This window comes from Indicator indicator, chromosome 20 (genome assembly GCF_027791375.1).
Source record: "Indicator indicator isolate 239-I01 chromosome 20, UM_Iind_1.1, whole genome shotgun sequence".
Taxonomy (NCBI): Eukaryota; Metazoa; Chordata; class Aves; order Piciformes; family Indicatoridae; genus Indicator; species Indicator indicator.
Genome location: NC_072029.1, coordinates 7,201,507 through 7,345,685, shown reverse-complemented (window position 1 = coordinate 7,345,685; position 144,179 = coordinate 7,201,507). Strand labels below are relative to the sequence as shown.

At 44.4% G+C, this 144,179-nt stretch overlaps 1 protein-coding gene across 1 annotated transcript; it reads left to right on the top strand.

The window, feature by feature from the left end:
- Nucleotides 1-43,398: 43,398 nt before the first annotated feature.
- On the top strand, nt 43,399-139,981 carry ADARB2 (adenosine deaminase RNA specific B2 (inactive)). Its single transcript, XM_054390096.1, has 10 exons — nt 43,399-43,420; nt 49,966-50,873; nt 90,654-90,768; nt 102,614-102,782; nt 109,541-109,692; nt 115,746-115,755; nt 124,298-124,456; nt 135,772-135,953; nt 137,822-138,000; nt 139,805-139,981. Exons 1-10 carry the CDS (start codon nt 43,399-43,401, stop codon nt 139,979-139,981), a joined length of 2,073 nt encoding a protein of 690 aa, XP_054246071.1.
- Nucleotides 139,982-144,179: the final 4,198 nt, after the last annotated feature.

Here is a 144,179-nt window from a genome sequence, read left to right as displayed (position 1 = left end):
TTGCTATCTAGGGCAATCAGTGTATAAAAAAGCAATTAAGTTCCTCCTGGGTGTCAAAAAGCAACCTGGCTGTCAGTTGGGAATGTGCAGGCAGTCCCAGGGCAGTAATACCAGAGATGTGGCTGGGTGAACAAGGTAGAGAAATGGGTGTGAGAGGTGACATTAATCCATGCAGGTTCCTCAGGTTTGCCAACAGTCGAGGGAATGGACATTTTAGACACAGATTTTGAGAGGGCTGTGGATGTCCTCATGCTGAGGCACAGCAAGAAGCAAGTAGCAGTCATGGGGCAGTCCCATCAGGTGAGTGCTTCACCTCTGCAGCGTGTGAGCACGCCAGAGGCTTCCCCTGCACTTCGGCCTCTCTAAGGCCAAGACTAAATGGAGACTGTCACAGAAAACAGGCACAGGTCAGAGCCTGTAAGTGTCCATTAGCTGCCTGCAGACAGGGATAAACAATTCCCTGGGTTTCTGGGTAAGTGTGATGGACTTCTGGGATCCGTTGTCAGTCTGACCCTGCGTTTCAGCTCTCTCCCTGAAAATACTCACTTGGGTCAATCTTTGATACAAGAAACTAGTTAAGGTGAGTGTCATCCGATCACTGAGCTGGAACAGTGCAGAAAACCCTCTTGCCTGCTGAATGAGCATTAGGCTCAGCTGGAGCCAGAGCAAGGGAGCGATGCAGAGAGCTTTTGATGAAATCTGTATCACGTTGAATTTTGAGCTAGTGTGTTAATTAATTGGGTATGCAAGTCAGGGTTTTCCAGACACTAAATCAACTTCATAACAGGTTATTCATTAATAATTTCAGAGTGCTTTTCCATTATTAATAATTATTTGTACAATAATATGACATCAAAAGCCCTAATAAATGTAAGACTTCATTGTACTGGACACTCTGGAAACAGCATAATAAGGTACAAGCTGGTAAGTCCTGTTAGTGGGCTGAAGGAATTGATCAGCACTACCTGAAAAGACTCTGTGAAGGGACTCAGCTATAGAAAAATGCTCCTTATGTTTCCAATAGAACTGTCTGAGAGTGCAGAACTGTCTCAACCCTCTTTCCAGAGGAACCATAGGAGTCCTCGGGCTATCCAGAAATGCCAAAAAGAGGAGCAGGGACAGGATGGCATCACCCTCGAGTGAGGGGGGAAGGCAGGTGTTGGTAAATCTGAATACCTGGTATCCTTAAGCAGTCAGACATGGCTTCAAGCCTCAGTACAGACCAGGAAGGCCAAACTCCAAGATAAGGGATATCTGCTGCAAGAGGGACATTACTGTAACTGGAGATATCCTGCTTTTCTTCTACAGGAGTTTTCCTCTCTCTTTCGCCATGAACTCTGCAAACAAAGCACACAAATGCTTTCTCTGGAGCTAACTGAATAACAAATGTCACTTGTAACACGCAGTTCAGTGACAGGAAAGACTGGAGATCAGAAAAAAGACAAAAAACCCATCCCTGAGACTCAGATGACTACTGTAAAATTGTAGCCAAAATACTGTATTTGCAGAAGAGAATTTAAACAGCAGTTTCCAGTGAGGTGGCTGGACTCATGGGGTGGTGTGAAGTGCTTTGCCTCTGCTAGGCTGATCTTGAACCCAAACCTACTGTCTTAACCTTACTACACATCACAGTGGTTTGGGGTTTGTGGGTTGTTTTTAAATGTGCATATCTTACTCTGATACTCCTTGTACCTTATGACAGAGGAAGGACCCAAACTAATCCTTTCTAATCCTGATAAATTTCACAGGTTCTTTTCTTTCCTTTAAAGCCACTATAATGCTGAAAGCTTTAAAAATAATTTGCATTTTTCAGCCATTTTAGGGAGTCTATGTTAAAAAAAAGGAAGAAGATAAAAGATTGTTTCTGGCAACCATCTCATCCTAACATATTAAAAACATATTGCCTGAAAAGTGATGATTATAAATAGCTGGCATTGTAGCTCAATACATTAGTGTGCTAGTCTTTGATTCCTCTATAATTATAGAATGAAAGCTTCAATCCCTGCTTTGGGTAAGCACTTAAAATTACAGCTGAGGTAGTAAATTGCTGGTCCTCAATGTCCTAGCCAGACAGATTGCTTTCAGTTCATAAAGAGAAATTCAGTGTTTTGCCAGAGGCAGATTCCCCAGAGAGCTTATTGTCCTCTATTTAAAGCCAATAGTTGAACTAAAGGAAATACTAGAATATTTTACAATGTTCCAAAATAAGGAGCAATTCTTATTTTCAAAACCAAGCAGCACCAGTGCTGCCTCAAAATGTTCACATTGCTCATATTGATTTTCGTTTTACACATCCCCAGGAACAAAATGTACCAGCTAATAGGTTGGTTTTATTAGTTTCAGTGGATGCTGTATCATTAATGGGTTTAACTCTTCCATGAAGGTAACGCAGTGGGCCTGTTGAACCTGTTGATGGACACTGGATTCAGTCATTCTGTCTGTAGGAATCCTAGTAAGTACACAAAAATAAAACAAGCCAGGATACACTTCAATGAATTCTTATTCTAGCAAGTCTGGTCCTCAGACAAATTCTCTGCTAAGGATTGTTTTTGAAACAGGAAATGAAAATAGGTATTGGTCTTAAAAGTTAACTTCGTCCTTTTAAAGCACTGCAAAATACTCAGAATGAGATCCTTTTGGCATTGTCTAGGGCAGTATCTGGCAATAATGTACCTACAAATTGAGAGAAGTCATGTGTGCTCTGTGCCTGCTCAGGCGGAGCAGGTTTGTGTGCTGACCCAGAAGTGTATTCTCTTAAGCCCACATTTAAATGTGTCCTTAGCTCCCTAATCCAAAACAGAGTATATTCATTCAATGGGCAGCTTCCCACTCAATGTCTTGGCTCCCAGTGTAAGATGGTCCTGATTTTCACAGCAGTGTGAATTTGAGATCAGCATCACTTCAAAAGCCAGAGGACATGGGGTGATTCAAGCCTGACTTCCAGCATCAAACTGGGATGCTCTGATGGTAGCCCTTGGAGAGGTGATTGCAGCATCCCCAGCACAAGTCTGTGCTCCTCTGCCTTGAGGGCACACAGACTTGAGTGCTCTGGATGTATTTCCTGGAAAAAAAAGTGTTTCCACCTCATTCTAATTATGATTCAGCATCAGCAGAAAGGTCACAAATTAATTGGGCGATGAGATTAAATGACTTTCAGAAACAGCTAAGTTAGTGCTGAAATATATTTGCACAGTGCTTTGAGGAAGCATGTTAAAGAATTTTTAAAGGACACAGGAAAACCCTGAGTGCCAGTGGAGCTTACCTGTGAGAGTCAGCAGTTGCTTGGGAACTTGAAAAGGCTTAGTAGGCAAACATCTAATTCATGGAAACTTCTGGCAGATTAGGTTAAGTGAGAGCTCAGCATAGGACACTCTTTACAATGCCAGGTACTGTCTTGTATTAAAATGAAGCTTATGTGGCAGAAGTAGCTCAACAAGAGGAGGAACTTCTTCACTGTGAGGGTGAGGGAACATTGGAACAGGCTGCCGAGAGAGGTTGTGGAGGCTCCTTCTCTGGAGACTTTCAAGACCCATCTTGATGCATTTCTGTGTGATCTGTGCTAGATTCTATGGTCCTGCTCTGGCAGGGGTGTTGTTACTTAATGATCTCCAGAGGTCCCTTCCAACCCCTAACATCCTGTGATCTGTGATCCTGTGACCCAGGTGCACACTTGCCTGCAGTCAGTGGTGAAAATGGCTTGGTGAGGTGTTTTTGTGTGCCTGTGAATCGGTGTAACAGAGAAGGTTGCATATTTTGCAGGAAGAAAATGCAGTAAAAATACTCACTGATAATTCAACTCTTATTTTCCCCTTATTTCTCTATGCAAGCATGGGCTATTGTATGCAGAAATGAAACAGTATTGCTCATCTGGATGACCTTTCACCTGAAAGGTCTTCAGTAGCTACCTGATAAGGTTAAAAGATCAGAGCTTTATTCTAGGTGAAGGTAACTGCTTACTGTGTGAAACATCTGTCTTTAACTATAGAAGTTGCACAAGAAACAAAAACAAAAATCCTAATCCTTTGTAAATCAATATCCATTGTTTTTCAACATATTAAAATAGGCTTGGGAGCTTATCTCTTTTGATGTTAGACTGGCTTGGTTTTTGCAGTGTGCTGCTAACCTCATTGTTCTCTTAATCTGGCCTGCTTGGAAGCCTTCACTTAATAGGAACAGACAGAAAGCTACTGCCTTCTTGCACAGAAATGCTGCATCTGCAGTGGAAAGCTTTGCTGCTTGTCTCTGGATTGGGATGTATGTCAGAGTGGTCAAAGAGGACACAGGAAGCCTGTGGGGAGTCCATAAATTCTGAAACCACAGATATGTTCCAGGCTGTAGAGATTTCTGTGCTTTCAAGTGAGAGAAAAACTCTTAATGCTCAGGTAAATGGACTAATCACACTTCTGAGGTCAGTGGTTTGGGGGTTGCTTTGGATTTCTAAGCAAGAGCTTGCTGGAGGAAGGAAGGGGAACAGGAGAGCATTTCTGTAATTATTGCAGGCAGAAATATCCACTCTGTTGTAGTGTGCTCAATGGAGTGAGTGAATGAGTGAGGGAGATGAAAATAATGACATCTGCCCATCAGATGAATGACTTTTTGTGGATTGAAAATACCTGCTTTGGATGATAAAAAGAAAAAGTTAATCATTATGTATGGCTAAACTTGAGTTTCTATTTGTAACACATACCCCAAACTCACAGAATCTTAGCACAGGATAATTTAGTTGGAAGGAGTTCTGGAGATTATCTTGCACAACCCCCTGCTCATGTTGCTCAGAGTCTTGTCCTGTCAAGTTTTGAAAACCCCCAAAACCAGTGTTTGCACAGCCTCCCTTGGCTGCCTGATCCAGAGCTTTTCCAGTCCGGTTGTGTTTTGGTTTTACCTTTGTAAACAGTCAAGATTTCCCTTGCTGTAATTTGTAACCTTTGCTGTCCATGCTTCTACTCTTCTAATCTTCTCTTTACTTAACCAAATGCTTTGCATCCATGAAATCATGTAGAATATAGAATTCCTTCCAGTCTCAGAATGCCATTATTATAAATTTAAAAAAAATATAATTATTATAAATTAATATTTTTAGGGTGTGGCTAATCTCTTTATAAATTAGACATCTTAACTGGTTGAAGGAAACATACACTGACAAATTCTCTCTCTCTCTGGTGTCCCCATCATAAGACAGACACAGAGGTGTTGGAGTGAGTTCAGAGGAGGCCACAAAGATGATCCAAGGGCTTGGAGCACCTCCGCTACGAGGATAGGCTGAGGGAGTTGGGGTTGTTCAACCTGGAGGAGAGAAAACTCCAGGAAGACCTTAGAGCTGCCTTCCAATAGCTGAAGGGATCCTACAGGAAGGCTGCAGAGGGACTTTTCATGAGGGGTTTAGAGACAGGACAAGGGGGAATGGTTTGAAGCTGAGGGAGAGCAGGGTTAGACTGGATCTGAGGAAGAAATTCTTCAGTAGGAGAGTGCTGAGACTCTGGAACAGGCTGCCCAGGGCAGTTGTAGCTGCCTCCTCCCTGGGGGTTTTGAAAGCCAGGTTGGATGAAGCCTTGAGCAGCTGAGTCTAGTTGAGAGGTGTCCCTGCCCATGGTGGGGAGTTGATCCGTGAGGTCCTTTCCAACCTGAGCCATTCTAGGATTCCATGATTGTGTCTTCACATGGTTAATGTGTTCCTTTCCCTGAGGAGAGCAGGAATCTCCTCCATTAGTTTTTGTAGAAGATAAATGTGTGAGTTTGTGAGCAGGTACATGGGTGCACATACAGCAGCAGGCAGCTTTCTCAGCACACATGGGACTGGAAAGCATTGCCAGGTCTCATTGCTGAGTGTAAAGATAAATAGTTGTGCTAAGAGCTTCTGTAAGCTTCCCTATATGTAGCAGCCATATGAGATAGGTATCAGTTTCATCCCAGCACTTACTGTCCTGTGAGCAGCTTGAGCTGATAAGATGCTGAAACAAGTGATCCAAAAATATACCTTAATCCTTCCCTGCTCCTTTTTGTTTTAAATGACCTTTAGCTAAGCAGCTGTTAAGTTCATCTTTCAACTTTAAGTAAAAAAATAGTAGGGGAAAAAGAGAATTACTTTTAGTCTCAGTCTTCTAATTTAAGAGAAATGAGGTTAATATTTTGTTATCATTCTTCAGATCTGCACATTTCTTGCAGTTTACTTAATTAGATCTCTGTAATTAAGCAGCATATGGAATGATCATTAGAATATTTGAATGAGCATATAGAAAGAAAATGCCTTTTCCAGTTTGAACGTTGTCAGAAGCCACCAAAGTATCTCTTGTACTGTTTCAGTTCCAAATACTTCAAAGAAATGCCTTCCAATAATGAGATTACTATAGAGCAAATCTCATCTGCTATTCCTTATGAGGGTCAGTCCTGCTTTTCCTACTGATGTGTTCTTGCTAGTGACTTCCATGGCAGCAAAATTGACCCCTGTAAATGGACAGAATCATGATTCTACAAGGACATCTTGAATAAGAGTGTGTGAGAAAAAAGTCTCAATTAGGGGGAAGAAAAAAAACCAAAAAGTGTATAGCTGACCAGAATTTATGAGGACAACAATAGTTATTCTTCCTTTAATCATATGTTTACCAGTCTGAACTAAAAGGCCTGGGAAAAAAAAAAAAAAAGTAAATACCTACTTCTCCTGAAAAAAATATCAAATTAGGGGAAAGGAGGCAGCTGAAGCTATGTAAAGTGGTGTGCTTCAGTCAAATTTTCACTTAATGCTGACTTTATATTGCTGTTAGGAGGTTTGTGCCTAGCCACAGTTTGCTCCGAAGTGTTTGCCTTGCGCGTGGGGTTGATTTGCAGGAAATCTGGAGTGGAGGTGCACTCTGCTCTTGTTATGGAGAGCTGCAAAGATATTTATTAAGGACGTAACAGGGGATTTCAGAAGGCAGTGATGTTGCCTTCAGTGATGTCTTTCATCCTGAAGCCAGCTGAGGTGTTCTGTAATGGTAGCATGTGAAAGAAGGGAAGCAGAAAAAGAAAGCTGACCTTGAAAAGTTTGCATGAAGCTAAGCATGTTCCTGGCTGCCACATTAGAAACACTCTGGATTTGCCTGTATCAGTGTTTGTGTCAGTAGTCCCCCAAATATGCTACCTCATGGACTCCAGTGTTGAGCAGAGCAAGCCATCCAACAGTACCAGACTTGGTTCTTCCCTTTATCAACAGTTTTGAATTCTCAATGTCTTCAGTTCATTATTGGCTTTGGAGGCAGCATCCTCCTGGCATGGCAATTAGCAGTCACTGGCTCTCTACTTGCCACTTTAGCAGGTGCTGACAGGCTGGGAAGGATCAGAGGCAAAGCAGCTCCTCTTCTTCACTCCTCTTGGCTCTGGCCAGCCTACATATGGCCACACACTGCACAGTCACAGCCTCCTGTCAGGCTGGATCTACACCTGTGACCTTTCTGGGGTTTTACAGCCTCAGCTTTCCTCAAGCAACAGAATTTCAGCAGAAACCTTAGCCTGGCATCCCTTTGTCTGTGGGTAGAAGATTTTTTTCAGAATACATCAGGACCATAAAAATTCTTGAAGTAAAATCTAGCTGATAAGACATAATTTCCAGGAAAATATCATGCCTGGAACTCCAGCAAACAGAATGCCCTTTACTATGTCCCTTTCTCCTAAAACCTGCAAGAGACGGTGCCCTATCCTGGGGTGAACCTGAGAAGATCTTGGGTTTTGTTGCATCAGGAAAAATGAACAGGAGAAGATTCAGTGTCCCTTGAAAACCCAGGGCAAACCTTTCTCTTTTACTATCCCTCAGGTGTCTTTACCTTGCCTTTACATCATAGTCAGGTACCTGCTTGCTTTGCCACGATGCAATACCTGAATGATTCCAATACCTGAAGAGATCCTACAGCAAGGCTGCAGAGGAACTTTTCATAAGGGTGTCTAGGGACAGGACAAGGGGGAATGGTTTGAAGCTGAGGGAGAGCAGGGTTAGACTGGATCTGAGGAAGAAGTTCTTCAATATGAGGGTAGTGAGACTCTGGAATAGGCTGCCCAAGGAGGTTGTGGCTGCCTCCTCCCTGGGGGTTTTGAAGGCCAGGTTGGATGAAGTCTTGACCATCCAAGTCTAGTTGAGAGGTGTCCCTGCCCATGGTAGGGAGGTTGGAGGAGATGATCTCTGAGGTCTTTTCCAGCCTGAGCCATTCTAGGATTCTATGATTCTGTGCTGCAAGGGCACCTTTAAAGTCCTATCTCTGTAAGTTACAGGAGGTGTTCCTTCACTTCAGGGGTCAGATTAAAGAGGAAGGAGAAAGTGCTGTTGTATCTAAAACTTCTCATGGATTGAAGCCCTGGAGCCACACTGTTACTGTGAATACATGATAACAGAAAGTCTGTGTGACTTTACCCACTTTAACAGAGCACACAGGACATGGGCAGAGAATAAATGGACATGAAGGTATCTGTGGAGTATCAATTAGATAAAGAGAAGGTCAAACCAAAATAGACTTCCTCTTCTTTATAATGGACTTTCATTTCATAAAATACTGCATCAATAAATTAGATTGAAACTCTTTGGTCTTCTTGTAATTATATATTACAGATTGTGCCATCTATTAATTATCCATGAGGCGATCTAGTAATATAATAATCATAACTGAATTATGCTCTTTAGAACCTAAATCTCAGTCTTCCAAATGAACTCTTTTCCTGGAAATTGTATTTTTTTTTCCACTATAGCTGATATATGGATCCAGAGGAGAGCTGTGGGAGAGAGAAGTGTTATTTTTTTAAAGGCAAAGGGAAAGAAAATTGACATCATTAATGAAGTCTCTTCATGTATTCCTGTTTGAATACCTTATACATGATGTATTTCACTTAAACCCAGATTTTATATTTTGGATCATTCTCCATGATTGAGTTTTAACAGTTGGATGACATTTGCTTATGCTTAGAGATTTGCATTCACTCCTACAATACCTTTTTTTTAACTTGTAATAAATTGAGGAAAGGACAAGTAGCCTCATTAAAAATAGAACCCCAGGAAGGTAAAATGAAGGCATTGTGAAAATTCCCTTAAGAGATCTTCAGATTGGCACATTATGGTGAGATAAAATGTTAATACCAGGAATACAACCACTTTCTCCAGCTGTTAACAGGAGCTTAACTTTCCATCAAGAGCCTAAGTTCAACTGAATCTCTGTGACCCAGAATCCACCATGTCCTTTATTTACTAATAAATATGGGAAGGGATTGGTGCCATTTTATTGTTTCAGAATGACAATGACTGTTTCATTTGCAAACCTAGAATAGTAATCAAATATTATAGCCACCAGCAATACCAGTCACAGTAAATTAGCATTTTATTTCCTCATCCGTTACCCAGTCCTTAAAACATTCCAAATTCACATTTTAAATCCATCACATTGCTGGGGTTTTTTTAAAGTAATACTTAATGAATAAATTCCTGCCAGGTGGTGTCTGATATGCAGCTGGCAAAAAAAAAAAAAAAAAATAACCAAGCAGCTGCACTTTAACAAGTAGCCTTCTTTTCACCTGCTAACAAGCATCTGTCAGCTGGCTGTATGAATAAGCAGGACGTGGGTTTTGCTTGTAAATAAATTGTACCTGTGAAAATCATGTGGTGCAGCTCTTCCCTCTGCAGGAGAAAAATGAAGGGGCAGGACCCCTTTAGGAAACTCTTTCAAAAATGTTTCAGATTTGATGTGAAGTCCTGCTAGCCTAGATCTTCTACAGCCCCTCTAATGATGGAGACCTTTGGTGTCAGAGCCTTTAAAGGACAGAGGGCACTGGAAAACTTTGAGAAAAGAGGAAAACAGAGATACCACTGCTTCTTGAGGGAGGTGAGGCAGGAGCTGTAGATGTAAAAAGGGGAATGCTTTTATTCATTGCAAAAGCAAGGTCCTTATGTTGGAGAAATTGGATTGAATCCTTTATGAAGAACATGTCAAAGCTTTAAGAGCTGTTTCCTGATTTTTAAATAGATTTGAAATTTTGCAGGAATTATTTGAGGGTCCATATTTAAATACTAGTTCCTATCACAGGGTCACTGTGGCCCAAACTCATCATTTCCTCTCAGTGCCAGTACAGTCACCGAGCTGCTTCTCTCCTTATCCCAGCAGCCTCTGATTGAAGGCAGCCCATGGGGCTCTTTGCTTTGTGAAGCTAGCTCCTAGATTAACTGGGGCAATGTACTCCTAGAAACTGGTCTGGATGCTGCTCTGAGCTGCCACACTTCTGCACATTTTGAAGGGACAGAAGACATTTACTGGAGCAAGCATTGTGCTCACTGTCTCCTAAGGATCACAGGTTGTTAGGGGTTGGAAGGGACCTTCAGAGATCATCAAGTCCAACCCCTCTGCCAGAGCAGGAGCATAGAATCTAGCACAGGTTGCGCAGGAATGCATCCAGATGGATCTTGAAAGTCTCCAGAGAAGGAGATTCCACAACCTCTCTGGGCAGCCTGTTCCAGTGCTCTGTGACCCTTACAGTGAAGAATTTCCTCCTCATGTTGAGGTGGAACCTCCTGTGCTGCAGTTTATATCCATTGCCCCTTCACCTACCACAGGGTGCAACTGAGAAGGCTTTATTTGTAGTTATGCAAACCAAAATTCTGGAGAGAAGCCAGAAACTTAGATAATGTCCACCACAGGAGGAAAGTTTCAAGTCCTTCCTGCTTTTCTTTACTCACCCAAAGTCTGGGGAACAGTGGCTGCAGATAGGTACCTCATGGGATTATGTGAGATAAAAGCTGGGGGCAGCTGGTTCTGATTGCCTGCCACCTCACATGAATCCCCCTTCTCCACCCCAACATACCAACATGCAGCCAGTCACCATCAGCATCAACCAGAGAAAGCTTCCTCAAGTACTGAGGGGAGCAGATCTTGCTCTGCCTGGAGAGCACTCAGCTCAAAGCTCCACTGCTGCCCTAGAGACAAACGTCACAGACTGCAGAGATCCCAGCAGATCAAGGCTTCCACACCTGCCACAGCATGCTCTCAAGGCACTGCAGATAGCACAGAGCTTCTCAACTAACAAAGCCTGTGTCATGGAGAAGCAGTTTTGAACATGTGTAAAACAAGAACAAAATAGGAGAGAAAAAGTAATCTGACCACAGAGCAGATTCCCAAGTAATTTCCAAGTGTGATAAAAAAGGATTGGAAAAGTCTGGTTGTTCTCTCCATATGCCAGGCACCTCTGCTCCCATCCTTGGCACCCTCTACCTCCTTCAGCCCATCTCATTTTGGCACCATCACTCCAGACTCCCTATAAAAAAACCAAAAGTCGTGCTTGGAAAACAGGACAAGAAGGTTTCTAGTACCCAGGGGTGTTTGGTTGGGAAGCTTTTTGCCTAAGAGTGGGACACTTCCATTGCGACTTAGGAAAATGTGAACCCACCACAAATTTCAGATGAAGCCCTGTGAGTCACTTCTGTGTAGTATCATTAATTGTTGCAGCAGCTCAGAGCTGGCTGAGGGAAAAATTGTTATCTTTAGTTGCTGTTTCATTTAAGGAGCTTTTCTTCCAGCAGAGAGAGTTCAGCCCCACAAACATAAAGAGCTGTCAGTGTTATAGACAAAAGACAGATTTGAGGACAGAAATCCAGGGTAAGCTTTCTTGTCTTTTTGCATAATAAAATACTCTGTGGCCACTTCCTTTATGGTAAGCTGCTAGTCAACAAAGCAGATGATAATAAAAATATTTACCCTGATGAACAGGAAAAACAGCTACATTTGTCCATGTATTCTCACTAACCATGCAACTTTCTTTCTCATGATAAATGATATTCAAGCAAAAGTAAATATCAGGTCTTGAATGTTACTTTAAATAAATAGGTAATTTAAATGCAACAGTCACTTCCTCACTCTTAGTGGTTAGTTTTAAGCAGACCTCTTATCAGGGGTGTGGACTCTTCCTCCTCTTGCACAGCATCCAAAGACACCCAACAAGGTCAGTAACTCTTAACAACATGATTCAAACTCTGTCCAGCCTTTTCTAAATCTGAACTAAACTAAGCATTCCCTGAAAATTATTTCTTTTAGAGAGGAAATTGGCTTGAGTTTGAGAAGCTGGAGAGTATAGATTTTTGCTTGCAGAATAAAAATATTTTTTCATTGTCATCCATGAATGCATGGTTGAATATTCAAAATCCAAGCAAAGAATGGTGGAGAATTAGAAGTTTGAGTAGACTAATGACCCTTGCACAAGCTCCATCAACCTGAGAAACAGGCACTCTCGTTTTCAAGCTGTTTTCTCCCACCAAGTCTTCTACCCTCAACAAGTTATATAGTTTCTCTTGGCTTACATGAGCTGTAAGTACTATGGGTTTCACCCTGCTCACCTCTCCAGGGCATGACAAAATTCAGTTAAACTGTATTCAAAAATATTAGACATTGATATAGATCAATAGATTGACACACACACACAGAGCAAATCCCTATGGGATTATATGCAAATCCCTACATGGGAACCCTACATGCCCCTACATGGCAGTTTTGCCATGGCTTCAGCAGGGTAAGGTTTTCACCTGTCATGTTCTGAATCTTCTTAAAACTGTTGTGGAAATCAAGAAGCAGAAGTGTTTGTAGATGTGAGGCTTGCTGTCTAGTGGCAGCAGCAGTCTGAACTAAGTCTCTGTTCTCCAGCAAGAGGAAGCCTGTTTGCTTTATCTGAGCCCTCTTTGAGCTTTGTTTTTCATTAGAAACAGATCAGTGTTCAATAGCAGAGTGTATTTTCTGTACAGAGTTTCATTGGTAACCACTGATCATCTCGAGAAGCTCAGTAAGCTATAGGCATAGTTTACCTCCAGCTTATTAGTAAAACATAAGCAGGGTGCTGATACTCAGAGTAGAATTCCACAGTGGTTTTTAGCCCTCCCAGGTGTATTTCTCTCAGTGGTCAGAGCTGCACAGGAGGAAGGAGAGGAGAGCCTTCCTTCAGCAGCAGCTGGGAGCAGTGCAGGGCAAGCACAGTCTCTCACTTCAGCAGTTTGCAGTGTTTCCTGGGACAGGTTCAACCTCACATGAGTTAAAGGTGGCATGATCAGCCTTGATCTTGCACTGCCAGGGTTTGCCCACCTGTATCTCAATGTCAGGGGAAGAATGAGGTGATCAATCACCCTCTTGGGTTTAGCAGCAGCCCTTAGAGACCAGATGGCATTTGCAGCACAAGTTCCTTTGACCCAGCAACATCAGCATGCAGGAGTGCATCATACAGGTCATGCCTGGCCTTTTCTCAGTTTTGCTTTCAGAGGTGCCGTTAAATTTTCATCAGACCGCTCTGAAGAGATGCCATTTGTGACCTAGCAAATGTGAATTAACATAACCATGAGAGGTCAGATTCTCAGGGATACAAGCAGAGGAAAGTTGAGAGCTTGTTTGCAAATGCAAATTCACTTTGGTTTTTGTTTTTTCCAGATATTCCAGGATTCAGAGGCTTCCCTGGGTTGACTTGTGTAGAGCTGGGATTATCGATGGCTGAGGGCTTGCACCGCTTGCCTGTTCAGTTATATTTCAATTGTAGGGAGCTCTGCCATTCCCCACACAGCCCTGGATGACAACAGCTGCTTTTTCTGAGGTTGTGCCCTCTCCACTTTGTCATTCCTCTTCTCAAGCTCTTGTTCAGTAAAAGCTGACTCTAAACTCTGCAGTTTGAACATTACTTCACATTGCCAACAGGAGCTTCATTATTATTTATGAACTCCAAACTGTAACTTCACCTCAGATAATAATTCAACAGCTCAGACAGGTTTCCTAATGCTTTTTTTGTATAATTTATTGCAGCCTTGATATTATTTTATCATTAAAATATAATATTAGTCTCTACTTTGATTATAATGATTTATATTTGTGTTTTTAAAGCTGCCTGTCTATGTAAGACTTGGAAAGGCATGAGCAGAAGAACAAATTGGTTTATAGCTCCTTATGATTTTCAGCAGTTTATCCCAAGGAAATGCAGCAGAGTTCCTTTAAGGAGAGTGTCCTGTTTATGATTTGCAGGAATGTTGTTAGTGTAATCAATTTTTATTCCCCCAGTGTTCTAGAAGATGATACAGGAATCATAGAATCATAGAATCAGTCAGGGTTGGAAGGGACCACAAGGATCATCTAGTTCCAACCCCCCCTGCCATGGGCAGGGACACCTCACACTAGAATCAGTACATGTCATTTTGAGTCTTTTGAAGGGATTCATGACCCCTTCAAGCTCTTGTCAGCTGTAGATTACTGTTTTGCCCACTGGGGAGACAGTCAGCTACCCAGCTTCATGCCACCATAGTTTTCTCCCTGTAGGTAGCTGCTTTCTCACTCTGTGTAACTGCTCTTGCACTTCATCCTCAAGCCTGGCTCAGAATTTGGACAAGGCTGGGAATGATACATCCCACATACCCTTCATGGTCTTATTGTGGCCTCATCAAGGGGCACTGCTTTAGCTAATGGCCTCTGTGTGTCTGCGTTATCAAACCGCTCACACAGAGTTCATGCTTCCTACGTTGTCAGCTTCATGTGTGTCAAAAGCTGACCGGTGATCCAGCCCTGGGAAATTGTTTTATTCAGTCTTCAGCCCAAGTGTTCAGGCAGCTACCAACCTTCATCTGTGCCACCCAGACAGGTTTCAAAAGTCTCCAGAGAAGGAGACTCCACATTCTCTCTGGGCAGCCTGTTCCAGGGCTCTGCCACCCTCACATGAAGCAGTGTCTCCTCATGTTGAGGTGGAACCTCCTGTGTACCAGCTTGTACCCATTGTTCCTTGTCCTGTCACTGGGCATCACCCAAAAGAACCTGGCACCTTCATTCTGACACCCACCCCTCAGATACTGATAGATGTTGATAAGATCTCCTCTCTCTCAGCCTTCTCCTCTCCAGGCTAACCAGCCCCAGGTCTCTCAGCCTTTATGGAAAGCTCTGTAGAGGTGGAGCACTTGTAACCAGTCTGTAACATTTGATTGGCAGCCTGTGCTCTGTGTTCAGAGCAATAAAAAACCTTTTTGTTTCAGTGCATCATGTTTTATTAACAGTATGTATGAAATATTTCCAGTGTTTATCCTAAAATACAGCAATTCAATAGATGTTGTGCTAGGATACATTTTGTTACAGCAATAGTCAGTCAGAGACACATTTTGTTTGGAATCTGGATCCCATTTATCTTTTGTAAGTCATTTTTTTCTTTTCTTTTCTTTTTGTCCTATTTAGGCAGTAAAAGGAGCAAATTGCGTCTTAGCACACTGGTATAATAACATTTCATCTTAGAAATGGCCTAAGCATATTCCAACAACATGCTTTTGCAGGGAGATTTTATGGTTTTAAATTCAGGTCTCCAGGTGAACGTAGTGGAAAGGCAGATTTAGTGAGATTGTAATTTAAAACAGATAGTTAAAGTGTCATTTAAGAGCAGCTATGAATCTAAGGTGTGTTTTATGTTTTGCTTCTTTCTCACCATTCAGCTGCTTTTAGGCCAAAGTAGACGTTGCTGTCAGCAATGAATGAATCCTTCTTTAACAGTGACCCTGCAGCAACAATTAGTGACTCCCAGACCCTTCTCTTGTGCAGACATAGCTACAGCCCAGGTGAGGCCTGGCAGTTAGGCAGCAGTACAAAGTTGTGGTGGTTATGGAAGGTATGGCTCTTCTCTAAGGTCACTGTGGGAAGCAGACCACGCTGTGCTCATGTGCAGTAGCAAGAAAAGGCTCCCTGATTTCACTGAGCTGCTGATGTTATTAATGACCTGTATCCCATTTTACCTTTTCTTATTATATATGAGCATGAATTTAATGAATTTCAAACTGCCCTGTTGGAGAGAGACCTCAGGTCATTTGTTTAACTGTGTGAAGTCTCCTCCCAGGGAAGAAATGGGATCCAGCAATGAATTATGTGCTCAGTCAGTGTGAGAAATCACATCCAGTCGTCAGCCATCCCTCCTCATCTCTATTGCACAAAATGTTTCCTTCAGAACCAAAGACTGGGAAGAAGTGGTGTCCAAGAAGGACAAGTGGATCTTCCTGGTAATTCAGTCTCTGTCTCCTGGTTCCCAGCAGTAGCAGGAGTGACAACATCAGTGTCCTGCACAAATGAGCAATCAGATGGTTAGCAGCCCAACCCATATCCTGATCTGGGGTAATACTGACTGCTGAGGAGCAGCTTCAGCTATTCATTTGGATGCCTGTTGGGCCTTACAATCCATACCTAACTCACATTGGAGGTCCTGTGCTTCACAGTCCTTCCATGCAGACATCAAAGAGTCTGTGTAACCTTTGCTTCAGCACAGCTGGATCTTTTTGTGCCAAAATACTTACAATTTGAAGTAAAAAAGCATCAGCCTTGTTTCCATCCTAGCCACACTGATTGTGTATGTAGGCTTAGAAAACTTCATGCTTCTTTCTTCTCTTCAGAGAGCCATACTCCAGTACCATCCCCACTGCTGACTTACTGCTAGAACTCAGTTCAGGTTGATAACACTGGGACAGACACTTCAAAATGAGTCTGAGCTACAGGTGTGGCACTGACACTTGTTCCAGTGAGTGTGTGGCACTGGCACTGGTTCCAGTGAGTGTGTTTCAGTGACTTGTTTCAAAATGGTAGAAGTGGAGACCTGAAGATCCTTTCACTTCTCCATTTGTGTGGCAGAGATGCTCTTCAGACAGACAACTTCTCCGTGAACATCTCTGATTGTAGGCAGCACTGTATTTGTATGAACAGAAAGCACTAAATCCTGCAAGTGTATTTATCCAAATATGTAATTACTTTACTTTCCATTTTTTTGCTCCCAAATTTCATGGATGCAGATATGGTGAGATTAATATAAAGTGCTATGTAGCAAGAAATATGAAGCTGGGTGTAGAGTGTCTTCTTAAGGCATCTTCTCCTTGAAGAAGTATATAGTCAGTAATAAATCAACGTGCTGCAGGGTTACTTGAAGCAGCTGCACCTCCATTCCAGAACAGACAATCTTTTCATTAAAATGAAATAGCTGATTTAAAGGAATAATGTAAAACTTGAAATGACAGTTAAGTCATCCCATCCCCAAGGGAAATTTAGATGTACCTGGATGCATTAAGAGTTCCAGCACTGTGGTTTTCTCCCCTCAAAGCCATTGCCATTTAAGATACACTTTCACCAGTCCCAAATGAAGTGTTACTTCCCACCTGCATGTTTCTCTCAAGAAATGCTAAAAGCGTGTCCTCACTCTTGTCAGCAACAAATTTGCTGTCAGCTCCAGTCTGGCCAATGTCCCCTTGCAGCTGCTTCCATAAAAACCTGAAGTCTATCACTGTAACCATTTCCATAAGGACATAGCAAAAGTGCAGGGGCAGGGAGGTGGTAGTCTGTTACAGTTTGAAGGGGGAACTTTAGCCTAGATCCTGACTGCAAAGACTGGAAGTAAAATAAATTACCATTAGATGTAAAAGAAAAATAGTGATAAGATCTGTATAATTCATTGGATTACTAATGGGAATATAGAGAAGAGGCATAAACAGTTCTCTCTCTGTTTCTCCTCTCCTGTTGCTTCTGCTTGCAACTTCTCTCTCCCTTCTTGTGGCCTTGCCAGGTATATCTCTGTTTAGACTACTGTGTGAGGTAATGGGAAGGAGGGAGGGAGTGGGGAGGAGGTGAAGGGTCCCCTGGATCCATCCAGGGGGGGGCTGAGGAGTTTCTGTGTTGTTTACAAATTGTAAATATATCTACGTTGTACATATATTGTATATTTTGTACATATTCATTGCATTTCATATTTCTGGATTGCAGTTTGCTTGTAAATAGAGCTTCATTTGCTTCCATCCCAAACTGAGCTAATCTGGCAATTTTATTTTGGGGGATAGTTTTCTGCAAATTAGCTGGGGGGGGGGGGGTAATTTCAACCCACCACACAGTCCTAGAGAAGTACATGGAAGTCAGAGGAGCAGAGTGCCTATTTGTGCCATTCCACGTAAGGAATTACAAGACCAGTCCTGAGGTTTAAAGACATCCCTCAGTAGATGTGGTATCACTACGTTCCTTCCTCTGAAGACTGTCCTCCACGTTACACTGGTTGATAGAAGTGGTCAGATGCTACCTACTGTTGTTCATTTTTCCTTTGTCTTTCTCAAATGGCAAATGGGATTTCATATCTTAGCCCTAGGTAGCTCACAGGTGATCTCTGAAGCAGGAATAAAACATCTGAAACTACAGGAAGGCATAAAGCATCTTCCAAAATAGATTTATTTCCACTTTTCAGAGAATAGTTTCCTGTCTCTGGATTCTCCACAGGTTTGGGAGTGGTGGTTGGAGCAGGAGAAAGTGGTGGTAGATGCAGTAGTAGGCAGAACAGTAGGTGCAGAAGCAGGTGTATCAGCAGGGCATCTAGAGTCTTTTGGACTGATTGTGCTCAAAACCAGTGCTGCCTGCAGTGCAAACTGCTGGTGGCTTATTGTCATGTCCTGGTGCTACAAACTTTCAGGAAATTTATGGGCATTTCCTAACCCTAAGTGACTTCAGAAGATCAGCTCATGTTTGCCTAACAGTATTCATTCTGTTCACACGAGATGCTGAGAGTTTGCAAAGATTTATCTCTGTTATAAACTGATGTTATATGCAGAGAGATTCTGATTGGTGCAGTGAAGCTAAAATATCTTGCTGCCTTTTGGTGGTTAATAAATTGTTTCAGCCAATTTCAGCTACCATTTACGTGGTGAGCAGGACACATGCACCCAAACAGCAAAGCAGCCTTGGCAGCTAACCACTGCTGAGAGCCTTGCTGCATGGCCACACCAGTACAGGCAGGCAGAACCAAGCTCTCCATCCCTCCTCCTTGATATGTATGGCTGCCACAAATAGCATTCAAATGCCACTTTGAGGTACAACCAGGAGTGGCATTCAGGATATAATTCTTTCCAAGGTCAGACTCCAGAGACATGAATTTATCCTTGTTATTGTACACTCTCTATTAATCTTCCAGGCTGGCCTAAAAAGAACTTGCCCTACAAAAAAAAAAAAAAAAAAAAAAAAAAAAAAGGTGGTAGAGAAGCAGGAAACTGGAGAAATATGGGAGTTTTTCAAGGAAAATGAAAAATCCCCCCTTGAGTTCTCCCATCGTGCACCAGTTTCAGCCTATGGTACTTTTGTCTTTCCACATTCACTGCAAACTGACAGCAAGCAGGGAAGGGAATGGCAGGATCAGATCCATAGGTAGCTCTGGTCCTTTCTCACAGCCAGCAGAGCTTAGAAAAAAACCCTAACACACAGAATCCCACCAGAATTAATCCCTGCAGGAAGAAGGGGGTTTCAGAAATCTCTGTCACATCAATTTTGCACTAAGGCAAACAGAAGCAGACAAGTAAGGAATTTTCAAATAAAGTTTTATTTGGTTGACCCTGCTGGAGTCAGTGTATGGCACTGGGAAAAAATGTGCCCAGACTTTGGATGTCCTATGAAGCTTAAATCAAATGGTGCTAAAATTGGGTTGCCTCTCAAGGTGCCTGGCTTGTGCTGTCTAACTTTGGCTTTGCTTGTAATCAGTATCAATCACGTTCTTTCTAAACTAACCCTAATTTTCTGTGCCACTGAACGTAAAATACACAGAAAGTCTGCTTGTGAAAGCTCTTCTCATCAGACTTCCTCCAAGGCTTTGCAGTTCTATGAGGACTGGAATGTGTAATAGAAAGACCTGTGGGGTGTGTCCAGAGAAGGGCAATGAGGCCGGTGAGAGGCCTTGAGCACAAGCCCTATGAGGAGAGGCTGAGGGAGCTGGGACTGTTTAGCCTGGAGAAGAGGAGGCTCAGGGGTGACCTCATTGCTGTCTACAACAACCTGAAAGGAGGTTGTAGCCAGGTGGGGGTTGGTCTCTTCTCCCAGGCAACCAGTGACAGAACAAGAGGACACAGTCTCAAGCCAGGGGAAGTTTAGGCTCGAGGTAAGGAGAAAGCTCTTCACAGAAAGAGTAATTGGCCACTGGAATGTGCTGCCCAGGGAGGTGGTGGAGTCCCTGGAGGTGTTAAAAAAAGAAAAAAGATTGGATATAGTACTTGGAGCCATGGTTTAGTTGTCAGAAGGTGTTAGGTATTAGGCAATAGGTTGGACTTGATGATCTCTGAGGTCTTTTCCAAACTGGTTGATTCTGTGTGATTCTGTGTAAGGAGAGAGAGAGAGGAAAGTGAAGTTCCACCTGCTCCACTGGGATTGTCATATGAGATAAGAATTTCTTTCTGGTGTATATATAACTACCTGCTGAAAACCTTGGAAAATATTCTCTTCCTATGTGAAGGTCTCTCTTAAACTAGCAGGTAGGAATCGTAGAGCCAAGCCAAAACACTTTGGCACAGGTATTGCTGGCCTCCACTAGCTGCCTGCTAACACCTCTGGCACACCCATAGGTGTTTCCTGAGCACCTTCAGCTGCCACCACTCAGAGCACCTTTAATTGTGGAGTCTTCTTCCATGGTGATATTCCAAATCTGACAGGACGTGGTCCTGGGCAGGTCTTCAGAGGTCCCTGGAAAACTCAATGACTCTGTAATGAGTACTGTGATCTCAAAGCTCAGTTTCAAGCCAAGACCAAGAAATGAGAGACACAGTGTTACTCATACAGTGAAAGAGGAGGTAATAAAAGTAGTTGTTTTACTTTGACAGTTACAAGGATATGATTTTGATTTAAATGTAGGGTCCAGCATAATACTTCTGGCTCTCCACAACAGCTACATGTTCACTGCAACCGATTTTTAGAAGATAATCTTATTTAGTGCACTCCACACTAAACACACTGTGTTTAGCAGCCACATGAAAAGCCTAAATTATGTAAGAGCACTTCATTATCATATTAGACTTTCTGTAAAACCTACTGCATTGTGGACTCTTTAATCCTCAAATTATTCAGTTCAAAATGTGCTTTGCAGTCATGGAAGGCTGTCTTAATTTTAAAGGATTCTTTCAGCATATCTGTTCTGATTTACTAGGCTACTTGATTTGCCTTTTTTTTTTTCCCCAAAGCAAACTAAAAGTTGGTCATACACAACTTTACCCCACTGGAGACATGAAATGGATTTGAGAAAACAAGGCACACCAGCAGGATTTTGATTCTCTGTAATCTAGGTATAGGCAGGAGTGAGGAGCATGTTCTCCTGCCACATCTGAATGCCGGTTCTGGCCCTGATTCTTGCAATGTTCGCTCACAGAGGGGGCTCTTCTTGCAAATAATCCTGGTCAGGATAATCATAGAATCCTAGAATGGTTCAGGTTGGAAGGGACCTCCCGACCATGGGCAGGGACACTGTTCAAGACCTCATCCAACTTGGCCTTCAACACCTTCAGAGACGAGGCAGCCACAACCTCCTTGGGCAGCCTATTCCAGAGTCTCACCGCCCTCATACTGAAGAACTTCCTAACATCCAGTCTAACCCTGCTCTCCCTCAGCTTCAAACCATTCCCCCTTACCCTGTCTCTAGACACTCTCATGAAAAGTTCCTCTGTAGCCTTCCTGTAGGATCCCTTCAGGCATTGGAATCAGTCAGGTATGGCATGATGGCAAAGCAAGCAGGTACCTGAGCATGCCGTAAAGTCAAGTTAAAAAAACCCGAGGGATAGTGAAAGGGAAAGGTTTGCACTGGTTTTCAAGGGACACTGAATCTTCTCCTGTTCATTTTTCCTGATGCAAGAAAAACCATGAGAGTACAGACAGTTTAGTCCAGTACTTTTGGAAGTTACATGTCAGCTAAGTGGGCTTGGGAATGCTGCTTCTGTGTTTCAGAAGCTTTCTCATATTTCTGAAAGCTACTGATGTTTGTATTGCCCAACCTTAATGGAACCTGGAATTCACACCTTCAAAGAGACCTGCATTCTTCTGCCAGGATAGCTCCTGACTGACGAGAAATGGCTTAAATTAGTCACACAATCAGAATTTAATGCAATAAGCATTTATGATAAGAAAATAAAAAAATCAGCCTGGAAAAAAAAAAATTACATCCAAGACCTTAATTCATTGGCAAGGTGATGAGGTAAAATAAACAGAACAAATCATAAATCACAAGGCTTTTCAAGAGGATGATCAGCTTGGAGAGTTATGGGAGCAAACATTCTCAGCCTGCATTTATCAAGCCATACAAACACCAGGGTTCTTTTAGGATCTTTACTTTTCCCTGACAAAATCAATCTCTTTATGGTCAGATTCCTAACATAAAAGACCCAGTACACAAAGGCGAGTGTTAAGACCACCACATGCACACACCATCAGCAAGTGCATTTTCTGTCCCACTTCGTCGGTCCTGCAGAGTCACAGAGAACTCACCCACCTGCAGAAACAGATGGAAATGTGCACACAGCCAGCCAGGACAAACAAACTGTCTCTTGCTCAAGTGGTTTGGTTTTCTTCTCTCAAATACAGAATCACAGAATGTTAGGGGCTGGAAGGGACCTCAAGAGATCAGCCAGTCCAATCCCCCCTGCCAGAGCAGGATCACCTATACCAGATCACACAGGAAACCTACAAAATGTCTGAGGAGAGATTACACTGAAATTACCACTGACAAAATACATAAATATATATATATATAAAAAGGAAACAAATCCACCAGTGCTGATCCTTGGCACAGCTGGTGGCTTCTCCCAGCTAGTCCCAAGTGGCCAGCAGTCGCAATTTGTGACAACTGTTGTCTTCAGACATCTCAGGGCAACCGAAACGCGACAGGATGACAGATAGTCCTTCCAACAGATACTGACAAACAAATTAGTGCAAAGATGCTTTTCATAGCCTACCAGATGTGTTGAGTTCTATCATATGGAACAAGGAATGAAAAGCTGTCTCTGTCCCATCTGTGCTTTTCCAGTAATCACTGATGCAGTCGTTGTGGAGTGGAAGGTACAGTAAACATTTGGACTGTCTTTTACATTCAAAATAAATGGAAAACCCCAGGTCTTGGCCTCATCATCGGTGTCTAAAGCTTTTGTATTAGCAAGAATACCATAAATGCCTAGGAGAGAGATGTTCAGGAGTTGGGAGTATTGTCCTGGTGATTAATTGAAAAATTATGCAAATACCAAAAGAAAGGTTTATGCAAATCAGAGCAGACTGCAGAAATGCACTTTGCTTCCGTTCGCATGCAGGGCTTCCAATCTGTCATAAAAAAGCAATAGGTTAAAGAATTGCTGTTTGGATCTACATCATTTCCTCTCTTGGGGCTTTTCTGTCCTCAGACTGTTAACCCAGATTTAATTCAAAGAGGCTGCAATTTCATCTGCAAGAGCAGCGTTAAAATGGAAAAAATGAGAAGTGAGGGCTCTTGGCAGGTGACTGAAAGGCCCAGGGCACCACAGCACCTGAATTTCTAACCCACTGTAAGTGAAACCAAGACCTCCCAGCAAAACAGCCCTTTGTGAGGGTTCTCCTTCCTTTCAGAACAAAAAGCCACTGGGCCTGAGCAGGAGCAGGAGGTGTGGGGGAGATGTGCAATAACCTATGCTAAATGTTCATAATGAGTGAGTGCAGATAAAAGAAGCTGAAGATCTGGTCCACACCCTCTCTGCAGGGGAGAGCTTCATTCACCTTTAGCTATTTTTCCTTAGATTTAAATGTTGTGTGTTTTCCCCACAGGTTCCTCCCCCAAAATCATTTCCTAACAGCTTACAGCTAGGAAATCCTGCATTTGCCTCCCAATGTCATCGTCTTCTATGCCCTTGACTGGCCCTGGTCCCTCTTTGCATCAGCACAGGGCCTCACACATGATGTGAGAGGACTTAGCTGCCCCTGCCCACATCCCATCCCAGGTGATCCCCTGGCTGCAGGATCTCCTCTCAGCACTAAGGGTTGCATTGCAGCAAACACTTCTCCTGCCTGTCCTCTGCCCATATCCAGGGCAGCCCAGGAGGCACCTGTGTAAAGGAGACTTGCAACCAGTCTTGTGGCTCATAGCATCCTCTTTGCAGTAAGTCCAGGACCCCAGAGGACTTCTCTCACTAGCTACATTGCCTGTGGATGCTGATTCATGCTCACCCTTACCTCTGCAGCCAGTCTCAGCCCTGCAGACATCCAAGCTCTCATCTTAGGCACCATGACAGTCATTCTCCCTTTCTTGTCACTACCCTCTCTTCCTCCTTCTGCTCCATTGCACAAGCCCCTTGTCATTGTGTGAGAAATAATCTGTTTCTCTGAAGAATCCACTTTGCTTTCTCTTTCCTTTTTTGGTTGCTTAGACAATTATTAATCCATCCTCTTTTCATAATATAGCCACAGCCATCATAATAAAGTCAAAATATAATTTCCCCATAATATAGCATAATCTCTCCCTTTTCTTTATTCCTTGCAGATGGTACACCTCTTAGCATAACCAGCACGTTAGCATACTGATTCCAGATGCATAAAATATGTACAAATCTTCACATTTTCTCTCTCTCTCTCTCCCCCCCTGAACGAGTGTGTTTATATATATTATCCTTGCCATTTAATTTTCCCAGCTTTTCATTTTGATTTCTCTTTTAGGACAACACAGACTTGTCATAATCCATCTGGGATTTTATTCTTCATCGTACAAAAATGTTGCTTGAAGGCCAGTTTTTACTTGGCATTAAGAGACTGAAGATCAGCCTAAATCAGAGTTTTATAAACCTCTTATAGCAAAATCCCTTCAGTTGTAAATGTGTTGTCTCAATAATTAGATAAATACACCAGACCACTTGTTACCAGACTAGCACAGGAATTAATTACATTATTTCCTGAGACTGCCTATGATGAGCCAATGCACCAGCAAGTAAGACACTCCAGCTTCTGTTTATGTAATTCTGATGTTGTTGTAAATATCTCTAGTTCTAAAAAGGGGGTGCAGCAAAGGGTCTAGTAGAAGTAAAAGGCATTTAAACAGAGAAATCTGGGAATATGCTGTGTGGAGTACAGGATAAACTGGATGTATTTTGCATCCATAGGTGAGGGGGTTTTAAATTCTCATTTGATCATTTACAGAAAGCTTCTGACTTGATTGTGAAATGTTTTCTCTTGTGCTTAAATTTCATGCCACAGATTATTAAAAATTGACTTTGCAGTATTTATTTTACTTATCTAGCACAGGCAGGCTGTGCTTAAACCATAGATTCTGTGAATTATTAAATTTTAAAAGCAATTTGTGTTGGATTTTGTACTCCAGCTCTGTCTGCAGGGATGTGCACCTCCAGTCCTATCCCTGAAGCTGAGGCGCTTTGATTCATCTTTAATCTGAACAGTTTTAAAAGTGCCTGTTCCAAGTTGTAAGACACGATGAGAGTCTCCAGTGTAATGCTTAACTAACTGCTTGTTAGTTTTAGCATTTAACATCTGATGAAAAATAACTAGTTTCAGTAGGTTATCTGAGCCATAACGGCGCTCGGCATAATTCATTCAGTCAGAGAACCAGAACTATTTTCCAACATAATGAGAAGCTAATAAAGGTCACTCTGCCTACAAACACGAATACATCACTATTAATTTAACAGGAGCAGTGCTGAATGCATGCATTTCAGGTACAAATCTCTTTAAGTAAAGCTGCTTGATGTTAGAGGGAAGGCAACGGAATAAATCTTCAGGGTTTAAATAAAAGCTCGGCCCAAGTGACAAAACTGAAATCTGAGTCAGGAATCAAACTGGTATAGAATCAAATTAGATTATAACTGACAAACCTGAATTACCCAATTAAAATGCCTGAGGTCTGTGCCTTCCAATAGCTGAAGGGATCCTATGGGAAGGCTGCAGAGGGACTTCGCATGAGGATGCCTGGAGACAGGACAAGGGGGAATGGTTTGAAGCTGAGGGAGAGCAGGGCTAGATGGATTTTAGGAAGAAGTTCTTCAGTAGGAGGGTGGTGAGACTCTGGAACAGGCTGCCCAGGGAGGCTGTGCCCAGGGAGGTTGTGGCTGCCTCCTCCTTGTGGGTGTTGAAGGCCAGGTGGAATGAAGCCTTGAGCATCCAAGTCTAGTTGAGAGGTGTCCCTGCCCATGGCAGAGAGGTTGGAGTAGAGGATCTCTGAAGTTCCTTCTAACCTGAGCCATTCTATCATTCTATGATTCTGTGATCTACATGTTCCTAAAGTTTAAAGATGCATTTTCCCTTTTTAAACTTCAGGACAAAGCTGAGGGGTTTGGGTGTTAGTTCCAGCACACAGATTTTTTGTTTGTGCCAATAGACTTCCAGAAACATATTAATACTTTTTCAGGATATTCTTGGACTTCTGTAATCTGAGCCCCTCTGTGAAGGAGGGAAATTTGAAATGCTTGTGCTGAAAACTGAGAACTGGTGAAGACTTTGGCTGCTATGTGAAGTGCACTGTGGCATTTCCCATCATACAGGTGTGGCAACAGAAAGAAGCAACAGCTAATATGTAGCAAACAGATCCTGTGAAATAATTGCTAAATGGATCATAAAGACTGAAAAATAGTCCAGGTACAAACCTCTGTTCTAAGGTGAGGAGAAAGTTCTTCACAGAAAGAGTAATTGGCCACTGGAATGTGATGCCCAGGGAGGTGGTGGTGGAGTCACTGTCCCTGGAGGTGTTCAAAAAAAGATTGGATGTGGCCCTTGGAGCCAGGGTTTAGTTGTCAGGAGGTGTTAGGTATTAGGCAATAGGTTGGACTTGATGATCTCTGAGGTCTTTTTCAACCTGGTTGATTCTGTGTTTCTGTGAAAAAGAAACTAAAATGCTGAGGTCTGGAGGTGCTCCATGTTGTAATTAATGCCAGACTTCAAGGTGAAATGGTTTTAATCATACAGAGTACTGGCAGGATTAGTACATTCAGCATTGACCTCATTGGGTTTTGTTTGTTTGTTTCCTGGCTGGTTGCAAAATTGACATAATTATTTACATAAGGACTTTTTTTTATTTTAATGCTTTTTTCCATGTGCCACAGAGCAAACAGTAAATCCTCATTGTCCTGCTGAGCAGCCTGTCAGAACAAGGCAGCGTGTAAGAAAGAGGAAAGAATGGAAAGAAGCCTTCCTTCTTCTGGTTCTAAATTGCTTGGGGAGAAGCTATTCTATTTTTTGCTTTTTCAGTAATACTTTAGAGCAGACCTTGGAAAGTGAAAGAATCCTTGTGAGTGGGGAAATCCTATTCTTCTGATGGGCTTATAGGCAGTATCAGGGATAGCTGTGCATCCTAAATCAAAACAGGCTGTCTTTCTAAACACACACTCTGTGCTGCTCCTTGTAAAGCCACCATTCATCCAAATCTACCTCTCTCCACATCTCTGTATGGCTCTAGTTTCTCTTCTATAAGTCTACTCATAATGGCTTTAAAAACCTGTGAGTCTGTCAAGCCTTACTCTAACATAAATACAAAGATTTTTCTCTTGGACAAGGGGAACCCCATTTTAAACATGAGTACCTTAGCTGAATGCCAGAAACACTGAGGTGTGGGTGGCTCCTGTATGTGTTTAGGCATTTGGTAGCTATGATTTGCAAACTCAATGCCTGTCTTTTGGAAAACCACAGAGGTTCCATTAAATGTGTACATGTCTGCATGCAAAAGTGATGTGTGTGTACACTCCCTCATAGCCATCATCTCGAACAGATCCCCAAGGGTGTTCACAAGAGCTAATAAACATTGTTGTCATGTGCTAAAATCCCTCTGGGTGACCTTGGCTCTTGTTTGTGGATGGCAGACAGCTTAGAAGGGAAATTTTCCAAGCTGTGGAGGATTGCAGGCATATCCATTAGCGGTGAGGATATGCAGCATAGCTTTGAAAATTCAGAGCATCCTTTTGCCAGCTTTTTCTGAGTCACACCTTGAAAGCAGCTTACAGTATTTTTTTCACTGACAACAGTGCACAGTGAAAGGACAAGTTACACAGAGGGCTATAGATAGTAGCATTGAAATTAGAATGTTACAGAAAAGTCTCTGTCAGCAGAGTCCTCAAAATAGCTGTGTCCAATGACCTTCTTCTGTGCTTAAAAATACATGCTTCTTCTTGGAGGCTGGATATCTTTATTTTCTTCTAATTATGCCACATGTAGTAATGTTACCACAAGGAGCCATAAGAAGGTATTTTGGGTTGTGCACACTCTGAGTCAGAGGTTGTTATTTACGAGATAGAGGCTGAAAGCCCCTATTGCTGCCCCAGTCTGGACATTAGAAGATGCAAAATATTCTGATCCATAACTAGGCTGTTAGAAATAAACAATAAACACCCCATGAGGTGCCTGGAGCTTCACTGATGGAGCTATAGCAAATGACACAACGTTCAAGAGCTCTCTTCTGTTGCATTCTGAACAGTGTTGCAGCTTTGCCCACAGATGTGCCATTGGCAGTCAGATTTCTTCTACAGCTCATTCCTGAAGGTCATACTAGCTAACCATAAATGTGTTTGTTCCATAGAGGCCTCTGCAGATGAAGAAAGTCAGTACAAGTCAAGATAGAGTGGAGTTTATCTCATCTAACCTCAGCCATTTCTGTGCTAAGCCTCAAGCTGACCAGGTGAATAACTCTGGGGCAGTCAAGGGTTGTGTTATGGTTTAGTCTTGAGAGGCTTTCTGGTTTCATTCACTAGGAAAGGAGGTCCACTGCCATTCATTAAGAGCAGAAGTCACGTCTGTTTTTACATGATAAAAAGCTTACTCAGTAGATTCAAACTGGGGGTGTAGTTACTCAGTCCAGACCTCCAGATCTCTTCAGCAGCAGCCTGACTAGAGATATGCTAGGTGAAGATCTAATACACACCTGGTTTAGAACAGAAGCTTTGTTGTGCTTTTTTTCTATGAAGAACTCTGCAGGCTCGCACTTGTATTTGTTAGTAGTTTCATAAAGAGATTTGGAAGTGAAACTTACATTTTAAATGTTTAAGTTAAACACAATCATGAAAATGTTCCTTTTCCAGCTTGTGGTGGGTGTATGCAAATCACTCCAGCATCGTTTTCCATTCCATCAGGATGCTAAGTACATCTGATAAGAGTCAGCAGATAGTGACCCTTGTTATGTGACTTGTGGCAACCTTATTGGGTGACAGATCACAATAGAGAACTGCAAAACAGTTCAGGGACTCCAGGGATCAGTCATCTGCAAAAGCACTGGAAAACTGCAGTTTGCCTTAGGTGGCTGGTTACACAGCATGAGTAGTGAGCAGTCAAAACAAATAGTTTGCATAGACTGAAATGTCTTTACAAAGTGCATTTGAGCAAATTCTACTGACAAGTATATCTGGAAAAATCAAAATCTGATACAAGCAGAAGAAAAAGCTTAAAACCACTGAGCAAGTTAGGTACAAATCATGCTCTCAGCAGCAGACATGAGCTAAACAGATCCCAAGCTCTGCACCTACCAGTGACACAGACCTCAGTCTGCAGCCTGAACCCCTTACGGCATCAGGGCTGTATGGAGCATGACTTTATGTTCTCCTTGTTCCATTGTGGGGAAGAGATGGCTTTGTTTTTCTCCATTTCTTTTTGAATTGGGCAAGTTAATTTTTTGCTAGTATGGCATTTGTGGAAGGCAGAGGTCACATTGCACCTCTGAAGTGTTGCCACTCAGGGCCAAGGAAATAAATGATGGAATTGTTTGCATTTAAAACATCAGCACTGGACAATTGCATTTATCCTGAAAACCAGCTATACAGTCTGGAAGCAGAATAGTGGAAACAGGCTTTCTCCCATAAAACTCTGGTCCCTGGAGATTTACTGTGTGGCTACTTCTGGAGACAAATTGCTGTCTTTTCTCTCACCCTCTCTCTCTTCCTCTCTTTTGTTAATAAATATGGAGCAAATCCATCCAACTGAAGCTCAGACAAGACCAAAGTGCTTCCATTTTCTTAGCACAAATGCGTCTGGACACTCTGAATTGTCCTGGACACTCTGAATTGTCTTGGAAAATAATACATAAATAGAGTTGTGATGTCTTAGTGTTTAGGCCTGGAAGCCCAGATGTGGATTCAGAATGTGAACAAGAATACAGCAAAGCTCAGCAAAGCAGGGCACAGCCCATTTCTGATGCTGAAGAACTGAGGTCATAAGCATTGCTTGCTATACTCACCTTGCATCTGTCTACGGCAGCCACCCTGCAGGATGTCAGGCTGTAGGCTGGCCCTGTGGCTGCTCAGATGAGCCCCATGGCAGCTCCAGCTCCTCCTGGGTAACTGTGTCACATGGTGTAAAAGGGACTTGCCTCACTGCCACCCCCCAGCTTCCCTGTGATCCCTGCTCCCATTTCCTCACAGTTTGAAAGACAGGGTCTGGACATCAGTCCTCAGAAAGATGTCCCAAACAGAAGGGTCACTCCTTGTGACCTTAAGCAAGCTCCTAAAACTGTGAAAAGGAATGGAATTTAGGACACACTCAGTCTTCAGTGTTTATTACTGATGTCTGTGATCAAAACCTCACTAAAAAGCTGTCATCAGTGTGTCTCTTGTCAAGGCATCTGGTGCTCTCCAAATCTAAGTCTTTTGGGCTCTGAGGCAACATTACAGGTTCTAACACCATGGTGTGCCTAAACTTTGCTGCTGTTATTTTCCCTTCTTCTGTGACCTTGTGTCTTGAGTTTCCACAGGAAGAAAACCAACAAGAACTTAGCATCTCCAAGCCAAGGAGGACACTTAATGGAAGCAAGTGTGTAGAGGTCTGTGGATGAGTTGATGTGTGATGCTTGGTTCATCTGACCAAATGTTTGCCTCTGTCTGAGCCAGTCACAGCAAGTTCCCTTTGTAATCAGTGGAGTTTGAGGTACAATTCACCTCATCCTAAAACTCAATCGTGAACATTAGAATTTGCCACCAGTGGCATTACAAATGATACAGAGCATGAAAAGAGTAAGGTTTTGCTGGCAGTGAGTAATTCCACTTCTGCAGTAGTTTAATTGCTATCAAATGGTGTTTTCTGGTGGTTCAGGAGAGGACTGTAGTCGTCTTCCCCCACCAGCTCATTTCTCATTTGTTAGGAGCTCATTAACCATGGCAGATCCTGTGGTCTTTTGAGTCAGTGCAGTTCAAATAAATCCTGCTTTACCAGAAAAGAGGATTTTCTTTGCTCTTGTGGAAAGAGGGAAGATGGCTCATAAGAGGGAATCAAAGATACTGAATTCACATGACTAATGGAGTTAGATACATTTGGAGAGTGTGAACTATACATTTTCTAGTAAAGGGGCCCTCTCCTCACCAGGATTTCCTGTGCCAGAGGGAAGAAAGTTTCAGGTTGCTTTTGCATTTTAAAATGAAAGAACAGACTATGGGAGCTGTTTTATAATCTCTTGCTGAGATCAAAGGAGAAGGGAAGCAAATGCATATGTACTTCTTTCTCTGGTACTGCACCAGCTATTTAGTAGAACTAATGGAGCCTCCAGTGTAGACGAGGCAGAGATTAGCCTCTTCATCTCTGCTACCTGTAAAGCATCCAAAAGGATTAATAATATTAAGAGTGAATTTCAGCTAGGAAATAGGAAGGAAATTCTCTCTTCATCTCGTTATCTTTTCATCTTTATTTCTAGAATAAGTGAACCAAGGTTTTCAGTTTCCCACCCATTCCTATTTACCTCTGCTTATTTCTCAGTAAAAACAGACTTGGAAATACCTAAAACCCCTGAGAGGCTTTGAATTTGTGGCACTGGTGAGCGGTTTGCATGAGAACTGTGAAGGGCTAAGGAGTCTGAGCAGTCATGATAAGGTTGTGGAATCAGATCCTTCATTGGTTTGAAGAAGTGTTATGCCACTGACCTGTGGTGTGACTCTGTGTGTGTTCATGCACTTCACTAAAGCCACACAGACTCACTCCAGCTGAGATCTGACCCAGGAAATTAGGGAGTGTCATCCAAAGCAAACTGAACTCCTGTCGTGACTTGGTCTTCAAAGGAAATAATTGCTAATTCAACGACTCCCACTGTTTTTCCTGTAGCTGCTGGTCTTTCTGTGCTGCAGAAAATCCTTGTTTTTAACTGGTGCATCAAGAGTTCCCCCAGCAGCTTCAATACACAGAACATCAGAGGCGCTGAAGTGTATACACAGGACTCCAAATGTCATGTATTAGAAGGCAAGCCCTAGGGTCAGTCTATGAAGCAAAAGTGACATATTCAGGAGAAATCTTCCCAGCTAGACATTGTGCCTTAGTGACCTATTAGCTTTTCCAGTAGATGGTGAAAGATAATTCTAAAATCCTGGTTTGGATGGGCCTTGGGTTGTCTTGTCAAGGTTAATTTTGTGTAGAAACAGCCTGAAAGAGCTCGCTGGGACCCGTTTTCGGCGAACCAAAGCAATAACCCTGCCATTTGTATTGATGCTGCAGCACCATTCAGACAAATTAGTCCTCAGAATTGCAGAATTTGGAGCTGAAGAAAGTAAGCAACCTGCTCAGGAGGTTTACAGTTCTGCTGTTTCTCTTGGCAACCACCAAAGGGAGATGAGCAGAAAAGAAAGGCGATAAAAAGTAAATGGCACTTTCCTGCTAAGCTAATCAGTTCTGTTTGAGAACAGAGGGCTGTGCCAACTGCAAATCAATGCTCTAAATCACTTTGCTTCTCGTGCAAGCCCTGCCACCATGGCAGCTGCTAACAAGGGAATAAAGGAAACTGTTATTGGATATTTAGTAGCCTTTTTAAGTGCTTGTGTAAAATAACATATTTAATTTAATGCAAAGTTATAAATGTAATTGGAGTTTATGGACATTATGGCAGGGAAGAGAAGAGTGAGAATCCTCTTCTTTCTCAGCAAAGAGATGGTTTCTGTTCCCAGACACTGTCCTTATCAAACTCTTGTCTGCAGTCTAGAAAAGCAGCTTTCCTGTCAGATTTTACCACTTCATCAGTTTAAGGGGTAAACACTGAGATAATAATAATACGCCACACATGGGTTTTACCATGTTCAAGTTACAGAAGAGGACTAACACACACTTCCTTTAGGGTGAAATTAATGCACTCTAATGCCACAGGCTACAGTGGCTAAGCCTGCCCTGTCTATAAAGAAAGCCTGTAGTGGCTGCTCCAGATGTGGGTATGTACAAAAGCATGTGTAGATTTAATCAGATAATCCCACTTAAGACAACAACAACTGCACCCAGTGGATTTATTCAATGATGTCATGTTATGTACCTTTTTTTTTCCTCTTGTTGTCCAAATAATTCCCAAACAATAATGATCTTTCTTATCCCTAGCTGTGACTGGAACTAGGCCCCTTCTGTGACTGGTCTCTGGGAGTTTTCTTTGATGTTATTAAATTGCTTATGAGAAGTTGCATTTTTCCTAGAGAGCTCCATTTCTGCAGCTTTCTCAGAATGCTCTTGGCCTGAAATAGAGGACTCAGATCTGTGAGTTCCTGGTTTGGATTGCTGGTGCACACACAGAGCAGCCCAACTTTGTCATCATTTAAATCATCAATCGTAGCTGTGCAGTGAAACGCTTGATATAAAATCCCCATGAGCAAGCAGTAGACTGCCTTCTCTTTAATTACATCAATCCTCAATCACCCCAGAGCAATGCCATCCTTGGAAGTACTAACTCTGACAGGTAGTACTTCTGGAAATGCCATAAAAATGCCAGCGAAGCAGCAATGGCAGAGAAAATAAGCTGCCTCATCTTTGGAGAATTATTGGACTGTACTAACATTCAAGGGTACAATGTCAGCACAATGCAGAAAGAGTTAGATGCATAGCCCCCATTATTATTGTTGATGGGAGTCAGGTGTCAAGTTCCCTTTGCATCAGCCTGAAAACTTAGCCCTTAGTGTAAAGATTTAGCCAACTTTTCCTTTGTCCCCACTCTTGACTGAGGGATGGGTTTGAAGCCATTTGTGCTGTGACTGAATAAAGCCTGAAAAGGTAAAAAGAAAATAGTAAGAGAGTAGCAATGATGAACCTGAAGCTTTCAGACTCTGTGCAAGCTGTGATGGAAAGCTTAATAAATATTAAAGGTTCATGCCTTAACAGGTGGGATTGGAGCAGTTACTTTGTAGTAAATGGCACTGTAATGCCAGCAACACCTGGGACAGCCCTAGGGCAGCCTCTAACCCCTTTTAGCTGTCTCAGCTCCCATAGGGTCAAGTGGGAATTTAAGTACCCAAATCCTTAAATAAGTGGCACAATTAGCAGGCCTGACTTCTGTCAGTAGCACCTTGTTAGGAAGCTGGATAAATCTCAGCCCTTGCATATCCCCTGGAGTTAATTGTTTGCTCTCAACAAGCACAGGTACCTCAGCAAGAGCTTCCTCAGTTGGAAGTGCCTTTAACTTTCTGCCCACAGACAGACTGGATAGCACAAGACTGCCTTGTGTTATAAGGGATAAGCCAGGGCAGCATTCAGGTTAAGTATGCATTATTGTGGAGGTTCAAGAGAGAGAGGTCGTACTTGGCTGGCTTACAATAAATGAACAGAGAGCAGATTAAAACAAAAAGCCTCTCATCACTAATTGCTGACTGGACCTTTCTGCTGCAGGCCATTCATTTCCTAATGTTCAAGCAGGTATTTAGTTTGGGAAGCAGGGGGTTACAGCTCAGAGGAGGGCCCTGGCAGGCAGCTATTTCACATTATGGAGGGGAAGTGAACAGCTCTATCTGCCTGTGTATTTGTAGGCACTGCTGCAGGATGGCGAATGGAATCTTAAAAGAAGCAGAAGAGCAGTTTGTGTTGGGGTGAAGCACATCATTATACCCATGTTAGGTGATCCCCAAATTGCAACTATCATCTTGGAGAGTATAAAAGAGATAGTTAGCTGTTGATCTGCACTGCACATCTGCAAACACCTGCTTGTAGCTTCCCCATGTAATAACTCCTCATGTTTGAAATTCTTTAAATCCATCTCTGTGACACTGGGAAATTCTGGGAGCATAAAAGAACTCTAATCCCTCTTTCAGTAACATACCATCCAGATTGTTACCCAAACCTGTGTGAAGATCAAGAACTGAAACAGTATCAGGACAGCTTGTTAACGGCAGAGCCTCCTTGGGGGGCTGCATTGCTCAGGGAAGCAGGACCTCGCCCTCAGCACCTTGTGATCCAGACACAGGCAGTCGTGACACTGGAACACAGGTCAAGACTCCCTGACAAGCGAGGGTACAAATAATGTCTCCTAACTTTGGGTGTCTACAAGTTAGTCTTTTAGTCTAAATCAGTAGTCCAGGTCCCAAACAAAATCAATAGGCACCTTCTAGGAGGGATTTATTGTACTTATCTCAGCAAGCATTTCTCTGTAGATGTTAATGCCCATGTCTCCTCTTGGAAGGTGAAGTCAGATCATCCCTCCTAGAGTTATTCAGCCCCTCTTACAGCAGATGATGGATGAACTTTGAGACTTAGAGTTTGGAGAACTGAAGTTTGCCTTTAACAGCTCAGCCCCACCTTCGACTTTGTGTACCCAAGCAGACTGCTGGGTTCAGAAGGTGGTGAGCTTTGCATCCTCCAAACCCCTCCGCATGCACAGTCCCGAGGTGCAGTCTGTAGTAGTATCTACATAGGCAGATGCTTTTCTTTCCCCAGACCTCAGCTGCCCTGGTTCCAGGCATCCCTTTAAATACCTTTGCTAGCTTTGGTGCTCTTCCTTTGGCACAGAGCTCTCGTGTTCCACATGGTCATCGTGTAGCAAACAAGTTTAAAGTGGCGATGAGCTAAACTGAGCATCATTACAAAGCTTTCTCTCCCAGTTTATCCAAGTGCCCTTAAGTAATGCAGACCTGCATGTACACACAGCCTAATGAGAAATTAGCCTGATCACCTTAAAACTAGTTCCTCATGTGGCTGAAGAAGCTCCTCAGTTTGCTTCAAGTGTGTGGACAGACACTCTTTGATAGTACAGTTTGATCTGCAACTGGCATAGCATCTAATAGACATCATGTTAATCACACAGATTTATTGTATGCTTAATAAATCTACTGGCAAGTTTTATGAGCTCCATTGCAAGCCTTTAGCACACAGAGCTGAGCACTGGTGGTTATTATGCAATTATTTTCTCTCACGATTCTCCTGTTTTCTAAAATGATGGCATTCCAAAAAAGGATGGGAAAAAAAAAGGGGCAGGGGAGGGGTAGAGAGGGGGTGGCGAGGGAAGCCTGCCACAGTTTATAGAATGCAAAGTAGAAATATTTGCAGAATGAATGTTCAGGTAGCATAAGAAGCTTGCAGAGAAATAATTTTTAAACTGCCATCTCCACAGCCACAGCCAGATCACTTGAAAATACATAATATAGTACACTCCACAGGCAGACAGTGATGCACATAAACTGATAATAACTCAAGAGTTTTTATCTCTGTGTGTCCTCAAGCAAGGCATCAGGAGAGAAAAACACTCTTGAAACAAAATTAAACAGTTTTAGATCGGATTTTACTAGGCTGAACTAGATTTCAGATTGATTTCTGTGGAATCAAATAGAGAACACCACACACACGTGTTACCTTTCTTATAAAAATCCATCAACTACCTTGTGGGTTTAGTTACTTTGTTTTTTACTAGGAGTAATAAGAAACTAATATTACAGAACAAAACATGCTGCCTTCTGTAAATGGTCTTTCATGGTAAAGGAGCTTGGAGTGAGCTGTTACAGAGCACTTAAATACAGCCTCTGAGGTCTGTCTACTCAAATGCCTATTTACATTCATACAGTGAAACTGCAGCTAAACCTACTATATACCTTTTGGAAAAGGAGGAAAAGAGACCTGCAGGACATGCCACTGTGGAAGGAAATAATGTCCCCAAATGCTGCATACATTAGCTAAGGCCCATGGTGTGATCAAAGACATGGCAGAGGACATGTTCTGTAGCTCAAATCATGTTAGATGCATCTGTACAACGTGCATGGCTTTATTGCTGACCCTTTCTGCTTCCTAAAGCATAAACCAGAGTTGTTTTGACCTCAGAGCAAATGACCATGGCTTTGTGCAGAGGGCCTGGTGGGATGCAGGGCTGCAGAGTGTCCAGAACACAGGGCATGAACCTGCCTCTCTGCATGATTGGATTGTCACTGGCAAAACATTTCACATAGCTTCCATGAAAACTTTCCAAGGGTAGCAGTTCTGGGTCAGTTAACAGCAAGAAAAGGATGCACAAAACTGATTAGTCCAGCTGCCAGCCCCCCTGAGCTAACTGATGTTTCAAATTCAGTGTTCTCTGCAGTGCCATAATAGCACAAACTGTTACTGCTACTTAATATAATGGCGTTTCAGAGCTCTCATCTTGGACAAGGATCCCATTTTGCTAAGTACCAAACAACAGTAGAGCAGAAGGATATCCTTTGCCCCAAGAACTAGAGAAATAAACAGCAGAGGCAGCAAGCAGATCTATTTACAGCAGACCCCTGCACTTGGCAGGCCATTGTTGACTACCAGGCAAGGCACAGGGGCAGGTGCTTTGGTGCATGGGCACTGCATCATCCTGAGCAGCTTGTTGCCCTGTTTCATGGCCCTGAGTTCACACCTGTGGCTTCTAACTCAAAGCACAGCCTGCCTTGTGCAGCTGAAAGCCTTTGCCTGAGACACTATCCAAATATTCCCTGGCTTTGGCTTCCCTTTGGTTATCAGACAAGAAAAAAAATGGTTCTGCTATTGCCTATCTTCTCTTCAGGCCCCTGCTGAAGCAGAGAACAATTCAGTAATGCTGAATACTTTATTTTATCTTTTTAAAAAATAAATCCCTTAATCCAAATACTCCCATGTCTCCCTACTTTTAAGAAATAATAATAATTAAAAAAAAAAATCTTATTCAACCAGAAGGTTTTTATCTCAGCATATTCCTCTGCTTTTCTTACCACTCCCACATGGGCCAGGCTGGAATATCACTGCAGAAGCCTTGGATTGAAAACCAATTATAAAAAGCAGATCTTCAGTAACTGTCCACCTGAGTGGCCTCAATCCCAGGGATGCCAAGTGACAGCTCTGTAGACAGTGACAGTCCCACACATTTTAAGCCTTTCCTACCCTTTAGTACACAACCTCTTTCCCCCAGCTTGGTCTGCTCAGTTAGAAGTGCTGCTCCAGCTTGAGAGCTCATGATGTTAGCGAGGCTTCACCTTTAGATCTCCCAACACAGGAATGAGAGACCAAAGCACAAACCAAGCAGGCATGAGCCTGTGTTAATAGGTCCTTCCAAATACATACAATCAGAAAATTCTTTTGGTTGGGAAAGACCTTTGAGATCATCAAGTCCAACCATTAACCCAGCACTGCTAGGTCACCACTAAACCGTGTCCCTCAGCGCCACATCTCCACAACTTTGAAACCCCTCCAGAAATAGGGGGGGGGCTTGGATTTACCCTGTGGGCTTGAGTTTACCCACATAGGCTTGAATTTACACTGTAGGCTCGAATTTACCCTGAGCAGTACCAGGTGCCACAGCAGAGCTGCTGCAGCAGGCGCGGAGCCGTAGCTGCTGCTGTGTCTATACCCAGACACAAAGCCATCTGAAGGCGTTTAGGACAGCAGCACCTCTGACTTAAACACCACAACTAGGAGGAGTGGCCAGAGGCAGTCCTCCCAGCCCCACTGCTACCGCAGTGCTCATTCACAGGCACCCCGGCACAGCTTTGTCACTGGTGTGAGGGAGCATCGCACAGAGCCTTCCCCCTTGCCTGTGAAGCAGAAAGCACTTGGGCAATGCCGCTGCACTTGGGAACTTCTGACCCAACAGCTGGTTCTCAAATTCAGCTGTAAAGACTAATTCTGACACCAAGCAAGCAAATCCTTATCTGGGAACTAGCTGCTTAAACTACATGATGGTGTACAAGCTGTACAAGCTGTAATTCAGAAGGCTGTGAGCCCTTCTCAGTAAGTGCTATGCTTTAAAGATGCTGTTTTGCACACAAGTTTACCTTATTTTTCTTTTGTGTAAAGAATCCTCTTGTGCTGTCAATCACTGTCAGCCCAAGCCTGAACTGAGGTATGAGAAGGAAGATAAAGAATCATCTCCTGATGTGCAGACTCTATTTCCTCTCTGCATCCCTCTTTCAAAATAAACCCGGGCTAACACGACTGTGAAAATGAAACTATTTGAGTAGCTGCAAACACTGCTTTACATAAATAAATGTAAGGTTTTTTTCCCAGAGGTTTTGCAGCTGAGTTTACATGCCTGCATCAGAACTGACCCCTCCTGAGTAATTTCATACTCCATGCAAACCAAACAAATTATTTAAGACTGGTTCATAATGTCCACCTTGTGGTTTTCAAAGAACACTATTAAAGAACCTCTGACAAGTAGCTCATGGTAATCAATTAGAATATGAGAATGAAACTAATTGAGTAAAACATTGCTAGTGCTGATCTGGCAGACCACTGGTAGCCATCTGTCTAATCCTTCATGTGTTCAGAAGTTGCATTTTAAAACACAGTTATTAATAGCGCTCATTAGCTGCCGAGCAAAAGAGCATGCCACAAGCTTCTGCTCAGAGCTGAGCTGACATTAGCAAATACTACTCACTTTTCCAAGTTTGAGCTACAACCTGCTGCATGAGCTCAAGGCCAGGAGGAGCTTTTCTCCTGGGATCCACAGGAATAAGAGAGAAACTGTAAGGGATAGGCCCAAGGACAGGTGCAACACCCTGCCGATGCCAACCATCTTCTTACAACCCTTCAGAACCAATGGCTCCTTAACCTCCCCTCTAGACAATCTGCTCCAGTGCTGCACCATCCTTGCTATTAGGAAGGGTTTGTAATGTTTTGAGTGAATTTTCCCTGGTGCAATTTAAGGCCATTACTTCGAGTTTTGTTAATGCAGTTTGCTCCTTTCTTCTATGCAGCAGCTTTTTATGTCTTGGAAGGCTGTTGTTCTGACCCCACTCAGTCTGCTCTTCTTGAAGCTAAACAATTTGTCCAACATGTATAAGGCCTGATTTTTAAAAGTGTTGAGCTCCTGCTGTTCCCATGGCTTTCATCCAGGTGACTGAGAATGAAAGACCTTCAGTACATCTGATGATCAAGCTGTATTGTCTGCTGCCCTTTAAATACAGATAGGTAGGAAGGGCAGGAGTGGTGTTTATAGCCCTGTTTGTGTATTCTTGCCTCACAATAAAAGCATCTTTCCAGGGCTCGTGACCAGTCTTCTGACTGCATCCCCAGAGCAAAAGCAACTTCACAAAAAGAGCAGATTTTAGTGGCAACTTATCTGCCTTACATGCCAGGCTTTGCTGATTCATTTGGATTAAATAATTTCCTGGGTTTCATGCAGAACATATTTTGGCTGATGGGGTTTTTATTTGTTTGCATGATTTATATGGCTGCTGTCAAAACAGTGCTGGCAATTATTTTTAACTATTTGCTGTTGTTGGAAAAATAAATAGATAAGAAGCATGAGCTAAAATCCTTTTCTGTCCCAAAACAGAAGACAAGCAAAGTTCCACTTGGCCTCACTTGGATGTTATTGTAGTGAAACACTACACAATAGGGTGCTGTCGTCCTGCTGTAGTGCTGCAGGGTGGCTAGAAATAAATTTCACTATACCTGTTCTTTGTCTCTCCATTTCCATTGCAAATACAGCTTCTGTTGTGTCCATAGAGGCTCTCATGAAATCACTCCTTCATGTCATCAGAGGTTCTTGGTGCGATTATAATGCAAGCAATAATAGCTGCCTGTATTGGTTCTCATAAATGTACAGTTATGTATTGCAGCCTTTCTGGAGAAAATTGTTTCTGAAATGTCTTGTTTACTTCTTTTAGACACTCTTTCCTGGCCTTGAAAAATAATTTCCTCAGACAAAAGCAGGGAGCATTTAAAATTATATAGTAAAAACAGCCACTCTAATTTTAGGCTACCTCTCATTGATTCTTTTTGGGGGAAAAGGAAAAAAAATATAGAAGGAGAAGAGAGTGAGAATGAAAAAGAGAGAAAGAATGAAGGTATTTCTCTGTATGGATTTTTCCTATTCAGCCATATCCTTTATTCTTATCCAGAGATTTCATCAAACTGCTAGAAATAAGACTAACTGTGGTGGACGTTAAAATGCATGGGGACCAAAAAGTGTAAATACACAACTCTCCTAATCTTGTTCTGAAATGCTAAACAAAAATAACACTGAAGTTCACCCCTGGCAATAAAGCAGTGTCCATGGGATGTGTATGGGCATAGGCAGTAACATGCAAAAGGTGGAAGTACACCTTTGCACCAACAGTTTTATACCTAGCCAGATTATTTTCCTGTACACATCTACAGTTAATTATCCTGACATCTATCTTTCCCTCCTCCATGGGCTGAGTAATTCATCTGTGCTGCATGCATGCTACACCTCTTCTCTTCTTACATCACTGATTCAACACCCCCTGCACTTCTTCCAGACGCACACTAAATCTTCCATTGCTCAACCAATGGGCTGAAATATTAAATTAGAATCTTTTGCATCTGTATTGATTGAAGGATATTCCATTATTAGGGCCTGCCTGGGGTTGGTTGGCACAAAGTCATCCATTGCTGCTCTCATAGTGCAGTAAATTTTACAGGCACAAAGGCATCAGAAAGATCTTTGGGGACAGAAGGGAAGCAATAACAAAGATGGGTAAAGGGAAAATAATTTGCTGATTTTAAAATCCATATTGCACAAAATTGGTTGGAGTAAAAGATAAATCATCCAATATTCCTTTCCCTAATAATAGTGTGGTATAAAACTCCATGGGTTTTGATTGGTGACAGGAGTAGCTTCGTTGCCCTTCTCTGCACCTCCTCCAGTACCTCAATGTCCTTCTTGGTGTGAGGGGCCCAAAACTGAACCCAGCATTTGAGGTATGGCCTCAGTAGTGCAGGGGCATGGCGTTGCTTGTTTAATGGATTACATGGATTAAATACTTGTGAGAAGTGAGAATATTTTCTCAGCTTTAAGGTTGTGTATGACAACCATTGCTTGAGGGCGAGATCTGAAGGTCTGACAACTATCAGCAGCCAGGCATCAGTGGAGTACTCTGCAGCTCACTGCATCTCAGTATCCAGACACAATGGTTGTTGCTGCAGCTGAAGCCAAGGGCTGTCCTGATCCTACACCTACTATCTGACATGTTCCCCCTACCAAGTGTAGCCTTTGCAGTAGGTTTCAAAGCCTTGGCTTTTTTCACTTGAATCGAAGGAGCTGGTTGAGAAAGTTGGGAATGAAAAACAACCTTTGTGCAGATGCCAAGGCAGCAGTCTCACGTGAACTGAGGCAGAGCTGAACAGAGACACCAGACTTCTCAGCAAGCAGTGCCTTAGCAAAAAGTGACAAAGTGTTCATTTAGCAAAATCTTTTGGCTAAAGCATTCATGAATGGCTTCATTCTCCTGGTTCATGACATCACTACAGTCCCTTAATGAAACTGCAATTCAAGGAAGCTAATTTGTGCTCTAATTACATTTTAGTCTGGGCTGAAAGGTTTGTGGATGGAAAAAAAGGTTTTCTTTAGGCAATTTTTTATTCCACTTACTGTATTTACTTAACAAAGAGCAGTCAGCTTTTACTGGGCTTTTTCATAATAGAGTTGAGCTGTAGTGTTACCTGGCTAAGGGCAAACATCTGCACTCGTTTTTGATGGATTCTGATAAGAGTCTTTAGCAAGATCAAAGAATATTTGAAAATGTAGGAAGAACCAGGCCCAAAAGCTAACAGGTGTGCTGCTGAAAAAGTTCAAGAGCTCCTCAGCTGGAATGCCTTCCAGATCAGTTGTACATCAGCAGCCAGCTAGTTTAAGGAAATCCGGGTAAATACTTTCTCACCAGTAAAGAAAGTCCCCATTGAAATAATTCTTTTTCTGTGTCACTTGAAAGAAGACATTCTTGGTTTGGTTTTTGGTTTTTAATGCTTCTGACACAAGATGAAAGCCCAATGTTGTTCACAATGTGCAAGATTTAGAGCATTTCTACCTAACTGAGGCTTTCTAAGCACAGGAGGACTTTAGGAAAGCAACTAAGTCCTTCAAAGCACCTTTGTAAGGTGTGTTTCTGTTTCTTCTGCTACCTCAGGTACTCTGTTGATGTAAGTCCTCAGCAAAATACCCAGAGTTTGTCAGGAGGAATTGGGCCTAAATTGAACAAAACCCCTGAAGGAACTGGTTACCAAACTAAACCACACACCTATCTTCAGTATATCCCTGTGTCTCATGTTTGTGTTAACAGCAACTTTTGCCTATAGATAAATTGTGAGGCAAATTTTGAGCTAGTGTCAGTTCTTTTGCTGAATCTGTTCTAGTATCTACTGCAGAGGTTGATCAGGGCATTGCAAGTCAATTCCTGTGCTGGCTACTGCCTGCTGATAGGAGCTACACTTGATATAAATATGAATAGGAAGGATTTCAAACAGGGTTCTTATTGTTTAGATAGCAGTTTCCTGTGCACACCATCAAGGTTTTCCAAAAATCAAAGCAGTGGTTTCTAGGAGAATTAGAAGCAGTTGTAGTCTCTCATGCCAGCAGTGCTTGAGCTTTCTCTGAGACCTCTGACAAGATGTTTTCACCTGGTGAAAAGTGGAGGATAAATCAGAATGCACCGCAAAATACTGAATTTCTGTGTCTCTTTTCTTCTGTTTTCTTCCAGAAAAAGTAAGCATATTGTCAACCTTCATAGCCCCCTTCAAGTATCTGAGTCCTGGTGCCGCCACCATGGAGGATGAAGACAATTTAAGTAAGCAGTCTGTTTTCTTTAGAGACAGATCAATAGTAAAGTTTAAAGAGCAAAGCCTTATGGGGTAGGGCCAGTTGTGCAAAGGAGGTGGATTTGCAGATACTGGGAGGCCATAAGCCCAGTCCTCATGAAAAATGCAGAATTCCCTAATGCTGAATACAAACATGTTCTCCAGCTTCCAGTGAAAGAGGGCTCAGTCTCAGTTCACCTTCTCAGTGCTCTCCTGTGCAGAGCCTGGCAAGGAGGAGCTGTAGATATTGTGTCACAAATACAAAAGAAAAACATCTTGAAAAAGGTGTTCACACTCAGCTTTACAGGACTGTGGAGCTCCTTTTGCTTCCCTTTTTCCTTATTTCACTCGCTTTTCTCACAGTCTCTAAAAGAAAGGATGCTTTGGTGCTGTGTCTTCCCTCTGTTTTATTTCCTTGATTACGAAATGTCTTTTGCAAAAGTAAAGAGAGCAGGATAGAGCCATGTACTTGAAGAGCTGTTTTCTCTGATATGACATGGAGAAAGACCATAAAAGGGAAAAAGAAAAAAAAAATGGGGGGAGGAATAGAGAGAGGAAAAGGGAAGAAAGCAGATGCAATTGAGAAGAGATGTTTAACTGGGCTTGAAGAAACTAGAGGTAATCCAAAAATTAACCACCAGATTCTCCTGGGCCCTTGCACCTGACACAAGTCATCAACACTCCCTGAAGCTGTGACTGCAGAGCTGGAGGCAAGTGCTTCTGAGTTTGTAGGAGCTGTGAAGTCTTCAAAACACCAAGAGTGTGCAGTTAGGACTTATCAGCGAGAAGCAATGTGTGTCTTACCCAGCCCTGCTTATTGTAATGGTTACAGAAAGGGAGGGGAGCTCTCCCAGTCAGAGAAACAGCTCTTGGAGTTTTGGTATCAGCCACCAGATGGATTTCTGTTCCAGTCAGACCCACAATGACATGCTGCCCCATTAGAGCCAGCAGGTGGGAGCAGTGGGCTTTTTCCCCCTGTTGTTGCTAATTTGCCTTGGTTAAATCATGGTGTGGCACCAAGGGGAGTAGCTGCTGAAGGAGCAAAGGGGCACAGCCCTCTATTTCCTGAGTAGCTGCTGAGTATGACCTGGACATCACACCATCCTGCCCCACAGGGACAGGCAGGTTTTTACAGACCTTAGCAAAGGCAAAAAGAAAAAAAAAAAAAAAAAAAACTGAAAATTCTTCAGAACTGGTCCTAGGAAGACTACGTTTTCAAGAGCAGCTATGAGAACTACCAAGGAAACATTATGCACAGGGTGAGCTTGTGCAGGCATCTCCTGCCTAATGTTTCCCAAATGTGCTACTTCGTTATTTTTAGGTAGTGTAGGAAGTTTGCACAAGCCAAACACTGCAACACCATTTTCTTACTGCTGCTGTAATGCCAAGGCTGCCTCATGCCTGTGCTGCCCTTAAAATAGCTCCCACGGACAGGGGAAGCCGTGTTTTCTGAAAGAGAAATAGCAGATCACTGTTTTCAGGGTCATCCTACCTAGACCTCTCCTGGGTCAGACATACACTCCACTGATAAGGCAGTGATTTGTTTCTTGGCACACACGACACTTTTTAGGTGTTACTAGTAGAATCTTAAAAAAGAAAATATATATATATATAAATTTAAATGATTAATTCAAAATGGGCCATGCTTCAGTGTTCACTTCTAGTATAGTTATATAAATCCCACTGGTGTCTATAGCAGACATGTGCCTGGGTGGTAATCCAGCATTTTAAAGATTTGCTCTGAACAAGCAGAGGAATCTTAAAATCGTAGAATAGCTCAGGTCAGAAGGGACCTCAGAGATCATCTACTTCAACCTCCTGCCATGGGCAGGGACACCTCTCAACTAGATTCAGCTGCTCAAGACTTCAACCAGCTACTGACCTTCAACATCCCCAGGGAGGAGGCAGCGATGACCTCCCTGGGCAGCCTATTCCAGAGTCTCACCATCCTCCTTACTGAAGAACTTCCTAAGATCCAGTCTAACCCTGCTCTCCTTCAGCTTCAAACCATTCTCCTTGTCCTGTGTCTAGACACACACACAAAAAGTCCCTCTGCAGCCTTCCTGTAGCACCCCTTCAAGTACTGGAAGGCAGCTCTGAGGTCTCCCCAGAGTCTTCTCTTCTCTAGGCTGAACAAGAGCCTAGGACAATGCTGGTGACAATGCTGGTGAGGCAGACTACCACCAGACTCTGATGCCTGCAAATGTAGAGTGTTCCTCTAGCAGGAACAGATGATTCCTAGGGATCTCCTTGTGCAGTGCTGCCATTTGCACAGATGGTGTCTGTAGAGGAATCCACAGTGTGGATTTTAGCTTCTGCAACAGTCTTGTAAGATGGATCCCAGCCCCAGATTCAGTGTATTGAATCATGTTCAGTTATGAGCCTGTTGCTCAAATTTCTTCTCAGGCAGCTCCGGAGCTTTTCAATCAGAAGTTTGCTGTGCTACAGGCTGCAAACGCTTTCTGTCAATATCACAGTTCTTCAGGAATGTATCACCCCTTGTAAGTCAACAGTAAAGATGCCAGTCAAAGTGAAGATGCCACCTACCACCTCTCTTTGCCCATCCTCCTTGGAAGTTGGCTTGGCAGCAGAATAACCTTCAGCAGGAACAATATTATCTCTTCAAATGTAGCGTGGAGTATCGGATGGCTAGTTCAGCAGAGCCCTTGTGACCCAGAGACAGAAGCACTGTCACTATTAGTGATGCATTAGAGTTCTGAAGAGCTCTTGATGATGCAGCCTCTCTAGGTTAACTCTGCTGTGCATAATGACCAAAAGGAGAAAAACATGAAAGAGCAGACAGAAGACTGAGGAGCAGTGCATAAATAAATACATTTCATTAGCTGCTTTTCTCTCTCCCATTCAGTTACTGAAGCAAATATAAGATTTCAATATCTACTCCGCTTGTGAAATGGCAAAAATCAACAAATGAAGTTCCCTGAGGAGATATCACAGTGCAGAGGTTGGGGGCTTGGTTTAGAAATCTTGCACAATAGATTAGAAACTATTGCCAAAAAAATATAATATTTTTCTTTCTCCTCTTTTTTTAAGTCACTCCCCTTGCAATTTTATTATTCTCCAGCCTTTCATCATAGGAGAACCTTCTTTTATTAGCTTTCCTCCCCCCACTCCAAATGTAAAGAATGTGTTTTGGGAATCACATCATGAGAGATAACAGAGCTGAAAATGATCCAGAGTTTTTGCATTTTGCCTGTGTGCATCCTCTGGCTTACCCCCTTCCTTTTAGTGCTCTTCATTTCTAAAATTGCTTGTGATTGTTCTATTACAGCTGCTTACAGTATTTATCTTACATAGCTTGGTGTCATTTGCCTGCTTTGTCTGATTTTCACGCTAGAAGTACATGTGCCACCATTAGAGAGGTAATCTTGTGTCTGCTACACAGAGGTCTCATAAAAGAAACATTTCAAAGACCTCCTATTTCAAAGATACCTGAAAGTATAAAGTAATTTCCCATCGCCTGGCAGCTGCCAGGTATCACACAAGCACATCAGCCTCACAGACTTTCTGAGGCACTCACTGAATTTAGGCTGCCTCTGATTTACATGCCAGGAATTACTTTTGGCCTGCTGCAGGTTTGACTGAAGGCTGTGAAGAGCTGAGCTGTTTCTTGGTGCCTCAGGAGCAGGTTCTCCAAGAAATCTGGTTGTCTGCAGGGCTGCTGGCCTGGATTTGTTTCATTGTGCCCAGGCCAGAACACTCCATGAATCCAGGCTCGTCACCATGACACACACCTGCTCCTGTCCTTGTGTTGACCTCTGGAAGTTTTATGCCTGCAGCTCTGCAGGTTTTTCACTACATCACTGCAAACTCTCTGCTGGCCAAAACGTAGACAGTATCAAAGACAGAATTTCAGGCACAGACGTCACGTTTGGTTTATGTTGCCGTTTTTTTAGTTAACCGCTGTTCTAGTTAAGGCTTAAGAAAGATGTTAAGCTCACATCACATTCCTGTTTACAGATCCATGGCTCTCTGACTGTGGAATCAAAAACAGCTGGAATCAAACAATATGAATTATAAACACAAATAACCCCTTGAGTTTTCCCATTCAGTGGTGCATAATCAATACAAGTTCTTTTCAAACCTGAATGTTGTGTGAAGCAAGAGCTATCTCTCTTTTCATGCTTCCTGACTACAATATCATTATGTACCATAATTGGCTCTGTAAAAACCTATTAGGTAAGATGAGAGAGGAGGTGTGAAATACAGAATGAAACCTGATAAAAAAGTATCACTGAGTCAAAATGTTTCACTTTTGTTTTAAGAATTAAATGCACCCAATGAGGTGTGCAAGTGGATGGAAGCATGAGAAAGGGTCACAGTGGGAAACAGCTGGCCAAAGCCACTGCCAAGTTGAACAGAGGAAAGTTAAAGCTGACACTTCCTCCTCTCTCAGAGCAGAGTTTCCATAAAGAGAGCTGAGAACTCACTTTAAAAAGGCCACGTTAGCCTTGTGTCTTTGTTAACCAGACCTTTTAAAGGTCTTATTTTCAGAGAGGCTGGTTTAAAGATGTCCTATATTTTATGCAGCAGAATGCCATATGATGAAATTTTCCTTTTCTTCCTCAGCTGTCTTCATTCCCTCCCCTTAGCTTCAGAAAGTAAAAACAACCTAGTCACTAGGATCTCATTTTGTCCATCCATGTTCTGCCTCAGCAAAGCACTGCAGCACATTGCTCTGAAGGTAGCTTTGCTGAGACGTGGATCCAGGTTGGAAGCTCAGTGTGTGCTGAAGGGCTTTCAGGAAAGGGGACCTAAAGACTCAGTCCTGCACATGGGCCCCCACACATGGAATTCAGACATGGGTTTTACTGATGTCTAAGCAGTGGGCTGCCTTCTGTGGGACAGCTTGAATGAGTGCAGCCTTGCCTCTCTAATGGGAAAAAGTCTTTTGCTGTTTAATGCAAGTGCAACTTGTCAGGACATAAAGGAGACTTTTTTGATCAGAGTAGTTGGTTTGACATAATTCTCTGCAGACTCCTGTGCACCTGTCAGCCCAGTCTAGTACTGGCCTGCAGCAAAGACACCACTCCAGCAGAGGCTTCTGGAGGCCTGGATGGCAGCTCACTCCATACATCCTTGCAGCCAGCTTTGTGCATCAGGGTTGAGAGGAAACCAAACGCAGCCTTGGCCCTGGAGAAAGCGGGAGGACCATTTTCTGTCCTGTAAGGACCACAGAGACCTTCTCTGTGCTGGGACTCACACAGCCTGCAGAGATGGCACACTGATGTCTGACAATAACAATGGGAAAGGCTCCATGCTCAGTGCTGGCTGGAACAAAGCAGGCAGCCAGGCAGTTCCCTGCTCAGAAAGGGATCAAGTGCATCACTCCAGGGATGGGGTGCTTCATAGCTTGGTTACATTTGTGTTCACTTCCTCAACTTGTCTCTGCCCCTTGGGAGGCACAGGAGGACTGGAGGCTGTAACAGAAATGCAATACAAATAAATAAATCCATCATAAATGTCAGAAATATTACAGGATGCCTATTTAGACAACAGCACATTTCCTGTTCCTCTCCTGGTTCAGGGTACCAGTGAGATGCTGTCCATTCTCAGTCATACCTCTGCTAAGATACATAGCAAAGAGCACTGCCCCACCATGAACATTGCACAAGCACAGTTCAGAGCAGTCTGTGATTCATTGGCGCAACAACAGCAGAGCACTCCCTCCTTAGCTCCCCACTTCATTTCATTCCCTTCCTCACGCTCCTGGTAGTCACTCTGTCCCATTGCCTGTCTTTAATATAGATCATTTTTTACACCCTCCTGCCATGATGCTCTGACTTTCCCTACTCTCATTTAGGTTTGTCTGGATCTTTTGCAGTACTGGTTGTTGCTGACACAGAAGCCAAGAGTATCTGCAATTGAATTTGACAGAAAGATCTTCACTTATTAAACTGCAATCAGAGTCCAGACCAAATTATTGTTTCAAATGCTAGGAAGGTCTGTCAGGTCTTTTCTTTGGCTGGATTCATGATGTTACCAGCAGGAACCTGTGAGTGGAGCTGGTCAATATACTCATTGCAGATAGATGAATCAGTGCATTTGCATATTGTTCTGTTTGTGAATCCCTTGTGAATCATTTCTGATTTCTAATAATCAGAATGTTTTGAGAAGCATTCACCCCATGTGGAGTATGGAACAAATCTCAGAACTTTGCAAACTATTCAGGTTTTGGCAGTAATTATCCAGTGTGAATGCTCCAGTTCCTTTAAGTCACATGGCATCACTCATGCTTCATCTTTGATGTCATCTTTTTTTCAAACAGGTACCTAATAACTAATCCAAGTACAGCTTTAGGGACAAGCGAATATTCAGGACATTCAGAAAACCTGTGCTATAAATAACAAGTCAACCATTATACAGCTAGTTGAGGAAAAAAACCCAAAGGGGCTGAGCAAGGATATCTATCATTAACATTTTTGTTCTTATTTAGCTGTTCTGCCAGCCCTGGGCACCATGTCAGCTGCTGTGATGCCAGCTGTAATGTGGGGTTTTGTTCTTTCTTTACTGACAGGTACCAGCAGTGCAGAAGTAAAGGAAAATCGCAACATTGGCAACCTGGAGGATCATCCAATATCCCCTAATGAGAGGGCAAGAGGGGGAACACCTAGCAGTAAGAGGAAAAGGCCCTTGGAGGATGGCAATAACGGCCATTTCTGCAAGCTCCAGCTCATCTGGAAGAAGGTCTCCTGGTCAGTGACGCCAAAGAACGCTCTGGTTCAGCTGCACGAGCTGAAGCCAGGTTTGCAATACAAAATGGTTTCCCAGACCGGCCCAGTGCACGCTCCGGTCTTCGCCGTGGCTGTGGAAGTGAACGGACTGACCTTCGAAGGCACGGGGCCCACCAAGAAGAAAGCCAAAATGCGTGCAGCAGAGCTGGCCCTGAAGTCATTCGTTCAGTTCCCCAACGCCTGCCAAGCTCACTTCGCCATGGGCAACCGCATCAACCCATCCACGGACTTCACTTCCGATCAGGCAGACTTCCCAGACACTCTGTTCAAGGAGTTCGAACCCTCCGCGCACAGCGAGGACTTCTCCGTCTACAACCCCGTCGAGGACGAGCTGCTCTCCACCGCCTACCGGCACGGCCGTCTGCTCTACCACACACTGGACTTGATGGGGCACGGCAAGCAGAGCAAGCACAGGGCGGCCTCCAAGGCGGAGAGCGAGCAGAACCCGGTGGTGCTGCTGAACGAGCTGCGGTCGGGGCTGCGCTACGTCTGCCTGTCGGAGACGGTGGAGAAGCAGCACATCAAGAGCTTCGTGATGGCTGTGCGCGTGGACGGGAGAACGTTCGAGGGCTCGGGACGCAGCAAGAAGCTGGCCAAGGGGCAAGCAGCACAGGCAGCCCTGCAGGCTCTCTTTAACATTCGGCTGCCCAGCCACATTCCCAGCAGGAGTAAATGTCACCACTTGCCACAGGTGAGAGCTCCTGGGTAGTCACCACCACGCTGGAGGAAGCCTTTTGAGGAAGGGGATTGGTTTTGCTGTAGCTGTTTGTTGTTCTGCCAGGTAGTTCTTCTGATGTCATAGCAAGTGCCATGCCACAAAATAGCCCTTTGCCCATAGACAGAGACAGATGCCACACACAAAAGCTTGCAAATCATATCCTGAAATAATTTGGTACCGTTTGGAGCCCTTTGCATAGGAGGCACAGCTGAGAGGGCAGAATGTAAGGAGAAATACCAACGTGTCAGTTGGCTGGAGAGAATGACATTGACTCAGGCAGGAGAGTCTTGGCACTTGGCAGAAAGGAGCCCGTAACCAAAGGGGTGCCCCAAATCCTCCTTTTAGAGTTAATTTTTGTTGAGGACAATGCCCTTCAGAGGAAACAGCAGTGACAAGGAATGTGCCTGTGTCAGAACAAACTCTCCAGACAATTCTGCCACTAGAAGATTAAAGTTGTTTTGTTTATTATGGGCTTACTTGGGGGGTTGTATTTTACTTACTTTCAAATATGCCTCCAATAGCACAAGGGATATTGAAAGCTCTGAGGTTTCCCTAGAATAAATGTACAGGTTACAGAAAATATAGATGTGAGGTACACACTTTGCACATCAAAATTTCATGGTTGGTCGTAAGCCAAAGGCTATCTTAGCATTACTCAGACTTCTGTCAATTTTCTAAGTTCAAAGGAAGGCAGGATTTGCAGATGTTGGGAAGCATTACATGGGCTCAAGTAATTTCTTCATTTGTTTGTGCTATCATAAAGGGTTTGATCCACCAGCACCAGGAGCTGATCTGCTACTACAAAGCTCCCTTTATGAAGGGAGCTGTTAATGTCCAGGATTTAATGCAAAGCACTGAGAGTTGCTCTGCTGCTGGCTTGCTGTGAGACCCTAGGCAAGTCATTTAAATCCAATATGCCTGTAATAAAAATGGGCATGTTATTTGAAAGAACACTTCAAGATCCTTAAGTAGTGTGTAAATGCAAATTATTGGTAGCAATTCTCATTAACATTAGTAAAGATGTTCATTAGATGTCCAAGGAATGTGATAGGACATGAATCCTTTAGGTGACGTAATTGCCTGCAGGATCTGGTGACTGAGAAGGTTTCTTCCTCTGTTTCAAAAAAAAGGGAAACATGAGATATGTAAATTCTAAAATACAACATAATCCCCCACCTCTTCCTTTTAATTCTGCTTTGTAAACTCCATGAACCAGTGGGATAATAACATAATTTAATAACAGCCATGATCTTCACAGAGTGCTTTGCAGGCATTTCAGAAGCCTTGCCCAGCCTGGAGGTTCCACCTCCCAGTACTCCTCCAAGTGAGAAAACTGTGCTGTGTCCTGACAGAATTCATTCTGGTAAAAAGTGGTTTGTTTTGATGAACACCTTTCCCCAGGGAAATCTAGCACTTGGATATAGTGAGGAATCTCTAGTCCCATCCTGCTGGCTGCTTTGCTGCCCCCAGTGAACCTTGCATGCATTTGTACACCTGGAGAAACTTTTCATCTCATAATTTAAAGACAAAATAATTGAGATTGTGGCTTCTTTGCTGCCATCAAGAGTGCTTTGATCCACTTCTGTGGTCCTGATGCAGACACAGTGATGGCTGGGGTACATGACCTCTTGCCCATGTATAGTGTGAATAGAAGGTAGCCAAGATAATCTGAGAACCAGCTGAAATGGTCACAAGATTTGCCCATCAGTCTGCTAGCTACTGTTCTTCCTCAGACCAGGTGTCTTATCTGTGCTATGCCATTGAAGTGCAAGTGCAATAATAGCATTATTGATGGTCTGAGGCTGGGCACACCATGTTGAGCAGAGTAGCCAAGACAGAAGCCCAGAGATCTGCTGAACTAACGGCAGAGATAAAGTGAGTCCTGAGAATGGGAACACATTACTCAGTGTCTGCTCTAAACCACTAAATATTGCTCCTCATTTCCTAGCATATTTGGTCTGAACTCCTTTTGTGCATCCAATAGTATGCCATTTCTTCAACTACCAGCTTTTATGAAAGTCTGACAGTTGCTTCTCCCCACCTTGGGAGCTAATGTTGCTATATTCCACAACAGGAGACAGTATCAAAGGGTGCAGCCCTAATGAGTTTGCGCTGGTAGAAATACGTCACAGCTCCCAGGCGTCCCAAGGGCAGTGTGCTGAGCACAGGAGATCAAGGTGACCCCCAACTGCATCTGACCAGTGTACAACTTGTTTTTCTAATCTTATAGTCCTTCTAATCTATCTCACTCAGTCTAAACACCATTCTTACTGCTGTAGAGCAAACCCATTAATTAATATTGCAATAACAAATTAGCAATAGAGGGATGTTTGCATTTCAAATGGACCTACATTAAAAAAAAGAATAGGTGTGAAAATCACATTGGCTCCTCTTTGAAATGGCTTAACACTGCTGTTGCTGGTTCACATCCAGGGCCTCCAAAGCAGCAGCTGTCAATTTATTACATGAAACCTCATTGCATTTTGAGTGTGTATTACCAAAAAAAAAAAAGTAACGGGATTTTTTTTCCCTTTGGCAAATAAAGGTAACCATTGGACTCCAGTTAAATCCCTTTTTTGCCAAAAGCTTCATTTGCTGTTCAAAGCAACCTCAGCATCCCCGTTGCAATTATTCTTTATGATAAGCAGGTCAGGGATTGCTGACAGCTAACTTCAGTGTCAGCTTGGTGAGCAGTGTCATAGGAAGAACACCACTGTGTTGGGGAAAGCCCCATACCCCACACCTCTCACCCACTTCCCTGCAGAGCCCTGTTTCTCTGTCTTGCAGAGCTGGATCATGTTCTTGTGGTATCAGTTGTCGCCGCATCCTTGACTTTATTTCTCTCTCAATGCTCATTTACCACCTTCTTTGCAACCATACCCTCTCACCTGTGTCACAGTTAAGTTGGGGCTAAGGCTGGCAGTGATAGGTTTGACTGGCACAAAGAGGGACAACACAAGAGCTAGCACTGAGCTTCGAGAAGCTGTTGCAGCATGTTTCTGTGATGGGCTTTGTCTGGTCAAGTGACTAGGTACAGGTTTTGATACCCTTCTCTGTTTTCTCCTACAGAAAGGGAAACAGCTGATAGGTGTCTATGAAGCTCCTGACAGTGAGGTGCAAGAAATGGAAATGGTGGGGACCAGAGAGATGTCTTTGCAATACAAATAATATTTGATTTTTTAGCCATCTGGTTTTGGCTCTGTAGGTGGGGAAAGTTGTTTTTTATAATCAGAGCAATGGGCAGCCAAGACATTTATAGGATTACAGTTTCTTAAGCCAAACAATGGCCAAAGAAACAATTTAGAGACACAGCATTAGTGCACTGGATACCCTTATTATTGTCCTGGCTGCTAATAAGATTGCAGTCACTTCTAGGCTCACAGCTGAGGCAACAGGACCACCCCCCACCCCTCATACAAGTCCAACATAAAAGATTATTGTTGCCTCAGAAAGATTACAGCCTGAGTCTTAGATGAGGAAATCACTGTGTTTTAACATATATGATCCATGCAAGATCAAAAGGAGATGCAGAAGGGCTGCCTTCATGGAATCACAGGAAACACATTAACAGGGCAGAAAGGACTCTGGTCATTTGCTCTCATAGCACCAGGACATATGTGTGGATGCATTAAGGAGTTTGCACATGAAAACCAGTCAGCACTGCAAAATAACACAGTGCTTTGCATCAGCTTGGCTACAGGCATGCTCCAGCCATCTGCTGCAGAGAGAATTGGCTGAGTTGGGGTAACTGTCACTACCCTCCATACCTCTCTCATTTGCTCCTTGTTTGCTGCACCCTGTAACTCCCTGTAACTCCAACAGGATCCCCAAAAGATTCACCTGCACTTTGTGTTTAAGTCCTACATGATCCAGAACACGCTCAGGGCTTTCAGAGCATTAAGTACCTAAACAAAACCCTTCTAAGGGAGATGTTAAAGTGCAAATAGACCACTCAGCTAATTGATAATACTTAGGAGAGCTCTGAAAACAGTTATAATCCGATAATGAATGACTGATCTTCATTTAGATAAATTAAAAATAATTTTAATACCTTCAAGGAAAAAATCTTTAAGGCCAAAAGGCATCTTTCTCAAGTGTATATTTACTTTCATAATTTAAGTTTATAGGCAACCCAAAGCCTTTCTTCCCCTGAGAAAATGAAAACCAAAAATACCTGATTTTCCTTGATAAAGACTCTGAAAAGTGCCCTGTGATTAATGTGCATTTAGAGTGGGGTGAGTCTGATTCAGTCATCTGACTTGGTGGCTGCCTGCTCTTTTACTAGTTGCAAATACTGCACACCATTCACACATCCACAGAAGCAGCATCTGATTTCTTCCTTCCAGAGTCTGGATCACTCATTAACTATGGCTAGTGAGACACAGCGTGGACTCTGCTGACTTCTGTTCTTGCTCACGAGGAGCCAGCCGCATTGCCTATCAGGGAAGCTGATGGTGTGGATCTGATTTGTGAAGAACTATTATTTGTGTGACCTGTTATGGTGAGACAGTTTGTGCATTAGGGCTCCAGCAACAAGCAGAGCTAGTTAGTACATGAAAGCTGAATCCCAGGCTGGTGTCATGCACACGTAAAACCTCCTTCTAAACTAGGCACTCTCGCAGCTATCAGTCACCCTTGTTGCTTTCTGGCTTCGTAAGTGAGCTAGGGACACTTCAAAAAACTCCCAGCAAGCTGGACCTCGTTAAAGCTCCTGCTTCATCCTGGACTAGCATCCTGACATTGTTTATGATGCTTCATTATTATCTACTTAATACAAGCCATGATGGTTATGCTCCGCTAAATGGAGCTGTAATACAAGCGCCTGGAGTGAATCTTTCTTTGGTTGAGTTCCACAGAAAGCCTTCTCTGTTTGAGCTGGAGTGTTATGCTCAGGCCCAAACTGCATTCTTTATCTTTTTTAATCTGTAGTCACATCTAGGAAGCCTTAATTATTCAAACAGATTTCCCCTTCTACATCCAGTGTCAGGAGCAAGCTTCTGCCATTCATTTCGTGACGACTGCCTCCCTCTCGTGGTCCCTGTGCCAGCCGTGCAGCAGGCAGAGCAAATCATCAGGCTCTGAGGAGGAGACTAAACCCTGGCTCCAAGTGCCACATCCAGTCTTTTTTTGAACACCTCCAGGGATGGTGACTCCACTACCTCCCTGGGCAGCACATTCCACTGAACAATTACTCTTTCTGTGAAGAACTTTCTCCTCACCTTGAGCCTAAACTTCCCCTGGCACAGCTTGAGACTGTGTCCTCTTGTTCTGCCACTGGGTTGCCTGGGAGAAGAGACCAACCCCTTCCTGGCTACAACCTCCTTTCAGGTAGTTGTAGAGAGCAATAAGTTCTCCCCTGACCCTCCTCTTCTCCAGGCTAAACAACCCCAGCTCCCTCAACCTCCTGGTCTTTTCCAACCTGGTTGATTCTGTGAGACTGAGAGCACACAGTGCCAGCTCCCTTTGGAGAGGCAGCAGCTCAGAGCCTGCAGCTTCCCCAGTGCAGCTGCTGAGAACCCCAGTGTCACATACAGGAGAGGGACTGCTCTCTTCCCCGGGTAGCGGGGACATCTTTGTCCCTTCTCTTTTATTGCATCCATTTAGCCATCAGTGGTGCCTCTGTGTAGCAGTTGTGGAGAAACCCACCCTTTCTCCTGCCTCTTCAGCTCAGCTCCACTGCTCATGCATGCTGCCATGTGGAAGGATTATATACATACACATAGACACAAAATAGGGTGCATGCCATAAAATTCAATAGGTGGAATATATTTAGGGCTTAAGCTTGGGAATGGTAAGAATTAATGGCCAGAGGAGGCTTTAGACTTGTTATAATGGATGTAAAAGATGAGTTATGTGTTCAGACATTTATACAGCCAAACAAAACTGGAGAATTGGCTCATGTTCTTTGAAAGAGGAAAACCCGTTGTTGTTCATTTAGTGTTTTCTTTTTATCAACATCTAAAAGTGAGTTTGGATCTCTAGTGGGAGCAAAATTTATCAGATCAAGGTTTGTTTTTTTTCTTTTTTCACGTATGTGATGCATGATGTGAATTCCTGTTAAGACAAAATATTTACTTACTCCTGAGAAATAGAAATGGAGATAAATATGTATGTTCACTGGGAAAGTGGGTAAATTGTCCATTTCCTCTCATCAGAAGGGGTTTTATTCAGTGAAAACAATCAATATTGTCTGTCTCACGATATCCATTAGCTTCCTAGACTGAATTCTAAGACATAAAATATTAATGCATTTGTAAGCCTTTCCTCCTCTCCCTTAAATACTTCAGTATTGCCTTTAGGCAAATTCATGTTGCTTTTCCATCCTGTCTAGTTTTCTAATTGAGAAGTCAGAGTTTCCTTCCAAATCAAGCTAACCTGTTTGTCTTCTGAACTGGAGTAGACATGGGATAGGAAAGCACCTCCGAGTGATTGCTCTTAACTTACTTGTCGTCATGTCTGCTGCAGACCCCAGCCATGCAATCAAACCTGAATTCAGACAATGGTACCTTAAAATCAGTGCCAGATGAGCCCATGCTAGTGAGGCCCCACTGATTTGCTGTGTAAATCCCTCATGTGCTGTTTCTTCTCATTCTCTTTATCCATTTAAAAACTAAAGGTGGAAAGAGAACATTCCCTGAACACAGTCAAATGAACAAAATTAATGTCTTTTGGTTAGTTCAGAAAAACAGCCCAAGCATCCCATGATTTCTGGGTTCTTCTGCTCATGCCATTTCACTGCTGAGTTCCTATTTTTAGGCCATCTTCTATGAGCTGGGCACCACTACTCACAGAAGTAATTGCAATCAGCTCCTTTCCCTCTTATGTGGGTCATTGCTTTATTAGGTTAAACACACAGAATAATGTGAGTCTCCAAGGTCTTGTGGGGAAGGGTGAAGGCAGCAACACTGGCTTCATTTCTTGTTTGATAATTAGTTTCTATCCAAATCAACTCTGCCCTATACTTTTAAGGAAGAATCCTCAGGGATGTGGGCGAATAAACTCATTAGTCCTGAATCAACCTCCTCTCTTCTTCCACTCTCCTGGGTATATAAACAAGTCAGTCTAACCCCCAGTGCCTCCAGACCTTTGCACACTCAGCATATGGACAACCATTCCTAAGAACACAACAAATATACTGCTAGGGCTCGATTGTCCTGGTCATTAGAGAAACAGTATTCAGGAGAGGTAGAGGCACCAAACGTGTTTGTTCCAACCCAATCCAGCCCCACAGAAACCCTCTGCAAACCAAGGCAGTGGCCATCAACATGCAGCAGCCAAAAGAGCTGGGCCAGGAGCTAATAAGGAGCAATGGCTGATTACATAACAGGCGTTGAGCTCCTTGAAGGCTTATGGCTGTGGCAGCAGTGAGGGGCAGATGAGCTGAGTGATGTGCACCAGAAGATGCCAATCACAGCCACACTGAGGCTTTTGTGCCTAATGAAACTGAAAACAGATCACATAGCTGTTGAAACTGTTCTCTGGAGCCAAAAGTTAGCAGTTGCACCACTTGGAAAGCAGCATGACTCACCCAAAATAGTGTCCTATAATAATACTTAGAGTGGCTCGTAACATGGTAACGTGGAGAGAAGGAGGAGCAGTCCATGAGGGTCATCATTCTGGAAAACATCCTCACAGATGCTAAAGGTAGTTACCAGCTCCCACCCAAGGAAAACAATAAAGCCCTGCCTTTTTCCTATGGAGCATGGAGCTTGCAGCTCAGCCCAGAGGGACTATATTCCCAGCCAGGACTGACAACACATTCAAACATTGTCATGTTTTGCTGCCTTTTGTGGCACTTCACACTCTCCCTTCAGTGCTCAGCCGAAGGCCACTGAAGGGTTTTTTCCTGTCTAGAGTTACAAGGACCTTACCAGAAGAGCAGGTATGAGTTCCTGACACAAAGCTATCTTTGACCATTCTGAGCTTATCTTAAAAAATACACCTTTGCCAGTGCTGGAGCACATTCCTGCTCCTGATCACAATTCACACACATCTCTCCATTTCTCTGATGCTTCAGGCATGGCCTAAACCATCAACATTTAGTCAAGCAAGTATCTCAGCAGCACTGCAGTCATGTGTAGATTGCATTTGCCCTTCTACTTGGTGCTGCCTACCAATTAGAGAAGATGGCAAGATATATTAAAATGTGCTCATTAGCCAAACAAGCAGATAGTGTTTTACTCAAATTTGAAACAGTTCTGAAAACCAAAAATGTGCAATATTGCCATATGAACCCTCAAGTAGCAATTATTTTTTCACTTCCTTTCTTTTTTTTTTTTTTTTTTTTTTTTGTGTTTGTGTGTACAGGATATTTTTGGTCACACTCATAATAATCCTATTGATAGGATCTGCCCTCTGCTTTTCCAGGGCAAGACCCTTCAGCTGCATGTTTTACATTTGTGACTTTGAGGGAAATCAAAGTGCAGGGGGGCTGAGGCTGCTGCTGTCACCATGTTCTGGAGCACACTGACAGGAAGAAATTAACAGCATCCCCCCAAACAATGACAAGCTACAGTGCATAAATTTTCCTTTTAAATGCTCTCTTCATAAAAAAAAAAAAAAAAACAAGCAGTGTCTTTCAGATTTACAGCCTTCGGTGTAGATAGTTAGAAATTTTTCCCTCTATAAAGGCAGGAGGCTAAAATTAATGTAAAAGTTCAGAAAATTACACCTTTGCATCTTTTTTTTTTTTTTTGACATTTATGAACTTAGAGATCTTAAGCCCTCCCTCTCCAAAAGAAATAAAAAGAGAGAGAGAGACTCAAAAATTAAGCAAAAAAAAGCCAAACTAGAAAGTCCTTACAGGCAGAGTGACATCCTTGCCATGCAAATGAGCTGATACCAGGCACATAAATGAGCAAAGCTTCCTGTGGCAGAGCGGGAGTAACTCGGAGGGATCTGTTGGGGAGCCCTCGGTAACAACAGGTCAGCAGCAAACGGCAATGAGGCTGAGCCGAGCAGCAGGAGAGAAAGAAACATTGCAAAGACAAGCTGGGGGGGAAAAAAAGACTTGCAGGCTGCCTTTGACAGGAATTGATCTGAGCAAATTAACCGCTGGTATTGTGGTGGTTAGCAGCCTGTTGTGGTTTTTTTCTTTCCCCTTTGGAAATGTGAGATGCTGGCAGGGAGACCAGCGCCGGCTGATAGTGTTTGGCGTGCGGGAGCAGGGCTGCTCCCAGCTGCCGACGTGAGGGGCAGTTGGTGAGGTCAGGAATAGAGTTTAAAAATATAAATTACTCCATCGAGGACCTGGGAACAATTTTTTGGGGGGGTGAAAAGCAGAACTGACACCTTTGGTGAAAATTAGACAAAAAAAAAACCCAAAAAACCCTAAGTCTGAATAGGAAACTGTTGGAATTAGAGCTGTCCTGAAGTGAAATCCTTCCAAAGGTGCACATAGGGAAACGTTTCCATGGGAGCTAGGCGATGTGTTTTGCCACCCATGCTATGTTCAGGGATGTGCATATGTCTTTGCATGTACACTTGCTAGCATTACAAGTATTAAAAGGCCTTTTTGTGGTTAGAAAAATGAAGGTGAATAACTGAAGCAACATAAACTAAATTTTCTGTGATGCACATGGGCACGAAGCCACACGACAATGTGGGCAGTTAATACTTTTATTCCCTATTCCCACAGGCAGAAACCAGAGCAGAATTTTTAACTTGTGGATTTATAGTGAATAAAATATCAAACTTACCCTGAAATATGTTGCAGCTGTTTCTCATTCCATCATGCAGCTGATAAATAGCTAATCTCCAGTTCAGGCCTCTATTTAAATAAGCACAGTAAAAAGTTGAGCTATCTCTGCCTGAACTACTTCAGCTGAATATCCTTACTCCACTGCTTCTGGCACCTATTAAATGCAATTCAGATAAAGTCTTGTTTTCTACTGGTATTTGTTTCTCTCTTGACACAGTTGGTATCTGCTGCCGCTAAAAGCTTTCAGGCTGGAAGAAAAATCCACTGAAAAATACATTCTTTAGTAAGCGTAACTAAGCAGTGCTAATGCTGGGTGCTAATGCTAGGGGAACAGAGGGTTCCTTCTGTGTGAACTGTTAACCACACATCTCACCTGCTCCATTGAGACTGAAGATGTTGCAGACCTGGACTAACAAAGAAAAGGAGGACTATGGCTCTCCCTGTAGCACAGCAGACAAGCAAAAGCTGTGAGAACCCTCAGTTTGCTGCGTGCTCTGCTTGCTAGCTCACCTGCTTTCTGAGCTGCTTCATGCCCCACTGGTGCCAGGTTGCACACCCAGCTGTGGGCAGCAAGCTCGTGCCCCAAGCACAGCCAGCCCCACAGCTGTCCAGGGTACAGGGTCACTCACAGCTTCCAAAGTCCTCAGCCTTGATTCCCTTTGCTGGCTCTGGTTGTCCTGTTGCTAGTTTCCATTTTGCTCTCTGCCAGCACAGGAGCAGGCTGGGGCTGGAAAGAAGCAGGCAGCTGTGAGCACGGTTCAGGAACATCTTGGGTCAGATGTTAGGTGCCCGTCCTTGTGCTAATCGTTCGCATTAGAGCACATTAACACAACTGCACTTGCAGCAAATTAAGTGATCTGTGCAGAGGCACAGAATCAAGTGCAGTAATAATAAGAATGTTTAAAAAAACCAATGTGATCGCTACCTAATTAATTAATAACTGGTTACTGATTAAATGGGGAGCATTTAGGGCTCCTTGACAACACTAATGGGATTGGTTTAGCACTGATTGTATTTTACAATAAGACATAGAAGTGCAAATAATTGCTTCCATGACAGTTCAGCTGATTACTTCAAGGTTTTATCTGTGTTTTGTAGCTGCAAAATCTGCTACCATTTTGTACCTCTCCAGCCAGTAGCAAAACACTCTTGTCTGTTTACATGTATTACATGTAATGTAGCAGGAGAGCCAGAATCAATACTGGAGATATATACAGCAGCTGCATCACAAAGGTTACCAGGCTTGGAAAACAGCTGATGAAGACTTGAGGTAATGAGCTGAAACATCCTGAAAGTAATTCCTAGCAGCACTAAAGACAATAATATAACTTCCCCTGACATGGGTAATCCTCTGCAGACTGAGGGAAGCATAACTTTTCCTGGAAGAGAGTTCTGTGGTCCACTGAGGGTTTGAATGAGATATGGGATATACCTTACAAGTGAGGAATGGCTCATAACTCAGGAGAGGTGGAACCTAAATGGAGTCACAGAGGTCATTCTTATTTTATCACTGGTGGAAATATGCCCTGTATATCACTCAGCCTTTTCATACGTTTAGTTACTGGGATAAGTCTGAGTACAAAAAGAAAAAAAAAAAAAAAGTTGTTCACATTTTTTTCATCTTGTATTTCATCAACAGAAAGCTTTTAAAACAGAGGGACCATTTGCCCTGTGAATCCAAAGCCAGGCTTCTTTACAGGGTCTGGGAGAACCCTTCTCTTGTTCCTGTAGGGTATGGGGCTATTGGCCAAACATTTTCAGTCTCTTTCACTATGTCTTTTGCTGCAGCTGTGGTGCAGAAGCTAGGAGGGCCAGTGAAGCAGTCAGAGCAGTTTACCTTTCCTTTTATCTCCCTTCATGGTAGCAGGAGTTTGTGTGATGTGAATATTTCTGCTGAAGAGATTGGTGACCATGCTTTCAGGTTGCTTTCCTAACAAAATTAGCTTTCTGTGATAAGATTGCTGCTGCTCCTAGTAATCCTTGAGACTGTACAACTATATTTGGTACCAGCTGATATCTCAAGACACTCAATCCCTATCTATAGAATACAAAAATGAGAACTTCATAGAAGCAAGAGCAACCCAAACTAGTCCTGCATAGGGGGCACTGCAGTTTCCCCTGAGGCAGCAGGCAGCAGCACATTGATCCTGTTTCATCTCTTAATACAAGAGGCCTAGGAGTCCTCTTTTTGAGAGTCTGTTTGAACCTGCAGAGTCACAGAGGGTGTAAAAGAAGTCTTGGGCTTAGTAGGTACTTCCTTAGAGCTGCATGTTAACAAACTATTTCTTAATTCAATCCTGCCCAACAAAATGAGTTGCTGTAATCATGGTATTGCTCTGGCTGTGACCTGGAACAGATTTGCTATGATGCTTCTGAGTTTGTTCCCTTTGGGAGACAGGTGAACTTTCTCACATAAAATGGAATTATGGCAGTTGTGTCAAAATGTGGGCATCTGGCAGCCTTGTGACCTCAGCACCAGGCACGACACTTTTTGCTGGCCACACAACACTGATGCAGGCTTCAAGGGGTACCACAGGTTCAGCAGTGCAAAGCTGCAACTGCAGCCAGTACAGGAGCCCACAGCAGTGTGGGCCTGGCTCTAGCATATACACACCCAGAGTTTATGCAAAAGGCCCTTCTGCCATGCCTTGGCAGCTCCTCCACCCTTGCCATGCCCTGAGAAGGCTGGAAGAGGAGTGGTGGCATTTGGTGCAACCAGCATCAGTGAATACCACAGCAGAAGCATGAAGTCTCTGCATCCTCTCTTGGGGTTGCCTGGCTGCTGTGGACATCTCATACTTTCTCTAGAGTGATGCATAGTATCCAGAGATCTTGCTTCTATAACACGTGTGTGGGCACTTTGGCATCAATTAGCTGTCAGTGCAGCAATACGCAATACGAGGGGCAGATGTCTGTTGGGTGTGTTTGGACTTCACTGTACTCATTAATTATTTTCATATGGAGTTGTTTTTCTCTTTTATGAGGTCTGTGGGACTCTTCTTGCTTTAGGCTGTACAGAACAAAGTAACAAGTGACACTGAAGTAAGCACTGGGGCACAATCCTACTGAACCAGGGAAAGCACATTCCTTATGGATGGAGAGGCTGAGCTCATGTGTCAGCCCAGGACAAAACTGGAAAGGGTAACTATGAGGGCAGTCATCTCAGTGCTTGATTGGTGGGGCCAAGGGAGCAGGCAAGAAAAAGCTCTGTTTGACTTTTTTTATACCTATGTTGGTAAACAGAATTGATCATCTGCACTCAAGTGTGTGATAACAACACTGAACACTTTCACTGTTTGATCCTCTCACAGAAAAATAAATAAATACATTTTTTAAAATATTTTTTTCCTTGTACTCAGACTAAATTTTAGTTTGGTTTTTTTTCATTTGTTCCCATTGCCCCTTGTCCTGGGCACTAATGAGAAGACTGACTAGCTTGCTTTCATTCCCTTCCTTTAACTATTTATACATGCTGATATCCACCTGCACCCTCTTTTCCAGGCTGGACAGCCCCAGCTCTTGCAGCCTCACCTCACAGGAGAGGTTCTTCAGTCTCTTAATCCTAGTGGCCCTTAGTTGGATTCAGTCCAGTATGTCCATGTCTTTCTTGTGCTGGGGAGCCCAGCACTGGATCAGCTGTGCCTCACCAGTGCCTCACCAGGGCTGAGCAGAGGTGTTGGATGATTTCCCTCAACATGCTGACAATGCTTTTTCTAATGCAGCCCAAGAGGCTGTTTGTCTTCTTTGCCATGGCTCACAGCCAGCTGTTGTCCACTAGGACCCCAAGGTCCATCTCAGCAAATCTGCTTTCCAGCTGTTTGGCTTCCAGTCTGTTTGGGTGCCTGGGGTTGTTCCTCCCCAGCTGCAGGACTTGACAGTTCTCCTTATTGAACTTGACGAAGTTCCTGTCAGCCCATTTCTCTAGCCTGTCAAGGTCCATCTGGAAGGCAGCACAATGCTCTGGCATATCAGACACTCTTCCCAGAGCTGTATCACCAGCAAGCTTGCTGAGAGGACACTGACCCATCATCAAGATCATTTATGAAGACGTTAATTGCTCCGGACGTGTTGAGCAGCACTGAGCCCTCGGGTGTACCACTAGTGACACGCCTACAAGTGGACTCCATGTCACTGCTCACAACCCTCTTGTCCCAGTCTTGCAGCCAGATTTCAGTCCACTGAAATCTAACCCAGGCATTGTCAGCTTGTCTGTGATGCTACCGTGGGAGACAAGGTGGAAGGCTTTGCTAAAGCCAAGGTAACCAATATCCACTGCTCTCTCACAGTATCACACAGTATATCAGAGGTTGGAAGGGACCTCAAGAGATCATCAGGTCCAACCCCCCTGCCAGAGCAGGATCACTTAGGGCAGTCTGCACAGCAACCACCTGGGTTTTGAATGTCTTCAGAGAAGGAGACTCCACAACCCCCCTGGGCAGCCTGTTCCAGTGCTCTGCTCAGACCCCAGGCCAGGCACCTCATTACAGAAGACTGTTGGATTGCTCAAAGACAATTTCCCCTTCATAAATCGATACGGGCTGCTCCTCAGTCCCCTTCTTCTCCCTCATGTGTTTGGAAATGCTTTCCAGGAGGATTTTGTCCATGACCTTCCCAGAGATGGAGGTGAGGTTGTCAGGTCTGTACTCCCCAAGATATTCCTTCTTGAAAATAAGAGAAATTTGGTCTCTTCCAGTCTTCAGGAACCTCTTATTAGTTAGCATCAGCAGAAGCAGGATAGAGTAGGATAATTTCCATTTGTTTTTCCTCTGATCTGCAAGTTACTGAGCTAATTGCAGGGAAAAACTGTTGTAACATTTTCATAGACAGTGCTGTGCTGGAAGCTGGATGAGGAGATCAAACCAGTCCCTTCTGGCTTTAAAACCTTTGAGTTTGAAACTGCTCATAATTCTGTCAAGTCAAGTACAACTGATAGAAAACACAACACCTGTTTTTTGGCAATTGATCCTGTCCCTTTAGCATGATTCTTTAGTAGTCCTAAACACTCTTGTTAATAATGTGTGACAGGCAGCTGTGGTGGGAATGCCTCATGATTGCTCCTTATGCAATATCATGCTGGGATTGCAGACCCATGCTCTGCTGTTTGTGTTATCTGTGCTTTGCTTCAGACATGTTTTATTATAGTGCTTTAAAAAGGAGAATGGAACATTTTATCATATTTTCCTGCCAACCCCCTTGTGTCTATTTTTTTTCTTAAAGAATTGTTTTTATCATCTATCTCTTGCTGTGTATCACAGCATTATCTTCACCTGTTAAGGGGGAAAAAATGAATGGACTTACAGTGCACAACAGACTGACAGCAAATCATAGCATGGATGTTCCCTTCAGAGTGGCAGTTATACTCTAGACAGCACAGTGACTAAATAACTCATTGTGAGAAACTCCTTCCCACAGACAGTTGTTAAATTGAAGGTATTACCAAAACAGAATGTAAGAATTATTGCTTGTGCTGTGGTCATTTTTCTTTAGGTAGGATATTCACTTCTTTTTCTTCTTTCTTTTTTTTTTAACTTCTACAAGAAACAAACTGAAAGAGCCGCTCCAGTCCTCAGCATCATTAAAGCACCATTATGGTTTATGCTGACCTGGTATTTTCACTACAAATCCTGTTTTCCACATGAGATCAGGGTTCATATGCAGTCCAGGCTTCTTTGGGGAAAATATTTTTAATGCACTTTGAGGACTGAGCTGAGCCTTTTCAAAGTTTACAGGAGAGTGACATAAAACCAAAAATGAATTATTTGAGATGCTTTTTATTATTGCTCTTGCATTCCTGTAGCAAAGAAGATAGATCTCAGTTTGCAATTGAGATTTTGCTAGTAGTAATGGGAAATTGCTACAGGTCTGCACAGATCAGAATCAACACATTCAGGTGAATAGTTTGATTTATTTAGAAAATTGCCCTGATTCTCACAGTGAATAGATGTTTAAAAACAACTTTGCAATACAAAAATGCAATACAAAAAGTCAAGTATCTGTGGTACTCCACTGAAAGGTCTTTTGTTTTATTACAAGTTCAGCAGGAGATCAGTAATCAAGATGAGCAGATCTACCTATTTTAAGATTAAAAAAATAAAGGCAGCTTTTTCCTGCTGAGACACACTGCAGGAGTGCACTGAAATCCACTGGAGATGAGCAGCTAACATAAGGCCCACAGTAAGTGACTACATGAGGGGCAGGTCAGTGCCGAGGCAGGCCAGCTGCCTCTGATGAAATCATAGAATCATAGAATCAGTCAGGGTTGGAAGGGACCACAAGGATCATCCAGTTCCAACCCCCTGCCATGGGCAGGGACACCTCACACTACATCAGGCTGGCCAGAGCCTCATCCAGCCTGGCTGCAAACACCTCCAGGGATGGGACCTCAACTACCTCCCTGGACAACCCATTCCAGGCTCTCACCACTCTCATGGTGAAGAACTTCTTCCTCACGTCCAGTCTGAATCTTCCCACTTCCAGCTTTATTCCATTCCCCCTAGTCCTGCCACTACCTGATATCCTAAAAAGTCCCTCCCAATCTGTTTCCTGCATTCTCTTTCACATCCCCACTCATTTTCGTTCTTTTTGGGACGCCAGTGTTAAAATGACATCAGGATCCTGGCAGAGATTAGGGACAGAGAGAGATGGAGAAGGCTGTTTGCAAAGCCGTCGAGAGAACACAGAGCAGTTCAAGTGTGAAATCTATTCACCTGTACCTTGTGCTGCTGATGGGTATAATAAGAAACTACTTTTCATTCCTCCATCAGAAAAGTTAGAGCTGTTTACACATAAATATGCAGAACGCTCGATGTGATTTGGCTTTCACCGCGTGCATTTCAGATTTAGTCTACTTGCAGGCCCACACCTGGGAGTGCAAGACATCTGTCTCGAGTGCAGGCTGATGATAAGCATCATGAATCTTCCCTGGACCTTCGTGCTAGGCTTTCATTGAAGGCAAAAGCAATTCCATGTGCTGAAGAGCCCTCTGCACCATGCAAACCCAGCCACTTCTGGGGGATGAAACACCACAACTTCAGCCAGAGCTTTGTTGTCAAGGGAGGCGTCTTTTTTCCTCCCTGTCTGGGTCCAGAGAGGGAAAGAAACTCGGTTCTTTTTGGACATTCCTGTGTTATGAAATAACAGTGAGGCTATTTGTCAAGAGAGTTGTCGTTTTTCCTCCTTGTCTGGGTCCAGAGAGGGAAAGAGACTCGGTTCTTTTTGGACATTCCTGTGTTATGAAATAACAGCGAGGCTATTTATTAACAGAATAAAGTGGACAGAACAGAAGAAAGGAGAGAGAGAGGGGAAAAATGGAGATGATTTGGGTCTGTGGAAGGGTGCTGCCACTTTGGCTTGGAAGAGATGTCAACTTTGTTGGCTTGTGCTGTCCTCCCAGGAGGAGGGGAAAGAAAGATCCCAAAGTCCAAGTCCAAGTCCTTCTCTGAGCAGCCTCCATAATGTGGTGTCTTCATAAAGATGTCTTTTCTCCATGAGTTGCAGCAGGCAGAACTTAGGACACGGAGAGAGGGTTCCTCCTGGTCTGCTGCCTCCAGGCTACATGGTGATGTCTTTTCTCCTGTGTCTGTCCTTTTCTCTCCTTGTATTTTCTTCTCCTGAGCAGGCGTTGCTTGGGTGTTTTATACAGTTGTTTAGTCCTTCCCTTTTACCTGCCCATACACACAATACACATCAGGGGCTCATCATGCCAGGTCCATTGTCCTTTTCACCACCCTCCCTTTCTGGGGTGGCTGATGATCTTGTCTGTGCACATTCCACAGAGTCGGAACCAGTGCTGGCCACCCATTATACATTTCTGTTGCCAGAGGGTCTTTTCACCATCCCCTCCCTGGGCAGCTGTAGCAAGGGTGATTTTTATCTTTGTTGATTCACGTCAAGAGAGACAAGATTTAGTCTCCTGCACTCCCCAAAAAGCTTGAGCCAAGAAAAGACAAATGAGCACATCAAATGTCATGGGATCATTAACATCCAAAGAGAGAGAGAGGACATGTCCTGCGAGACCCCTCTGGAAAATCCGTGCGGCTTTATCGTGCTTGGAAAGGGAAGAGAAGAGGCAGCTGCTGCCCCAGCACACTGCAGGACACAACGTCTGGAGAAGAAAAGAAGTGCACAGAATGGTCTTCTGTGGTGTCAGTGAAGCGAGCAGCAATGCCTGTTTGCAGATGGAGGGCCACTGTATTTCCTCACATTTCTACCTAAAAAATATTTTCTTTCCAGTTTCAACACTCACAGAGAGAAACAGCTTCGATCTGAAATTGTGGTGTTAACCAGATGACCAAAGCCAGTTTTGTTGTGCTGGATTTTCCTGCCTTTCACAGGTACACACACACACAGGTGCTTGCCATTGCAGAGGCAGACAACAGGCAGGTTCACGAGGGAAACTCATTTTATAAAGAAAATCTTTTAAAACAGCATTTTTTCATAATATCCCAAGGAGGAAAAATAGCTGTTAAATGTGTCTAGAAATAAAATCCATGCTCAGCTACCTTCCATAACTGTTAGCAAAATTATCAGAAGTGTTCCATCAGCCTGGTCAGACTCTGATTAGTGGGAATCTTTTCATTGTTACCACTGGAATTAGATCTCACCCTGTTTACCTCACATTCGAGGAGGAAGGCAAATACCTTTTGTCTTCAAGATTGCCAAGTTGTGCTGTTTTGCTGTCTCAGCTTTACAGATATTTATGGTGAAGGATTTTTCTGAAGACTGTGAGTATAAAATTCAGTGCCTTGACACGCTTTGAATGAAGCCCAGATAAAATAAGTGCTAGACAGTAAAGTTCATATAGACTGAAAACCTCTAGCATTAATTACTCCCGAATGTTTGCGAGCACCCAAAATCCTGACATAAAAGCTGTAATTTCTATGCAAAGTAGATAGGATGATTGAGTTATAATTAAAATGGTAATTATACCCTTAATGCTCTGTATTTGACTTTTCAAAAAATGTTATGCTCCAAGAAAAGCTATTTAAAGATCAGAGAGGGGAAAAAAAAAAGTTTGAAAAATGAATGTATTCAAGCCATTCTAGATCTTTTAAAATCCAGTTATTGATTTTTACATGCTTTCATGTGTAGTCTGAAACGTTTTCTTCATTTATTTCAGTCGGTGGAAATAATAAAAAATCATTGGGACGTGAAAAGCTTAAATGAGCACAATACTCTGCAAGCTGATATTTAACATGATAAATATTTGAACTGGTGGAGGGCAGGCACAGTGTTCGCTTGCTGACTAAAGCCTGGCCCTCATCTTCAGCTGAGGCAGGAGCGGGTGGGAAGGCAGCAGCCCTGTAGTTCCTCCAGTTTGAGGCTTGTCTCACTGCACCCAGCATGGTATGAGTATGGCATTTCCTTTGGCTTCTCATGGGCTCCTTGGAGTCAAAATGAGAGCACCTGCAGCAGATGGCAGCAGGGGTCACCTGCTGGAACTGTATCAGTATTTGATGATATCACAGTCTCACAGTATATCAGAGGATGGAAGGGACCTCAAGAGATCATCGAGTCTCACACCCCTGCCAAAAGCAGGATCACTTAGGGTAGTCTGCACAGGAATGCATCCAGCTGGATTTTGAAAGTCTCTAGAGAAGGACACTCCGCAACCTCTCTGAGCAGCCTGTTCCAGTGCTCTGTCATCCTCACTGTAAAGAAGTTTCTCCTCATGTTGAGATGAAACCTTCTATGTTTTAGTTTGAACCTGTTGTTTCTTGTCTGTGCACCAACGAAAAGAGCTTGGCTCCCTCCACTTGACACCCACCTTTCAGGTATTTATACACATTGATGAGATCCCCTCTCAGTCTTCTCTTCTCAAGACTAAACAGCCCCAGGGCTCTCAGTCTCTTTTCATAAGGGAGATGCTCAAGTCCCCAAATCATCCTCTTGGCTCTCCATTGGATTCTCTCCAGCAGTTCTCTGTCTCTTGAACTGGGGAGCCCAAAACTGGACACAGTATTGCAGGTGTGGTCTCAGCATGGCAGAGTAGAGAGGTAGAAGAACCTCCCTAGACCTGCTGGACACACCTTTCTTGAGATATCCCAGGATCCCATTGGCTCTCTTGGCCACAAGAGCACATTGTTGTTCCATGCAGAACTTGCTGTCCACCAGCACTCCAAGGTCTTTCTCAGTGGAGCTACTTTCCAGCAGGGCACCCCTCATCCTGTACTGGTGCCTGTTGTTATTCCTCCCCAGATGCAGGACCCTGCACTTGTCCTTATTAAACTTTGTGAGGTTTGCCTGCACCCAGGTCTCCAGCCTAGGATGCTTTGCACTCACCCAGCCAGAGTGGGTGCCTAGAGCTGCAGGAAGGGGTAGGAGAGCCATGCCTGTGTGGTAGGATGTGCCTACAGATCTGGGCAGGGACTGTGCAGCAGAGCAGGGCCGTTTGCTGACCACTGCCAAGCTTGTATTATACACACACACACACTCACTTGCCTGTGCAATTAGTGTGCCCAAACTGGGCTTAGGAGGATCTTCCTTCACTTTGGAGTTGGTGTAGTTGTTCCTCTGCTGCATGAGTAAGCAATCCTCTGAGGAAGGCTGGAAGGAGGGCTCAGGAAGCTGACAACGTTTACATCAGTAAAGCTGTGTAGTCTTAGATGCTTGGGGGTTTTTTGCAGCATTATTCACCAAAAGAAGCCTTTGCCTCCATCCATTTACCTTGTGTACCAATCATCTTGGACTTCCTGACTTTTCATTCTTATTAATCTGCAGAGGTGGGTGGAAACTTTTCCTTGGGTCCCAGCAGAAGCATGAGAGGCAGGTTGTAGGTCAGAGTGCTGAAATTTTGTAGTTTCTACAAAATACACAGCAATGATTTCCTAGTCTCTGTCTAGCTTTCTCTATCGTGAAAAGTCCAGGGACTTCACTGCTGCTGATCAATATTGCGCTGTCTTGTTCCACTGTGAATGGTAGTGAGGAGCTCTGGGTAGGCTCTGAAACTGGGATAAAACTGAAAAGTCATTGGAGGAAATGGGCTTAGTTCCTGCTATATCCAGTCCCTCCTCATCCAGTAGCTGATCCAAAGCCAGGACTTGTGTTTGTCTCTCTAGTGGATAGTTCTCCTACTAACCCATTGTATTCACTTGACATGGATGATCATATTCTCCAGTGTAGACACTGAGTAGCACCCTTGGCTCAGTGTGTGGCCCAACACCAGGTAGTACCACCCAGCTCTGGCACTGCAGACCTTCCCTTTCAATGCCCAATGACAGGACAAGGGGCAATGGGTGGCAGTTGAGGCATAGGAAGTTCCATGGAAACAGGAGGAGGAATTGTTTCACTGTGAAGGTGACAGAGCACTGGAGCAGGCTGCCTGGGAGGTTGTGGAGTCTCCTTCTCTGGAGATACTCAAAACCTGCCTGGATGGATTCCTGTGTGCCCTGGTATGAGTGATCCTGCTTTGGCAGAGGGGTTGGAGTGGATGATCTCTCGAGGTCCCTTCCAGTCCCTGACACTCTGTGACTCTGTGATTCTCATGCCCAGAACACCTCCTACCTGCAATGCTGAGGATCCCTCTCTTCTCCTGGCAGACTAGAAATGGTAGCAGAAGAAAATGAGGAAGAGAAGCACATCTGAAGGGCACAGGGAAAGGTGTTAGCATGTGAAAACAAGACAAACCTTAGTAAAGAGAGTGACTCAGAAGGGCAACAAAACGGTCAACGAGCAAGTAGTGTTTTGAGAAACAGTGGAGAAATCTAGAAGGAAAGACAGACACCAAGGAGTAGTGGCCATCACCTCCTCTTGCTTTTCTGCAAGAAACATTAGATTTTTTTTTTTGCATTGAGTGAACGTGTTTCAGTAGCCCATCTCTTGTTTCATGCAGTGCTTTATAGTCCGTCTGCATTCCATAATTGAGAGCTGCTATTTGCAGTCCCCTGCAGTAAGTTCTGAGTGACTGATTTTTAGTCATTGAGACTTTTAGAATCGTACTAGTTAGCAAAAGAGATGCAATGAGCATATATCAATGCCAGTTGGCCTGGAAAAATGTGTTGGTAGGCAGCACTGATAGCCATTAGCTATTCCAAATTTCTACAGATGCAGACTGAAATTAAATGCACAAGCAAATTTAAAAAAAGAAAAATACAACTTTGCATAAAGAGTTGAACTGAGGAATTAGCAGAAATGTTCCACTTTTAAAGACACAGCAAGTCCAAATCAAAACTTGCTTAAGTGGAGGGACAGGTTTCTATGGATTTCTCCAAGGTTTGCCTCAGATTCTGAATTCTTTTTAGATGTAACACAACCAGAATCTGGCAGGGAGAGTTTGTGTGGGAAAAAGGAAAGGCAAAAGCTTTCTAAAGCTATTGGTGACTTAGAAGTTGATTTTTTTGAATGCTTTACCACTAAAACAAAAACCTGATGGGTGGTAGTTTCAACCATGTCCAGCTGGACTTGCCACATGGAAATGGATGTAGCTCACTCTGTGCTCAGGAACTGGGAACCTCAGCAGCTGTGGTTCCTCTGCCAAAACTGGCACAGACATGTGCCACTCATTAATAATTGTTTCTTTCTGCTTCATTTTCTGCTATTCCCTGCCTTTTGAGCTGGGTCTTTACACCTGAGGCTTTCTAAAGTGAAATTCTCCAAGCAGATTGTATTGTGCTCCCTTTCAGGGACTTTGTCAATCTCTTAAGAGACTCATAAAAATGTTTGTTAGGAATGCTCCTGGTTCCTCAGTCATCCTGGGAAAGAACAAAACCCACCAGCTAAGGGGCCTCCTTCTCCCTTATTCTCCCTTATTCTGTGTTGCGTAGAATACCTGTGAAGATGGTGCAAGCTGCAAAGGCATTGCACTCTTGCTAGGTACTGAACCAGAATCAGAATCAGTCCTTGGTGTCCCTAAGCCCAGGTAGGCCATTTTATCCCCAAAACAAGGAGTCCTTAGTGGCATTGCTGTTGCTGCCATAGTGGCACTGCTGTTGCTGCCTTAGTGACACTGCTGTTGCTGCCTTACTGGCATTGCTGTTGCTGCCATAGTGGCATTGCTGTTGCTGCCTTACTGGCATTGCTGTTGCTGCCTTACTGGCATTGCTGTTGCTGCCATAGTGGCATTGCTGTTGCTGCCTTACTGGCATTGCTGTTGCTGCCTTACTGGCATTGCTGTTGCTGCCATAGTGGCATTGCTGTTGCTGCCTTACTGGCATTGCTGTTGCTGCCTTACTGGCATTGCTGTTGCTGCCATAGTGGCATTGTGTTGCTGCCTTAGTGGCACTGCTGTTGCTGCCTTACTGGCATTGCTGTTGCTGCCTTACTGGCATTGCTGTTGCTGCCATAGTGGCATTGCTGTTGCTGCCTTAGTGGCATTGCTGTTGCTGCCTTAGTGGCACTGCTGTTGCTGCCTTAGTGGCACTGCTGTTGCTGCCTTACTGGCATTGCTGTTGCTGCCTTACTGGCATTGCTGTTGCTGCCATAGTGGCATTGCTGTTGCTGCCTTACTGGCATTGCTGTTGCTGCCTTAGTGGCATTGCTGTTGCTGCCATAGTGGCACTGCTGTTGCTGCCTTAGTGGCACTGCTGTTGCTGCCTTAGTGGCATTGCTGTTGCTGCCATAGTGGCACTGCTGTTGCTGCCATAGTGGCACTGCTGTTGCTGCCTTACTGGCACTGCTGTTGCTGCCATAGTGGCACTGCTGTTGCTGCCATAGTGGCACTGCTGTTGCTGCCTTAGTGGCACTGCTGTTGCTGCCTTAGTGGCATTGCTGTTGCTGCCATAGTGGCATTGCTGTTGCTGCCTTAGTGGCACTGCTGTTGCTGCCTTAGTGGCACTGCTGTTGCTGCCTTAGTGGCATTGCTGTTGCTGCCTTAGTGGCACTGCTCTTGCTGCCATAGTGGCACTGCTGTTGCTGCCTTAGTGGCACTGCTGTTGCTGCCTTACTGGCATTGCTGTTGCTGCCTTACTGGCATTGCTGTTGCTGCCTTAGTGGCACTGCTGTTGCTGCCATAGTGGCACTGCTGTTGCTGCCTTACTGGCATTGCTGTTGCTGCCTTAGTGGCATTGCTGTTGCTGCCATAGTGGCACTGCTGTTGCTGCCATAGTGGCACTGCTGTTGCTGCCTTAGTGGCATTGCTGTTGCTGCCTTAGTGGCACTGCTGTTGCTGCCTTAGTGACATTGCTGTTGCTGCCTTAGTGACACTGCTGTTGCTGCCATAGTGGCACTGCTGTTGCTGCCTTAGTGGCATTGCTGTTGCTGCCTTAGTGGCATTGCTGTTGCTGCCATAGTGGCATTGCTGTTGCTGCCTTAGTGGCATTGCTGTTGCTGCCTTAGTGGCACTGCTGTTGCTGCCATAGTGGCACTGCTGTTGCTGCCTTAGTGGCATTGCTGTTGCTGCCTTAGTGGCATTGCTGTTGCTGCCATAGTGGCACTGCTGTTGCTGCCTTACTGGCACTGCTGTTGCTGCCTTAGTGGCATTGCTGTTGCTGCCTTAGTGGCACTGCTGTTGCTGCCTTAGTGGCACTGCTGTTGCTGCCTTACTGGCACTGCTGTTGCTGCCTTAGTGGCACTGCTGTTGCTGCCTTAGTGGCATTGCTGTTGCTGCCTTAGTGGCACTGCTGTTGCTGCCTTAGTGGCACTGCTGTTGCTGCCTTACTGGCATTGCTGTTGCTGCCTTAGTGGCATTGCTGTTGCTGCCTTAGTGGCACTGCTGTTGCTGCCATAGTGGCACTGCTGTTGCTGCCTTAGTGGCACTGCTGTTGCTGCCTTAGTGGCACTGCTGTTGCTGCCTTAGTGGCATTGCTGTTGCTGCCTTAGTGGCATTGCTGTTGCTGCCTTAGTGGCACTGCTGTTGCTGCTTTAGTGGCACTGCTGTTGCTGCCTTAGTGGCACTGCTGTTGCTGCCTTAGTGGCATTGCTGTTGCTGCCTTAGTGGCATTGCTGTTGCTGCTTTAGTGGCACTGCTGTTGCTGCCTTAGTGGCACTGCTGTTGCTGCCATAGTGGCATTGCTGTTGCTGCTTTAGTGGCATTGCTGTTGCTGCCTTAGTGGCACTGCTGTTGCTGCCTTAGTGGCATTGCTGTTGCTGCCTTAGTGGCATTGCTGTTGCTGCCTTACTGGCACTGCTGTTGCTGCCTTAGTGGCATTGCTGTTGCTGCCTTAGTGGCATTGCTGTTGCTGCTTTAGTGGCACTGCTGTTGCTGCCTTACTGGCATTGCTGTTGCTGCCATAGTGGCATTGCTGTTGCTGCCTTAGTGACACTGCTGTTGCTGCCATAGTGGCACTGCTGTTGCTGCCTTAGTGACATTGCTGTTGCTGCCTTAATGGCACTGCTGTTGCTGCCTTAGTGGTGGAGGCTTGTGTCCAAACACTGCTTTCCAGGGACTTCCTCTGACTGGTGATGTGCAAGTGAATGTCTGCTGTATGCTTCTGCTGGGACAGCTGTGTCTCCTCCCCAGAGCACTCCTGGCTGTTGATTTGCTACCAGCCAGTACACAACATGAGCACCTGCTGCTGGAGCCCCATGCTGGACAGTGGTTGCCCTCCCTACTGTGGGGTGTGGGCAGCTTCACACCCCTCCAGCTTCCCAGCAGGGCAACATTAACACCTTAGCCCTTTTCTAAAAATACAGGAGGACGCTAATGAGAGAATGGGTTTGTGATGTCACCTGCCACTGGTGTTGGCCATGTGGAAGGGCAGGTTTGATAGCTGAGTTTCACCTGCAAAGGAAATAAGTGTTCATTTTGTCTCTGCTGTGGGTCAGCTGTCCAACAATGTGGTGTCAACGCTTCACTTGCCCACAGGGATTTTCATACTGACACCTTGAGAGATGTGATCTCTGGGTGCTACAGGCAGATAAATGCAGGTAGAAAAGCTGAGGCACAGGGATTTGAGAGCTGCTTCAGCGAAATGGTTTCAACTTCTGACCAAGTCTGTCATATCTCTATCAAAAACCATTAGATCCTTATGTCCTCGTCATCATGTAACATAAAACTACAACCTTACATCTGGTTAGAGCCTGCAATGAGGCTGAGCTCTTCAGAGGCCTCCAACCATCTACCTATGCAAGTGTGATGCTCAAAACCCTAGAGGAAGCTCAGATTTTGCTCTTCTCCGTGGCATGACAATGCAGTTTGCAATGGCACCAAGTTCCCTGAAGCTGTCTCCCAATTCTGTAGGCTGATTTCCCATCATCCTTTCCTTGAGATGCATCTTTGTACCTCTCTGAGGAGAGTTTGGCCTGTGGGTAACTTTAGCTCTACCTGCACAAAAATATTAATGACAAAAATCATAAAGCCTGAGACATTAAAGTTTGGACAGAGAATAGAAGGTAACACTGCTACATGCCTGTCAGAAGCCAGTGAGTCCTCCAACTGTTATGCCCTATATGTGCTAAAGAAACCATAAAATACATGATACATGGCATGGATTCTAGCAAAACAGTTGTTGAGCTGTGTTGGAAATGTCAGCTAAAAAAAGCCTCCTTTATATATATTAAATGGCAGTCTGCAATTTGGTGTGACATATGCAGATCTACATAAAGTAAGTGACAAAATACAGCTGTACCACATCATTTTAGCCCAGCAAGGGTAAGACTTTCTTGTTCTATTTGTTTTCCAGGTCACAGGGTCGGTGATAATTTCATTAGCTGCTGAAACATGTTTTTCCTGTGTCCCAAGGACAATGTTAAGTGCACAGGACTCCTGTTATTGGCAGTGAAAATTAATGTCTGGGACATTCCAATAGGATCTGAGCATTTCACTACAAAAGCATGGCAGAGTAATGAATGTAGAGCTAAATGGGATTTAGGAGAGGGGATTTTATTCCATTTTCTGGTGCAAGGAAATCACTTTATTCTGATCACATTCTACTAGTACCCATTCACTGTTACTGCAGCACTGCAATTGGACAGACATCTGATTTCATCTGCTGCTGGCAGCTAGGAGCTCTGGGCTCCCTGTACAGCCAGGGGAGTGAAATAGTTTCCTATGAGAAGAGATGGCCTCAAGAGGGCCACACTCAGGGGTCTTGCATGGCTCCATGGGCTGACCAGTGGAAATGAAGGTATCTACTGAAATGTTCACCTGGAAATTACAGCCCCAACCATCCAAGGAAAGGTGAGGAGTACTCCATTGCCAAACTCCCTCCCAGCACAGCCAGCACCTTAGGGATCACTGCACTGCTTTCCATCAGCACACCCTGCCTCTAGGGACTCAAGCTTGTTATCCTTGACAGAGGGGTGCTGCAGCTCACCATGCTGTTCTGCTCCAGCTACAGTGTAGTTTTACTAACCATTGTGCCCTTTCACAGCCCAATCTGAACTGAATCATCTCTTGATTGTCCATGAAAACCAAGGGGTGGGGTACTCCAGGACACAGATAAAACAGATTAATATGCAGATCAGGTTTTAAGAACATCCTGGATTATAAGAAGGAGGAAGAAGTCTAAGGAGAAGGAATATAAGGCACAAGAAATGCAGAATGCCTTTGCTGCATGTATTGGCTGCAGAGGACATAGACACTGCCACACTGTTGTGTGGCCCTTGCATTACTCAGCCATTTGTCAAGACAGATGTCTTGGGGCACAATGTGGAAGTGGCAAGAAACCATCAAAGAGAAGAAAGTGGCTCTGTGAAGCTCAGGGACGGCTTGAAGGCACACAGCTTCAGTGAAAGGATGTTTTGGCTCTTCGATGGAAGAACCTTAGGAGCATGTTTCCAAGTCAATGACCTTGCAGAGCACTGTCTGCATCATGCAGACAAAAGTGTGCTCATTTTAGCTGTCACTGCTGCATGGGCAGGATGTTATTATTTTTACTGCATTACTTCACAACTAACCAAGTATTAAAATGTAGCAGATCATCCTCCCTTCCCCCACCGAGAGATGTGATGGGTTTGCTTTCTCTCTCACCACCTCTTTTCTTTAATCAGTTTCATTTCTAAACAGGCACAGGAGTTGTGTGAGTCAGAGCAGCAGTGCTCAACCTTGGCAAGGGAGTTTGAGAGTTTTAATGTTTTGTCAGTTGTAATCAATGGGCACCAGTCTGATGCTTTTAAATTCTTATCTGAGGCTTATTCCATTCACCCTTCAACGTACAGGAGCATTTAGCTCTGCAGTGAGGAACAAGTGGCTGGCTAGGTCCAGGAGTGTGTTGTGTGCCCATGTTCACACACACCCCCACACAAGATTTCATACCCATGCTGCTCTGGAAAACAAAAAAACAAACCACAAACCACTTTTAGAGGAGACTGTGCCAACCTGCTACTCACCTGTGAAAATGAACTAGCCAGATTAATTACCTGACAAAGTCTGGTCCACAGCTGTCAGCTCACAACAGGAGTAGAGTGTCAATGAGAAACAAAGCTAGAAACATGGTGGAAGGGCTTTCTATTCACTGAACTCTTTTTTCCTTTTTTTCCCTTTTTTTTTCCCCCCCCTCTCTTTTTTTCTTTTCCTCTCTTCTGAGAACTTTCTCATTGTTGCTATCACTGATTATTTGCCTTGCAGTCACACCATGACTCTTTGATCCTGGAGCATGACGGTGTTGGTATAAACTTAGCACAGACATGGAGGAAGAACATTGCCAACCTTAAGGCTACACAATTATAACAGAACTGGGAATACTCAGGAGGTGGTTGCAGCAGTAACCACTGCCACCAGTATCATCACAGGGCTAAAATGACCATAGTTACATGAGCTTCATATTGGTCAGAGCTTTTTACTCTTCCTGATTTTCTTGAAGCACTCAGAGGTGGCACCAAGAGTAGGCAGTTTTTCTCCTGGTGTGGACCAGGCAGACATCCTCTGTGCTTGTGTTGCTGAGTGCAGGATCTGGCTGCTCTCAGCTCGGGCTGCAGGGCCAGTGTGGCCATATCGGAGCTGGTTTACTGCTCATTCTCCCATATTGCCTACGCCTAAAGCCAGGCACTATGCTGAGTGCAGGCATGGGCAGGATGGTGCTAATCCCGTGGTAAATTTGGCCATAAATTGAAATAAAACAGTACCTTGACCCTCACCTCTATCAAAGAAGTCCCACACACATAGATCACCAAAATGTTCGTTTTACAGATTGGAAACTGAGGCAAGTGCTGATGGCATGATGACATCAGACTGCAGAAGATCCAGGCACAGGGTCAGAAACTCAACCCAAAACCCACCCCTTCCCCATCTGCCTATCAGACTCATAAATGCTGCTTTGTGCTCGTATAACCATGGTGAAGAAGACACCATGAGATGCTGCAGTTCGAAGCCTACAGACAGATTTGGGAAGGGTCTTGATGAAATGTTTGTAGTGCAGGCAAGGGCAAGCTAGAGCCAGCAGTGAGTGCATAAATCACTGCTCAGCCTGGAGGTGCCTGAACCACTACCCCAGCCCTTACACCTCCAGTTGTTTGCAAAGCCTTTCCCTACCCAGGGGGAATTTTCAGTCAGAAGCATGTAAGAAATCCTCAGATTATCTTGATTTTTGGGGGAGGCAGGGGGGCTGAAGACAGAGGGGGTTTTGTTGTGTGTATTTCTCCCCTCCAAGCTGCCTTTCATTGCACATTTACTAGTTCTGGAAGACAACACCCTGCTGACACTTAGAGAAGCATCAGTGAATTAAGTCTGCTGTACAGGCTGCAAAGCCATCTGGACTTTTTACTGAAAAGGTTGGACATGGTTTTAGGCAAGATTTTATCACATCTGAAAGAAAAAAACAAAACAACTTCTGCACTCAGTACCTCTTCCAAGGTTGATGTCAGATTATTTTTTTTTTTCTGTTGTTGGTTGCAAAACAAAAAAAAAAGTTGACAAATGGTTGGAAGGCAGTAAGGATGGAGATATAAATCTCTAGAGGAAGCTTTGTCAAAGGTAGTGGAGTATAAACAAAAAATAAATTAGTTTTGGTGCTATCAGAAACTGGACAGACTTTGATTTGTATAATAGTTTGAGTTTCCAGACCACCTAGACAATGCTTCTGTGAGGCTAAGCACAAATTCACTCAACAGAAGAGGTGGGGAAAATGGTTGAACACATAATCACAGAGAAGGGATGAGGAAAGACAAGACAAAGGTGCAATGGCAGATAGCCTTGAAATCCTTCACTTCTTTGCCTTTATCTTTCTCAGGGGCTGCAAGCAGCATGTTTTACCTTGCTGTCCATATTAGTCAGCTCTTGAGTCCAGCTCCAACCCACTTCCCATATTTTGACAGGATAGTTTTATAGACTGAAAAGGGGAGTGCAAGACTTCTGTGCCAATTCCTCCTTGAGGAGCCCTGTGAGCAGAGAAGGAGAGAGAAATATGCTGAAAATAATTTGTTGGAGTGTCTTTTAGATTGTGGGTATCTTAGCAAGTGAGTTAACATCCAGCAATTACCTTAACAGCACAAGTTGGTGACACAGTTTTATTTGTCCTGGGAGCTGGCTGTGGAGCTGGTTATCCCTCTGTTCTCTCTGGAATTGCAGTCTGAATTTTGGGAAATCCTTTTGTGGCAGTTTTAGGTTGATGCCTAGGAAAAGTATCTACAGATGTGGTTGCACACAGGGTTTAAAAAGGCCATTCCCAGGTTCTAGGTATGGACACTTGGTCAGGAGTTTCTTGACTGGAGATGGAAGGAAGGTTAATGGGGAGGTGATACTTGAGTTTTAGGACATGGTCTGAAACTGAAGTTTTAGCTTCAGATGCAGGTAAAATTCTTTCTTAATTTCAGCAATGTTATGTTAATTGCTTGCCCAGTAAGGGACAGTAAGTCAGGGAGACAACAGTTTCAGCCCTGCTCCCAGGCACACACCAGTCCCAAATGGCTCTGTTGGTGGTCAGTGGTGGTCAGGACTCAGCCAAAATCTTGGTTGTGACTCTCCTGGCACAAAGCCACCCTAGATGATGAGAACTGTCCCTGGTAATTACACATTTGAGGAGAAGCCCAGAGAATAGTGACGTTACACAAAATGCAGACTGCCTTAGCACTCCTCACAGCCAAGGGAAAGGTTGTTGCAAGGTTACAGCTGACTTTCAAGAATCATTACAGCAAATGACAGCAAGATCTTTAACAACAAGAAAGGGAAAATTCCAACGTCTGTACAGCAGTCACCAGGCAGTGCATTGTGTGATTCAGAAAGCTGAGTCGTGCAGTGCCTTGCTGGGATCAGCAGCTCAGAAGAGATTACATTTGGTTTGGACACTTCCTGCACCCTGCTTTATCTAAGAAAGCATAGGTGTGATGGAGAAGGCTCTTAGCAGTGCAGCCCCTTAATGAGAACCAGAAACACAGGGGCATAGATTTTCAGAGTGATACTCAAGGGACCACTGCTTGCTCCCTGCTTTGAACCTTTCCCCAACAGCTGCTAACTGGTTAGGCTTTGGGAAAAGACTGGACCTGGAAAGGCCAGGAGCATTGTCGGTGACGTAGGGTTTGCCACCATTAGCTTCCAAAGGATATTCATTTTAGTGCACCTGAGAAAGATAAAGAGAAGAAACAGAAATCTGAAAGGGCATTTCTCAGGTAAAGCATTGATTTTGTTGAAGAGACAACGCTCATAATGTGAAGCTAAAATCTGGGTTGTTACTGAGAGCATCAAAGCCTTTTGACAGTTAGCCATGATTCTATGATTCCTAGGCACTGCTGGCTTTACAGAGCTTCTATCTAGTTAAAGAAAAGCCATTTGTGCTAATTTAATGTCTGTGGTGCACAACAGCTTGACACCTGAGGCTTGTCCTAAAGTGGGCACAAGGCTGCAAAGCCAGCGCTGCTTCACTGGTCTGAATTATTCAGCACACTGTGGGAAGAAGGCTTTTGGGTTAAGGATCAGTAAAAGAAAAAAGGCAAACAAACAAGACCTCCCTTCTGGTGTCTGTTAGCAGGTGCAGCACTGACTTCAGGAATGATTCTGCAGAATTGGAGTGGACATTCTTCATTGCCAGAGCAATAATGCAGAGCTATACTCAGAAGCAGCAAAGCTGGAAACTTAGCATGGCCTCCTTTAGGGAACAACTGTTCATGTCAGTCCTCTAAATTCATTGAAATGGGTCTTATTGGTAGCATCTTTTTTAGAGCAAGATGAATGCAGACAGCAATGAATCAACCTCAAATAGAGGGGCTCATCTGTTAGCATCCTAACATTAACACACTAATGTGAATTTAAAGATTCTAATTAAACCTACATGCAAAATGTTTTCCCACTAAATAGACGGTTGTGCTTTTTGGAGGAGCTGGGGCATTTGGATTTGACATTATTTCCTTTTCCAATAGGATGCTTATTTTATGTGTTCCATTTTCTTTCAGTCACTCCAGGGGTTTCTGAAACAAATAAAAAGATACATTATGTTAAGTTTGATTGGTTCCCTGTAGTCAGGGGATGTATTGAGAAAACAGAACTTTTTTTTTTCACTGAGCTTGTAGACTAAATTCCTGTTTGATCCTTGTACTTCCTACTGTTGCTACAAATTTCTTTTGAGATATTGAACATTGATTAATCCCATTTACAGCATCACATAGCAGCACTCATACAAATTCAGAGGCTTTTCCAGAACTCACATCATAGCTATCAGTTTCTAAATTTGTCCCTCCCTCCTCAAATGCCCCAATAAAACTTGCCCCCTCCTCATTTCAAACTCAATATGTGTGAAAAAGTTCAATGCTCTAACAAAAGGTTCTGCAGACGTTGGCAGGGTAGCTCTTTGGCAGTCATGACTGAAAAATCTCACTGAAGAGATTTAGAAGAGAGTTTACCAGGAAGCTTTTGTGCTGCCTAGTAAAAAGAGTTTCAGATGCAGTGGAGGAAAATGAGCTTGCTTTTAGCCACTCAAGAAACATCACAAGTGAGAAGTGTTTGCAGGCTCTAACCATTGCTGGAGCATGTGCTGAATACATGAATCTTAACTTCTCCATGTGTGCTGTGTCCTCTCAGGCCCAGCACAGGCAGTGGCTATCGTGTCCATAAAGCCCCAGGTGTACTGGGAAACTCCAAACCCAAATGGATGGGAGAAGGTCTTTTCTATTCTGATTCCCATTCTGGGGTCTTTTGAGGCATTTTGTCATTCCTGCCACACAGGGACTGCCCTCAAAGTCTGCCTCATTCAGCAGCCAGCATACTGCTGATATTTATGCAGTAAACAATCACTAATGATGTAAGCAACAGCATGGAGGCAAATATGTTTTATGGGGTTTGGGAACTCAGCAGAGCAATCAGCTCCCAGCCAAGGTGAGGGGAGGAGAGGGAAGGAGTCAGCAAATGATCGCTCTGAGCCCTGCAGCCCATTGTACAGCCTAGAGGAGCTGGCCAAGGTCAGCCAAGCCACTGAGGAATGCAGAGCAAATCTGGGACGTTTGGTGATGACAGAAATAAGGAGGTAGCTCAGCATCATATGTAACTAAAACATTTATAACAGGACTGTGAACAGGCAGGGGGGGTGGTAAGAGTGATTCTTCTGACAGAATCAGTAGGAGCAGTTCATCTTCCTTGTGAAAAAGGTGAGGCAGCTCAGTGCCAGAAGTGCATGATTGGAGTCTCCATTAGAAGCTGAGTGTGGGAAGCTGTACCCTGCTGCTGCCTGAGCAGCACGCACTCACTGCCCCCTGAGAAGCACAGATGAGAAGACCTCTCTGAGTCAGGGTGTACACAGGATATAGGAATGCCATCAGCTGGAATGAAAACATATAGCCAGACAAAAATCAAACCACGTCCATCTGAGATAAAAGAAAGCTGGCCCTGAGGGGTGAGCCAAAGCCTGACATAATGATCAATACTGTAGGAGTTATGATCAGAGAGAAATAATTACTGCACATCTCAAGGAAAGAACCACAATGAATTTCCTGGCAGTGCCTTGTTCTTTGAGTAGTACTCCATAAATGTCTGGGCATGCTGAAGGGAGGCTGAGTTATGAGGAACTGTGGAGTGCAGCCTCCACTCCGGCTGCTGAAGTCCTTGCATGGACTTGGAGAGTCTCACCACCATCAGTGCTGTTTGCCTCACAGTTCCCCTGAGAGGTGGGTAAAAATTGTTCCCTTTTACCTCTGCAGGAGTGGGACTTGAGGCAAGGCAAGTGCTTTGCACCAAGGGTTCCAGGAAGCAGAGCAAGGAATGAACTCAGCCTGCCTGCAGCCAGGTGCCTGTGACCCACTGCCCTCCTTCCTTGCACAGCTTATCCCTGCCTGTCCAGTCCTCTAGGTCCTCATTCAGCCCTTACCATCACACTGACAGGGCTCCTGGTGTTAAACTGATACTAAAAGAATGATGTTGGATATTTCTCTTCTCAAGGCTGCATCTTGAAGGTGATGTAGTACCTGGGAAGAGCCTGACTAATTCAGTGGCTCAAGCGATGCATCTCCAACCAGCTGCAGCAAACTTATTTACAAGCCTGGGGAAAAGTGTGTTGTGTAGCAGTTTGCTGCACACCCTGACTGAGAGCAGCCCCTCAGGACTGATATTCTCTGTACTGCATTTCCCTCCCCTTCCATTTAGTCAGTGAGACTTCCCTGCAGGAAAAAATGCAAACTCCCACAGTCAGCGAGCGCACGTTTCCCCCTCAGCTAACTGGGTGTCCAGCTCCTTTTAGCTGTGAAAGGAGTTGTGAACTTAATTCAACCCAATCCCCATTCCTTGTCTTCAACATTTACCCCCCAAATGTAAGTAATTTTCTGGAAAACAAAGTGTTTGGGAGGCAGGAGAAGGAGAGCCCTTGGTGATATCTGTATAGCAGGATTTCTCTTCCCATCCATATGCAAATCTAACCTTTTTGATATTTCAACCCTATAAACCCTAAGACAGGATTTCAATAGAAAATGTTTACTAAAGGCTTTCTCCTTTATAATCTATTGATTTTAATATCCTTACTACTTCTGTTGAATGTCAGTTTTACCCTGAAGACTCCCATTGCAAACTTGAACACATTTAATTATTTATACCGTTTGAAATATTAGTGCTGAGGAATGACTAAAACTTTTTAGTCCTGCAGTGGTATGATCTAAAGTTTGCTTTTCCTTTGTGAATAACAGGAGTAATTTGATATGGTAATCAAGGGCAGATGAATACTTCAGACAACACAGTGCACTTTCAATAGTAATGACATCTATTTTTCAACTTTTCCAGCCTCCTTGTATGTATTACAATACAGCTCATTAAATCCAGCAGGCTCTCACAGTCTTTTCTTTTTTTCCACAGGGAAAACTTCAGTGTTGCCTCTTTTCTTTCTTCTTCCAAGTGGCTGAACAAGTTACTGTGTCAGCAGGCATTTAGGCAAGGTGCATGGTTTGGGTGGAGCCAAGATTTGAGCCTCAGTGTGGGTCTTGTTTGCCTTACTCACAGCACTCACTGTTGTAGTAAGACTGAGCAAAGATTTGGATCCCGAAGAAGTTGCCTGTGAGACAAATACTGTTTGTAGAGGAAAATCTAAGTGAGGACCTATGAAAGCTGGGATTTGGATAGCAGGTGAACCAAAGCAGGGGATTTGAAAGGAACTCAGCACTTGGAAGGTCTGTTCTTCCCCAGAGTCCTGGTTTTTCCTCTCAAAACACAGGTCAGGTTGGTGTGGCTGAGCTCACCCTGCCCAGCCAGGGCACGGTTGTGTTTGGACTCCCATCCTTGCCACTTGGGTCTCACCTGGAGCATCTTTCAGTGGCACTTTGCATCAGATCTCAGCAATCCAAAGAGATTTAACACCTAAATGCAAGTCCCCCCTAGTTCCAGCACTCAGGCTGTATTTGGGTGCTTCTTCTCCCATTGGCCTTGGTATGAGTGGTCAGAACTCTGGCTGTCCATAGCTTTTTATTTTCTCCTGCCCTGTCCCCATGGTCCCAAGGTGCCATTTCTGCCATGAAGTGCTCAGTGCAATTGCATACACCTCTATTAATTGCACTGATATTTTCTTTCACAAGAAAAATATCTACTATTCTTTTTCCTCCATCTGCTGAAACTTCCCCTTTTTCTACTACCAACCTGATATTCGTTCAGAAGCTGCCAAGATATGTTTGGCTCTTCTATTTACTCCAGATGGAGACTTTTATTTCCACTCATATCTGGCAGTAGGACCTGTGATATCACCAAACACAAGTTTTCTCTGAGATTCATTGTTTTGGTAACAAAGAAAAAAGGAGGGGAAAAAAAAAAAGAATGGTTCCTTTTGTATCTGGTTTTTAATATCTTTCTGATGGCAAATAATAGCTTTGTCTGTATCCCAGAGTTCAACTAGGTTCACAACAGCCATCACTAGGTGGATTTTTCTAGTTTATGTCCCATCAGAAATGATCAGCTGCATATCTGTCTTTCAGCATCCTAGGATTATTGTTTAATAGTAAAGCAAGACCATCTCTGGAATCTATGGTTGTAATCTGAGCAGGGGTAAGTGTACCAACTCTTATCTCAGTCCTGTATACATCAGATTTGAAACCAGTTTTGCCTTTGGGTAGAGAGTTGAGTTCATTCCAAAGACTCAGTATGGGCAGAAATATTGTCACTGATTTCAGTGCACATGAATGGAGCAAACCAAATTGGCTCTGTGCTGTGTGTTAGAAAGGAAGGCAGCACTCTGCTCCTCTTGTAACTTCTGGGAACAGGTCTGGAAACTAACTCTTTGCCACCAGGCCAGCTTGCAGGGATGGATCATTCAAGGCCCTGCAGTTATGCTGCATGATTTACATCAATCCTCAGGGTATCAAATTCTTTACAGGGTTGAGCAGTGCATCTCTTGATTTCTTATTTACCTCCATCTGCAAAAATAAACCTGCTCCTTTTCTTCCTTTCCATTGTACTTTGGAATATCCATCCAGAAACTTGGGGATCTTTTCTAACAATTACTATGATATATTATGATTGTATCTTTATTATCATATCAGTATATATTGTATGTCTGTTATAAATCACAGTCTCATGATGATAATAATATGATAGCAGTAAGCCTGTAAATTACCTTTCAGATTAGGCTCTGTGTTCTTTTTCCTTCATCCTGCATGTATCTATACCACTCCTTTGCTTCTATTAATTTCATTGGCAGCTTTTTAAGCAGTGGATTCAAGAGAAAAGAAAATACTTGCCTGATTTTATTTCAGCTAAGAGGCTTCACATTGAGTGAGTGTACTCTTCCTTAATGCCTCAGGTCACTCCTGCAGATCAGCAAATGCCCAATACCTTATTACCCCTAAATGTTATCTGAAGTCATGTTGTTGTTTTGCTTTTAGTGAGCCTCTTCACTCCCTGGCTTTGGAACCTACTGCCAAATGAAGTAAAGAAAGCCCTGGCCGTGGGGATTTCTAAATCCAAAGTTAAAAGTTATTTGCTCTGTTTAGCATTTTTTTAAATGATTCTTTTAGGAATTGTATGTGCCTCAAAGCTAATTAACTCTTAATGAGCACAAAATGCCCTGGGATGCAGATTTGGAGGGCATGCTAGAACTATAGGCATGGACTGGACTGCAGCAGTGCAGGAGATGAAATGATGATTTGATTCTTTTTTTTTTTTAATGATGGTGCAGATAGTTTTATTGAGATACTTTTTTTTTTCTTCTTTCTGTCTTTGTAGTCCAAATAAAGCTGATCAGATTTTCAGTCTGCCATATGGGACCCACTTCTCTCAGTCCTGGAAATATTCTTTGGTTTTCTGTTCTGGATGAAGTCACTCTTCTGTAGGAAAACAAGTTTAGGAGCAAACTTTCATATTATGAAAGACAGGCAGTGTTCCAGTGCTGAGCATTTAGCCAGAGCATCAGGAAAACTGAACACCTGGCTGTGCCCAGCTCTCTGCTATTCCCCTGGACCAGTCCCTCACTCCTTTAGTGCCTTCACTCATTCATCTGTAAAGCAACTATAATTGCATTTATATCACAAGGGTGCCTTGATGCTTGACAAATGAGAATTGACCCAAAATTCATCCTTCAGAAGCACTGTGTGAACAATATCTTGCTCACACCGCGGTTGTGGACAATTAGATTAGGAGAGGTATAAACACAACAGTCAAAGTGAAATTCCATTTAGGAACTGTCAAATCATTCTTGATAATTTTTCTTAGGTTTCATCTAATTCTAGTGCAGAATGTCCCCCAGAAAAAAAGAAAAAGAAACAAAGAGAAAGAAAAAGGAAAAAGAAAAAGAAAAAAAGGAAAAGGAAAAGGAAAAGGAAAAGGAAAAGGAAAAGGAAAAGGAAAAGGAAAAGGAAAAGGAAAAGGAAAAGGAAAAGGAAAAGGAAAAGGAAAAGGAAAAGGAAAAGGAAAAAGAAAAAGAAAAAGAAAAAGAAAAAGAAAAAGAAAAAAAAAGGCTTTTCATGGCTCTTTCCTTCTTCTGCAACAAGCCAGCAGATTTTATTCCATGTTATATTAAACTGTGTTTTGGGGCAAATGGTTCATTCCCAGAGCAACAGGTTGAAAACCTGCATTTAGCAAAACAAAGAACAAAACAAAGAAATCCTGTCCTGTATGTATTGGAGCAAATTGCAATCACTTGCAAGGATTGTACATGTGGGGGGAGGGAAATCCAGGTTTTATGAAAAGGGGGCTGCCTGATTACTGTTATGTTTTGTATAATTAGGGGGTTTTATATTTTGCTATAATAATGTTTAAAAATGAAGCTGACTTTATGGAGCAAACTGTAGAAGCATATGGCATGCAGCCTGCAGAGGCTCTCAGTGGCAGTGCCATTACTGCTAATATTTGGGAATTAGAATCTGCTTTCCTCTGAAAAATAGCTCTGTGTTCTCCCAGTTTAAAGCACTGTGCTTTCACCAACGTGCTTTCATCACCATTAACAGCTTGGGGAGAAAAACAATGGATCTGATCTTCAGGGAGGTTGAATATCAGATTCAGTGTCTCCTCCACATGTGAACATGGATCCACATAAAGGAACCAGGTGAATTCCTGGTTTACCACGACCTCACCCATGCAGCTTATCCCAGCACCAGGAGCAAAACTGGAGTTGCTGCTTGGTCGAGCCACTTTTCCTAACAAAGGTGCAGTCACTCAGGGCTAACCAGATTACAACATGCCAGGCGTCTCCTGTCAAGCATCACAGAGTGACTTCCAGCCCCCAGGAAGTGCTCCCAGTAAGATTTGTCTACCCAAGGTACAGCCTGGTTTCACACGAAAAACCTATAGCCCAAAGAACCACAAAATGCTCCTTTGTATCTTACTTTTTTGTTCCCAGACTTGCAAAGCACTTTAAGAACAACTCATGCTCACAGTGTTCCTCTGACTTATCTGAAATATATGCTTGAAAGGCTCTGTGCCAAAGTGCAGAGATTAAGTAAATGAAAAGACACTGAATGTTGCAGCAGGGAAGCGGTCCAGCTGGTGGTGCCCTCAGAGCTGGTTCGCATTCATCCATATGCAGTCTGCAGAATCCATTATTTAGACCCTTTCCCCTGCTTGGCTTCAGTACTCAGCTCCCCAAGGCTCTCCTTGGAGACTGAACTCGTTCAGACCTGAAGGTGCATACCCCACAGTCTCTAGAGGTTTGTCCATGGGAATTTTTAACCTTTCAACAAAGCTGCTGTGCCCTGGGGGAGACCTGGCAGACCGACGGTCCCTCATCACTACTGCACACCAACATCCTTGCTTGATGTGCAAGCAGAAGTTCCCTTTCCCCTTCTCCTAATGGCTACAGAAGTGGGAGGAGGACAGACCATGGTACTCCCCTGACAGCACTAAACAGAGCCCAGATTCCTCAGCTGATTTGGTTTACCTCGTTATCTGTGAGTAATTAAAAGCTCACCCTGAATGCAGAGAGAGGTGGTCCCTGTCTGTAACTTATCTCTCAGGCTTTGTAAGCTAATGGACATTTTCAGTGGGCTTATAAGGGGTTTGATGGGACACACATCCACCTCTTCAGCTTGCTCCAACAGAATGCTTTAAGGACCAGCAAATTTCTTGTGAACTGATCCTGGACCAGTATCTAGGAGACCAAAAATAAGAGTCAGTCTTAAAAGATGCCTTAAAATCCCAGTCATGCAGATCTCTAGCTTTAATTCAGTTAATCTGGCCATCCCTGAGGGTGATGTGGGCAGTAGACAAAGAGATACTCCTTTTATCTTTGCTCATGTAGGTGTTGTCTAATTCTGAAAGGAAGGTCTCAGCAATTGACAGCAGGTGGCTAATCTGCAGAAGCACCTGGGTTCCTTGTTCAAAGAAGTCAAAAGCTCTCTCTGACTGTGTCTTTCAGGATTTTGCTGATTCCATATACCAAATGGTTGCACAGAAGTTCCAGGAGCTGACAGACAATTTCACTTCCATGCATGCACGCCACAAAACTCTTGCAGGCATTGTGATGACCAAAGGTAAGATATCCTCTCATTTATTTTTCCTCTGGCTTTTATTTTTTTTTTTTGTGACTAAGTAATACATTATTTACCTGGTCCACACTATTGAAGGGTGACTTTATCCCCACCCAGGAAAATAAATAATAATGCAGAGAAAAGAAACATTAAATATTTACACCTTGAGTAAGTTCACACAAAAATGTTGGTAGCAGAGGTAGAGATTTATTCATAAATCTGTCCTTCCACTGCTTTGTTTACAGCACAAAACGCAGAGTGGTCTGATTTTGCATTTCTGAATAGGTGAGGGATTTGTAGTTATCAGTAAGAAGTTGGGTTATTTGTTAATTGCCTTTTAAGATCTGGAAGTGCCAAATTCATGTTGCTACCTTGTTTAAGGCTACCTTAAAACTGTGGGTTTGACTGACAACAAAAGCAAGCCTCAGCTCATTTCCTTTCCAGTCAAAAGAAATGAGCTCAGAGCACGCTGAGTTTTAAATTCTGGTCTGGTCTAACCATGGGAAGTACAGCAGAGCCAGAATTTGGTATTCACTCCTGCTGAGCCTTAACTAATGGACAGATTCCATACAGAAGCTTTCTAATGGAAGTGTGGCATAGATGGTCCTGCCTGCCTGTCTGTCTTTGTGAGCAGCCCTCTGTCGGGACGTCTCGGTATTTATGAGGATGTCAGCAGCGCAGGTGCTGCTGTGAACTTCGTTCTCACCCAGACACATGGAGTAGTGGATTGGGTTTAGAAATGAGAGGCTAAGCTCAGAGGGGAGATGCATGCATATTTCATCCAGCCTGGGCTCTCTGCTTCCTTTCAACAATTACATTAGCTAGGTTCAGTAGGCACAGTTGTGAATATTGCAAGGCAGCAGGATGGAGGCAGGATTATCTGCTGGATCTTTTCCAACCACAGGACCTAAGTATAGCTAAGAGTTCTGTGCAGAGTAATTATTCTCTTTTTTGGTGTGAAAAGTGTAAGCAATCCTCTCCTGAAAGTAGAAAAATTGACCTAAAATTCTTTTGAACCTCTGGTTGAAACTGAACTGCCTCTCAGCTGTACATGTTGTAATTTTGCTTAACCTGCCCTGGTTAGGGTTTTTTTTTTTTGTGTTGGTTTAGGCTCTGGAATAATGGCTGAGTATTCCATATTTTTGAGTGCTGCACAGACACAGTCTTGTGCAATCATAAAACATGGTTTAGAAGTCCTGTAGAACACAGGAGACCTACTCAGTATCAAGAACAATAAAAGGGAGAGAATGTGATTGACTTTGGGATGTGCAAGGTGGATGCTGCACCCAGCGTGCAAGCTGGCTTGCCATAGATTTCTTGCCTGTGGCACTTGCCAGGTTTAAACCAAGTGCTGTCAATTGATTAGAGGAGCTCTTTCCAAACAGGACCACATGGAGGAACATTTTTAAATTTGCCTTTTGTAAGAAGCTAAGTTACAGGAGCCAAGAACTGTTGCTTTAACCACTTTCTGAGGGGGAGCTGTCCCAAGTTCAGTTTGCTTACACTCAGGATCTGGTTTGCCTGTAAGAATTTCATCCCGTGCTACCTTGCCAAGGTGGAGTGCCAAGGAGCTCACTGCTTTTGCATTCTAGTAGGCCTAGGCTTGCTTTAAAAAGCACAGTGGAGCTGGCACAGCCTTGCTGCTACATGACCAAAGATGTTTAAAAGGCCACACCATATGGGAAGAGAAGTCACCTAAAGGAGTCAGAACTTCCAGAACTGTGGCTATTGAGTGCATGCAGTGCAGTAGTAGGGAGAGAAGGGGCACACCCAAATCCCTGCCAGCCTTCCTAGGCAGTTAGGGCTGTCTGTGTCACTTCTTTGGGGAAGGGGCAAAAGTGTCCTGCTGCTGTTTGATTTTTTTTTTTTTTTTTCCCCATGAATCCCATGTCCTTAGTGGGATTTTACACATTCGTATTTCCTATTTCATCTTAGTCAGATTAGGACAAATCATAATTTTACTTGTGTTCACCAACCGTTTCCCTCAAGGCTTCTTTTGTAATTCTGAATTCTCTGTTATGAATTTCTTCAATCTGACAGCCATTCATCAATATCATACTGGTTTTGTGGAGCCTAGAAAAGAAACCCCCAGATGTGAAGTGAGTCACAGAAGATGCAAAGGTAGAAACAGCTTTTTCTTGGTGTATTTTCCAGGCATTATCTGGCAGGCATGGCAAGATTAATCATTTGCCATTGATGTCATTATTTTTTGCACTGAAGCTGTAGATTTGCCATTTGCTCCTCACCATCCTTCCCAGAGGCAGCAAAGATCTCAATGTGTGTAAAGATGACAGGAACAGGCTTTCCACTTCAAACACTCAAATAAGTACCAATTGCCTGTGTTTTTAACATAGAATTTGGCAGAAGAACCCTTGGATCTCTGCAAACAATTACTAGGGGGATCCAAACCCCTCCAAATCTGGTAATGTTTCGCTGTGTTTGGCACTACACGCACCCATAAAGGACAAAAATTAATTTGTTTTTGCCCTCTGTTTCAATTTAATGTCATCCTGACTAGAAGCAAATTTATCTGTGCTTGTCCAGTGTTCAGACAAAACCAGTAAAAAGCACAATGTGATTCTGTGATAACTGCTGTTGAGATAATACAAAATCTCTACAGACACAACAGAATTGTGCTAGATGGGTTTTCTTGTCCTGAACTCTGACATTTTTTCTTACCATTTCAGTTTCCCAGGGAAACCAAAGAGAGTTACATTTGGACACTGTAATTGACTTATGCTGTAGCACCCAGGGCAAATTCCAAAGTATGAGAAAGGGAGGGGAAAAAAAAAAGGTAGAAAATGGTGTTATTGACTGACTGTGAATGTCTGCAGTAATAAATTGCTAGTCAGAAAAGCAGGCAGCCCAGTGTATTTCTCTGTGCTTTGCTCTGAATTGGGCTGAAACAACAAACCAGGTTTCTGTAAGTACAGTAACAAGAAGAGGACTAAGTAGGATTTTTTTGTCCCTTGCTGGGTGTGGTGGAGAAGTGTAGTGACCACAGATGAGGAAAAGAGTGACGTGCTGAATGTCTTCTCTGCCTCAGTCTCCAACAGCAAGACCACTTCTCCAGGAGCAGCTCCTCTCCCAGAGAAGGGCATCAAGGCAGGTGATGGGCATAGAGCACAAGTCTTATGAGGACCAGCTGAGGGAACTAGGATTATTTAGCCTGGAGAAAAGGAGGCTGAGGGGAGATCTTATCACTCTCTACAACTCCCTGAAAGGAGACAGCAGTGAGGTGAGGGATGGTCTCTTCTCCCACAGCCCTGTGAGGAGAGGCTGAGGGAGCTGGGGGTGTTTAGCCTGGAGGAGAGGAGGCTCAGGGCAGACTTCATTGCTCTCTACAACTACCTGAAAGGAGGTTGTAGCCAGGTGGGGGTTGGTCTCTTCTCCCAGGCAACCAGTGACAGAACAAGAGGACACAGTCTCAAGCTGTGCCAGGGGAGGTTTAGGCTGGGTGTTAGGAAGAAATTCTTCACAGAGTAATTGGCCATTGGAATGTGCTGCCCAGGGAGGTGGTGGAGTCACCCTCCCTGGAAGTGTTTAAAAAGAGACTGTCTGAGGTGCTTAGTGCCATGGTTTAGTTGATTAGATGGTGTTGGGTGATAGGTTGGACTTGATGACCTTGAAGGTTTTTTTCCAACCTGGTTAATTCTGTGATTCTGTGTGAGCTGCAGACCAAGAGATGCAATAAAGGCTGGTGGCACTCACAGCATTTGTTTGCACTGGACAGAGTTTGTCTTTGCCAGCTCTGAACAGACCTGGGCATCCATTTGGGCTCTACCTGAAATCACTGGGCACAGTGAGGAGCTCCTGCCACTCAGTGCAGAGAGGACCTCTCATTGCTGTCCTCCCTCCAAAATACCCTCCCATAATCATTATGAAAGAAACAAGACTGATATATAAATGCTATTTTCCCATTTGTGTTTGACAAATCTTAGTTTAAACACTGAGAGGAATTGGTTTTTTGGGGGGTCATGCTTCCTATTAAAAATGAAGCATTAAGAAAGTTCTTTCCTTTTCACAGGAGCACATCATTCATATAAGAAGGTAGTAAGCTGATTTCTCTATTTCTCTCTTCAATTTTTTCTCTTCTTTTTTTTTTTTTTCCAGGCTGACAATCATTTTGATATTAAAAGCAAACTAGGAGGTCTTCTGAGTTAACTTGTATGAAATAAAGATGAACTGGACAAAAGAGCCCTTAATAGCAATTTCATGCTGTGCTAAAAGATGGGAAATTATCATCCCTATCTCATGGAATGGATCTTAATCATTGCTAAGTGGAATAATAGAAAAAAGCAGAGCTGACAATATGTCTCTGTGGATCTTTACAGCAATATTAAGACTCATAAAGCCTGACATCTGAGTACAACCAGAAATATTGATGGCAAACTGATTTCTGATCCCTAGTTTAAATAGGAAAGCTGTAAGCTAGTAAAATGCAGTAGAAAATTCAGTCCCTATGTATAGTATCAACCTGCTTCACTAATCCTCACCAGGGCAGATTAAAGGGGGAGAACAACCTCCCTCACCCTGCTGGTCTGACTCTTCTTGATGCACCCCAGGATGCCACTGGCTCTCTTATCTACCAGAGCACACTTCTGGCTCGTGGGGAGCTTCTTGTCCACCAGGAGCAGATGTTTTCCAGCAAGTCAGTCCCTCTGCTGATACATAGGATTCTTCCTCCCCAGAGGCAGGGTTCTACACTTGCTCTTGTTGAGCTTCATTATGCTCACCTCCACCCAACTCTCCAGCCTGTCCAGGCCTTGCTGAATGGCAGCACAGCCTTCTGGCATTTCAGTCACTCCTCCCAGTTTTGTTTCAGCAGCAGACTTCCTGAGGGGCACTCCAGCCCTTCCCCAGGTCACTGGACAAGACTGGACCCCAGCACTTAAACGGTGTTCATAGGTGTCACTTACCAAAGGTTCGTGTACCCTTTGCTGTTGGGTGAGCCTCCTCTGCAGCCCTCAGCAGCTTTGCTCCTGTTTTCTGATTCCCCTCCACTTTGGCTACCTCCTCTGCATTCTTTTCTGGACTAGGAAATCCCCCTTGTGAATGAGGTTTACTGGAAAGTCCTGCAAAATGGATTAATGTGAGAGTCCTTTCTCAGGCGTCTGACAGTGTGATCAATCGGTTCCAAACTGGCTTGTGTCAGGAAGGGATTTTTCTTCTGGAGGAACTGAGTTTGAATTTTTTTTTCACAAAGAAACACCCCATGGTGTGGGGGAAGGATCAGAGAGCAGGGCAGAGAGGGCTGTGCCTCTGTCCCTACTTGTTCACTGGCAGAGATGAAGAGCACTGCAGAGAACAGCCTTCCCTAGGTAGTTCAGGCAGAGGAAGGATTACCCAACACATTAAGAAAGTAAGAGTATCTGAGCTTCTCAGAGGATCCCTCCACACCCCCCTCTGCACAGAAATGCAATATATTCACTCTCACACAACTTGCAGTTTGACATCAGGAAAAAAAAAATCCCTGCACAGCTCCAGCATTTTGAAGACTACGTTTCACTTATATCCCTCTATCTTTAACCTCACTGCTAGCAACTTTTTTATTCCTAATATCATCTAGCTCTGTATTTGCCTTTTGTTCTGATTTCTGTGACATTTTGTAAGCCATAAACATGCCTCTTCCTTCCCAGTTTTTTTTTATTCAGCCACCTCTTCACATCAGCTGTTCCCTTCCACCTCAGGGCTTACTCCTAGGGACACTCAGGTGCAAGCTGCAGGATACAGCCAGGGTGCTCCCTGAAGTCCCAGGTCCCTGTTTTTCACTGAAATGATCACAATCACCACCACTGGTACAGTAAAAGATGGAGAGGAGAAACTGAGTTGCAGCAGTCTTTGTCTGGCAGACAAATGCATACAGCTAACAGCTCCTCACCTCTTCTGCAGAAGTATTCTGAGGGGGACATTGCCCACTCCCAGCATGGCCAGCAAAGCCCAAGCCTGGCAGTGCAGTTCCCCACAGTGCTCTGCATAGGCTTGAGGACTTGCCTGGGCACAGCGGAGTGCAGGATTGTGCCCACAGCATGTTCCAGCAGGCAACCTCTCTGGTATCACTGCCCTTTCATGTCTTGGCTATCTCTTATTACAAAATTAAAGCCATTCTAAGGATGTGGTAGAGCTGTCAGGGAAGAAGATAACAGAAAATAATGCAGGGTTGTCACTTCTGTGTAGCACCAAGAAATTTTACTTCCCTAAACAAACCTGGAATGGTAACCTGAACTTACTCAGCTATGAGATGTGATTAGAGCTCTCTTTAAGCTGCCTTGAAAATTATTCCAAATACACTATTTTTTTTTCCTTTTTGCAGATAACAATGGACAATCCTTTTGACTGACTTGTTAAAAAGGGCAAAGAAAGAGCATAAAATTATTGCTTATCAAAGAAAGAAGCAGCACCATTTAAAAATAACATGAATTATTCACAAGGGCTGATGTTACACTATCATTATTTCTGCCTTTCCATTTTACTCTGTAGGATTTTGTGTCAGTTGTCCCTAACCAAATAAAATTGGTGGTGGGATTTTTTTCTTTTTTTAATTAATCAAACCTGATTTTTCTGTTGGTTTTTTTTTTTTTTCTAATTGTATTCCAAGCAGTGAGTTACCTTCACAGCAAAGAAGCTAGCAGGGTATGGAACATCCAGTGAAGTGGGCACCTGCATACTGCCTGGTGTTTCTTTAGGTGTGACGCCACCTGCTGAGATGCCAGAGTGTGATCCCAGCTGTATGCTGACATTAGCAGTTGCAGACTTCATCCTGTTCAATGAGAGCTAAGCTCACTGGGTGTCACAGAAGTTCTCCAATATACAGGCAGTGGGATTTAGTTTTCTGACTGCACCTCTGACAATTCCTTAGTGACTGTGGGTTTCCTTTTCCTATACATAAATGTGCAGGGCTACACATTCTGTGATATGGAAGGTCTTAGTGATTGTAGTACGCTAGAATCACAGAATGTTAGGGGCTGGAAGGGACCTGTCTCAACTTTTATCCATTGCCTCTTGTCCTGTCATTGGGCATCAATGAGAAGAGCCTGACTCCATCCTTTCAGCACTCACCCTCTTCAAGTTAGCTTAGACTAGCCACAACTCTCTGGTTTTCATGGTAGAGATGTGTCTTGCAGCAGGTGAGTGCAGACAGTTTGTGTCTGTGGCCAGGACTGGCTGTAAAAGCACAGCCCATACCTAGTCCAAGTGATGTCAGCCAGTTCTCCATGTCCAGCTTCTCTGCTGAGCAAACCTTCAGATTTTTCCCTGCATAGTCTCTCTGTCAGCATCTCTCTGAATGTATTGCAAGCTCAGTGGCTGCAGAGCAGATGTTTTGGGAGGTGGGGTAAGGAAAGCAGCATTCTTTGGCTGATGTGTGTCCATAACCCAGCTCAAAGCAAAGTGCCCAGTCCTGAACCTCAATACTGTCTTTCATTGCTGAGGGGGGGGGAGAAATGAGCAAATTGACTCCAAAAGTTTAAACATTAGGGGAAAAAAAAAAAAAGACACTTTAAAAATGTTGTGAAGATGCTACTTTTACTTTGCTTGCCACTTTACTATTTGATTTTCACGCTGTATTTGCTTACCTGAAGTGAGAGAAATCTTACAACAGGCATCTGTCTGTAGTAGAAGGCTGTACTTCTGCTGGCTGGTCTTCAGAGTTCATGGAGAGACCCTGACTATCCAAAAGTAAATAGGCCAGATGAATGACCCCCCCAGCAAAGTTCCACTCCTTTAACTGTAAAGAAAGCCTACAGCAGTTAGCTCAGCTACAGACATCTAAACTCTAGCCATCCAGAAGAGCTGAAGTGAACCCCACCACTGGTGTCAGCAAACTGAGCATATCTTACAATAAAAGCCCATTTTCTTTTCAACAGCTCATCTCTGACCTGAAAGTCACAGTATCACAGTCCATTAGAGCTTGGAAGGGACCTCCAGAGATCATCCAGTCCAAGCCCCCTGCCAAAACAGGATCACCCAGGGTAGTCCACACAGGAATGCATCCAGGTGGGGTTTGAAAACCTCCAGATGAGACTCCACAACCTCTCTAGGCAGCCTGTTCCAGTGCTCTGTCACCCTCACTGTAAAGAAGTTTCTCCTCATGTTGAGGTGAAATTTTCTGTGCTCAAGTTTGTATCTTAGTACTGCACATCACCAAAAGAGCCTGGCCCCCTCCACTTGACACCCACCCCTCAGATCTTGATAGACATTGATCAGGTCCCCTCTCAAGTCTTCTCTTCTCAAGACTAAACAGCCCCAGATCTCTCAGTCCCTCTTCAAAGTCTGGACTATGACACTCAAAAAAATGAACATTAGCAAGGTCATGTCCCCTGTCTGCCTGAGGGGACATCCTGCCTAGTAGAGACCCCAGGGCAAGGCTCAGGCTTTCAGCAGAGCACCAGAAAGGTCCTTACCTCACCAGGTCTTTAGACTGAACCTGTGCTCAAAGACAGTGTGTCATTTGTGGGTACATTTTTGTCCTGTAATGCAACTAATTAACTGGCAGCATTTTTGAAAATGAAATAGGGCAAATTCCCTTCCTGCTCTCCTGGCTGTCCTCCTCGACAGGACCCTGCCAGCATGCTGACACGGCTCCCCAATTTCCTTTCCCCTGCTCCATTTCCTTTTCAAATTGAAAACTATTAGGAGTCTTTAGGCAAATAATAGAAACCTAATGCAGGTGCCTGTTATGGATCGCTCCATACTTACTCCTAACCTAATGTCTCCTCAAACATTACTCCACAGAAGGCAGCTGAGGGAAAGCAATGCCTGATGAACTCTGACGATCAGTGGATCAGGAGTTAAGGTCATCATAATGAAGGCCATTTCTTCTTGTTTGTCAAATGACCTGAACACAGTTAGATCCCTGGGTCTTTCATCAGAGACTGGGTCCCCTCAGGAAGAACAGGCATCTTGCCAAGAGCAATACCCCTCCAGCATCATCTCCTGCTCTATGCTCCAAAGCAAGGAAGCTGGCATATGGCTGGTGGTGCCAGATTAGTGCCAGTCTGGGAATTTTGCCACACCCAACGCTTTAGATTCCCTAGGCACAACTTGGTGATGTGCTCCATCTAAATTGGTCACATGTCTGAGGTTGAATTAATCCATGTTTAGAAGGTAGCTTGGCATTCCTAAATAGAAAGCAGGACAAGGAAGCTGGGGAAGGGCCTGGAGAAGAAAACTTACGAGGAGTGACTTAAGGAGCTAGGGGTGGTTAGTTTGGAAAAGAGGAGGCTGAGGGGAGACCTCATTGCTCTCTACAACGACCTGAAAGGACATTGTAGAGAGGCTGGTGCTGGTCTCTTCTCTCACGTAATTAGTGATAGAACAAGAAGGAATGGCCTCAAGCTGTGGCTGGGTAGGTTTAGACTGGACAGTAGGAAAAAATTTTCCCAGCAAGAGTGGTCAGGGATTGGAATGTTCTGCCCAGGGGGGTGGTGGAGTCACCAACCCTGGGTGTGTTTAAAGGTCATGTGGATGTGGTGCTTGGGAATATGTTTTAGGGATGAACCTTGCAGAGTAGGGTTCTGGGTTGGACTTGGTGATCCTGAGGGTCTTTTCCAACCTGAATGTTTCTGTGGTTCTGTGAAAGCACTTGAGAAATTTGAAGGATTCTGCAGGCAGAATGAAAGAGAAAGCAAACATTATTAATAAGAGTTAGTAATGACTGGGTTTATGCAAAACAGACAAGTGTACAGAAGTGCCTATTAATTCTGAATCACTGAAGCAAGCATCTAGACTCCAGAGCTGGACGTGCTGCCTATAATGCCAGTGTGATCAGCCAGTGTTCAAATTTGCCTTCATCAGCAAGGCATCACGTGTCTGATTTTGAGACAGATTCCTCCTGTGCTCTCTGGCAGTAACACCCAGCATTTCACAGGGGACAGACCTCCTATTCTGTGTATGTACAGAGCAAGGCATGAAAGAGAGCAGTCTGTTAGCATGCATGCTCCTGCAGACATCGGGCACCTGTCAGGGTGTTGCAAGCGCTTCTCACCACGCTGGGTGCTCTCACTTGCAGCACTGAGTGGTGCTGTGCTGGTCACAGATCACTGTCCCCATTTGGCTCCCCAGCAGGTGTAAACACTTCAGAGCTAATGCATAAGGCATGTGCATCTGTGTTTCTTGAGTGCCGTAGTGCTGAGGCATAACTCTTGGGTCTTTCCGAGCGTGGGGGAACAGGGATGATTTTCTGTTGTTGTAGATGGAAAATACATGGAAATTTGTAATGTTTAGCACTCAGAATTGTTTTGAAAAATCTTGGAAATCATTTCCTCCAGCCTCAGGTCACATCTAAGTGATGTTCTGCAAGCATGTGCACCTTGCCAGGGCTGGCAGGCACCACAGCCTGTCCACACATGGCTACCTACTGGGGGTCCATAGAGCTGAAAGCCAACATATGGAGTTAATTCACCCAAAAATGAACACCCCAGGCACTCTTACATGTGGACATGTGGTAGCAAACAACATCAGAGGAATTCAGGTTATTGCTGTACCAATAGGAGCTGGGTGTCTTTGTGTTTCATTTGTGAACACATCCAGACCTCACAGAAAGTCCTGAATCCCTTCATCGTCTTAAAACTCCTACTGGAGAAGAAGAAAGAGTTAAGTTTAGGTATAGATTAAGTGTTTGAAATGATAAGAGGCATGACACCATTCACTGGGCTTATTGGGATGGGTAAGATACAGCTCCTGGAGAGCTGGATGGTTTGGCTGCAGGGTAAAGGGGGAAATATGGGGGGAGGTGGGGGGAGCATTAGGGGCATGATAATGTAAGGAGAAGGAAGCAGTCTCAATGCCCTGAGAAGGTCCTTTGGTGCAAGTAGAGAGGCTCGTGGGCTCTGAACAAGGGAATTGCCTCCTGGTGTGCTGAGGAAAACAAAACTCTGTGTATGCTGGTAAACAAATAGAATAGAATAAACCCAGCTGATTGTTGTCGTGGACCTTTTAGCCAAGGATAATACTATATACTGTTCAGGAAAGCACACAGCACTTTCTGAAATGCTGAGTGGGGCTCAGACACCTCTGCTGCAGGCAGTGTCTCATGAAACATTTGGTGTTAGCCCAGAGTTAACTAGAGGGATGTTCCTTGTCTGAGATACCCATTATTTTTCTCATGAAGGCAGTGACCCTAAAGCAAAGTGACATCAAAGCAACTGTAATGTACAGAGGATAAACACCTTTCTTTGGAGCCATTTGTCTGTCTCAACTTTTTGTGTAGTAATAAAACTGGAATAAACACAAATGTTTTGTAACTGCTTTTCTCCCTATGTGCTCCTGTCTTCACTTCCTGGGCTTTTGAGATTGCCAGCTTGTTCCACCATGGTGGAAGAGGCACCCTAATGGCTGCTCTTGGAGGCATGAAAAGGAATCTGGACTGAAAGTCAGATCTGGTTTTACTCAGAAATTTTTAAAAAGCAGCTTCAGAAGTGTTGCTTGCATTTTATTTAGTACTTAAAGTGCAACAGCAATGAAACTGCACATTACAGGGAGTGTGTGTTCCCACCAGAAGATGTCTTCAGCAGCTCATAAAAACCCAACCATTTATCAGCACTGCAGAGGATCTTCATTGTCTCCCTACAGCATATGCTCTCCTATGATGTAGCTACTGATTTAACAAGTAAACTTCATGGCAAGCTCTAATCTTGGAATTAGCATCAAGGCTGAAGTAGAGCTCTTGTTTAATAACTCAGAGGTGTAAGATGCCTGCATATTCTAAAGGCTACATCATCACCTTAACAAGCCTCACATTAGGGCTGTCTGAGCTGCCAGATCCAAGTGAGGGCTGTGAGAACTTTAACAGTCCTGATCTCATACTCACCCTGCCAGTTTCCCAACCCTTTTGTTTTTCTTCCTACAGGTCTGGACATCAGGCAAGCTCAGGTTATTGTGCTGTCATCGGGCACCAAATGTATAAATGGGGAGTACATCAATGACAAAGGGCTTGCGGTCAACGACTGCCATGCAGAAATCCTGGCCAGAAGGGCATTTGTTCACTTCCTCTACTCACAGCTGGAGTTACACTTAAGGTAACTGGATTCTGTTGACGCTTGGGGGATGTTATATGGCCTTCAGTGGAACAGATCCATCCTCTAGACATTTGAACTATTCGTTTCTTTACATTGTTGTTTCTGAGTCTTCAGCTGATGAAGGACCAACAGTGCACAGAGAAAAATGAGGGAGTTAGATAGTGTAGAGTATTGGGTCATGAGCTCCTTTACTTCAGCTGATTTTCCTTCAATAGCTATTAGATATGACTCATAAAGTTGGTTTTTATGAAGCCTGATGATTTTGTACAAATCTTTACATGCAGGCTTTATTAGCATCGTTCACTGGCTAGAGACTGGAAAGGGTCATTTTGCTCGCTGCAGTCATTTCCCTGTCTTCCTTACTGCTGCTAAAATATCTCAAGGAAGTGATTTATTGATCATTAATGCCTTCATTGACTCACTAGAGAGCCAATGAGTGTTAATAGCACAGATAACTTTGTGCCAAAGTGCAAGATGCTATCAGTCACTCCTTCTTTATGATGTTTGAAAACATTATAGCATGTAGAATCCTTACAGATTAATTATTGTTCCTGTCTGCAGCCAAATCCACCTTGTTACCATCTAAATGGTTAATGGGTCATACACTGCTTGGGAGCTGGTAATAAGTGGAGTAGTGAGGAGGTCCCTCGTGGGATTTCACTAATCATGTCTTATCAGCAGTCTTGAAAAGGCTGTGTGATGCTTCATTGTAAGCTTGGCAGAGGACACCAAACTGGGGAGGACCAGTCAGCATGCTTGAGGGCTGGGCTGTCATTCAGGCAGGCTGGAGGACTGGGGCAGCAGGAACTGTGACAGAAAACTCAGCAAGGCCAAATGGAAAGTGTCCCCAACAAGGGGGAAAGGACAACTGGCAATAACACAGACTGGAGCCTTACTGGCTGGGGAGCAGCTCTGCTGCAAAGGGACAGGTTTCACAGGCAGATGACAAGCTGAGCCTGACATAGCAGTGTGCTGGGCAGCAAACTGGATCAGTAGGATCCCAAGCTGTATGAAGAGTCAGTCAAGGATTGTGATCAAATCCTACTACTCAGCATTCATTAGACCACATCCACAATACCATGTGCAGTTTTGGGTTGACCAATACAGGAAAGACATCAGCCACCTGAAGTGGGGTCAGCAGAGCTCACCCAGATGCTCAGGGGACAAAGCACTTGAGCTGTGTGGAGGGACTGAGGGAGCTGGGCCTGTCCAGCCTGGAGGTGGGATGGCAGACTCAGAAGAACATATGTCAACAATACGATGGAGCTCAGTCTGTAAACTCCCTTTGACTTCAGAAGGTTTTGCATCAGGTCAGAGACACAAGGACCAGTCAGAGAAGGGCTGTATTGCTCTTGTGAGCACCTATGGTGCTGTTGCGCTGAAGCAAAGTTAGTAACAATAACAGTTATTTTCACTTCAGGCTGGAGCTGAGGACAAGAGAGTATATTGAGTAGATGAGCTTGGCTAACAAAGAGCCTTGAAGGGTTTAATCAAAACCGATATTCTTTCTGTTTCAATCTGAACTGCTTTCAAGTTTACACTAAATTATGTTTTCGGCAGTGTAGCAGCCCTAGCACTTGCTATGTGCTGAGGTCTCTTGGGAAACAAGTGCTACAGCTGTATCTTAAACTGTTGTATTGATCCACCTCCCTAACATGCTCAGTCATATTATTATTTTATTTGGATCAATGTTAACATCCTTCTGTTAAGAGAATTCACAGAGCAGCACAAGCTACATTCACAATAACTTCAAATCACTCTCCGTTCAGCCAAGAGCAGGCACCACTGCTTCCCCGAATACCACACCTGATAAAAACCTCAACCAAAATTATCAGGGCTAAGCACCTTTGAAAGACAGAACTGGAGATACTGTCAAACTAGATTTTACCTGCTGAAAGTGCATAAGGAAGAAAGCTGTGTGTTCTAATCTGTTGTTCTCCAGTTCTAGTCTTTGTGACTACACTCAGTTTTGTGCCATCACCAGCAGCTTTGTCATATGGTGAGGAAATGGAGGTGTTCAAAATGAAATGAATAATGCATTTTCTGTGCATTAAAGTCAGATTTACCCCTCTTCCTCTAGAAAAAGAGAGACACCTCCCACTGGCAGAGAAATCACATGGTGCTGCCTCAGGTTTTTTAGGACAGACATGTTGACTCAGCTCTGCTGGTATTCCCTACTCGGTAGCTCCTCAGGCTTGGGGAAAACACAATCTGGCTTCTGCATCATTATGCACTTGCACGAATCTAGTCCACACTAAAGTCCTCTTTCAGGTCAGTGGCTTGTACAAAGACATATATGAACTGAGACCAAAAAGATGGTTCCATAACCCCCAAAAGAGAATGAAAATGTGGTTCTTGCCTCAGGGAGCTTGCATTTTCTGGCTCTCCCTATGAAACAGGCAAGCTTGTTCTGCCAAGAGTATTCCCTGTTTCCACATCCCTTCCTCTCAACAAGCATACCTGCCCAAAGTGATCTCCACAACTGGATTTCAGACTTCAGGAACTCCCAGTCCAAGAATTATTTTTCTGCATGATGCTGTCCTTGAAATGGAAGCACTTTTCAAGAGTTTACAAACACTGCCACTGACCTCAGTGAAAACAAAATACATATTTGGCTGAGTGTAGCATAAAGGCTTCAAAGAGCAGGGACAAGCAGGCTGCAGGAAGCAAGGGCCAGGAGAGAGAATTAATGGCAGAGTCACTGAGTTGAATTTACTTCTTGAAATCTCACTTGAGATGTCTGAAAGTTAGTCAATCAAGTGTGAACAAGATCCTCAGGCTGCTTTTGTCAGCAGTGGAGAGAAATGGGCATCTCTGAAGTGGGCTTTAGCAAGTCTCTGTTGTGGGTGAGATGAATTGCCACGTACTGGGGCAGAGCTTTTACCATTTCTGTAACAAAAGCATAGGGTGACTTCTTCAGATGTTTTAACTGCAGAACAATCCCTTCCACAAGCCAAAGTTCCAGCAATATGCAAATTACAGGGGTTTTGTTTGGGTTTTTTTCCCATTCTTTTCATATTGCTAAATGTTAGAGATATGACTTCCCTGACTTCTATTGGGAGGGTTTCAGAGCAGGGGCTTTATCCTCTCTAAGAAGTGAGAGTGGCAAATACTTCAAAAGGAAACTTTCTTTCAACAATTCATTGTCTAGAGCTTGAGTTAAATAAAAGCTAAAAGCACAACTAAAACCTGTCAGCTTCTACCCAGTCTGATTAGAAGCCTTAGCCCTCCCAGAGTGGAGTTTTATGACAACCATAATCCTCCAGTTCTCAAGACTTTCACAAAAAGGATGAAAAGTAAGACATAAATTTTGTGCTGGACAAAAGAAGGACAAGAAAGGACCTTTTGAGAAGCTTTTTCCTAAAAATCATCATGAAAAAGTACACAAATGCCATAGTCTGCTCCTCTTGCAGTGATGACAGTGGAATTTACACTGATTTCAGTGGCATTATTTATACTGACTGGCCAATAGGGAAGAAAAGAAAGTCCAATTCTCCTGTTTTAGAGAAAACTAAAACTAATAGACTACTCTTGAAATAAATCAGCACCATGTCACTCTTGCTATTTTAGTGGCCCTGCAGGTGCCAGAGGGATGATTTTTAGCAGAGGCTAAAACCAAGTCAGGTGCAAACCACTGTTAATTTTATACATAAAGAGCAAGGAATAGCCTTCATCCAGTCGAGTAAAGGGTTTTTCCCAGGAAAACCAGCTGCTTGTTGTACATAGAATCATAGAATTGTCAGAGTTGGAAGGGACCTCAAGGATCATCCAGTTCCAACCCCCCTGCCATGGGCAGGGACACCTCACACTAGATCAGGTTGCTCACAGCCACATCCAGCCTGCCCTTAAAAACCTCCAGGGATGAGACTTCCACCACCTCCCTGGGCAACCTGTTCCAGTGTCTCACCACCCTTATGGTGAAGAACTTCTTCCTAACATCCAATCTTAATCTACCCATTTCTATTTTTGTTTCACTCCTCCCGAGTCCTGACACTACCTGACACCCTAAGAAGTCCCTCCCCAGCTTTCTTGTAGGCCCCTTCAGATACTGGAAGGCCACAAGAAGGTCTCCTTGGAGCCTTCTCTTCTCCATCCTTACTTCTCCTCTTCTCCATTCCTTATTTTTGTCCCACTAGCCTCTTCATGGATGCAGCTCCTTCCCTTTTAAGCCTGCTGTTAGTTTCTCTAGGATGACATGCTTTAGTGTGTAGTACTAGGAACTTCCCATACATAGGTTTGCATGCCTAAAACAGCTCCTCTGCTGCTCTGGTAGAGAGTAAAGCCCACTCTCAGCACAATTAAACTGTAAGTATGTGCTTCAGAATCTTCTTGAAGTCAGCTCCAAACACATGCATATCTTGCAATAAATAAGGAACTTAAGCACAAGGTTAAAATTCAGCACATTCTCCTCTTCAATTGAACCTCAGATCCTAACTCTCCCTCAGGAATTCATAATGGACAAAGATTTAGGGACAAATTCTGCTTTCAGCCACTGCCAGCATATGGAAATGACATTTTGGTACCACCCCCTTAATGAATGACCTTTGTGGGCTCCCTGTGTGCTCTCCTCCTTTACTTTGTGTAAAGTGACATTGCCAGGGACCTTTAGTACAAACTCATTCTCCCCTTCACAGCTCAAAACTGCTATCCCAGAGGGAAGACAGAAGTGTGTTGGTGATGAGGGAGAAGTGTCTTTGCAGAAGTGCCTCTCATGTTCCACCTGGACTATTTTTACAGTGCCCCTGGGTCCCCTTGGGGTTTGAAGACCACCAAACATCCCTCTGCTAAGCCATGACAGACAGCATTGCATCCCAAACTCTCAGAGTGTTGTTATTAAACATATTCAGCCACTATGTAGAGAGGAATCTCATGTTTCAGTTCAACCACAAGAACTATTCCAAAATAAGGTCAGGTCCATATGTGATCAGAGGATCTCAGCCTCCTGGAGGAAGAAGCAAGCTGCCTTGCCTTCCAGCCCTGCCATCTATTTTTAGAGCAGCTGTCTGTCACCCAGCCCATCAGCCAAACTGGCCACAGACCCTTTTTGGTACTCAGAGAGAGGAAAGAGAGCAAGTTAATGAGTGAAAAACAATAACCAGTGAAACCAGCATGGGTGTTTGATTGCCAGGAACCCCTGCAATGGAGGCCAAAGAGTTACTGCTCCAAACCTACATGGCAGCTGTTTCATAAGTACTGTGAGCTGCCCCCTGTTCTGTTGAGGTTTCACGTCATAACAGCAGGTGTTAGGACTGTGGAGCTTTGCATTCTCCCAGCGGATCTGGCAGGGAATTTTTTAAAACTAGCTGCAACTGCTCTGAAGTCCAAGCATCAGGACTTGCAGGTACTTCATTATTTCAGAGGCTTGTATCAGGACGATAATAAAATCAGTGCAGTTGGGAAATTCCACCACAGCCAGCAGAAAATGAAGGAGCTGTGCGTGGCAGCTCCAGCTCGGCAGCCGGTGTGGCTCCCTGTCCCTGACAGGCCGCTAATGTGCCTGTAAATTCCTCCTGACAGTAAACACATCCCAGCATCAAAAAATGACAAAACACCCAGACCATGCAAGAGTGACAGCCAAACAGCTTCAGCAGCACAGGGGCTGCACTGGGAGAAAACAGGCAGAGGCAGCTTGGGTTAAAGCCAAGGACTTGTGCTGAGCAGAAAGAACCCCTGCTTGCAGTGACAGGAGGCAGAGAAAGCAGCAGAAATCACCCTGGTTAATGGACTGTCCTGCAGTGAATTAAATGGGCAGGATTCTGGCTTATTAAGAGCCTCCTGGGAAAATCCTTACTTGCAGGTGGCACTGTGATCAGGGACATTCCTGGGGGAAAAAAAAAAAAAAAAAGACCCTTGAGTTTTTGAAGGAAGGACTGGGGGTATCAGAAGGAAATAATTTCACCATAATTTCCCTGGTCACATTTTCCCTTTCAAAGGGATTATCACAGCCATCCCCCACATGTACGTGTTAGAAGCAGCTGCCTGGTCAGAAATCACCAACAGCTTCCCCAATGTCAATCAGCTGAGGAACCACTGGGCAGCATAACCTTAATGTGAGCTGTTGCTGCAAACTGCAGGACTGGGAGGCTCTGGCCTCCCGGGCAGCTGTTGATAATGGAATGTGTGCACTGTGTCCCCATCTAGCTGCTGAGCCACCGCAAAGATAAAACCTTCATCTTAATAAGTCTCTTTTTCAACCTGGCTGAGAAAAACCCACACAAGCTTTGTCACACAGAATCACAGAATGTTAAGGGTTGGAAGGGACCTCTGTCCTCACTTCTCAGAATGTCTTCTGACTGCCAACGATGCCAGGTGTCCAAGAGGACGTTTAGGGTGTAGATGGAGCACTCCTAGGTGGCTCTGGTTGGATGGGGAAGAAAAGCAATGCCTGGAGAGCAAGGAGGCTTGGCAGAGGTCACAACATCCAAGTGCTTCCTTCGAGGCCCTTTTCAGTGGAGCACATAAACACACATCTGGGGTGCAGTGATGTTAATGGGATTTAAGAAAAGATTGGATCTTTAAGAAAAGATTGGATGTGGCACTTGGTGGCAAACCAAAAGCACTTTGACAGCGTCAACCCCCATCACACATTTCTTCACTGGGAGAAGCTCATTGTTTTCCTCTTGCTGTCACTAGGCGAGACAGATGATGCCAGGTGCTGATGAAAACAAACAAACAGAGGGAGACAAACCAGAGAGAGAGCAGAAGTGTTTCTGATTTGGCACATAACAAATGACCTGGCACCTCTTTTGTGATCGTAGCAAGCGGCGAGAAGACTGGGAGCGCTCCATCTTCGTGCGGTTGAAAGAGGGAGGCTACAGGCTGCGGGAGAACATCCTGTTCCACCTCTACGTCAGCACCTCGCCCTGCGGGGACGCGCGCCTCCACTCCCCCTACGAGATCACAGCTGACTGTAAGCACGAGACACTCCCTCACCTTTCCCCCTCTTTCTCTGCGGGTTTTTCATTCTCTCTTTTCCTCTCTCTTTTCCTCTCTCTTTTCCTCTCTCTTTTCCTCTCTCTTTTCCTCTCTCTTTTCCTCTCTCTTTTCCTCTCTCTTTTCCTCTCTCTTTTCCTCTCTCTTTTCCTCTCTCTTTTCCTCTCTCTTTTCCTCTCTCTTTTCCTCTCTCTTTTCCTCTCTCTTTTCCTCTCTCTTTTCCTCTCTCTTTTCCTCTCTCTTTTCCTCTCTCTTTTCCTCTCTCTTTTCCTCTCTCTTTTCCTCTCTCTTTTCCTCTCTCTTTTCCTCTCTCTTTTCCTCTCTCTTTTCCTCTCTCTTTTCCTCTCTCTTTTCCTCTCTCTTTTCCTCTCTCTTTTCCTCTCTCTTTTCCTCTCTCTTTTCCTCTCTCTTTTCCTCTCTCTTTTCCTCTCTCTTTTCCTCTCTCTTTTCCTCTCTCTTTTCCTCTCTCTTTTCCTCTCTCTTTTCCTCTCTCTTTTCCTCTCTCTTTTCCTCTCTCTTTTCCTCTCTCTTTTCCTCTCTCTTTTCCTCTCTCTTTTCCTCTCTCTTTTCCTCTCTCTTTTCCTCTCTCTTTTCCTCTCTCTTTTCCTCTCTCTTTTCCTCTCTCTTTTCCTCTCTCTTTTCCTCTCTCTTTTCCTCTCTCTTTTCCTCTCTCTTTTCCTCTCTCTTTTCCTCTCTCTTTTCCTCTCTCTTTTCCTCTCTCTTTTCCTCTCTCTTTTCCTCTCTCTTTTCCTCTCTCTTTTCCTCTCTCTTTTCCTCTCTCTTTTCCTCTCTCTTTTCCTCTCTCTCCCTCCCTCCCTCTCTCTCTTTTCCTCCCTCTCTCTCCCGCATGGGCTGGACTCTGGCTGGGGATGTATGGACTCTCCTCAGGGTTCAGGCAGTAGGTACAGATTAAATGGCTGCATTTACAGTAAACCCAAGCTGTCCAGGCTGCAGTGGCTGGAGTCCCAAGTAGAACAGTGAGATATGATATGATATATGGTATGATATATTATATGGTACATGATATGATATGATATGATATATGTATGATATGATGTGATATGGCACAGGAAATGTAAAATTCATCACACAATGATGTAAATTCCTCCCAAGAAAATCCATCAGAAGGTTGTTTCACTCCCGAGTTCTTATTCATACAAGTTATCTATTAACAGTTAGGTGGTGGTCTCCCCAGACTGGAATCATTTTGTCATGTGTGAAGCAGCATCTTGCTGGGGTGAGAGAGCAGAGTGCACCTATTCCAAAAGGGAAGATGCTTCCTTACCTGACATGATCCCTACCTTCTGTCAGCAGGGTTTATAAAATGAAGCAAAGCAAGGAAATGTTTAAAAGGCAAACAGCAAGGTGACAAATTGCTTGTGAAGTAACAACATGAGGAGACATAGGATCCTCTTAAAAACAAAATTAGAAATATAAAAGGAAGTGCCTATGAATATAAAAACAATAGTGATTTTTGGCCTCCCACCTTATGTGTGTTCCAAGAGAGATCTTTAAAAAGGCCCTCACATTTTCCAGCAGCTGCTTCCTGGGGCACCCCTTACTTGACATCAGAAGTGGAAGTACCAAAACCTGCAATTATTTCTAAAATATAGCCCATTCTCAAGAGCAGCTGAAGGCTGCCCAGGATGGCTTCTGCTCATTCATGCATGGTGAAACAGGGCAGCTGGTGGCCAGCTCTACCTACTGATACGCAGCTGAACCCAGCCCTGGAGGTCAGACACTTGGCTCAGGGATTGCTTCAGTAACACATAAATCTACCAGCCAGTGAGGGAATGCTTCTGTGGGTACCAGTATGTAGAGGAAGCTGTGTTTAAAAATCATAGAATCACAGAATGATCCAGAAGACACCTCCAAAGGTCATCCAGTCTGACCTCCCAGTAGTCAGCAGGGACATCCTCAACTAGATCAAGTTGCCCAGGGCCCTGTCAAGCCTTACCTTGAATATCTCCAGGGAGCTATTCAACTACCTCCCTGGGCAAACCTGTTCCAGTGGTCCACTACTATCATAGTAAAGAACTTGTTCCTAATATCCAATCTAAATCTGCCCTTGTCTAGTTGAAGGCATTGCCCCTTGTCCTGTCACTGCAGGCCTTTGTAAACAGTCTGTCTCTCATCATCACAGAACACCTGACATGTGCAGTTAACCTGTAGGTGGTCACCAAAACACTACTGATGTTGGCTGTTCCAGTGGTTATTGTCCCAGTGCAGAAGCTGAGGCAGCAGGGGCTCTGTGGCTTACCCAAGGTTACACAGGGACTCAGCAGTGGGGCTTGAAAGGGCACCACATCTGGGCAGATCCTGCTGCCTTTGTCCTGTGCTCCTGAAATCATTGAGCACTGTGTGAAAACTAAAAAGCCACGTTGCCCAAAGCTGCCCTTCAGGGAGACAAGCACTGCCTTTGAGCTCACACTATCCCAGAGACATCTGGGCAGATAACTCTTGTATAATGTTTATCATCCGGATCTCTTCTTTGTCACTAAAGAAATAACCTTTCTTTCATGCAGTAATGACAAGAAGCTCCAGATGAATGCTATTTAATTTCTTAAACAACAAAGAAGCCTCTCCAAGAGCTAGTGCAAGCCATCCAGTGTTGCTGATTACTCTCTAAAGATGCATTAACATTTCAAACCGCCGCCTCGCTGTGTGGTTTCTGGGTTTGCTAAGCAATGTGATAAGCCTTTATCAATACAGGGAGGGAGTCAAATCCACTTCTCAAATCTCCTTCCAAAAATTTCCTATTATCCACCGTGTCTTCCTGGCACCCTCAGGGAGGCCTTGCATCTCCTCCTCCTGAGCTTTGTTCTGGTGAGGGAGGAGATAAGCTAGCATGCGCTTCAAACCCGGTTTACTTCTCGCTGGAACGGGTGAGGTACCAAGGCATCGGTACCTGTGAAAATCTGACCACCTTCTGCTTCATCTGAGCAGCTGCAATGCAGAGGAGAGGTCCAGGGAGCACACACCCACACCAGTGCCATGCAGGAAAGTAAGAGATTAGAGACAAAAAGGTAAACTCTTGCTTTGCAACGATGCCCTTCTTGGATCAGAGATGAGCTGACTTGTTTGGTCGTACATCCTCAGCAAGCTCTAAAAGGGAGGCAAAATCCAGCTGGACCAGGTCTGCTCTGAGTATGGAGGGGCTTTCTAACTTCTTTGGTGCCTGTAAATCAGGAGGTTGGAAGAGCTTATGAGGGGATTGAAATTAAATTGAAGCCTTGGGAGGGGAAGGTACAATCAAAGAAAGTGGGGGAGGACGTTGAGGAAGAAGTGCAAAAGTGGATGAAAGCAGGAGAGGAGACCAGCCAGGGTCAGTGGTGCTGCAGAAACAGGAGGAAGGGAAATGCCAGAAGTGTTTCAAACAGTTGTGAGAGTTTTTAGGAGTTTGTCATGTCTCATTCTCTTCAGACAGTCTCCTTCACGAAACTCTTCGTTTCCCAGGGTCATCCACAAGGTTGCAGCATAGCTAAATGGTAAAGAGGCAACATGATCCCAGTGTCCTCACAACTCCTTCACATACTCAGCTTCTGCCTCTCCTTCTGCTCTGTGGTGTAGGTCACAAATCCTGGGACATCTCCCCTTCTGGTACCTTCTCACTTTGTGCCCATCTGAACAAGGTGTGCCTGGGTTTCTGACCTCTCCTGAGGGCAGTATTGCAGCACCAGGCCAATCTGGGTTTCTTGAACGTTTTTGAGGGGCTGACATTTCCCCATTACAGCTCCAGCTCTTGAGGTGAAGCCATGGGGGGCAGCTAGTCCTGTAGTATTCGTTGCATATTTTACACCTCCTGAATCTAGGGCAAACCACGGAATAATCAAGGCCTTGATTTGCTAAAGTGCCTTCCTAGGTAATTTAGGGCTTCTTGACTCCTTGTTGGTTTTGTTTTTTTTTTTTTTTTTCCAAGAGTCTCTTGAAAAGGAAAACGAATTGCTTTAAAAATTGAGCTAATAAATCCTCCACTTCCCCACTCCTCCTTCCCTGGCAGGATTTTACTTCTTTGTCCATCTTTTCTTCTGGAGACATGCTCTCACTTTTTCACTACATGGATTGCCAAAGAGACAAACAGAATCTGCCCCAGGGCTTGTCTCCATTCTTCTCCCCTGGGGTGCTTTTCTATCTCTTGCTAACATGCTGTATTGCCTTGTACCATTGACTCCTTGATAGCCCAGCTCCTGTTTTATCCCACGCTCCCTTTAGGTCTGAAACACACCATTGCATCTGCTCCACATGGGGTCTTCCTCCTGCTTGCCTATTAACCTACAGCTGTGCTGAAGCTCTCTTGCACACATATTTGACAGAGCTCTCATCTAAGCAGGAGCCACTTGCAACCTCGTGAGCTGGCTCATTGCCTTGGTAGGTGATGTGATGGGGTGAAGATGTCCACTGCAGCTTTCAGAGAAGTTGGAGAACTGAAGGGTACCCAGAAAGACAAGTTTGCACTTTCTGCTGCACATGTGTTCTCACTGTACAAACCTGTGCCTTCTCTCCTTGTGACTCTGGTTGACAGATTTAACATCCCATTCCCAGACAAAATGCTCTCTGTTAACTCCCAAATCTGGGGCTGCCTGGAAGGAACACCGCAGCTCACGCTGGAGAATCACTCTGTGTTCAGATGGGGCTGACCTAGATTACATCAGTATAGAACTCCCAGACCAAAATCCTTGGAAGTCATATCCTGAGCACACTGGCTGGAGAGGGCCAGATTCAAACAGAGGCCATCCAAGGAGCCTGTCCGTTTCCAAGGCATTGACACAAATCATCTCCTGTGACTGTCAGGATGCTTTTAACCCCAGAGCTCTGCATTTGGGGTCCTACAGGCAAGCATCAAGGTGGAAATACAAAGAGAATGCTTATGGCAGCAGCTGGGCTAGAATCACTCCCAAAAGCTTTGGGTTTGGTGAATGTTACTGGCTGCACAAGGGGAAGAAACCTCTGTCTTCCTTTTGTCCATCCCATGTTTGGTTTAAGTGGACAAATTCTGTTCTTGTGAGTGGGTGATAAAGGGGCAGGGGGAGGGGGAAAGAACCATCTAAATAACTCTATGATCTGAAAATAATTTAGATACCCCTAATGAGGAAGACAATGCAGATCCTAAGAAATTGCTATACTGTCCTAGTTATAAAGGTGGAGGGTAAACACAGGTGACCCCCTGGGCTGGGCTGCTGCTGTTTGTCTGCATTGTTGGGGTGCTGCAGGCATCGCATCGCTGTGACGCAGCTGCCAGCCTGCTGCAGCTTGGGAAACCAGCCTGGAAATGCATGGAGCAGCTATTCAGTGCAGGGAGCAGCTTCCTCCTAGGCTGTAAAGTTGATTTTATGCTGATGAATAGCCCATCTGTGGAATGGGGATGAAGGTGCATTATTTTCCTATTTTTCATATGACTGAGCAGAACAATACCTTGGGGGATCTCTGAACGAAATTATCATAGAGAGCCATGCCCAGAAGTAAGGCAAAGGGAAAAAAATGCACCTAGCACTGTGGGCTGCAGTGCTGAACGCTGCCTCGGGAGAAATAATCCTAGCACTGGATGAGTTATTGTGGTCAGTCCAGACTGCTTTGTTATGTAAAGGATACTGCAGAAATTGCAGACACAGCATGAGGCTGGTGGATTACTTCAGAGGCTAGGGAACTGGTTATTAAAGAAGGTGAGGGGAAATTGTCCTTTCACTTCATTAAGATGGGGCTGGGATGGATCCAGAAGGTGTGAGCACAGCACCCTGTGTCAGCCTCCTTTGAGACCAAGCCCTATTGAAGCAGTGGTCCCTTCCTGCTTGTGCCACTGGAAAGGCAAAGGCTTTGTGCAGTTAACTAGAAGCTGGCTTGTCAAGGAGCTTGTGTCCCTGCCCAGGACTGTTAGCAGCCATCAGGTTTCTGTGTGACTCAGTCCTCCCAGGCTGCTGAAATGCTGCTTCAGGGTCTAGTTGAGAGGCATCCTTGCCCATGACAGAGAAGTTGGAGTAGATGATCTGAGGTCCCTTCCAACCTAAACCATTCTATGATTCCTTCCATGCCTAGTTCAGGGTGAGTTTTTCATTCAAAGCTACTTGGACTCGAAGAAATTGAACTAGCATTCCCCAGCTGTAGATTAGGGCTCCAGTGAATTCACCCTCAGTGGAGCTAGGCAGCCCTCTTTCTTCAGTCTCTGTTTCAAAACTTTGTTAGAATTGATACATCATGAGAAAACTCTTTGGCTTTGACAGTGCATCCTAAATGTCCCAGTTTCCTCTTCTTGTGATCTTCTTGGCTGCTTTTTCCTGTTTGGGTTTGGTTGTTTCAGGGGGAGTTTTAAAGTAGAAAATAAGATTTTTTGAGAAGGATGTGTCAGCACAGCATCTATCTGGGAAAAGAGAAGAGAAAAAATGTGCTGAAAAATGTGGATTGCTCAAAGCCAGCATTGGCCACAGCTCTGAAAAGCTTTCATGTAAAGCAAAATGTGTTTTTTAGGATTCAGGAAAATAGGTTTCCACAGCTATAATCAGATCCTAATTTTAACAGAATGCTTGAATTGCCAAAGGGAATTGCACTGTATTTATTGATTCTGCTTTGTTATGAATTTTGCTGCTTTGTAAAACACTGCATTTGGGCACAATGTTCAGATGTGATAAAAAGGCTGCATTAATCAGCAAAAGGCCATGGCTGAGAAGCTTTCAGAACAGCAGTAGAAAATTCCACCAAGAAGAGCTGTTTGTTCCTGCATTTCTCCAGCCCAAGGAATAATGATGGCTGAGGTTCTCCAAGGTCCTCTGCAGTAGGTTCAAAGAGACTGCATGTTTCTAGACACAGCTGCCTCAGTTCCACCCCCCAACATCCAATACTCTGCTGGACTCAGGTGTCTAATCACAGCACATAGTTTGGGTGGAACTGATCAAAACTTAGCTGGGAAAAATCCCTCTGGGCTACAACTACCTTCCGTCAGATTTAATTTGGTTTCATTTACCCATCCACTGAGTGGGACTCGCAGGTAAATCTCATAAACTGAGTTGTCAGGCAACTCCAGGTCCAGTTAAGATCTCTGGGGGACTTTTGAAAGTCCTTAGACTTCTGGGGAGTTTCTTACTGTCTTATGAAAAGAGAAACCCAAAGACAGCTGTGTGAGAATGACATAAAATTCAATCCTAGCCATGACTCTGCTGGTACTTCTCTAGCTACCCTTGAGTAGCTCCCCTTACTCTGCCCATTTCTATTTCCCTTCCTGTACAATGGCCATGAAAGGTCACGGCTGTCACAACTTTGAGGAAGAGTAGTGCAGAGTAGGATATTAAAATGGAAAACACTCTGTATTCTCAGCATTATTGCATCATTATCCAGAATAATGTAGTAATTGCAATCCATAGATTTTTCAAGGCCAATAGGGACCATTTCCTGACGATCTAGTCTGAAATTCTGCAGCCAGACACCACAGCACTTTACTCAGTAACTTCTACAGCTCCAGAAGCTGAGGCTGAACTAGACTATGCCTGGTGATACAGCAAGAGCCACAACCCGCCCTGGGGGGCTGAATATTTGTCAATATTATTGAGAGATTTCTGTTGTTTCTGACTCACAGGATTCATTTTCTATTTTCATATTTTGCTGACTTCTTTCACAGCATTTTTTTTTTAATCACTCTCGAAGATTGCCATTTCCAAACAACAGAATAGAAAAATAAATCCCAAAGCCACATGGGTAACAGTATGTTTTGCTGATAAAAAAAAAAAAAAAAGAAAAAAAGAAGAAAAGGTTATGATGAATAACACACTGCCTTCATGTTTGTGTAAACCTTCTGGTTAAAACATGGCAAAGAAGAGAGTTAGCACCAAGTGGGCAGTTTGCTCATGCTAACCGTTTTTTCCACACAATATATATATTTAAAAGATATCTATCTTTAAAAAAGGGAAACAAAAGGAAGAAGCCACAATGATGCTTAGCTTAGGACACAGGTGAACAATTGGTCTCTTGCTTATGGGGCATCTTTCTCTCCAGATACAGCCTCCAGCTACTGGCCTGGTTTCGCTCAGCTGCTGACCTAGGCACCACCAGCAGCAGCTCCCCACACTGTCAAAGGTGAGCTGATAGTTTCTGGAGACCTGCTAATGTGGCTCTGGGACTGGTGGCAAGGCTCACAAAGGCTTCAGAGGCAGAAGTTTTCTCCATCACAGAGTTCACAGTGCCAGAACAGCCCTGTGCCAGGTCTCAAGACGTGCTGTGTGGGAGCAGATGGACTTCCAAAGCAGCAGCGTTGTGATTTTAGATGAGAGGAGAAGTTAGCAATTAAAAATAATAATCTTGAAGTGTTTCAGTTGTGCTTTCCTTGATTGCCACATGCACAGAGCCCTAATTCCAGTGATAGATCTAGTGCTTTTGGCTTCAACAGACTAATGTACTTCTACTCCAGAGCAGGCTGGAGGCTGCAGATGGAGTCTGTAGGTGGGCATGAGGGATCTCCCCCATGCCTGACCCCAGTACTGCTGGTTGTTATTAGTAACTCTCAGTGGAAATGGTGCATGACTTTTTTGCCAACAAATTGTTGCAGAGAGAGTTTCATCTGGTTAGATTTTGATCCCAGGGGCTCCTCAAAGACAGACTTTACAGAAAGCCACTTTGTAACATATGAATTTTGATCTATTAGGTTGGCTTGGGGTTTTTTAAAATATATTTTCTTTTTGTCCCCAGGGATTAAAGCTTGCTGAGAGATCAGGGTCTACTCAAAAAGCTAATCCAATGGCAAAATGTGTTTCATGTGTTAGTGCCATTCTCTGCTCTAGCAGCTGGTTTCATACAGGCATTCCAGCACCTCTTCCTAGGATGAGCATTCAACACATTTCAGATTGTTCTACAAAAAATAATATTTAAAGTCTTTGTAATACTGCTATGCCATCTGGACAGAGGACATTTTGCCCCTCGGTGATGATATAGGGGAAGTGTTTTGGTGGACCTAGATGAAGAGTTGTCATTAAAATAGTCAGGAGTTTTGCTGTGATGCAGTACCAGTCTCACACCCTTCTGCAGTTGCTGTCTCTGACTGCACAGCTCAGACCAAAAATCAGCATTTAATTACTGTGTATTTAAAACAAATAAGGACAAGTACTGCAGCCATTTCCTTTCTGTTCTTTTGGATTCAGACTTCAAATTTTTCCTAGCACTGATTCTTCTTAGGAGAGATGGATTAAATGCCACCTAGTTATGAGGTATGAGTGGGAAAATTGCCTCTGCTTTCACACCTTGTCTGTACATCGCTTGAAACTATTGGCAGATGAAAAAATGTGGAAGAAAGATTCAAAAGATTGTTTGAAGATTAATGATGAAGAGAAAGAAAAATGTGCTGAAGGTAACACCTTTTATTAGGTCATGGTATAACTGATTGCTATCCAAAGCCAGGATTTCACCCAGGAAAGATGTAGGGAGGAGGGAACAGATGAAGAAGTTTGATTCCAAATGTTCATTTCAGTTCCACAAATTGTAGGTGGCCCAGGCTGTGTAACATTCTCAGATAAAATACATAGTCAGTATTTGTATTTGTGTGTAGGGTTTAATGGTAGGGTCCCAATCCCAGAGCTGAACTGATTCCACCACAACCTGGTAGGTGCTGCACAGCTCTGGCAGTGAGCAGATCTCCTCTGGAGATGCATTCAGATGCAGTAGGCCCCCTGGTCTGTATTTAAAAGGCTTATTTCAACTTGAAGGAATTAATCTCAATGAGCTTTTAACCCATGCAAGCCAGGTGTTTGTCTTCCCTCCTGGAAGGATGCATCCCTACACTCACCCTGGAGGCAGGTCCATAGACCATCAAACCAGACCTCTGCTTTTACCTGCCTAGCCCTCAGTGTGATGAATTCTGCCCTCACAAGCTACAATTCAGCTTTGAACCTTGTGAGGGAGCCTGTTCTTTTGTCCCTGAATTTGAACATCATCCAGAATATCCATAAAGTTTCATGCTTTCAGAAGCTGACCTGTTGCATTTTACCCTCACTCTCTGCTGGTCATTAAAGCACAGCAGAGATTTATCTGACCAGCCACCCTGCCCAGCAAAGCACACAACCAGAGCATTCAGTAACTCCCAGCAATAGGAATAGTGTACACTTATTCAGCATCTGCTTGAGCAAAGTGCAACTCTAAGAACCAGCAAAACACAAGGGCAGTCAGATGTTAACACTTCTCTTTCCAGCCCTTTGTTTCAAACTGCTCTAAGGAGGCTTTATAAACTATGTTGATGTATATATGAGGGTCCAGCACTGAAAAAAAAAAAACAAAACTGCAGGATAGGATAGGCTGTTTTATTTCTTCCTTCATGAGGAGAGAGCAGCCTCCACTGAAGCAGGGAAAGAGAAAATGAACCTCTGAGGCAGTCATGCAAAATTTCAGACACAGCCTTACTCGTGTGATTCTGTTTAATCACCGTTCATTTCCTCTTCACTCTTCAACTAAATAATAAATATGGAGTGGCTTTTTTCATTACCATTTGAGCCAGAACTGGTCCTGAGGAAAATATGAAAATAAGAGGTGAGCCTTGAAATCAGTGGGTTTCACTGATTTTAAATACAAGGCACCTGTGTGAATTCCTAATCCAATAATTAATAATCCAGTGACTTTTATTTTAGGAACTCTCAGTAGTAATTTCCACTTCTGAGTGTAGCACACATCATAAATCCACTCCAAATGATTTTTAAATTTGTCCTTTCCAGCTCTGGTTTGAATTGACATTTTGTTCTGGTTGAAGTGACATCCTCAGACATCTTCTCCCCTGCAATTAGCTGAGATTAAGCATCTGGAGAACAAGCACAGGAAAGATCAGAAATGCTCATAGTCACTGATGCTTTGATCATTCTGAACAGCAGAACAGCAGCAGGCTGTAGTTTGTGACTTTAAGTTGCATGAATAAATATATTTCTGAGACTGCTTTAAAGTGATCCATGGCAGGCTGTGCCAGCAAGTGGAATGTGTCTTCTACTGCTGGCACAAGCAGCTTAAGTCCTAGACCCTGTCTGCAGCTTGGGTGCAAAACATGGAGCCTCACCTGGGTTTTGTTCAGATATCTCTGTGCTACTTAATGGCATGCTAAAAAAGAACTAAGTGTGTTCTAGTTGTGGGGCTGGTTTATTTCATCATGGCCAGCCTGAAAGTGCTCAGAGCTTTGGGTTATTAGTATGTTATATAAGCACTGCAGATCGTTTTTTGGTGTGTGTGTGCTGTCTGTCCCCATGAAGGGAGCAGCCTGAGGGTTTTAGTCACACCCTATCTCTGGAGTTTATAGCAGCTGAGCAGCTAAAACCCCTTATCAGAGCTGTGGAAGTGCATCCCAGGGTGAGCATGGACTGGCCACAGCTGCCTGAATCCTGTCAGCAGCTGCTGCCTGCTCGGCTGCACCCTGGGCATAGCTTGAGACAGGGAGCAAGGCTTGGCAGGTGGGCAGAGTTCCTGTGAGTGCTGCAATCCCAGGTGAGCTGTGCACTTGCACACTTCCTAATTGCTTTGGAAAGCTTCAGGGTGCAGTTTCTGGTGCTTGCAGGCTAGGGCTGGGCTGTTACAACCACCAAACATGGAGTCCTTTGGCCTTGGTACTTCCTTCAGGGCTGAGGAAAACAGAGAAGATCAAACAGACAATTAGAAAATCAAACAAGCAGACCACCCCCAGACTCACAGAAATGTTTCAGACCATTCTTCCCCCAAGATGTTGGCCTATGCTTTAAATTCCCCAAGTGCTCAACAGTTGTTTGCAGGGCTGCTGCTTTTTCTTTCCCTGAACTGGCTCCTTATCTCTGTCAGCACATTGTGGGATGCTTTGCCCCTCACCAGGTAATACTTGCATAGTAAAATCCAAGTCCCCTAAGTGCTGGGCTTCTCATCCTGTGCAGTTCCCTCATGGTTACACACCCCTTTGCACCTGTACAAAATGTAGGCACGTCAGCATGGTGAACTGCCTGAAAAAGAGTCATCTCCCCAGGGGAGGTCAGAGCAGGAGCTGAGAAAGTAAGAGGAATTCAGAGAGGATGGGAAAGGGGGGGGAGAAATGTGCTGCAAGAGGAAATGTGCTGGGGGGGGGGGGGGGGGGAAAGAGAGGGAGAGATGGAGAAATAAACACTAAAATTTCACTTTGTCCTGGGGGATTTCCAGCAGGTGAACTCCTGTGGTAGATCTTCATTGAAAGGCTAGCATCTGGTTTTCATATATAGTTTTTGAGCAAGAGCTTTAAATGAATTTGCGAAGGAAGCATCATTATCTTCGTTACACCTGCAGGAGAGCTTGGCAGAAGGGAACTGATTTGCTTAAAGTCAAACTTTCTACAAGTCAAAACAGTAGCAGCAATGTCTTGAGATGCTCTTCACTGCTTCCCTGGCAGAGGTCTGTCTCTGCTGTGCCATCAGTTCTCAGTGTGAGCAGACCAAGGCAAAGTGATTTTGCTATCCATTTCTTGCTGTTGCTCAGCAAGATGTGTTTGCTAAGCAGCACTGATCACTGCCTCCTTTTGTTGTCCAAATTTCATGGTACCTTCCCCACCACTCTGTCATTTAATAATAAAAATGCTGCTAACCACTGATGGTTTGGTTTTTTTTAAAGTCTCCCTGCAAAGTCCCAAGGAAAATGTGGACCAGTTCCCAGCTAGCTAATCCCATCCGAAGAGCATCCTCTGAACAATACTGCAGGAGATACCCCAGACAAGAGGGCTTTCCATGGGCCCAGCACACAGGGCCAGCAATTTGAAGGATGAGAGATCTGAGACATTTCTGAGATTTGGGCATTTTTACTTACTGATTTTTTTTTTTTTTAATTTGTCCATTGGCTCTTCCCTCTTCCCAGTTTCTCTCAGAACTGAAGTCTGAGAAGCCACAATGCTGCCAGTCTGGTGGTTACTGCAGTGTCTCAGCTGGGCACAAGGACTCCTCACATCCCCCACTGGGCTGGCACTCCTGGTGCAGGTGACAGTGCAATAGCCACTGTCCCCCAGACTCCATTCCTGAAGCAGCACAAAGAAACCCTATAATGTCTGCAAAGATTTTGGATATGATGGAGCCTTGTTTGGGTGGGAATTGGCTCCAACCATGGCCAGTCAATCCAACTGACACCTGGTCCTGCCCACTGCTGGCATGCACATCTCCAGCCTAAATCTTTGAAAAGCAGGAAGGAAGTGAAGGAATGGTGGGTCCTCAGCCACCCATCTGCTGTCAGACCAGAGCTGACTCCGTTCTACACATCTTCACTACCTTCACTAATCCCAATGGCCTGAAGCCATTTGGCCTGAAGCCATTTGTTTTCCCTTTCCCCTTTTGTAAACCTTCCTTTGGCAGCAGGCAAAGTCAATCAATTTGCTCTCATCAGAGCCCTCAGCACAGAAAATGGTCACACAAAGGCAAGAGTGAGCAATGACAGAGGGACAGAGCAGGAGGCTGGGAGTGTGCACAGAGCCAGCTGCCTGTGGCCAGAGGTCCCATCAGCCACACAACCTGTGACAGAGTCTCAGCTGCTGATGGCTGAGGAGCATCACCTTCACAGCCTTCTGGTCCAGCTGAGAGGCAGGCTTTGGAAAAATACACAGGACAGCTGGAAAAATATGGACAAGAGCCTCCTGTATGGAGGAGCAGCACTCATTCTCCTTGAAAGCAAAGGCCATCATGTACTGCTTGTCATTAATTTCCTTTGGGCCAGAGGGAAACTGAAAGGTCTGCTTCATGGAGAAGGTGTCCTCCAGGAAAATCCTCTGAGGGTAAGGGAGTGAGCAGGCACAGAGGATTTCTTGCTGTTCCTTTACTACCAAAACACCCAGTGGTAGCAGTGTAAAGATGGTAAGAGTGGTTTTGATAATGATTTCCAGATTTTCTCTTTTCATAACATAAAGGTGAAGTACTTCATAGATGTCATTGCCTCCTGCCCTGCCTGCCTATCTGCAGGACTCAGATCATTCCTCGTGGCACAGGACAAGTGCATTAGCTGCTTGCCCTGCACCACTCCTGAGGTAGCTGCCTTGCACTCAGGTATCTGTCGCTGAAGAGACAGATGGCAACTGCATCGGTATGACACAAGGCAGGAGGGTACCTCACAGGCAGGATTTGATTTGCTTTTGATCCAGAGTGTAAAACTTCAGCTTCTGATTATTTTCAGTGGCATTTTGTGATAGCCAAAATCTCAGTTCTGAAATGATTCAGGAAATGCCACTGAACGCCACACTAGGCTATTGGACTGGACTGGGTCATGCAGGTGAGTCTTTGATGGCACTCACTGAAGCATGGTTGTCTAAATACTCCCCTGACACAGCTCAGTCCTGTGAGTTAAAAACAAGAAACTGGGCTGTTTCTTTTAAAAACCAGAGCATCTCTGTGCTTTTTAAATATTTAAGGAAATGGGAGTGGGAAGATGAGCTGGGTGTGTGCTGTGTGGAAGTTTTGACTGCTGTGAGAGGCCAGCCGTGCTAGGAGCACAGACTGCTCCACTCTGCTGCTTTTTCTTAGGCTGTAACCTCATCTGATTTTGAATCCAATTTGAAAGGACCTCCACAAGTGGCTCTGTAAACGCTTTGGCTGTCTCCACAGCCTCTCAGGTTCTGAAAGCATTTAATTATTGCTGTTGTTTGGTTTGTTTTGCCCAGTGAACAGCAGCAAGCACATAGTGAGAAAATACCGCGGGCACCTGCGCACCAAGATTGAGTCCGGAGAAGGAACCATCCCTGTGCGGTGTCACAACGCGGCTCAGACGTGGGACGGCGTCCTGCTGGGAGAGCAGCTCATCACCATGTCCTGCACAGACAAAATTGCCAGGTACCTGATGTGTGCACCTAGCTAACCTCTTCTTTGCATGTGGAAATGAAGCTTGTGGCTACTGGTGGGGAGTAGCTGGCAGGTGCTGACAAACCTTGCAGAAACGAAGCCTTCCTCTGTATGCAAAAGAGCCCAAGCAAATCACATGGAATGTAAATAGGACATTTTCCCAAATTCTCCATGGGTCATTAGTTGCTTTTTACAATGTGGCAAAAATATAAACTCTCTTTGCAGTGTTTTTGCCAATAGAATTTCAGTGTGCAGATAAAATGCATCCACTCTGCTCTTGCTGGGTCATTTAGCCCAAAATTTGCAAGCCAACCATCATGTAGATGAACTCAGCTCATCTGCACCCTGTTGGATGAAGTGCCCTAAAAGCTGCTAGGAATAGTTCTACTATGTTGAATGTCATAGAATCACAGAATCCTAGAATGGCTCAGGTTGGAAGGGACTTCAGAGATCATCTATTCCAACCTCCCAGCCATGAGCAGGGACACCTCTCAACTGGACTCAGCTGCTCAAGGCTTCATCCAACCTAGCCTTGAAAATGCCACTGCAGAACTTTCATGTCACAGCCCCCCTCTGTGGCTCTCTGCTCTGTCCTGTGAATAAAACATGTATCTATGTAGAATCATTGCTGTATAATGCATACTTCATCATTATTCCATGGTGGTACATAAAATGTACCACATTCACCACTCTCAGTTTAGGGTGTTAACTAGTATCAAGTGATGGTTACCACATAGGGAAAACAAATGGGGTGTGGTTGGGTTCATGCATCTTGGACATTTAGGGAGGTGATTGACTCCTTGTACTCAGCTCTGGTGAGGCCACACCTTGAGTATTGTGTCCAGTTTTGGTCACCTCAATACAAGAGAGATGTGGAGGTGCTGGAGCCAGGGCAGAGGAGGGCAAGGAAGCTGAGGAAGGGCCTGGAGAATAAATCTGATGAAGAGTGACTGAAGGAGCTGGGGCTGCTTAGTTTGGAAAAGAGGAGGCTGAGGGGAGACCTCCTGGCTCTCTACAACTACCTGAAAGGAGCTTGTGGAGAGGTTGGCGCTGGTCTCTTCTCACAGGTAGTTACTGATAGAACAAGAGGGAATGGCCTCAAGCTGTGACTGGGTAGGCTTAGACTGGATATTAGGAAAAAAGTTTTCATGGAAAGAGTGGTCAGGCATTGGAATGTGTTGCCCAAGGAGGTGGTAGAGTCACCAACCTTGGATGTGTTTAAAGGTCATTTGGATTTGATGCTTGGGGATATGGTTTAGGGGTAAACCTTGTAGAGTAGGGTTCTGGGTTGGACTTGATGATCCTGAGAGTCTTTTCCAACCTGAATGTTTCTGTGATTCTGTGATATTATTGCAATATTGTACCAATAACTGAAAATGTTATTATTTATTTGCATGGGAACTCAAATGGACACTGGATTTTCCTAGACAAAATAAAAATTTTTATATATATATATATCAGCAGTCATTATTCCCTGCTTTGAACAGCCTCTTACAGTAAGAGTCAGTTTAAAAAAGACTCTGGAAGAAGGAGAGGGGAAAAGCAACATTTGAAGGAATGGCAGCAGTGCTGTTGCACTACAAATGCTTCAGAAGTTTGGAAACTTCTAAGCACTGTGGACTCCATGGTCAAGTTAAGAGCTTTGGTACAAGGAAAATGGGTTGGCAAATAAAGAGGAAAAAAAAAATCAAGAAAGCACAGAGATTTAGTAACTGGTGGAGAAAGAGGGAGTGGTCAATCCTAATAAAGTGGAAGGACGGAAATGGGAGAAGTTATTTGTGGGTCTCATAACTGGAAGTAATAGAAACAAGGTGAAGAGTCCAAAAGAGGGATTTTAAGGAGAAATTCAAGGTTATTGAAGGACAGAGTATGGAGCTGAATGTCTAGAAAAACCCCAAACTCTTTCCCAAGGGAAACGGGGAAAGATAAATGGAGTCCAGAGAGTGCTGGAGGCATTGCTATGGCATGTACACTGGTGAAGGGTCTGAAAGCTTTTGGGCTCCCAGGGCTATCAAGAGATGTTCACAACCCTGGCTGCACTTGGGGCTCATACCTTTCTCTCTCCTAGTCACATTGTGAGACCTGGTTCTGCAATTTCATTTCCACTAGACCTCTAGTGGCATACATCTATGGCATGACTTCAGCTGGGTTCATTAAGTCCTAGTCTGGGAATCACTGTGCTAGTGAAAATAAACCACCAATAATGCAGAAAATGTAAAAAAAAAATCTCTTGCATGGTGAAAAATAAGCAGTACCCTCAGGGCTGGCCTGGCCCTGCCCCTTGTCAGCAGGGATGACAACCCTGCTGGAGAGTTTTAGCTGCTATAAATTTTATGCAGAGCTTGGCAAAGAGTGGTAAGAAGAGGTTTGGATATGTTACCATCAGTAAACTCCATCCCAAATTTCAGCTGACCACCTTAAATACAATCTCTGATCAATTTTCATCTTTGTTATCCTCACCTGTAAGGGAGGGATATCAAAGATTAAATACAATCTATGATCAATTTTTATCCTCATTATCCTCACCTGTAAGGGAGGGAGATCAAAGATTTCTTTACCTGACCTTTGTTTCAGCACATACAGAGCCATTTTCTGCCTTCCTCACCTCTGCCTATAGAAAGTACAGGCAGCAAAGGAGTTCAGTGAACAAGGATAGTGCTGTTGGGGGGCCCTTTCTCCTCTCCTACCCTCACTGAAGAGATCAGTAGGTGGGGTCTATGCCACACTTCAGGCCCCAAATATTTGCTGTACCACACAGACACTCTTGATACGCCTGCAGGATGCAGGAGGAGTCTGGTTGCGTGTCATTGGGATTTGTCTTGCAGTCAGAAAAGAAGCAGCTGAGATTCATGTTTGAATAAGCAAGATTTGACAAAAAATTGTATTTTATTGCTTGTAAAACCCCCTTGGGAGCACTGGGCTATTAGAGAATGTTTTCTCTTGAGAACCTAGCCAGTAGCTGCTACAATATGCAGCATTTTGCATGATTTGCAAAGGATGCTGCTATCAGAATATCAAAGGCTCAGAAAAGTGAATAATATTCTATAAATCAGCTGTCTAACAGTTTATGTTCTTCCTTGCTTGCTGGGTAGCCATAAGCAGAGAGAGGTTTAATCAACTGTATTTGTTATTCAAAGGCATTTAGCAATTTCTATTACTATCCCCAGAAGTTTGAGAGAATCTGATGCTGGGTACGCAGTACTCAGGCTCTGTGGCTGTGCTGAGACTGGAAGATAAACAGCCTGGTATCGTGTCTGTTCCCTTACTGAATTAAAGCACAAGCACTTCTGACATGGAGTTATTTGGCTCAGACAGGGAATTAGGAGGTGACTGCATTATAAAGAAGGTCAGGCTAGATCTTGGTGGTTCCTTCTGGCTTTAAAAATCTATGCATTTATATGTGCAAATTTAAAGTCTGGGCTCTGTGAATCCCCAGATAACCCACCCAAAGAGAGCATTGGCTGCTGCACTCACAGCTCCTGTGGCTCTTACAGTGCAGCTGGAGTGAGTTCAGCCTCTCGGTGCCACGGATGTTAGGCTCAAACTCCATTATTTCCACCCAAAGTTCCTTAGGTATGCTGAAACCAAAGATTTTCATTCTCTTCTGCAGCCTACACTGTATACACTTGTGAAAAAGCAGAAATACCATGAGTAAAATAATGCTGAAAATTATCTGCTCTTTGGGGGAAAGTTTGTGACACTCAGTCTTTGTTTATGTTAATCATAACCAATATTAAGATTTTTATTTCAGTGCCCCACATCTCGAATCCTGAGTTCAGTTTTGGGCCCCTCACTCCAAGAAGGACACTGAGGGGCTGGAGCATGTCCAGAGACGAGCAAGAAAGCTGGTGAAGGATCTGGAAAATAGGGCTGATGAGGAGCAGCTGAGGGACCTGGAGATGTTTAGTCTGGAGAAGAAGAGGCTGAGGGGAGACCTCATTGCTCTCTACAGCTCCCTGAAAGGAGGCTGGAGTGAGGTGGAGATCGGTCTATTCTCCCTAGTCTCATGTGATAGAACAAGAAAAAATGGCCTGAAATTGTGCCAGGGAAGGTTTAGGCTGGAGATGAGGGAAATTTTTTTTGCTGCAGGAGTGGTCAGGGATTGGAACAGGCTGCCCAGGGAGGTGGTGGAGTCACCATGCCTGGAGGTGTTCAAGAAACATGTGGCCATGGCACTTTGGGACATGGTTTAATGGCCATGGTGGTACTGGGTCAGTGGTTGGACTCGATGATCTTAGAGGGCTTTTCCAGCTGGAACATTTCCCTGACTCTATTCTATGTCTTTACTTTGGAGAGATGCCAGTTTTCTGGGCCTCAGACTTGCATCTCCACACTGTAATGGTGTTAGACACACTTGAAATGCATGAGCTGTGCCACTTGTCCTCTTTCAGAAGCCCTCCTGCAGGGTGCAGGCTTGAGGAATATACTTTGCAGCATGCAGGATTTGGAGGAGAAAATCCTCACAACCACTGTCTTTATACATCAAATAAAAGCCAGAATTTAGTGTTTATTTTGTAAGCTCTGGCCTTAGAATTGTTTTCTTACTGCTGTTTCTCAAAAGGTCACCTTCAGAAGGTTGTGTATTTTCTTGCCACCAGGTTAGCAGTCATCCACTTCCTTGTACTTCACAAAAACAGTGACATGAAGCCCAGAGGTTAAATAAGACCTCGAACATCAAAATTGTACCTCACCTACAAAACCACACAAGCAGTAACAAAAGCCCTCCAAATGCTGCATTACAACACTGACTGTTTCTTCTTGTCCTGTGGCTGAAGTCTGGGAATTATTTGGGCTCCAGAGCTAGAGAACAGGAAGGAATCTTTACTGAGAATGGGCTCAAGAGTATTGCAAGGTAAGGTAGTCTTAAGGTGCTGCTTCAGGATGTAGCAGTGGGAGTCTGAAGTAGCATTTTACAAGATGGGTTGAGCACATTAAGCTGTGTTTAAATGTAGCATGTCAAAATGCAAGACTAAAAGTCAGTGTTAGAACCTGGCATTCTTAGATCTGTTTTAGTGTTAGCCTGTCGACCAGAGCCATTGTTAACAGAAGGCTGAGCCTGACAAGGTAACTCTTAGGAAAAGCTACTTCAAAGACTGCATATTAATGTAAATGAAAATCAGTTAACACAGCCAGACCTTCAATTAGAGATGATTTGTGCATTTGATTCGTAATTCTCTCTCTTAACCCCTTTCTGTGAGACTGAGATTTCAGTTTTAATCTTGCACCACAAGGTATGTTGCAGAAAACATCTATAAACCACCTACTGTTAAAATACTGATCAAAAACTAATGCACTGGTTCCAGTTTCCAAACCAATAATAGCTAAATGGTCATATAAATGGGAACACCACAGGTGTTCTGCTGAGCACAGGCCACCATGAATAACAATGTCTGTTGTGTGAAGCATAGCTGGAAATGGTGGTAATAGAAGCTTGTGGTGCAGGAGGTTAACAACACGACAAGTGGGTAAGAGGTAAAGCTCCTAATGACAACCCCCCAAAGAAAAAGTGTCTCTTGTAAAAAAGTCATAACAAAATAAGCTTTGAAAAATCATCAGCCGTGCTGTTTAATGGTGAGCTTTCCAAAGGCCCCAAAGAGACACTTGAGTCTCACCAAGCTTCAGTGGCAGGTGGACAGAGGTCACTGGGATGCTTTGAAACCCTGTGTGAATTTCTCCACAGCTCAGTTTCAAAGGGGTTTGAGGGCAGGAGCGTTGTCAGCACTTGGTTGGGAGTAGTGTGCTGTGCAAACCCATGCTGGGAGCACTCAGCAAAGGGGCTCCAGGTGCCACACCACAGCTCAGCAGACGGTGAGGAGTCATGTGCAGACCTGCAGGAGGCTGCAGACCTTTGCATCCTTGTGGGTTTGCCCTAAGCCCCTTCCTCAGTGTTTTTGTCATTGATATGTCCATGTGGGGGGCTGCAGCCAGCTTGCATGGTAAGAGCACGCTGCAGCCTGCAGCTGTGGAGCCTGTGATGTGGTTATGACTTGGGCACACACTGCCCTGCACGTCTTGCTGATGGTCCCAGGCTGTGGGAGCTGTGTTGAGGTTCTGCAGGAGCTCAGCCCCAGCATGCCCTGCATCCAGGACCCAGGGAGCACAGCATCTAATTAAAGAGAAGCTGCTGCTCTGGGGTGCCTCCCAGTTCGTCACTGGCATTTCTGTGATTGACAAACAGGCACAAATCTATTTCTTCAAGGATTATCTATATTGAAAACTGGGTGCAGGATTTGGTCTTTGTAAACAGTGCAGCAATATCTGCTGTTTGAACAAAAGGAAGGGTATACTTTCCTTCCATTGAAAGCACCAAAAGCTCCCATATTTAAGTGAAAAGGGGAGACATTTGGGTTTTATTGATCTTGCTTGCTGAAGATTTTAGTTTTTAAAAAGAAGATCCGTGACTAAGGGAGCAGTGGGTTGATTTTTTCACTTTATTGGAAGGGTTATTACAAAGCACACAGCGTCTTAAGTTATTAGAGAGATGTGTGCCCTTGAAAACAGCCCTTAAAATCCCACACAATTAGGAAAACTCAGAGTGATCCAGCATATTTCCTCGTAGCAAGGGAAGTCACTTTGATATATTGAAGATCCAAAATGTAACACTGCATTGCTCTGAATAATAATTTTATTTGGAAAAGCCACATCTGAAGAGGGTACTTTGTTACAGATGGGAACACAGCTCCTTTCATGAGCCTAAATTAGGCTACAGAGAAATAGCTTCTTCAAAGCACCCTTATGGATAGTTTCACTGCTGCTCAGACAGAACTTCTCCTGTCAGCTGCCTGCACATAATCCCAGGGATGTTCAGGTATCAAAGGACTGAGCCAGTGCCTCAGCCACATGTGTCAGTCAGGGAGATGAACAGTAGATAGAATAAGAGGACCTCCCCTCAAATGTTTTTAGTTAAATCTGTTGTTTATGCAAAATGCTGACTGGCTGCCCTCCAAGGTGGGTGCTTACATCCACAGAACAGAAGCAGAATGAGTAACTGAAATTTCCCCCACCATTAATGTGTTCTTGCTGTGCTCTGAAGGGCAGGAGTGGCAGTGCAAGGGGCTTGCATTGGCCAGTTCAGCACAGGAGCTGGCCTCTTGCCCTAGGACTTGTGCTGATTTAGTGGGACTTGGGGCTGCACTCCAGAAAGAAACAACTGGCCCAACTCTGCATCAAACCTGGGCTGGACCTGAAAGCAAAGCTCCTTCTCTGCTTTCTCATCCCTCTTTTCTAAAAGGGTGTTGCTGAAACTGTGCTCTGTCAAGCTGGGAAGTGGCCAGCACACAGGTGGCAGTGCCATCACTCTCCTCCCTTTCAGCCACCACAGTGGCCTCCAGCCTTGTCATTGCTCAAGAGGGCACAGCAAGCAGGCCCCACCAAACACTGCCTCTTTGCTTTACCTTTCCTGTCATAAGATGCTGTCTTCTTCTGGGACCACATCTTTTTATACCACCCTCTACCCATCAGGCAGGGCTTGCTCTCATGCCCTGCATTCTTGGTTATGTTTTTGCTCTCTTGTCTTTTCAGCCTGGCCCCTCCACCCAATTGCTCTTGTATTTACTTAAACCTCAAAGGCAAAACGAGTCACAGCTGATGCAGAAGTTCCATTGCCCCCTACTTTTACCTTGGTCTTCTCTTGGAAGGGGAAAGCAGGGTTGCCTTGAGGAGCGACTTGTATTCAGGCATTGTGGGCTCCAGCTCTGCCTCCAAACAACGCTGCAGACTTGAGCACATTATGCTGCCTTCCTGCTTTGGGTCCACAGCGTGCCTAAGAACGGGGGTTTCACTCACAGCAGCATTATGAGAATTAATTAATACTTACTAAATGCTTTTTATACCTAGGAGGTGACCTGGTGGTGTTTATCCTATGATTTCCAGTAGTGTAATTCCATTGACATCCCAGCCCCTTCAAACAGCAGGATGAACGCATTCAGAGTGAGGCAGAGAAACCTCTCTAAAGAAAAGACAAGTTCCTTGTAAATAATTTAGATCAGGTAACTATTATTACTGTGTAATGTCTGATCTGCCCACAATCCCATATTTTGGTAAATAAAGCTCAGATGATTTCTGGTGAGGTGCAATATTGCTCAGATCCCAGCTCTGCTGAACATATGTTGCTCTTCTGTTCAGCTGCTTCTTTCTCTCCTTCAATCGAATATACAAGGGTGTGGGGTTTGTAAAGGAAATGTCAAACCTTGAAAACACCACTGATGGCTTACAAGCTTCCAGTGGACAAAGATATCACTGTCTAATATTTTTACTCACCTCAGAAGCTGGCATGGCACTGTTAGCCGAGCTGTACTCCAGTTCTTAAGCTGGCATTATTAATTTTGCATCATAGAATCACAGAATTGTCAGAGTTGGAAGGGACCTCAAGGATCATCCACTTCCAACCCCCCTGCCATGGGCAGGGGCATCTCACATTAGATCAGGTTGCTCAGAGCCACATCCAGCCTGCCCTTAAAAACCTCCGGGGATGAGGCTTCCACCACCTCCCTGGGCAACCTGTTCCAGTGTCTCACCACCCTCATGGGGAAGAACTTCTTCCTAACATCCAATCTGAATCTACCAACTTCTAGTTTTGCTCCATTCCCCCTAGTCCTATCACTACCTGGCACCCTAAAAAGTCCCTCCCCAGCTTTCTTGTACCCCCTTCAGATACTGGGAGGCCACAATGAGGTCTCCTTGGAGCCTTCTCTTCTCCAGACTGAACAGCCCCAACTCTCTCAGTCTGTCCTCATAGGAGAGGAGCTCCAGCCCTCTGCTCATCCTTGTGGCCCATTTCTGGACATGTTCCAGCACATCTATCAGATATTCAGTGGAAGAGGCTGCTAGCCCTCTCCTTTCAGAGCGATGTTATTTGCAGGAATGACCCCACTTTTCTTTTTCTTTTTATTTCCCCCCCCCCCAAATGAAGTTATGCAAATCTGATCGACTAAAGTAAATGTTTCATAAAACCAATGACTGTTTAAATTGTGGGACTAAATTGTTTGTATATAAATATTACCTTTTATATTCCATTTGAGTTTTATGTAGATGAACACATTACTTTAATGACCCGCATTTACAGGGGGGAGACAGGGAGAGGCTGACTCTGAAATCCTCAGCAGCCAGATGGCTGCCTTTTCTTGCATGAGATTAAAAGATGTTTCTCATTCACAGCCCTGCTTCAGAGGCAAATTAATATAGCCAGCAAAATTGCTTCTGTTTGTGGAGTCAAATTTAAAGGGAACTTTTTAAAGCCATCGGTGTCACAGGTTCCTAGAGCAGATTGCTCTCCAGGTACAGCGTGCTGGCTTTAAACATTCAGTAATTAATGGAGAGTATTCCGTGTTAATTGACTGCTTCAGGAAGAGGAAATCTAATGAGTCCTTATTAATCATGAGAAGAGACACGCAGCACACAGGCGCCGCAATAATCGCACCGGCGCCGCAGAAACCTTAATTAATGGAAAGAACAATGATGTAAGAAATTAGCTACATAATGCGTGCTGCTGATGGAGATTGTGCTTCAAACACATCCGTTAGCATGGCAGCCACTGGATGGTGCTTTCGATAGCAGGCGCCTCGTGCCTCTTCCTTCAGTCAGCGACAGAGCTCCAAAGGCTGATCAACCAGCCAAAATGAGCTCTCCAAAGCTGCGGTTTCTGAAGTGGCTTCAGTTTGAACTCCTCAATTCCAAACTATTCAAACAGATTGGCAGCATTTGACTTGCACAAAAATATCCTCCGAGTGTAAGAGAGCATTTTAGTATTGGTCTGGTCTGGGGAACGACTTCTTGTTAGAGAGGCTGAGCTAAATCAGTAAGCCAAGAAGATGCCTCAAGAATGGCTTCTTTCCTCTTCTTTGTATTTTCCACTTTTTAACCAGTTTCTTGCCCACTGAAGATGTCAGAGTGAGCATCCTGCCATGGTTTTGCCATGTTTGATGTAAAAATTTTGTAGGTTATTGAAACAGAACAAATTTGGCAGCTAATCCAGCATCAGTGCTATAGAGCTCACAGACAGGAACAGGTTGAAGGCCCTGAGGTTTCCACCAACACTGTTGCACCTTTAAGACAGCATCAGGGTGAAACACCCTCATCCCTGAATGCTTCAGGGCAGGTCAGACTATTGGTTACAAACAAACTGCCTACAAGTGTAACTTCTTTCTCTTCTGGAGCAGGGTCTGATTCTTCTTCTGGATGTCATCATACCTGCATGATCATTTGTGCAAGGAAATGTGAGCCTGGGAGGTTAGATTCTGTGGGAATTTTGGGCACCTAAGTGGCTGTATGGCTAGGGGATGGCATGAATGTGTGACAAATGCCAAAGAAAGGTAAGATAGTAGAATGTGGACATTTAAGCTGGGTGCCTCCAAAAAAAGAAGCCATAGAATTGAGACCTCCAATGTCTAGAGTGTCCAGCCCAGTGGTGGACACAGGAAATAGTGTTCCATAAATCCTGCACCCTTCTAAATCTGGCTGCAAAGTTATTGTCTTCCACTTTCTTCCTTCTCTGCTCCCGTGGGAGAGAGATGCTTTCTTCTCTGCTAATGATGGGGGAGTATCAGAGGACTCTTTGTCTTGACTAACTTTTTTTTTCCTGCAGAATCTTGGCCTGTTTAGGCCTAATGCCAGGGTAAAAAGGGGGTGCAGTTCAGGCCTGGGCAGCCTGAAACCAGCCTAGCAATGGTGGGGCAGAAGAAAGAGCCCTGAGGTTTTTGGTGAACTCCAGGGAAGTGTTGGATTTTTGGTCTGGTGTAAAGAAACTTGTGTGTTAAGGTTAGGCTGGGGATTTCTTGGAACTTTGTATGCTTTTCTGTGCTCACCACCATGCTTTGTAGTATATGAATTGCTTTTCCATTTAAATTTTCCCTAACTATCCAATCCAATTGTGTGAGTGTTACTCTTTTGCCTCTTTTGGAGCAGCAGAGCAATCTGTCCCGCTCTGAACTAGGACACAGAAGCACTCATTTTAGCTCTACCATTGCAAGCTGCATTACAGTTGTGCTGGAGCCATGCTGAATGAGTGCTCATCCAACAGCCAATGCTCTTGTGGAGAGCAGCTCTCAACAAGAGGCCTCTCCTTGCAGTAACACAAGACAGAAGTGCCTTGCTCAAGCCAGTGGCATCACAGTCATCCAAAACAGTTGTAGAGGGGGAACAGTGCACAAGTGTGTCCAGTGGTGCAGTGCTCCCTGAACAGGGACAGGAACACTTTTCAGCTCCCATCCCTCCAGCCATGTGCTGGGCTTTGCCAGTTTTCCCAAGGCAGCGCTCTGATGGCCATTCCTCCCCCCATGTGTTTCACTGCTCCTGAATTTCTTTTCCAGATGGAACATCCTTGGGCTCCAAGGTGCTCTCCTCAGCTCCTTCATTGAACCCATGTACTTACACAGCATCGTTGTGGGAAGCCTCTACCACACTGGTCACCTTTCCCGGGTAATGAGCCATAGAATAGAAGACATTGGTCAGCTGCCAGCTTCCTACCGGCGCAATCAGCTGCTTCTCAGTGGTAAGCAAACACCTGCCTGCAAGATAAATGATCCTCTCTCCCATCACTAATTGTCCCAGTCACCAGCAGGAAATTTTACTTGTTTGTAAGTAAACCACTAGCCCATGGCTTCTTTTTCCCTGCAGAGCATGAAGTTGTAGAATGAAGAAAATGATGCATTTAAATCCAGTTCCTTTTTCATGTGCAGTGAGCCCAAAAAGCATCAGTAGTGGAGACAAGCTGGCCAGGAGAACTACCACTGTGCAAAGGCTGCTCAGAGAGGGGAAAAGTGTGTCTGAGTAAAAGGGTTCTGAAAGTTCTCAGTAAACTTGAACTGTCTACCTCACCTAGTGAGTGTGTGGAGTCAGGAGAAGCAGCCCTCACCTCTCTGGCCCCATGCCTGCAGCCCTACCATCCATGCCCCTTATTCAGAGCCCCTGCTCCTTCACCACTTGTCAGCCCTTGTGCTCAGGGCAGATGGCTGTGAAAGAGCTGCTCCACTGTGCAGGAGCCCCTGCCTCCTCAGCAGACCTGGGGGTGCATTGCTGCCACCCAGCGAGGCTGCTGCCCATAGTGTCAGCAGCTCCATGGCTTCCAGCTATCATCAAGGCTTACTCTCATTGCCATCACTTCTCCTTCCCCGTCCCTGTTCCTACTCCAGGTTTCTGCTCCTTTTTTTCTCCACCCTCCTGACTCCAAGTTCCTTAACCACCGGCCAGGCAGGAGCTGTCCAGCCTCATCCCAGCAAAAATCCATGATCCTGAATGCTTTCAGAGCATCATGAGGCATGTGAGCACTAAGCATCACCAGTTCTGCAGAGGATTAGACCCACAGACGATTGTTACACACTGATATTGTTCTTCAGAAGGATTCCCTGAGACATCAGGTTTACAAGGATGTAGGTCAAGATGGCAGCATTGCCTTTCAAAGTCCTCTAGGTTCCTCAGTCAGGAGAGGGCTATTTTAGCCCTTATCTTTTTCATGGGGGGAAGGAGATTGGTTTGTTTTTTTTAATGTGCTCTTGTGACAAAATTCATTGAGCTGAGGCAGAGGTGATAGTTTAGCCACTGGGGAAATTCTCAGGTTCTGTGTGTTTTAGTGCATTTGGTTAAGTGTGATGTATATGTATGTGTCATGAGGTGAGCAGGTCATGAGGCTACCCTAGTTTGAACAGCTTGTCTGCATATTTTAACTCTTCATTGCAGCAAGCCAAAGACTGTGCAATGCAAGTATGCCAGAACCTGTGTTCCACACTCCTCCTCTATCGCATTCTCCCTTCTGTCCCTGTCCAGCATGGGAACACCTCAGTTCTGCCTTCCTTCCCTTGCCACATCATGGGAGGGAGAACAGGGCTCACAGCTGGTTGGGAAACACACACCACCACCACCTCCACCTCCACCACCACCTCCACCAGCCCTTTCTGACAGCTGGCTGCTATTTTGGCAGAACACCCCTGTTTGCAGAAGCCCTGTGTTCTGGACTTCCCACCACAGTGCAGGCCCCAGCGGTTAGCAGCAGACATCTGTGAGCCAGGCATGTGCTGGAGCTCATCTGGAAGAGCTCATGACAAAAGTGCTTTGCTGCTTAGTTCCTTGTACAAAAGTTTCCCCATTCAGCCCTTCAGAAGGATTTCACTCAGTGCCATCAACAGCACACACCCAGTCTAAAGCCCTTCCGTGTGGTAAGGAAAAGTTCTCCTGCAGGGTGGGACAGGACCCCTGGGAACTGCTAAAGGATGTCTCTCTCTGGGGCCATTTAACCAGTGGTGACAGCAGCTCGTGCAGTGCACAGTGCCAGTGTGCTTGCCCAGGGGTGTGCCACAAGAAGCCACCACACCTTAGCAGTCTCTGAGGGCTCTGGGTGTCACTGGTGTCCTCCTCTCCTGCCAGGGGTGAGCCATGCAGACGCTCGGCAGCCCGGGAAGTCTCCCAGCTTCAGTGTGAACTGGGTCGTGGGCAGCACCGACCTGGAGGTCATCAATGCCACAACAGGGAAGAGGACCTGTGGCAGTCCCTCACGGCTCTGCAAGCAGATGTTCTTCACTCGCTGGGCAAAGCTGCATGGCAAGGTAGGGCTGATGCACCAACAGGGCACTGCCACCAGACAACAGAGCTGCTCCGGTTCCTGTCCCGGAGTTGTATTCATTTGCTGTAAGGAGACTGGCCCAGAACTGTCCAAGAGTTCCTGTAGAGTAGGAGAAGACAAAGGCAAGGGAAAAAAAGTATTGTATTAAATCCCAGAACCTTTTTCCTATTGGGAATTGAGTGGAAAAGAACAAGGCAGAGTGATGGTAGGGAATTCTGCAGCCACTACCACCAACAATGTAATTCAGGAAGGCAAACAGACAGGCAGGGTGGGGACGTATGAGGACAAGCCCAAAGGGGTTGTTCTGCCCTGCAGGAGACCCCAGGGAAGGAGGCTGGTGGGACTCATCCCATCTCAGGCAGTGGCATGATCTGTCCTAGCAGGGACCTTGAGCCTGAGGGGAAGCAGAAGGGACAACCTGGGGTTCATGTGCAGGACTCAGTAACAGTTTGGTGGCACAGGTCCCAGCCTATTTCTTGCACAGCAGGTGCCACAGGAAATGGGGCAAGAAGTATTCTGGCTGCCCCCAAAATGGAGAGGTCCTCACAGGAACCTGGGGTAGGCTGGGTCCCAGGGCAGGCTATGGCCAGTGGTGGCCAGGAGAGCTGAACTGCACCTGGCTCCCACCAGTGCTGGGGTTGGGGTGAGCAGGAGTAACTTGAGGCTAAGCAGGGCACTTTGCTTTTGGCAAAATGAAGCATTTAATAATCTCATCAGTGTCCACCTCTGGGGAACAAAAGGGCAGCTGGAAAGAAGCCACTGCCAGCCAGGCCAGCTTGTGGCCCACTAACACCTGGGCTGGCAGCACTGCCCTCCCTTGCTGGCAAGCCCCAGTCAAGAGCAGCCCTACGGTGTGCTGGCACCACATGGGCTGCAGCAGCTCATTTCAGGCTGTCCTTTAATCTGTCTTTCAGCATCTCTCCTTTGAAGAGAGAAGGAGAAGTGTTGTTTGCTCACCAGGCTATGCTTTGAGAGTGCCTTCTCCGACAGGGTGTTAGTTCCCTGGTTTGTAAGGTTGGGTTTTCACCCATCTGCTTGATCTAAGGCATTTCCCAGGCTTTGGTTTCTTTCATATGAGCTCAAAGCCTTCCTGCTGGCCCAGCACTGTTAAGAATTGGGCAGGTCAGAGGAGGCCCTGTGTTTGAGGGTGCTGGCTCCCACGTGTGTGCTCCAGGTGAGGAGAGGCAGAGGACATGTGGCATTGTCTGCTGAGGCAGCTCCTGAGTGGCAGCTCCAGTGTCCTGACAGAGCACCAGCATGAATCCTGATACCTGATTGCTGCCCTGTCCTGAGCAGGTTTCACAGCATTTCAGATAGTAACAGATTAGAGGGAAAAGAGGAGAGCATGGGAGGGGACCCTCCTTGTGTCTCTTGGTATTACCTGGAAGCACTGAGCTGCTCCACTTCCCAGGCTAAACTGAGCGTATTTCTTTATTTTTCCCTTTTTCATCCCTAAGAATCATCTTAACTGGGAAGTGTTTTTTTCCCTTTGTAGAGCACGCTGAGCTTTGCTGGTGCCTGTGCCCACTCCAAGGCAAAGCCGTTTACCTCGCTCCTCTTCACGACAGCCCAAAACCATGTCACAGACATTTATGGCTTCCCTGGGGTTTTTGTTGTTGTTAAACCAAAAGCAAACACACAAAGCACAGTGATAGTTTGTTTGTTGCTTATGAAATGTGGACAGGAAGATTATGCAGCTACTGAAGCCTCCTGTTTCTTTTGGCTCATGGGCTGATTTTTTTCATTATTATTTTATTTTTTCCCCTTCCCTGATTTTCGTTCTGCAGCTGAGCACACGAATACCAAGCCATGGAGATGTGCCACCAGTGTACAGCGAGGCAAAGCTGGTGGCTCAGACATACCAGTCTGTCAAGCAGCAGCTGTTTAAAGCATTTCAGAAAGCTGGGCTGGGCACCTGGGTGAAGAAACCCCCGGAGCAAGATCAGTTCCTACTAACTGTATAAATCACTTGACACCTTTGCTACGTGACTGGTTTAAATCAGCTGGAGAGGAGGCTAGGCAGGACACGTGAGCTGAGAGAACTGAAGCAGTCTGAGGTTTAACAGCAACCTCCGTGGGATATTTGCTTTTAATTCTGTACTGGAAATCCGTCCCTAGGCCTGCATCTGATGCACTGAACTCCACTTCAGAAAACTGCTTTGTCACAGTCCCTTCCCCAGAATGTTCCTGCCACCCCCACAAAGATTCTGCTTTTCATTGGTTATTGCTGGTGGTTGTTACTGATTGGGAGGCACTAGCAGGCCACCTGTCTGATCCAAAACAGTTTGTTTTCCCTCACACAGTCATCACTGAGTAATGGAAAATAATGAGCAAAGATGAAGCACCCCAGGCACACAGCGTGACAGCAAGCCTCAGAGCATCCATAACCATCCACAACAAGGTGTCTAACCTCTATGCAAAAACCATCCTGTTAGCTGCCTAAATCTGTGAGAAAGAATTTGGACCTCAAAGGGATGCAGCATTTCTAAGCTCCATTCCCCACTGCTGTCTCTCAGCACCAAGCTGGGTGTCAGGAGTCCCTTGCTTTTACAACTCTTCCCTCTGACACCTCAAACAAAGCAATTCTCACCAAATCCTCCAATCTGGCCACAAGTTTTGCATGCTGAAGTTTTAATTGCCCAGACCCAGTTCATCACAGATGCCCTTTAGACACCAGCCTGGCTGCAGATGCTCTTCAAGAGAGCGACTCACCCTTGCACTGCCCACGGAGGGCTCAGCTCTGCAGGGACTGCCAGTGAAGAACCTTGTGACAATGCTCCTGGCTCTGGAGCTGCCTACAAGCAGGCAGGCTGGAGCCACAACCCAGAGGCTCAGATTTCCAAGCTTCTGACAATCCACAGCTCCAAATTAAGTGGGTGTGAGCTCAAGATGCTGGCTTGGGTAGCTGCACCTAAGACATCCCAAACGAAGAGAGCCCATTTGCTACTTGGCTCTTTCCTGCCTCAATTTCTCCACCTGTCAAAGTGGGCTAACCACACTGAACCAGCTTCACATCTAAGGGACTTGGCAGGACCAAACTGTTCTGGTCACATGCAGTGGTGTGAACCAGATTCTGTCAGGCTTGCAATGAGTTTTACTTCCCCGAGTAGTGCAACTGATGTAAGTGCAGAAGATGCAGCTACAGGCCCGGGTGAGGGCTTGGCGAGTGTAAGAGCTGTCAGGTTGTAGCTCTCTGTGCGTGCCCAGCTTTGTTGCTGATCATCTGCAGCCTGGAGAGCAGGTGGGGTTTTTAGTTAGGAGACGAGTAGCACCCAACAATTAAATATATTCTCCGTAACTGTGGTTGGGTCTGATGCAATCCCTCTGTGAACCATCCCAAACTCCATCAGAAGGCAGAAGGTACTGGTGGGAGAACCGAGCTTTGGTAGTCCCACGCCAGAACCAAGGCCCAGTGTGTTTCTTTTCCTTTGGTTTTTCAAGTGACAGGATTTGCGGGTATGTACCTCCAGTTTTCTTGCCCCTGCCCCACCCCCAGATTCTCTTTACCTCTGTATATAACACACTGCTGCTGACTTGTGACAATTGTCTTGGTCTTTCCTCAGCACTGTCAGGCTGAGTCACTGTTCAAACAGCACAAGGCTCATATTTTTTCCATGTGATTTGCTTTACAGGGGGCAGGGAAACTGTTCCTGTGGATAAAGAAAGCTGCTCTTTGTATAGGGTTTGTCATGTTTGGAGAGCCATATACAGTAAATACATTGTTTATTGATGCCCACGATAGAATAGCTACAGTATTTTGAGGAGATTTTATTTTTAGATGATGAACTACAAGATGTATCTATAGTGTCTTGTACAAAAACAATTGTGATAACCTAGAATTTTTAAATTAGAGAAAACAAAGCTCTCCCCTTCCAGAAACCTTTTCAGCAAAAGAAGACATTCCATGGTAACTACCAAAAATGTTTAAAAAAATATCCTTAGAGTAGAAATAGTTTTAAAAACAAAACCAGTCAAAATGATCAACCCTAAGACGTTTCAGCAATGGAAACATTTTGTGGCAAACACTTTGAGAACGCTCTGACCGCTTCAGCAGCTCTTCTGCTTAACATCCAGAAAGGTTTGGCACCTTCTGGAGCTTCCCAGAATTCCACATGGCCCTGCCATCTAACACAGCTGTCACTGGTACCAACCTCCAGTGCCATCTGGGCAGCAGAGGTGCCCAGAGGGCCAGCAGGTGGGCCAGGGTGGTCAAGCCCATGACTGGAGGTGCAGGAGAAGCTGTGGGTGACACTGGCAGTGGTGGTCCCAGGGGCTTTGGCTGCTCTCACCAAGGGAGAGAAACAAGAGGGCAACCAGAGAGGAGAACAAGAGTTCTCATGCAAACATCAGAGGGCAGGGAGAGGCAATGTCCTCCTCTCCGAGTTAGTTCTTATCTAGCACACAAGAGACCTCAGTGGCTGCTCCTCACATCTCCCTGCTCTCATTCCCCCACTGGCCAAACCTGGCATGCCATCAGCTCAGTTAAAGCACACAGCTCCACAGGCTGCTGCTGCAGCTATTGTCAAAACAAAGCACCATGCCTGGCTGTTTTTAAGGACAAAAGGAAAAACCGGTGGGATTGAGTTATTCTTTGTTGCAAGAAATAGGTGAATGCACCCCTGGATTCAGCTGTCAGAACCAATTTAGCAGCAGGAACAAAACCAAGTCCCTGCTGCAAGCAGGCATCAGCTGATCTCATTGAAGGAGTTGCACTTGCTTGCACTAGGGTTGAATATGACCTTAATGTCTACTTCTTCTCATTATGTGCAGAGATAGAGTGTGGTGGGACCACATCCCAGAAGCACAGCAGCCCTACACACAGCATTTCCTGAAGCAGAGGAAGCATTGCTCAGTAGTGATCCTTTAGTGCAGAGTCTGTACATACACGCATGAGTGACTGGCAATACTGTACCCACGGGGGTACGGCTGTAATATTTGTACAAAAAAAAAAAAACAGAACCTAGAAGACAACAGAAGAAAACAAATCTGAATTTGCATATGTGAATTTGCTGCTAAGTTCTGTACATTGCACTTCAGTGATACCTGATAAGTGAATGTTTCTGTTAAGTGAATAAAATGCCAAGTAAAATTGTTCTTTCACTGTTTGTTGCCCGTTCTTCACTCTGGCTTAGCAGCCCCTCGGACTGTGCTCCACAGTGCTGCTGTGCATTTCTACACAACCCTGCTGTAGGTACTACAGACAACTTGGTCTTACTCCTCTGCTGTGAGGACAGGCTGCGGGAGCTGGGCTTGTTCAGCCTGGATGTTACAGTGGAGAGCTGAAATCCCCCTTCCACACTGACAATAACCAGGCTAGTCAGTCTGGAAGCAAATGAAGCTGTATTTTCAGGCAAAACTACAATCTATGATGAAATGCAATGACTATGTACAAATGTACAAAACAGAAAAACACAACCAAGCCTCTGGCCCTAAGAGGGGCTGTGCTTCTTTCCCACCCCCTTCCCCTTCTTTTGTTACCTCCCCCCCTTCCCAGAGCTGGCATGCAAAGGGAAAGAAAAGCCAAGAAGCAGAGAGGGGTTTGTTAGACTTAACTTGTCAAGGTCAGTATGCAGAGGTGTGTTATCTTCAGCCAGGAGAGAGAGGAAGCAGGCAGACAGACTGAGAGAAGACAGACTGCCTGACTGTCCTGTATCTTGTTTTGAGTACTGACTCTTAAACATTTCTATCTCTCCATAAGGAAGTGTTTAGAATAATCATTATTTTGCTTTCTTACACCCAATAGTGATTTATTTACATTCTTTCACTTTTCTGCTTGAACTTTGTGAGGAAAAATTAAAGACAGTCTTAAAACCATCACGCTGGAGAAGAGAAGACCTTAGAAATGCCTTCCAATACCTGAAGGGATCCTACAGGAAGGCTGCAGAGGGACTTTTCATAAGGATGTCTAGATACAGGACAAGAGGGAATGGTTTGAAGCTGAGGGAGAGCAGGGTTAGACTGGATCTGAGGAAGAAGTTCTTCAGTAGGAGGATGGTGAGACTCTTGAACAGGCTGTCCAGGGAGGTCATGGATGCCTCCTCCCTGGGGATGTTCAAGGCCAGGTGGGATGAGGCCTTGAGCAGCTGAGTTTAGTTGAGAGGTGTCCCTGCCCATGGTGGGGAGGTTGCAGTAGATGAGCTCTGAGGTCCCTTCCAACCTGAG

What these genes read in the sequence shown, in the direction of transcription:
- ADARB2 (XM_054390096.1), top strand. Translation starts at nt 43,399, where the DNA reads ATGGAGGATGAAGACAATTTAA. An exon ending in GGAGGATGAAGACAATTTAA is followed by an intron (nt 43,421 to 49,965) that starts GTAAGCAGTCTG and finishes CTTTACTGACAG; the next exon opens with GTACCAGCAGTGCAGAAGTA. An exon ending in AGGCATTGTGATGACCAAAG is followed by an intron (nt 90,769 to 102,613) that starts GTAAGATATCCT and finishes TTCTTCCTACAG; the next exon opens with GTCTGGACATCAGGCAAGCT.